At 39.1% G+C, this 144,179-nt stretch overlaps 3 protein-coding genes across 3 annotated transcripts; 1 reads left to right on the forward strand and 2 right to left on the reverse strand.

The window, feature by feature from the left end:
* Positions 1–18,673: 18,673 nt before the first annotated feature.
* On the reverse strand, positions 18,674–22,701 carry utp11 (UTP11 small subunit processome component). Its single transcript, XM_077216931.1, has 8 exons — positions 22,522–22,701; positions 22,183–22,244; positions 21,710–21,812; positions 21,372–21,485; positions 21,203–21,296; positions 19,694–19,824; positions 19,200–19,310; positions 18,674–18,971 (listed from the first exon to the last, which is right to left on the reverse strand). The coding sequence occupies exons 1-8, from the start codon at positions 22,579–22,581 to the stop codon at positions 18,888–18,890; spliced, it is 759 nt and encodes a 252-aa protein (XP_077073046.1). The 5' UTR covers positions 22,582–22,701; the 3' UTR covers positions 18,674–18,887.
* Positions 22,702–23,417: 716 nt separating this feature from the next.
* fhl3a (four and a half LIM domains 3a) lies at positions 23,418–77,685 on the forward strand. Its single transcript, XM_077217158.1, has 6 exons — positions 23,418–26,763; positions 67,989–68,168; positions 70,224–70,398; positions 74,161–74,330; positions 75,753–75,939; positions 76,103–77,685. The coding sequence occupies exons 2-6, from the start codon at positions 68,013–68,015 to the stop codon at positions 76,252–76,254; spliced, it is 840 nt and encodes a 279-aa protein (XP_077073273.1). The 5' UTR covers positions 23,418–26,763; positions 67,989–68,012; the 3' UTR covers positions 76,255–77,685.
* Positions 77,686–104,054: 26,369 nt separating this feature from the next.
* rspo1 (R-spondin 1) lies at positions 104,055–134,018 on the reverse strand. The gene is made up of 6 exons (XM_077217185.1): positions 133,586–134,018; positions 128,542–129,115; positions 123,839–124,030; positions 120,903–121,043; positions 119,382–119,585; positions 104,055–105,666 (listed from the first exon to the last, which is right to left on the reverse strand). The coding sequence occupies exons 2-6, from the start codon at positions 128,636–128,638 to the stop codon at positions 105,521–105,523; spliced, it is 780 nt and encodes a 259-aa protein (XP_077073300.1). The 5' UTR covers positions 128,639–129,115; positions 133,586–134,018; the 3' UTR covers positions 104,055–105,520.
* Between the last annotated feature and the right edge of the window lie 10,161 nt (positions 134,019–144,179).

Genomic DNA, 144,179 nt, shown 5'->3' on the forward strand with positions numbered 1-144,179 from the left:
TTAAAAAATGTTATAAAAATATGAATAATTATTTAAAAATAAATACATTTTTTAAAGAATCAGATTTTATCAGATTCTTTATCAGAAGTTATCAGATTTTAATCCAAATGCATCCTTGTAATATTTATAACTTCAGAAAAAAAATTAAATGTACAATGTAAAATTTAACAACGTGTACAGCTTCCTGGACAAATACAAACAATTTTTGTATTAGCCATAAGAGAAAGAGTTTTGTCAAATAACTTTGAACAAAATTCCTAATGTGACTGAATGAAAGTAATAAATGAGGGTCAGATCAGCTAGAAAAAGCTAATGGCACATCACTTTTTGCAGTGTACAGGCCATTTTAATATGTACATAGTCCTGGGGAAGTGACTAAGAGACATTATTCAATGATTAAATAGTGGACAATAGAGGTAATCACAGACTGCAGAGGCACAGAGAACAAACAGAGTGCAGACAGATGCTAATGTCCAATATTCATCACTGAAATGTGCCCACTCATCCACCTCTCTTAGGCAGAGAGAGAACAGATCTGCTCATGAGATACAAAAGAGAAAGTCTGAAACAAAGTGGCAAATAATGAGCGCGGACATATAAAAAAAGCACTCAGGCTCCATCCCTCTCTTTTTTACTCCTTCTCCTCAACACCAGCCATGTTATTGATCACCTTTAACCTTTGCTTTCAGCGCTGTCAAAACTACCATTTAGGGCCTCCCCAGGGCCGAGCAGCCATCAATGACACCCCTGCCCCATAAATCATTACCAAGCCTGTGTGGGTCTGCTGCCCAGGGGCCTGACATGCAGGGGCAAAACCCAGCCGATCTTCCCTCAACACGCCCCCAGGGGTCAGAGGTCATCCCGTCAACCCTGTGCCAGGCGCTCCCTCGGCATACTGCTGGCACTCGTTTGATTTTTAAATCAAAACAAAGGTCAGGAAGACTGTCCTCTTGCTCTTTGCACCATGCGTGTGACACTTTCACACCGTTAACACTCCTAATCGGGCTCACAGCCAACAGGAAGCGGTCGTTCGACAGGGGAGACAGGTGGTGTCAGAGGTGACGGCTTCAAATACTTCTGGAATAATCTATAAGTTTGGGTCAAAATAAGGTCTGAACCATGTTGGTTTCAGTGAAATAAAATGATTAGTTAAAAGATACCGTAAAATTTAGGACACTATGTTTTATCTGTTCAGCCTTTCTTTATCATTGAAGTGGAAGTCTGGGGTAAAAATATTGACTTTCTGATTAATTACAGTCTTTATTTAAAAAATCCTGATATCAAAACTTTAGACTGATATTTTACTATATGCCTACTTTAAGCAGCTTTCTTTTTAGTGAGTCAGAAACATATGGCACAAACAGTTTAGTCTGATTCCTGAAAAAGAATGACTCTTCTTTTAAGATAAGGTTATTTTAATATAAGTTTTAATTGTTCAAAAGACGAGTTACCGATTTGAATCAGTCTAAAACACTGCCCTGTATAATTTACAGCATTAGCATTAGCATTTACTAAACATTATAACTGAAATATTATAACCAAACTGAATAAATATAACCGAAAGGATTAGAATCGAATAGATTCACAATCTAATTTAGATCTTGTGATTAGGAATTGAATCAAGAAATCTACATTGATAAATGAAAATTGGAAAAAATTATACAAAAGCAAGACAAATTTTCATAAACAATGTATTTTACAAAATACGAATGTTAAAAAATTATTTAAATACATTTTTTCAAATAAAAATAAGTATTTTAAAAATATATATAATTTTTTTTTTTAAATTTGAACATGAATGTATCTTTGTCTACTTTGTGGTTAATTAACTGCTATTAATATTTTTTAATGTGACAACTACATTTGTTTACAATTAAGGGTCATATAGAAATAGCAAACTACATTTTGCAGTGTATGCCAATACAATTCGTTGTCTGATATGGGTACAGTGCACAGTTGAGTAAAGTGCATCCACTATTCCAAGATACTTTTGCAAGAAAGAAAATGGCTTATAATTTTCTTTCTCAATCTGTCACAATCAGATTCAGTCAGATAGATTGAAAAATCTCTGTTACTCACAATCCTTCTCCAATCAAACGCTCTCGTTTGCAAATTGCAAGGTTTTGTTTCCTAAAACATGAATGATGAGTTGATATAGGTGACAGCTGGATGTGAAGGAGCTCGGCATCCCCTCAGGAGGAAAGCCTCATCCCCCTTGTCTCTTCCCATACTGGAGGTGAAACAGAAAGGATTAATTGGTTTATCGCCTTTTTCGCTATGCTTGGTCCCAGCAATTAAATATTGGCCCTGGGCCCTCTGTGACCATTAGCGTACAATGCAGTGTTAACTGGGGCTGCTCCAGTTTCATGTTTGTGAGCACGCAAGGCCACGACCGCATTAGCAAAGCATTAAAAAGTTATCCTGAAAAAAAATTATCTCCATGTTCTGAGGGCCAGTAGTAATTGATTGTTGTGCACCAAGTTGGAGAGTAGTTTCTCAAAAGGACAGGAAAGAGAGTAAATAAGGGATTTCAAAAGCTTATCGGGTTTACTATTTACAGAAAAGAAGGAAGGGACGAAGCACAAGAAGTTGAATACATAAAAGAAGAAAAAGCAAATAAAAAAACAGCTCGCATTTTAAATCTGTATACGCCAGGAGGAATAGTTTAGTGGGGTGGGTTTAGCAGCTTTCATATCTTTCTTTCTCCCTCTCTGTCTATGTCGCTTCCACTCCCTCAAGCCGTCAATTAGTGGGCCTGAGCTTCTGAGGGCCAGGCTCTTCCTCACATGTGCCTTTGTTGCAGTGACATTGACTCTCTCTCCCAGCAAGGCATTTGAAGGTTAGGATAAGACACTGTCCAGGTTATCCATGGGTGCTCTCTGGGGTGCTGGTCTATGCCTCCCAGGATGAATAGTGTGTTGAGGAAGCAGGCTAAAGGCCCTTTCAACAGCACCAGGCTGCTCACACACAAGAGTGGCTTGGCTTGGGGCCAGTATTTGTGCACTCACAGAGTGCTTCAAGTTGTCTTCAAAGAGCTATTGAATTCTGGAGTGTCCAGCTGTGGAAACTGGACTGAAGAGTCAGTGGGAACGTGCTTGCCATCTCCTTAATATTAATCTGAAAAATGCCTAGTTAAGCTCAGAGTGCATCAACACAGCAATTCAGTCATTGCAATTAAGGTGATTTGTTGTGGTGTTCAATGTTGGACTATCATCTAGACCTTTTCAAACATCTCTAAGGCCACAGACTGGACTTCATCCATCACGGTGTCTGCTTTATACACCCCCTACACCCTGCTGGGGGACAGGCGCCATAACTCAACCCTGACATGACCGTCGATGTACCCTCTCTAGGACCCACTGCACTCCTTCGGGCAGGTCCAGCTGGCTCCTGTCCTCCACCAGCCCCCCACCACTTCTCCAGCTCCATCCATCAATCCTGCCACGCTCAACAGATGAGTGGCTTGTGTGCAAAATGCCAGGAAGCCCCAAAAGGGACCAATTGGTGGAGAGTGACAATTGTGATGGCCTTTTGAAAGAGCAGGTTGCCTATCGAGCAAGATGTCCTGTGTTCTTTTCGGTCAAGATTTAGTATTTATCCGACATTAATAATGTAAAAAAGGGAGAATTTGTTGTGAAGTCTCAGCACTGAGTGTATTTATAATCTAGTCTAGTGCTTCAGAATCTGAGAAGGCTCTGACAATGGCACAATTGTGTTCATGCCCCGGCGTTATTAATTATGTATGTTTCGATTGCTGGACAACAACAAAACAAGTGCATGGCATTATCGCTAACAATAACATTGACTATCACTCCCACACAGTGTTGGTTTGCAAGTCCGTTTCTCTGGGTTCGGTCCAAACAGACCGGATGCAAAAAGAGCCCACTTTATAACATAAACTATGAATACCCTGCTGAGAAAAGTGTAAAACAGTCTTGTTTTGCTGGTCCTAGACTGGTATAGGCTATATACAATCTTTGCCTGCTGGTCTGTCTGGGCTCCCAATCTGACCATCTGATAAGTGCAAAAAATCATCTTTAAACCCACCAATAGACCAGCATGATCAAGCTGGGAGAACAAAACCTTTTTACATATTGCTTGTTGTAAAATATGCAGGGCATTAACCATTTTCATGTCTATTAAAGCAATGCAAGGGTTTACGAGTTACCAAAACCCATTAATACATGTCATGCTATCTGGGTTCAGCAAAAAAATCTAAGCCGAATTGTTTACAACCCATTCAATGGACCTACATAAGCACTTCTCAGGGTTCAAAGGTGGCTGGCCCACCCACGTCACTACACAGTGAGGAGACACCCAGGAATGTTGAAGGTCAGTGCCACGCAAGACCATATCTGCAAACCCCACGGGACGCACGCCCCTGCCCTGTCGGACCCCCATCAGTACCATAACCTCTCCTGCCCTGCAATACCCTCAGTCCTGAGCATACGCATTTGAGAGCCTGCAAGACCCCTGCGCTTGTCACTAAACTTCTGCGTCATAGCCGGCACACAAAAGCAACTCAGTGTTTGCGTGAGCATGCGAACGCGCGCCTGGGCGCAGATGTCCCGCAGCGGTGCTGTGTCAATGCGTCTGTTGTGAACGCAGCAGGGAAACGCGTCGGAGGCCTGGCCTACACAGTGGCTGCCATCTGAATGGATGGAATTCAAGATGGCAACTCTGACGAGCTGAGCATGCAGACGCAAAACAATACCCCTCTCTTTCTTTCCCCTCGCGCGTTTTCTCGGTCTATCTCACAGTGGCTTTTCATTATGCTTTCATCACATTCTCTCTGCTCGCCGGAGTCCCAAGCAGTACTTTCGCTGTGATGGAGACCTATCCAGAGTTCTTTGGTGCACACGGATACGAGGCTTTACCCCAGAAGACTCGGGCTGATTACTACAGAGAGGCCTTCAGATGTGTGTTAAATCACAGGGCTGGCTTATAGATTTTTTATGATTAAGTAAGGCTCGGGAAGTGAAGAATGGCTGAACATGGCAGTGTACCTCCTCTGATCTTCCTCTGTACTGTTCCATGCTCTCGTTTTCGACACCCGCGCTCTTCGGCACACTGTCAAACACACTATTCATATCTTAAAGAGAAATGTGGCAGGATAGAAATAAATGTGTCATAACTACGCCCCGTTCAATAGAACGGTACGGAGGGTAGAGCGCTACCCTGAGGCAACGGATGATTGATTGCAAACGATCATTCTATGAATGATCTATTGATCATGTGTCCGGCAGCCCTCACCCTGTTAACAGGAGACATATGGCATCACTCTAGGGACATTATGAAGGCATGCAGCAGCCGATAATGCACCTCTTCCATGTGCCCTATAGTCTCCCAGCAGGTGAAATGAAGTCTTGAGAAGAGAAAGTATAAGTACATTGAATGGAGTTTCACATTATAAAAACTCCCAGCATGATCAGAATGATTCATTTGAATAAACCTCAGAGCACATGTGTTTACATCAAACCCAACAAGGTTGCGGCTAAAGATTAATATATGATCCAAAGGGCTTGCTGTGGACCACTGACACTATAATGGGGTCTTTCAACACACGTGTCTTTTCCCACAATTAGCAAACAATGTAATTAGTGTAAAGCAGAGTAGTTTAAAACTAAGGGGTCTCTGGAGAACGTAGCCGTAGACTGAGGCTGAAAGCCATCTTGAAACTAATTATTCATATAGCTTCTTTGAAAAGATATTAGAGGAGATCTGTGCTATATAATTTCAATATCTAAAACAGGAACCGGTGGGTTCAGATAATAGAGATTAAGAGGAATGGGAAAAAAATTAATTCTTTTCAAATAGATAAAAATCACAGGGATTCTGATAAAAGCTGCTGATCTCCAAGGGAGTTCATGACTGCCTAACGTACATGAGCGCAGAGTTTGGCAAAATTAAGAATTGAAGAATTGGCTCCCATTCGATTCATAAGTGTGAATCTGTGAATCAATCAATAAATCAATTGTTTAAGATTTGATCGATTTTCTTTTTCCAACTTTTCCACGTGTAAAATTCACACTTGACATATCATATACAGAAAGAGTTAACAATGCTCCTTGTTTTTACAATTTCCCCCCTTTCCCACAACCCACCCACTGAACAGAGAAAGACATTTTTTATAAATAATAATAATAATACAATATATAAACAAAGTATAAAAAATAAATAAATAAAAATCCAAAATGGAAAAACAGATTCTCGAAGTTATTACAAACAGTGAGAAAATATTTGACATCATTGTTAGCCCATTGTGTCGAGTTGCGTTATCCGTTCCAATCTGCACAGGCCTTTTAATAACAATACTAGTTTTAGTTTGTGGGAAGAGTTACGTCCTTTTCAAAATATGAAATCATTCTGAATGAAAATGTTTGGTGGATCCTCTAAGAGAATATTTAATTTTCTCCAGTTTCAAAAACAGCATCACATCACTAAGCCAGAGTGAAACTAAAGGTGGTTTACTTGATTTCAAGTAATATTCTTCTCCGAGCCAAAAGACATGCAAAAGCGCATGCGTCTTGACAATTTTGGACATGACCACACCTTGTACAGGTACTCCAAAGACAGCCATCTCAAAACTAGGCCTGATATCCTTAACATATGCCTCAGACAAAATTTTAAATATAGCTGTCCAGTAATCCAGCAGGCTGGGACAAGCCCAAAACATATGAGCAATGTCTGCTTTAAAATTCAGACTTTTAAAATGTCCTTGTATATACAGGTTTTCCAAGACCGTGAGAACCCTGGTTCTTAAAGAAAATAGGCAGTTGTTGAGGAAGCAAGTTAAAATAAATATGATATCAGCTTTATTCTTCATTTTTGCTTTTTTTTTGTAAACTTGTTAATTTATTTTAAATCATCATAAGCCATATTGTAGCCCCCTTGGAACAGTGCTGAGACCCGGACCCCTGCTATAAACCTTCAAACTTTTTAAAACTCTCAAACAAGACTTTGTCAAGTCAACATTTTAGGATTATCTTGACAAACATTCATTTAAAAATTAAAATGACAATTATGTGAATGTCAGGGTTTTGTGCAGGAAGATGATGACGAGAAGGCTGAAGGTTCAAATCCAAGTTTTATTTACAAGTACTCACAGATGTTCCGGGTAGGTCACACACAACGTTAAACTGACGAAAACGGACCAAGACTGACTGAACAGAGGGAACTAAATACAGAGACTAATGAACAGAAGACAGGTGACAGAGATGACGATGATTAACAAAACAGGTGAGACAACTAAAGACAAACGAGGAGCGGGAAAACTGAACAAGGAAGACTTATGACGGATAAAACCAAAAACAACAGTACAGATGAACATGACAGTGACAGTGAATTTCATTGAAGTACAATTAAATTTAATAGTACTTAAATACATTCAAATTCGAATCGCAATTCTTCATATCCTGTTTGCTGCCTCAATTCAGTTTAAGTTATAATTCAGGAATTAAAATTGAATTTAAAAGGCATTCTCGTTTCATGTTGTAACTGTATTCTCTGAATAATTGTAAACAAATAATTTAGTAAGAATGCATGTGAAGAGAAGGAGGGAGAGAGATACCAAAAGAGTAGAGACAGAGAGTGAGAGAATAAAAGACAGCAACCAGCTCTTTGCAAAGCAGCCTCTTTGTTCCCAGGGATCCCAGGGAGCGGTGGGCGGATAGCCCCAGATGAGAGAGAAACATTATCTCTCCGAATAGAGCCAGTGCACTGGTTCCAGAAGCCGCACTTGCATGATTCGCCCTGTCCTCTAGGTAATTAATTCTGTGAGTGGCCCTTGTCTCATGGGAACAAAGTGGCTGCTTGTTAGAGCAAAGTGTTCGAAGATCAACCAACAGACATGCCGCAGGACTACCACTGTTCAAGAGTTGGCCACGTGTTGGCTATTCCACGCCCACAAAGGGCCTCTTCATCTCAAAATTTAGAGTCTCATAAAAACATTATTGTGCAGCTTCGGGGATCATTTGTCCACTCCACAAAAGAATCAAAAACCAAAACATTGACCCCTCTGGTCTTTCGGGGTGCATTTTTTAAATTCTGCCCCCCTCCCTGCCACTCTTATGCCCACACTGACGTCCCAGCAGTGCTCCTACGCAGCCAAAGTCACCATGGAGGCATTTCAAAGGTTGCGTGGTCAAAGCCGCCACCATAGAGACCATTATGTTTTGGCCCTTGTCTTGACGCCAAACAGAGGAGCCTCTGTTGGAAGATTGCGTCCATCTTCTGCGTTTTAAATGTTTTTTGCTCACTCCGATGGTTCCTAAATGAATGTTTTTGTCCCTTGTTGGTTCACCTCTTCTCCTTTCTAACATAGCTATGAATCAACGGGCCGACTCTCCATCAATAATATTCTAAATATGGCTGCTCCACATGGCTCCGCTCTTGCGCACCATGTACCTGCCAAGCGCTTGGGCAAGGTCATGTCAGCCTATTAAGCATATTAAAACATCGCAATTATGGTAATTGGCAACTACTAATGCAACTTTAGGTAGCTTTGCTCTGGGCAATTAATCATTAATGGATAAACCACTAACATGTAGGGGGAGGGAGTCAAGAGGTATGGGTCACATGCTTTAGGCCTATCCGACTGGTCAGAGCTTGACCCTGACTTCACTGAGCTCATTCAACTTCTTTCTGCTCATCTAATTTGCAAATATCATAGAGGAAAAGGGCCTCATGCTAAATCTTTCTTCTGGAAATTTTGGTCATTGCTTTAATATCACTAAGTGGCTAATCCATGTCTATCTCAACAGATGGATTCTGTAGAAATATCTGTCTTTATAGAGTGACCTATGGATTGTTGCAATGAGTATTCAAAATATTTACCTTTAACTTGAAACTAAATATTTACCTTTACTCCCTAAAATGTGCATAAACCCTACCATTGTCACTGTTATGTTTAGTTTAATTGTGCTTTAGTTTGGTTTTCCCTGTTTCCTGATTTCCTGTGGTTTTATTCCTTGTTAATTTCCTAGGTTTTTTATTAATTAATTCTGTGTATCATTTATCTCCTTTGTTTGCTTCTCCTGTATATGTACTCCCTGTTTTGTTCATTGTCTGGTATCGTCAGTGTTAACATGGTTGTGTTTCAATGATCCTCCTGTTATCTCCAGCGTGTTCCAGGTTTGATTTATGATTAAAGACTTTATTAGAATCCTGAAAAAATGTATCACAGTTTACACAAAATTGATAATTATTATTAATAACTGTTTTCAACATTAATAGCAAGAAGAAATGTTATACTTTGGCACCAAATCAGCATATTACAATGAAAACGAGTTACTGTGTATTGTACATTTCTGATGTACACCAAAAGATTGTTGAGCTTCACGAAATAGAAAGTGTCTGTAAGAAAATAGCTAAATCAATCAACCGATCAACATCTACATCCAGAGGACGTGTGTCTATATTGTCTTAATGTGCGGTGAGGAGGATGAATGAATTGTTGAACATTCATTCACATTGTTGAATGAATGAAAGTGTCTTATTAAGCAGTTTGACCAACAAATTGCAGAGTTTGATTGGAAGGAAAGGAAGTGTCATCCTTTTTTCGGTACCAACCTCTCCCTATCGTTAAACTGTGCATACCCCCTCCACCCCTCCTCTCCAAGCGGCCCTGACTGTGTCTCTCCGGGAGAAGAGCGCATTCTCCTTTCATCCCCTTTAGAGGACAAACATCAGCCCCATCTTGCCACCATCCATATTCATGAGCCTCTTATAAATATCTGATAGCGGCCGCTCTACAGCTGTTTAGCTCTGAAAGCAACGCTTTGCCCATACACGCACATACACACACACACACACACACACACACACACACACACACACACACACACACACACACACACACACACACAGGCTTTAACGTAGTACTTGTACTTACTGGTCCGATCTCAGGCCCTCATCACCTAGTGTGCCCTGGCGGCCCCATGATAGCATCAGCTCATTGCCAGGGTATCACTCTCAACTTAATTAAAGACTAAATGTGACTGCTAAATGAGATGAGAATCCAAAAGAGCTGTGCTTACCTTCCTCATGAAAGCAGAGTGCTTATCTAAAGAGAGGAGAAAGAGAGATAGAGAGAGGGAATAAGATGGCAAGGATATACAGCAATTGGTAATTGTCTGTTAATTGTCACTTCCTCATCTGAGCAAAGCCCAACACAAGGTTAAGGACTGCTATACATATATGCTTTTGTGTGTGTGTGTGTGTGTGTGTGTGTGTGTGTGTGTGTGTGTGTGTGTGTGTGTGTGTGTGTGTGTGTGTGTGTGTGTGTGTGTGTGTGTGTGTGTGTGTGTGTGTGTGTGTGTGTGTGTGTGTGTGTGTGTGTGTGTGTGTGTGTGTGTGTGTGTGTGTGTGTGTGTGTGTGTGTGTGTGTGTGTGTGTGTGTGTGTGTGTGTGTGTGTGTGTGTGTTTTTTAATATATGGTTTAATTATACAAATTGAATTATTCCAGTATGATTTCAATTAATAACTAGGCTACATATATATTGATTAGAGAAAATTATAATATAGTGTTAATGTAGCCTCTCATATTTTGGGTCCCTGGCTGCCTGTGAGTCTCGATGAGGGATCTCTTGGTCTGTAAAGGTTGAAATGTCTCCTATTAGCTGAATTTCACTATAAAGTCACGCCAATCACATACACAGAGAATTCTGTCGTCACATTATTTAACCAAAAAACACTGGATGCATTGGACTCAATAAATGCAAACTATGACTCGTTTATGAGGTGGGCACTGTGTGCTCTCAACACGAGGCAGAAAAGAATATTTGTGCCTTCCTGAGAAACCTTTCTTTTTTCCCTCAGATAACGCTTCCAGTCTTCCACCAACTCATTAGAAACGTTAGAATTGCTGATCCAGGCAAGAAAAAATGCGCTTTGCTTCGTTTTTCAGAATATCCTTGTTCTGCTTCCAAAACAAATAGCAAGAAATTTAAATATTGCTCTTGTGGTGTGTGTGTGTGTGTGGGGGGGGGGTGAGAGAGAAAGAAAGACAGATTGTGAGGTTTAAGATAAGTATCACAGTACCCAGTGGACTGGATGGGTTTAAAGTATTAACATTATAGAACACAGGACAGCACAAGTAAAGGAGAAGCAGAACAAATCACAGGGAGGAAATGATAAGAAAGAATAGACACTAAGAGAAAATAAGCCACAAAAACTGAGGAGAGTCAAGCAAAACATTATGGGAACATACACATATAATAAAGGTATATGAGCTGGGAGGTATGTGAGTGAAAACAGCACATTGAAACAGGATTGATTTGAAAAGACAATAGGCAAAAATGAAAGGGGCCTATGAGACATGAAAAAGACAGAGGAAGCTTTTACGGAGTCTGAGGGGAGAGAAAAAGAGAGATGGGGGATTGCTTTACCGCTCATTAGCCATGCACAGTGAACTGGCTTTTCTCCCACACCTCGCGGCTTATTACAGCCCGAGCCCTGCCTGCCAGCGCAGCCCCCCTTACCACCCTCCTCCCCCGGCCCACACAATCACGCCTGCAATCACAGCCTCTAATTAGGTTAATTAATTTGTATCAGCCCTTGTAGGGACTTGGCTGATGAGGTATATGATGAGCCATAAGAGTATCACTGCTTGGACCTCATTAAAATACAAGAAAGACGACGAGATACAGAGAATGTTGTTGTTTGTGTACGACAGGACAGGGTCGAAAAGCGTTTCAGATCGGACCCCAATCCGGCTACACACCCCCACCTGCTCTTTCTTTCCCACCTTGCATTATCCCCTAGGTGATGAGGCTGTCCTGTTCAGCCATAGACAGGGAGAATATACTGTTAGTGCTCAGGAAGGAGGGGCCCTTTTGAAACAGAAGCATCACATTACAATCAGCGAGGGCCGCTCATCAGGACACTGACGAACACACTCTGATTAACAGAGCGATCTGATTACAGCAATCACACAGCCCGTAGGACCAGTCCTATGAGAGAGAGAGAGAGAGAGAGAGAGAGAGAGAGAGAGAGAGAGAGAGAGAGAGAGAGAGAGAGAGAGAGAGAGAGAGAGAGAGAGAGAGAGAGAGAGAGAGAGAGAGAGAGAGAGCACGAGGGTTGCTGGGAATGTGTGATAGGTATATTGGAATGCTCATTCACTCTGTTCTTACAGTAATAGGGATAATGCAATATGGAGAGATAACAAATATGATATAAAAGTATTAATAGAATAGTGAAGTAAATGTTAAAGATTTAACCCTCACATTCTGCTGGGGGTTCTGAGAGACCCCAAGGGTCTCAAAAACACATTTAACATTGAAATATCAGGTTGATAATTATTCATTTATAATTTCAAAGTAACATTGATCACTTGTCCTCTGTGAAAAATGTACATATGTTTGGAGTCTCAAAACCCCCAGATTTAAAGCATGAATAAATGTAATGAATTTATATGCAAACATTCTCAAACTGGTATATAGACCTTGTCCCCGGCCCTTTTCAGAGCTGTGCTCTTTGTGTTCTGTCTTCCGGTTTATATTTTCACAGCATGAAGGTAAGATCTCACGGATTTTTGAATGAACCGCTCGTTTGAAAATCTTCACGGTCTACTGACTTTTGATTTGTTATGCATGACATCCACTTCAAACATTGCAATGCTCATGAAAACTTTTGTTAACTCTACAATAAGTAAATCCACCTCACCAGTGAATTACTCTTCAATAGCGATGCCATAAAAATATACAGAGCTACCGCAAAAACAGAAGTTTCAGAAGAATTCTGAATTGAAAGAAACAAAAACACTTGAATAATAGCTGATAACTAATATGGTACAGATATATTGTGCATCCTTACTAGTCACATTTCTGAAACAAGAATGCCTACATATTTATTTGTGGTGAAACAAAGTATTTAAGATTCATATGAACTTATTAAAAGATTTCGAAAGGGAAAACGACTCTCATTATTTGTACACATACATCAATGGGGTCAAACATAAAAGTCAACCTCAATAGATCAGGGGGGTTTAAGGAATAGTTCACTCAGAAATAAAACAAATTCATGTCATTCCAAACCTGTGTGAATTTCTTTCTTCAGCACAATACAAACTAATATATTTGAAAGAACATTGGAGTTCAAACAACATTGGACCCCACTGACTTTCATTGTGTGGACAAAAAAACAAGAAATTCCGACAGTCATACAGATTTAAAACAGTTTTATAATGAGTAAATGATGATGACACTTTCCATTTTGGGGTGAACTACAGCATTATGGTCTCAAAGTATTGCAGGAGAGCAGTTCACAAAAATCTACAGGGAGACAAACAAAGTAGCGAACAGACACAACAAAAATGTGCATTCGTTAACAGGCCATAATAGACCATAAAGCCAGACTGTTGTTCTATAAGGCTGAGTGAAGCAGAGTGTGGAGGGATACGCAGAGATAGACAGACAATGACACCCGGCTTCCTGCAGACAAGGACAGATCCAGTAGTTAAAGTGTAATGAACACATCCCCCAGGCACACGGCTGCCAGTGGGAGAGTGATGGACTAACGGTAATACCAAGGCAGATGGGTGCGCGCCACGCCTTGTCCTGTCCTCTCACCCGCAGCGGGTCCCCCCCAATGGGCCCGCCACGTCTGGGGAGCAGAGGGGGAAGCAAACTCCACCGGGGAGGAGGCCTTAGCGTGATTTAGACTCCCATGCAAATTTAATCAATTCGAGTGCCTCTTCCAAACAGGCTCATGGCTAATTAGTGACAATTTAAAGGGGTCTCTGTGATCCCACCTCACACACGCACACACTGGCACGCAGTGAGGGTTATAAAGATTTTCCTTCAATCGCTTTCCCTCTGGCACAGAGGCAAACCCCCACCCCTCAAGCTCTCGCTACAATCCGCTACTTCAAAAGCCGTGTGACAAACTGCGGTGCAATTCAAAGGAGGCATAACAACCTTAGCCATTTTTTCTCCACACGACCCACCGATTCTACTGTTCACCCACCCGGTTGCCCTGCACCATAATTGGCAAATCGATTAGTGCTGTTCTTAAACTCACTCATGAAAGACGTCTTTGAGGCACGGCAGAAGAGAGGCAGCTAAGGGCTTGACATCCAGCAGGCTCAGGTGTTTTAATAACAGCCAAGGCCATCGTTCTCCGAGTCACCAACGCTGTTATATATGGAAAGTGATTAAGGAACGTCCTTACTTCCAGAGTGTTGCACAAAGCTCAATTCACTGTACATCTGTGGAAAGCTCTTGCAGTAATGCTTTCAAATTATTCATCACATACTATTTGTGTCTGTAATTACAGTTCAATACATGGAAATTTGTTACAATGTGATGTATTACATGAAAAAAACTGCAATAAACAAATTGCTCATGAAAAGGTACTTCCCACTCACTTACATACTGAGGGGCCTCAACGTCATTTGCAGCTCATTTTATTAGCGCCATTCAGAATCACTTCATATTAATTACTCAGGGGTCAGGTTAAAGACATTATCCCAATTAATTACTCATCTTAATGATTTCACTACGGTATCAGTCTTTTTAGATCTGGTTTTTCAAGATGTGAGAAACACTTGACAATTCTAATTGAAAATGAAAAACTATATAACCACTATATCCAGATTTTTGACATATGTGAACCCCAAATATGGATTAATATTTGTGGTTAAAGAGTTTTAAATGGCCTTATTTGAAACAATTCTTTAGTGTGGGTTATTTAAAAGAAAAAAAATGTCTTTTTAATATTTAAAGTAGGCATGAAATTCCACTCTAACGGCATCTTAATGATATTGTTTGTGACAATTCGTTCATGCAAGTTTCATAAAATAATAATAATAATAATAATAATAATAAAGATCAAAACTCGATCTTCCGGTGAAATTACAGACTTCTCTCTGGTGATTTATGCCACCTCCATTCATTTGGTCTGCTTAAAACCCTGTTTATACTCGACGCGTCCGCACGAGCGCGAGTCTCCGCTGACTGAGCGCGCACCTCTCCAAACGGACGAGGCGTTATACTTGACGCGCTCGCCGTTGTGCTATTCTGTGAAACGACAGGGAGCTACTCGGAGTAATTCTCCTCTAAACCACCAGGAATCAGCAGTGAAGAAGTAGTTTGCCGTTTATTAGTAGTTTATTAATAGCTGATTCATATTAAAAGAGTAATAAATGCAGTAAGTTTATTGTACTTTCTTGTACAAACTCGTTAAACAACTGAAGCCTTATTGAAGAGTGTTTAAACCTTAATTTCATCAGCAGGGCTTACTTCTGCTATTGTAGGCTTATTTTATAAATGTAAGCAGTTACTTTAGACAAGTGCAAACTGGGTGCTTAATGCAAATGTGTTCCTATTCACAAAATGAGAGGCTTTTATGGTCGCCCATCAATGCAAATGTCTCTAGAAGGATCATAAACATGCTGGTACAGACGTACCAGTTCGGCCAGATTCGGCTCTAAGTCGTTCATCTTCGGATGCGGCGCCGCGCGCGATGTTACAAAAAGTGCCGTGCACACCGCCAGGCGAAATTGGGTCTTGCGCACCCAACGCGCACTCAGTGATTTTTAAATGCATGTTGTGCTGCCTGCAGCTGGTCATGTGATCTCAAAATGGCTGCCTCCATGAGGTGACCAGCTTCATGTAAAATCAAATTTGTTGGCAACTTCGTGTTATGTGAGTGTACAAGAGTTTCAAAACAATTATTTATGCCTTTGTGTTTATGAGTATCTAATTTTAAAGGAAGAATAACTGAGTGCACCTTTAGCTGCTTTGAGGCATAGACATGTATACGTAGATGCCACATTAGACCACTCCAGATTCCAGACACATCGGGGTCGGCAAGCACGCCATCTTGGAACGGTCAGCATATCGTGTCGTCACTCACAGTAAGAATCAATAATGCCACAACATTGCACAGCTTCTGGTTGTGAAACCACAGAGACTTATATTCCTGAAGAAATGGGTTTGTGTTGTATGTGTACAAACTCAATATTACAGTTTTTTACTATGGTACATTTTAATGTTTTTACTTTTACTATGGTAACTTTTTAATGTCGTCTTAGCTGAATCCTTCGTCTTGTATTGTGTTAGTCTAGCAAAATCCTCTGCTGAAGTCTATTTTAGATATAGATATTCATACATGTATTAACTACGAATGCAGACGCTCAATCTACTTGCTCCCGAATGTCCAGATCGGCTTTGACCATTCCAATATGGAGGGCCATAGAAACAGCTGGTAATGACGCATCTATGTATATGTATGGTTTCGAGGTACAAAACAGTGGCAGAATGACACTAACACTATAATTCAAGATAATTTCAACTAACCCGATTATTTATTATAGGTGTTTAAAATCAATAAAAAAAATACCTATATTATCCAAAAGAACAATGGTTACCTACAGTCCCTCATTACCCTTAACACATCAGTACATTTACACTGAACAAACCAACAAAAAGTGAGCAAAAGCACTGAGGATCAGCATCCCATCAAAGTAGCCTATTCAAAGCTATTGTCAACTCCATGAGGGCAACAGGAGGCCTCTTTTACATCTCCTAATGTGAATAACATTATGGGACAATGTGGTGGATTTTGACCAATATCTTTCAAATCTAGGGGTCACTACCAACACTGCACTGGCAGACCTGCAGCCACGACCCCTATGCAATAGCTGATCTGAATGAAAGACAGGCTTCAGTAAGAACAGTGGCCTTCTGTGTAACGGCAGCCGGAAGCAGAGCGGAACTGTGCACACGGCTGCGTGACCCTCCACTCCAAACCGAGGCGGTCGCAGTGACGAATACTCAACCACATGACGCACAAATGCACACACACTCCGCCTGTCACTTCTTTTGGTTGAGAATTCTGCAAATACAGAAGGTCAATATTGATAGGTCACACGGAGCTGCTTTGTAAATATCACGAGGCTTAAACGTGGATGTCCATGTCATTGTGAACCGCCTATGTAATTCCTTAAAAAAAAAAAAAGCATGTATAGAATTTAAAATGTTTAGTGCCAGCATTACAGTACAGCAGCAGTATCCACACAGCATTCATTACAAACAGCTTTTTCTGTGGTCAGCATTGGCACAGATAGACTCCTGGCTCGCTCCTCCTGAACACAGTGACATTTCCCTGTTCCTGATTCACCCCTCCTCTCTTTCCCAGGAGAGAGTAATGGATGGGGCCTGTTTATGAAGCCGCTGCCACCTGCATGATCAATCAAGCCACGAAGAGACGACAAAAAAAGCTCAGTCTACACAGACAGCACACAGCCTTTCACATGAACAATTACACAAGCAGGAACAAGATTGGTGCAAGAGTGTTTAAAAGTGGGCCATTTAAAGTTCTGAGAGATGTAAGTTCTGTTTATCTCTTAAAACATTGTGTATCCAAGTGAAAATACAAAGGATAAAAACAACACTATTGTATATGTGTTTGTATATATATATTTACACACAAAGCGTTTTAAAAGAACAGTTCACTTTCAAAATGAAAATGCTGTCATCATTTACTCACCCTCAAGTTTTTTCAAACCTGTATGAATTTCTCTCTTCTGCTGAACACAAAAGAAGATATTTTGATGAATGTCGATAACCAGACAGTTGATGGACCCCATTGACTTTTATAGTAGGAAAAAAAAAATACTATGAAAGTCAATGGGGTACATCAACTATTTGGTTAACGACATTCTTCAAAATATCTTCTTTTGTGTTCAGCAGAAGAGAGAAATTCATACAGGTTTGAAACAACTTGAGGGTGGGTAAATGATGACAGAATTTTCATTTTGAAGTGAACTATTCCTTTAAGAAATCATAAGAGTATTCCTTTAAGAGTATAAATTCCTCTGCTCTCATCCAAAAACAAACTCCAGCATTTTCAGTTGCCAGACACTATTGGGACTTCAAACGGGACTGGGTTCTATAGTCATATGAAAAACAGAAAAGAGTTTTTGGGTAGCAAACATACTAGATGGGTTAGGTGCAGCCAGGTATACAAAAGCAACCCATGCCCGCATTAAATATACTGCTGGATCTTTAATGTTGTGGGCCTATTTTTTGCAGGTCATCTTGTTCAGATACATGGCATCATGGATTCTATCACCAACAGACCAAAAATCAAAACTTGGCGGCCTCTGCTAGAAATATTTTAGTGGGCCGTGGTTGAATCTTACATCAGGACAATGATCCAAAACAAACATCTAAAACACAAAATGGGTCGTTTGTCTCAAAATGAAGGTTTCTGCCATGGCCATTCCAGTCCCCTGACCTGAACCCTAGAAAATGAGTGGTGTGAACTAACCAACATGGACATCGAAATTTAGGGGTTTTGGAGAGATTCTGTATGGAGGAATGGTCTCTGATCTCTTGCGAGGTGTTCTCCAACCACATAAGGCATTATAGGAGAGGGCAAATGGAAGTTGCAAAAAGTATTGAATAAAAGAGGGCCAATAATTGTGGCCAACATGTATTGGAGAATAACATTTCACAATGAGATATTTAAAAAAAAAAAAAATAATCCAATAGTTTAAGATATAATTCAAGAGTTGGCTGAATTGTGAAGACAGTATTACATTTTCAAAAGTAATCCCAACTCCAAGTGGCAGGAAAGTTGCTAATTTTGTATCATGGTTGTAAATTTGATGAGATCAGATGAGATGTGCTAGTGCCATCTACTGATAAAACCAAAGAACTACAAAACATTAAAGACATAACTTTATTTCAAAGCAAAAAATTAATTGCCATAAATATGTACAATCTCCTTGCCTTATAGTGTGCAAGATGCCCAGCATGTTTTCTCTGGGTACGTTACAGAGGGGAAAGACAAATTCACAGATTCAGTCCACTTCATAGATATTACAGCTGATTGACAACCACAAGACAGAGATTGATTCCTCGTGTGATGATCCGAAGTCATCATCTTTTCCTCTTGGTCTCAAATCTATAGATGGCAGGAGCAGTGCTGGTCTCCTTACGCACTTTCACTTTCTTAACCTTATCCTGTCAGAGATAAAAGCACAACCATAATGACATACAATAAGGCAAACAAAGAAACTCATGAAGAATGTCCAACAACTATTAAGACAGGATTAAAAAAAAAATCTAAAAAATACAAGATCATTGTTGAATCTATGCCTTAGTAAACATAAATGGGACAGGAATTTTCCTAATCATTACTGAAGTGCTCATGTTGAAAAGGTTAGGGGGAATGTAGATGAATTCACTCACTTGTAGATCTTTTCTCGTCTGGATTTTTTGACTAATGACAAACATCTCCTGTTCTCTGTCTATACGTTCTGAAAGCCTCAGATACTGCTGTTTCCTCTGTTTGGCAAGTTTCTGAGAAAAGGGGAATAAACATGTTAGAAAAGACAAATATGAGAAAGAGGACCATAAATTCAGAGGAAAATGTGAAAAAAAAAATTCTTTTAATTTATATTATTAAATGATCAATCAATGATATAATGTACTATTTACATAATTATTTATATTAATTGATATTTATACAGTTATATATTATTATGGTAACACTTTACAATGAGGTCTCATTCATTAACATTAGTTAATGTATTAACTAAAAATGAACAAAACATTTGTTACAGTACTTAATCTTTGTTAATATCCGTTAATAAAAAATAAAGTTGTTAGTTGTTTAACAGTGCATTGTACACAGTAAAACACTTATGTTACGTATACAGTATGCTATACAGAGAATGTATTACTTTTATTGACTTAGACTCCACTGCTCCCAGAATGCTCTTGTTTGTCAGGGTCTCTATTGTTGGTCTGTTATACACTCTGTCCACCAATGCAGGCACCGTGTTTAGGTGTGTGGCCAGGTCAAAATCCTCCACTGGCATGAAACAAAAACAGATTTGGGAATTTCATAATAAAAAGAAAATGTCTCTTTTTCAACAGGGCGATCCAGCGATTATTGTTTGATGTCAAACTTTATTTTATGAAAATACGCATTCAACAAACACACAATCATACAATATTAACTTCAACTACAGCTAAAGTTAAGTAAAATTAAAATGTACATTACATTAATAATGATTTTTTTTTACTGGCTTTGCAATGTAATCATCATAATGCGTGTAATATGGTACTATGAACTTGTTATTATATAGGGCACATTTAAAATACAACATTAAATTTAATACACTATGTAATAGGGATGGCGAAAACTAAAAATGTTCTTGACCGACCACCGAGCCTCATTAGCCGGTTGAAACCGGTTAACCGATTGGTTTAAAAAATATGCCACGCTATTTGAAACAGCCATTTCGAGCCGCGCCTGCAATTTCGCAACTCTGTCGCATCTCTCTCTGCCTCCCGCTCACACACACAAACACACACACACACACACACTGCCCCGGCGCCGCGCTTCCACTCACGTCACTTTTTTAAAATCCCCTAGAGCGCGAAACATGAGTCCCGCAAACGCGGGGCCGAGGAGCTTGTATGTAATCGGAGGACAAATGGCTCCTTAGTTTCGAAATGGTTTGGGTACAAGGTGATCGCGTTGAAAATAAAGGCGTTGGTCTAGCGTTAGAAGCTCATTTGAAACATTGCAGCGTCTCATTTAAGAAAATGACAGCTCCGAAGAGACTCCGCTTAGTTTGAGGTAACGTTAGTACTAACAATAATAAAGAAAGATGATTGATCATCATCGCCTTATCTGTTACAACTGAAATGTAGATGTAATGTATTTCTACAGTATTACTACTGTATTTAAGCACTGTATCACACAAGTTGCAACTTACTGTATCATTATTTTTGGTGAAATGGTCCCACACACTAACCTTACGTTTCTTTGCACGCTTCATCCTGTCGTCTGCCCTGGCTCTAACCTCCAGTGTTTTAGCCTGTAGCCTTTACTTTTCGCAAACCTTGTGAGCGCGCGAACCCAAACGCTGTGACCTCGCGCCAAATGTTTTTATTGGTTTATTAAGTACAAACAGGCGAGTTATGAAAAATTGAGTGTGAGGGATTTGTTCACTTCACACAAAAATATCTTCGAATAAGATGGCTAACTGTAGTAGCGTTTAGTCCACTGTCTATAATAGCCTAATTTAGAGATCACTTTTTTTTTTTAACCGACTACCGACAACTTTGATCGGTTAACGTTGAGACGGTCAACCGGTCATCGGTTAGCATCCCTACTATGTAACAGGTGGATCCCTGCTCCATCTCGGTTTCCTCCAAAAGGTGCAGTTATACAAGATTACCTTCTTTTTTTGAGTCCACATAAAAGACATGTTTATTTTTCTTTTCCTCGTTGACATCAAGAAAATGGAGCTCTGACTTCATCCTTTCAATTTTCTGGAAAATAAAAACACTTGTAAAATGTAAATGTAAAAAACAACTACTCAGATACATAAGAAGAATCAGCCATACCTTCATCTCTGACACCCGCTTCATTTCCACATATCTGATGTCCTGGGTCCTCATTATCTTCTTCTGCTCATCCGTCATCACTGATTCTTCTGGTTTGATCATATGAACTCCATCCTTACCGGAATGAACAGAAGCCAACAAGCAGGGTTATATTAAAGTGGTCAACATTTGAAGTGGATCAAAACCTTTCATCAAAGTTATACATGAATTTTGAACAATGCCCATTGTTGTCTTAGGGCAACTTTAATGAACTTTTTTGATCCACTTAAAATGTTGACTACTGTAGTTGGAAACTGCAAGAAGAGAAGCCCATGAAGACTTTCTAAGAGGCAACAAACCTTTAATTGGTTGTGTATCATCTTAAAGTTAAATTCATCAGGGTTCTTATCCATGGCCTTCTTGCGCAAGGCCAGGATGGTCTTCTGTTTCCGGTGGTAGTCACTGTATTACAAATAACAGGTTTGTAAACTGTACTGAAATGATAATGTGCAGTATTAACTATATTCTAATAACAAACAAACCTAAGGTAAAAGAACATCAGCTTAGTTAATATAATCTATGCAAAGTGATCTAATCACCATAAAATGTAGGCCATTACATCTGAGATGTCATATTATACAGAACTCAGTGTTATTACACTGTTCCAAGTACTATTTACTACTATCTATAATGAACTATAACTTTGATTTATTTTAAAGAATGACAAATTGCTACTTGTGACTCAATCAGAGACTCAATCAACAAACATAAAACTCATTGTGTAAAACGTGCAACATCCTACAATAAAATGACAAATCTTGTTATTTCTTACTCTGCACGAAGTTTGTAGTCCTTCTTCTTCTCTAACAGACCCAAATGTTTCCTGAAACCGAGCTGTGATAGGGGAAAATGCAAGTTAATAAACAAATAAGAGATCTGGAAGGCTAACGTTACATCTCATTCCTTGCTAGGGAATGACAAACGCTAAAGCGGCCATCGGATCTTAGAAAACCTCTTCTTTGCCGAATTAACTTAACCCACAACTACATCCTTTTAGCAATGAATTTGTTAGATGAAATATAATACATTGTAACAAGAATGGGACTCATTTTACAATACAACAATTAGCAAGGCAGCACGCGAGTTACCAGTAATTTATGTTTAAACTTACCTGTGATCGCTCTTTGTGGTCTCGTTGTTTAGTTTTCAAGGCTTTTCGAAAAGAAGACATGGCTGTAAAAAATCTGAAAACAAATCCGACTCTGTTTAATGGGAAACCAGTAAACAGAAATTTGTATACACCGCACAATCTCGAATAGTTCTGCGCTCACGTGGATACGATGGATCACAGCTAGCTAGCATGGTGTTTATCGGAAGCAGATTCGCTGCAAAACAAGTTTATCGTTCCTAATCAAGAATATGAATATTATTCATATTTGGAGATTTCTTTTAAAACTACAAAAATAATAATACATAAAAGTAAAATAATATATAGAATATGAACAATGTATGTTATTAAAAATTTTTAATAAATCGTATATTTGATTATAAAAGTTATTTTGAAAAAAATATCTTGAAGGCTAGGCTATTCCTCTGTAGTCTATTATTTAACCATGTAAACGCTTCAACTGAACCAAAAATATAGATATTTAAGTTTATGCCTTAATTTAAAAAGTAGTGTAAAATATATGTTGCTTAAATTGTCGACGGCAGATGGCAGTGTAATCCAGGCATTGCGTAACGCCATAGTCAGATTCATCCAAAAACTACCTTTAAAAATGGAAAATTTCGTAGTCAAGGTGTTTTGACTCCAGTAAATTTTATGTTTTGAAATCAAATCCCTCACTATTTCTCCAAAAACTGCAAGTTTGCTTAGAGTCACAAGGATCTTCGACACTGTGCAGGCTACACCACAACATTAGCTTTATATGGCCATCTAATCAGTGATATCAATCACAGGAATTGTCTACTGTTCTGTATGAGGAAGATAGCCAGGCTCACGGCATGGAAGAACTCAATAACAAGTGCTGAGACACTTCGTTTATATATCCTGGCCAGTGTGTTGACACTTTAACTCACTTTGGTCATGATAATGCAGCCTCTATCTGCCAAAGAGATTGGTTAACACTAACAAATAATACTTGGTTACTGTTTTCGAACAGGGTTTTTAAAGAGTGCCCTAGTACAGGCACCTAATTTGAATCTCAACCAGAAAGACAGCTTTCGACCATGTGACAAATGTCAGAGCAGACGTCTTAATGACGACACCTGTGCGCTTCCTATAAGGTTCAATTTATCGTTGGCTCGTCTTCTGAGAATGAGGGGGAATGCAGAAAATTGCCATTTGGTGTGTCAAAATGCGGGGCATCGGACATAAGCAAGGGCAGAATTGAAATAACAATCAGGTTTTTCTCTGGCCCCAAAACACTGCGCATTACTCAGAAATACAGAACATCATGTTCTGGTGCTGTGATTCCTTTCCCACTGTATGTGTGTGTGTGTGTGTGTGTGTGTGTGTGCGTGTGTGTGTGTGTGTTTTTTTTTTTTTTTGTAGTAGTAGTAGAAGTAGCTTAACTCATAAGGCACTGTACAGGTACAGAGGAACTTATAAACTGAAATGCACAAGTGTCATTATGAAGAAACTCATGGAACACTGAAGTCATCCAATTTTTAGAACTACAAACACATTCTATGTATTACCTCATATGACGTTTTGTCCTTTATTTCCTCTTTCATGATTGAAAACAAATCGAATGTGTGTGAGATGCGCATAACATGAAACCCTTCATGTGGTTACTTTTTCCATATGATGTCACAGCCTTGATTGACCCAGGGTTTGTGGGCTTTCAACTTCTTTATGCAAGACATATAAAACCAAGTGACCCAACAGACTTTTCCTACAGAAACTGAACCACAGTATAGCATGTAAAACAAAAACATGACATTTAAAGCATTTCCCTGTGCATTTTAATTGGAATATAGGCCTATTTGTTTCTCAACAAAAACAACAATCTTTAGGGAACAACTTGTATTCAAACCTGTGTTTAAGAGAGGACAGAATGTCAAATGGGCAGGACGAGGGGTTATAGGTTTATGATAGCTCTGAGTTTCTGGAATGGCCTTGCTTGACAGATATATTACTGTTTGGTTTTTAATGTAGGCCTTTAAAAATCACACAAATGACATAAGGTTACTGGCCAGTAGCTGAGCTCAAGACCTTGGAATGTCTCTCCTAACCAATGTAAGGTTTCTATACACAGATGGTGAGATTACACTAATATAAATTAAGAGGAGTTCTCATGTGAATTACATTATTGTAGTTCATAACTCAGATTTCATCTAAATTTTCAGGTCATGTTCAATTAATAGTTGTTTTTTTGCTTGTTTCCAGTTGTATATAGTGGGTAGTCTGGATTGTGGGAAATTGTATTTATGTTTTAGCCTACTCCATGTTCTGTGACAGCGGGAAATGTTTTGGAGGAGTATTCCTTGAAACATAAGAAACCATTTAAGAGATTTAAAACTTATAATTTCAGGTTTTACCAAGGATGTTAACAACTCGTCTGAATACTAGATCCTTCCAGGAAGAGGGTTTTCTTGAATGTTGGGTTCTCACTCTCAAAATTCGACCACAAAACCCTGTAAAGTGTGGAAATGGGACAATTAACAGTCATCCAACTATTTACAATATCCAGTTGAGCTGGCAGAACAAAATGTAAATATAAAAGATTTGAAGGTCCTAAACAAATGAGAGAAAACAAAAGACAAGGACGCAATTCGCTCCTTTTTTCAGGGATGAGAGGACTTTTTTTTAATAATGGAGGCATTTCACAATTTACACTTGATTTAATTTGGTGTAATTTGATAAAAATTTCTTTTCAACCATTAAAGAGTTGCAACAAAACCTCAATGACGTTATAGTTCTGACGCAGAGGATCAGACATTGTAATGTGTTTAAGAGAATAATTTCTTGCCACTGGTGTAATTTAATGAATTTCAATTACACATGAACTCTTTGGTAAGATTATACAAGAGGATAACTAAACACCTTTCTGAGGCAATCGATGAGTCTATTTATTGTTAGCAAATAAGTCAACTCAAGATAACTAATTTTGGGTTTCAGTAATATAATCACTGATATGGCTAAACACAAATTTCATAATTTCGTTTACAACAACTGCAGTGTTTTCTGCGGTTGCCTGAATTATTACAAGGACAAAGGCAATATTTCCATAGCAAACTCTTGTAAATATCATGTAGCAATAATTTGTTTATCCATTACTGTGGAGTGTGACACAAGTGTTTTCAATTATTTTGCACAAGAGGTGGCCCACTCCAGTGGACTTAGAGTAGCCTACATGCATCAGTTTTTTTATGGTCGTTATTTCTAAAAATCATTAACATTTCCAGAAACAGCATTCTGTGAAAGAGATACTTTAAATATATTTGGAATAAAGGAGTTATTCCTATAGCTTGTTTCATATTTTTTCCACCACACTAATCACATCATAGCCTATATAAATGCTATAAATCATTTTCACATACGAATATCATATAGGTTATAATAAATAATTACTGTTTTAAACATGTCATAATTCTCTTTTTATCAAAGATTGTCAATTTGGTCATATGGTGAAAATAAAATCTAGGCATTTGAAAAGTAGAAAATAAATGATGAACTTTCCAAGACAGTTGAAAAGTTTCCATCGATGTAAGTTTTCAAGGCAGTTTCAATGTGATCATTATACAAAAATAAGTTAAAAATCAACCCCTTGACGTAAAGCTAAACGTTGAAGATTTGCCCATTGAATATGAAAACTAGGCCTATAGCACTCAATCTAGCCAGGAAGAGATCCTTTTTTTTAACCTTTTGAAAAACATACCTGTTCTTTATTCTAATGGTTAGTCTGGTTTTAACAAAACAAATAATTTCAGCTCTGTTCAATTAACCTGGTCTAAAATATGCTCCATCCCCAATACGGCTGAAGAAAAGTTGTTGTCATGATGATTCATCCTCCTCAGATGTGGGTAGGCTAAGTATGTGCTACAGCTTCCATTATTGCAGACTGTCTTGCGTCCTAAGCTAGTACCGGCAAACAACAAGCCAGACAGATAACAATTCAAACTGCATCAATTTAAAGATAATTTAATGGAAGTTCCTTCAGGAAAGAAGGAAGACCGTTTTCATCGACTGGGGCGGGAGCTTGTGACTCACTCAACTTCCTCTATAGTAGCGCATGGAAGAGTTGAGCGCGAGCATTCTCTCTCATTCGGTGCTTTGAAGAGAGAGCTGGGCACTTCTGCACACCCGTGAGGAGCAACAGGATAACAGATCTATTAAACAAGCCAACCAAACTGACCCCTGCGAAGAACTCAACACGGACAGACAGAGTACTGAAAGAGTTTTGACAGGGTAAGCGCACTTTTTCTTTTCTTTCTTTACTGTCATTTGAAATTAGAAACTCACGTGACAGAGCTAATGATTATCAACCCCTTTTTACATTCAAACCCAGCGGGTAAAAATCGATGAATTGTTCGCCTATTAATGTTTTCATTCATCCAGGTTATGCTAGAGTATCATGAAGAAGTGTATATTGCTCTACCTCAGTTAAATTACAATCTTATTGTTTTGACTAACTTTTACCTGTTGAAACCTACTTATTTTGAGCTGTAGTGTAAAATACAAAAGGCAGTACCAAAAAGACCATTCATGAGTGAGAGAAAATAGACTGATTTATTAAATGCAAGCCCTTTCAATGTCATCTTTAACTCTCCCTAAAGTCAGAGTTTAATGACATGCCCGTGGTAACCTTTTTGTACTCTAGTCTACACACTTGTCATTCTCAGAGGAATCTGGGCCACATGTCACAACATGACAGTTATTTGTTAAGATTTCTGACAGCCTCTGCGGATAACCATTAGAAAAACAGGCATGCATGCCGTGGGGGGGCCTGACATATTGCTGAGTTTTGTCAAAAGCAGATCCAGGTTGGAACTTGATTGTTCATCTTTCCGCACACCTCATCCCAGAACATGTTGCATTCCAATGTGTAGTGAACAGTCTGAGTAACCGCTCGTAAGGTCCCTGTTGCAAGTTACAGCTCACTTGTTTTGCCCTGTGAGGTAATAATACACCCATTGAGATTGATAATATTTATAGTATTTCATTATCTGTGCAGTGTTTATAGAAAGTACCCTTGAGTTAAACATAAAACAGGAAATGGGTTACACATATCAGTAAATTATGTGATTCATAAAGACACACCTTGAGTAATTGAAAATAGGTGAGTGGAAATATTTTATCTATCAATGGGTGGGTCCTCTCTTGATATATCAGATCGGCTGATGACTAAACTCCTTTGGCAGAGATTTTTCGTTTAAGCAATGCTTTCTGACTCTGGAAAGGTCTTGACAAGACAGACAACAGGGCAAAAACTGCACTGAATAGGTCAGGAAAATTTACAGGAAGAACAAATCTGGGTTCTCTACTCATTTCCTCTTTCTTTTCTATTTTCAAGCCCTACTGCTGTGACTGGCATCCTGTAGTAGACCTTGCAGGTCATTGAGTTTTTAACTTTTAAAGTGTTTCTTAAAGAGGTGGACACACTTAAAGTGCAGCATGGCATGTGCTGACATGCATGTTTGTGTTTGCGTGAGAAAAAATCTGAGTAGAGATCTTTGAGGTGCATCACTGTGCCTTTTGGTGCATTAAGAAGCCTTTGAATCTGCTTACCTCAGAGCCAGATTCCCAAAGTGTCTGCCACCAACCCTCTGCCATTCCATTCCCATTCATTATTACTAGAGGGGGAGCTCAGAGGCGCTTGTGGAGGAACAAAATCATCCCTTTGAAACTTAAGTTCCATCCCTTTCATTAACATGTCACAAGCTTATTATGTAATCATTTTTTAAATATTTTAATGTCTTTTAAAAGTTTCAGAAATAGAAAGATTAAAATTTTTAAAGAAATTTGTTATTTAATCTTTTATTTCATTAATAATTTTATTCAGCAAGGACTCATTAATTGATCAAAACAACACTAAAGATGCTTGTGTTGTTACAAAATAAATAAATAAATGCTGTTCTTTTGACCTTTCTATTCATCAAAGAATCCTGAAAAAAGTGGATCATGGTTTACACAAAAATATTAAACATCACGACATCACAAAATTTTGTTTTCAAAATCCAAATCAGCATATTAGATTGATATCTGAAGACTGGAGTAATGGGTGTTTAACATTCAGCTGTACCATTAGGAATAAAATACATTAAACAATATATTAATACTGTTGTTTTTAATTATAATAACAGATTGTATCGCTTTTACCAACATTGGGCCTGTTACTTTATTTTTAATTAAATTGGTGAGTGTTAGAGACGTCTTTACACACACACACACACACACACACACACACACACACACACACACACACACACACACACACACACACACACACACACACACACACACACACACACACACACACACACACACACACACAAACACATTATTTACTGCAACTTCTCCCTGTTCACCATATTCTATACATGGAAAAACTGCTTCATCAAAAGTGGCTTGTGAATAATTCATCATGTCCATCAAATAAATCAAAATTCTTAATTTGGGCATTATTTCATCTGTTCTAACCACAACAGGGCTTCCTCTTATAAGAACCGTGGTTTCTGAAGTGTCCTGCTGTGCCAACTGTCTTGTTATTTTTATGATGAGTCTTTTTTTTTCTTGTGGTTCTGAAATCCCTGCACCCTTTGGTAGTATGTAAGGTCCACAAAGTCCAAAAAGTCCATAAAATGTGATGTTGATTTCTTGGTGTCTGGAATATTCAGACCCGTCCGAAACTGAAGGAGATTGAAAATGCATTTGTTGTTTTTTTTTCACTGATGTGACTGCAGTCTTGATCATGGCCACATTCTTTGGAAACACTGCCTTATGCATGGGCTGTTGTTCATCATGGATAGGACTGAGTGCAATGCATTTTGGGATGCAGTATTCCATACAGTAAGCTCCATTGAATACCGCTTACTTGGCAATTGTAGTATACAAAAAAAAATGTCATACTATGCTCAATATACATAGGCTACTATATACAGCAGCCTTAGAAAGAGTAGTGTGGTATATTATGCTATTCAAAGCCTACCACTTGCTTGATCACTACAAACACTGAATGTAGTTGTCCATTCACAAGAGTTAACAGCATACAAAAGAAACCAAGTGTTGTCCAAGCCATAAACATGTATCAGACCATCCACATGCAAATCCATTGGACTTGAACATCTGTTTGTCAATAAAGCAGCTCTGTAACCAAATGTGCAAGATAACTCAAAGCCAGAGACAATGAACCCTTTAGTCTCTAATAAGAGTGCCAGAGGATGCAATGTGAATTCAAATGTCTTGAAAGAGTAACACGTGCCAGTACACTGCATTTACTGTGTTCTTTACATCATCATGAGTTAGTGTGTTGACTCTAGGACCATCCCATATATATCACAAACTCGCTGTGTGAAAATCTCAATTATTATCTCAGGATTCAGACTTTTTGTGTTCTACTGCCACATGTGCCACATTTCAGATCAAACAGCTCATGGGGGACATATGCCTGGTTGTTTGGGGGGTGGGGTAACTTTGAATCAAAGGAAGTCACTGCTGGTTTCCTGCGGGGGACTCCAGGTGCATCTGTGATCCAGTGAGATGGTGGTTTCCTCCCAGACTGGGGAGAATGAATGGATGAAATCAGATCCTCACAGCCTGGGCCCCAAGAGATGCGACCCGCTGCTCGGTGTGCTATCGGCTCGCTTGTACTGTTTATTTACCTTTCCCCTCTCTTCCTCTCACAAGCCTTATTGTCCTTCATAGACACTAAGTGTCTCTGAGGCACTTGTTTTAAACCCTGTCTTTCTTCCGGTTATTTCTCTACAACACTCATGGTTTGCTCCAATATGCTGCTCTGTGTCACCGTAAGCACCAAGGGGTCAAGATTTGACCAGTTGAGCCCATTAAGATAAGGGTTCTTGCTAGCATAAAATGCTTTCTTCCGCAAAGGTGGATGGAACACGTTTCTTGCACTAGTCAGTGGTGCAGCAATACCATTAATAAATCAATAGTGCAGAACATACAGTTTAATTTGTACGGAAACCAGACAACACTGATTGTGCTGAGCAGCTTTGTTTTAGTGAATCAAAACCATATATATGCAACTAGTCTAGTCTGATTCCCGACGAATGGATCTAGCAAATTATATACAAACAGTTTACCCACTGTGTTACTTAAAGGAATACTTTGGAAAATAATGAAAATGAGCTTTTAATTTACTTGCCCTCAATCTAAAATGTAGGTGACTTTCTTTTTGAGGCTTTAATTTCAGACTCTTGTTTGCCTGGTAATACTGATGTAAATAAAGTTCAGTATCTTGCACAGACTGATCGTTCCGCTTCATGGGACCTTATAGGTCTGGAGTCACGGGTATTCATTTTGTGTTACCTGTTTTAATTTTTTGGACTCTCTAAGTGATGGCAACCATTGACTTGCATTTTATGAATCACCAAGGACTATAGGTTCAGCTAAAATCATCTTTAGTGTTCTGTTGAAGAAAGAAAGTCACCTACACAGGGGCGCCGCTAGAAATTTTGGGCCCTATGAAAGAATATGAGGTTGGGCCCCCTACTGCACCCATTCCATTGATAAAATCGATCTCTGGGGGTCCCAAAAGTGTGTGGGCCCTTAGAATCGTCCTAACTTTCCCCCACTTAGCGGCGCCCCTGCACCTACATCTTGGATGGCCTGAGGAAGCCTGAGGAAAGCCTGAGGATGGCCTGTTAAAATAACAGCAAATTTTCTTTTTTGGGTGAACTATTCCTTTAAGGCTTGAGAGACTTAAATCAGTGCAGTAACCAACAATGTGAAGTGTTTCATAAAAGTAATGACTGAAGTATGTTGCCACATTTTTATCTTAGTATTGCTATTTCTGTCAGGACCACTCTCGTCAAATACGATTGACAATTAACATACAGTTTGGATTGGTGGTATGTAGGGTAAACAGAACAGAACCAACATGAATGTATGCAGATATCATTGATTCAAGGTTTTAAAGTACAACATAATTCGAGGGGAATCAGAATGCCAAATCCTGACAGAGGTGGAGCTGGGGATAGAGTAGGAGGGTTATTAGCTCCTGAGAAATGCAATAGTTGCTGATAATACTGACGGAGCTTATATATGTATACAGTGATAGGCGTCGTATTCTTATAGGTAGACATGGATCAGCTGAGAGTCAGCTGATGCGAGCTTGACTAACGTGACCTGCCAGAACTGACGCTATGCTTGATTTAATATAGTTCTACCAGAAAGACTCGGGAGAATAAATACTGTATACATTTAATACTGTATACATTTATTGACAGCCCAGCAAGCAATATAAAGTTATTTGGTGTAGGCCCCGTCCATAGCTCGCAATCCAAGGGTCCAGACTCTGCATTTCCTGCCTGAAGACGAAGGCAGGGGCGCAGCCGACCCCCTGTGAGGTATAGGAAGGGACCATCCTGGTGGTGGTGGGGAGGATGGAGGGGAAGGAACCGTCTTGGTGGGGAGGATGGAGGTGAATGGAAGTGTCAGCATCTGGAAACTCAGACATGTGTAAGTACAGGTCTTTTATACCACGAGTATTAGAACACGATTGGATAGATGAGAAGGTAATAAGTGAGGTAGCAATTGAGTCTTCCCGGCAGAACTTATGCTAAAGCTTCCATTTCACGAGTTCACACTTACAAATAAGTTGGATAGAATAAATAGTATGCATATACTCCCCCTGTATTACTGGCTGTTGATTGGATTGATTATTTGAACGTGCTCCTCCCGAACTTTGTTTAATGAAACATCATTTAATTCCAATTGTTAAATTCTATTATAATTCACTTCTAAAAAAAAGACTGCACAATTGTAAACATAATTTTTAATAATTGTTTTACATTTATTACCTACATTATCTCATCATTTGAAAAGTATGTTTTAAAAGAATCATTAATGGAACCAGTACTGGAATCTGGAAGTCCTTATAATTCCCATCCATACCAGTCATTCAAAACTTGCTAAATCAATGTCACATGGCATGTGTCTGGATTCATGGCTTGCGTCACTAAACATCTGTTGGTTACATGGATTAAGCAATTACAGTTTTTCTAATAGACCATGATTATTGTGTCTGTTACGCCAACTGTATCCCAACTAGCAGATGTTACTGTGCAATCTATCCATCCACACTCTTTTGTCACCCAGACACAGTCCCTGAGTCACCTTTGATGCACCTAATCGCCGTACAGATCTAGGAATCCAGTCACCTTAGAGGTGCGGGCTGAGAGGCACTATAAGCTGTCCCGTCACAGGGTTGGGTTTTCACCCCTCTTCTCGTACACATATCACCAACTCCCAAGTGGAAATTTGCCCAAATCTGTCAGAGAGATGCATTCAACCTGACAATGAATACCCACACTGGAATGTAAACACTGGTCTGTACTTGTAACAGTCACATAAAACGTGTCTGGTTGGCATTCTCAAAGCTATGACTGTCAAACCTTCTGTAACATACTATCAGAATGAGGGTGAAATAACTGCAGAGAGTTTCCTGTAAAATCTGTATCCATTACAAATAAAACCTGTAGTTGAGGGATGGTGGAAAACCAAAGCCATGGTGCACTGCTATAGAAATCACAATGTATTCATACATTTTTTTCTTCATTTTTTTAAATTTTTAAAAATGTGTATATATTTTTTTCAATAAACACAAAAATAAAAACAAAATAATTAACCAAAATTTCATCAAAAAAAGAAAAATAATAAAAACACAGGATATCTTTAAAAACTTAAGGTTCAAACATCTGTCCTGCAGGCTGATTATTTTGACTTGATTCATTCTTGCTGATAAATGAAACTTTTTTTTTAATGTTCCGTCAGTTGTGCCACCTTTCCATCTTGATGAAATTAGTAAGGACTTTGCACTCTGCACGGAGAACCATTATCAGTGACATCAGTTTGAAATATATATATATATTTTTTAAATTCTAGAAGAAGAAAACAAGAAAATTACAGAGAGAGCTGCAGTAAAAAAGTGTACAACACAAATACTTTATATTAAAAGTTAAAGAAGGTATAGTGTTATGTATTTAGATGTCTGCTTCAAGCACAAAAAGTATAAATTGCTTTTTCAATTTGACATGATTTATACTAGTGTATGTTCCATTAAACAAGGAAAATAATTGCTACACATAGCACTGTAAAATGCTTTCACCATGTCTCTCACACATGCTCAGTTACAAACAGCACTTGAGCTGTAATTTGTCAAGTAGGGTCAATGTGATCCAGTAAAAGCTATGCTGGATCTTCACTGGTAACAGCATGGAAGCATATGCTAGTGTAGGAAAAAATTAAAACAAATATTTAGATTTGAAACCACTGGTTGCTAATCAGAGTCAGCGGCCCAGCTGTTTAGCTTTTTACTGGGCCTGAAATCATCAAGAGGGGCCATTCATTATCCAAGAAGCCATTTAAAAGTATTAATCACAATCCTTACATCTTACACGTGCAATATCCCACCGCAGTTCCTGTTTTTGTACAGGGCTTATCTTAATAAAGCTCGGAATCTCCCCATGCGCACACATGCTCAAATCCACATGTGTAAGCAGACACATTTAAGCACATTATAGGGTGCCAAGTCAGAATTGTAAGTGCTGATCACTTCCCAATGCTTAATTAGCCTCCACATCTGTAAGAGATGAGAGCAAATGGCTGTGACATCATTTCTGATGAGAGAAAATCTGACTCAAGTGTTTCCATTCTGTGTTTGTGCATCTGTTTTGTGTTTGTATGTGGGGATGAATTACTAATTTCAGTTGCTTTTGGGCTTCTATACAAACCTTGACTTTGAAAGCATACAAGCTGTCATAATCTTTTATGGAACACCATGAACCGGCTCACCCTAGCTGACCTACAGAGCACACTGCGGTGGAATGCATAAAAAACCAATGCTCACTGGGATCGCTTCTGAGATTTTTAGTCTCCTTACACGCCGATTTATACAGATGTTTGTGGGACACAGCTGTGCAAGAGTGTTTCCCTCTAAAGTAAACAGCTGCAAGGTACTTGCATCTTGAAAAAATCTGGTAGTGCAATGTAAATGCTTGTGTGAATGGTCAAATGCACTTCTAGGTATGAATGTAAACACATTCAGTTTGCCTTTAGAGAACATGCTGGACAAAGGCTACATTTACACTGTCAGTCCAAATACAACTATTTGTGTATCCGATTGGAATCTAATCTAAATGATTGACTCATTACTGTTCAGATCTGATTTGTGGGTCCCTAGGCTTTCTTTCATTTTCCGAAATATCTACATTGGCAATGACGCGCTGCGTTGGTAGGACTACTCCAAAACAATATTTGCACATATAAATGTTAGTTAACCAAACGGAATCAAGTATTCAACAGCCCCTTACATACATGTATTTCTGCTGTGGTATCGAAATTGGTATAGAGAATTATGAAATTGGTATTGGTAGCCACCAGTTTTGGTAGCATGACAACCCTTGAGGTTTTGAGGAGATTTATTGTTTTGCAATGTTCCACGGAGCAGTAGGGAGAGCGGAGGTGGCTGTCACCTTCTTTGAGGGAACACCTCAAAAGTCTTTTGCTGACCATAGCTCGGCACTTCACAGAAGCCCATAAATGGGAGAAAGTGTCTGTGTTGTGTCTATAAAAGGATGTCGGGTCTATAAAAGGATGTCGGCTATAGTGGATAGAAAGATGAAGATGATTTAGTGCAGAGGGCCTGGATAAGAGCAGAGGAGTGGGAAAGCAAAGACACTTGTTGACAAGGCTGCCTTGAGCAAAACCTTGAGGATACAAACACAGAGCCGCTTTGAATGCTTCGATGATTGTTTTCCCTTGACGTTTAGCACACAAAGTCTACCAAACCATGAATTACATTTTAAACACACTTCTCAACCATTGTCATATTTTGACAGAGGTTCCAATGGTGTAAAAACTTGATCGCTCCCATTATAATCTATAGCACTGTCTACACTGCATGTGTGCAACGTTTTGACTCTTGTGGTGTTGACAGCTAGGTTGATTATAATGGGAACCATCCAGTTTTATTGCATTATGTCACATCCTGTCATACTGATTGCATTAAAGATGTTCCCTTATAGCTTCGGAACATTTTTAAGAGAATGTAGGAACATATTTAAATAGTTCTGCATCTCTTGTCTAGGGCCTATTGGCATTTTTCCAAAACATTCAAGTCATACAGTAAACCACATAAACTTTATGAAATGGCTAATAATGTCGCTCAAGAAAAGAAGTTAAAGCTGTCCTGTATTATGAATTTTCCCAAATAGTAGGTCATAGCAGGAGTTAGAGAGGAATTAAATTGACTGAATTGGAATGAGGGGTTCTTCAGTGGAAACAATAACATTGTGTTTCTCCCCATGGCATGAAGTTGCCGTTCTTTTATATACAAGAGACAGAGGGATAGCGAACCAGTGCAGGAAAATGGATGAAATGCATAATTACACAAAACAAGAGCCAGATTGCCTAAACTTAAGTGCAGGAGTGCTGACACTAAAAGCCATTGCCTCACTCTGAAAATATCCAACTGCTGAATGTTAATCTTAAAAGCCTTTTTTCATAATTTTATATTGTTTATGATTATGAAAAGAGAAAGAAAAAATAAACTGAGAAGATTGGGAATGTGTACTGATATTTAACACTGTACATTATGCTCTATGTGAAGGAATAAATCAATCCTATTCAAACAAGATGCCTTGACTTTGAACTAGGCTGCTAGCTCAGCCCAAAAAACTGCAGTCTTTCCTATTAATACGCAGCTGTCATGACAAAATCTATATATTTGGATGATCTATGATGAGATTTTCAGAAAGCCATGTGCAGAACCTGGCGCCACTCGCCACCTAAGACCGATGTCTTTACGTCTGGCTTAGGGTCTGTTTGGCTGTCTGCATATTCATTTATCTGTGGTGAGTTGCTCGACTTGGACTAAAAAATGCACAACTGCACAGTGGAACTGAGTTTTTGTCAAGTAAATCAACCAGGTTTGTTTTAGTAAGTGGAACAGATGGAGATTATAAAGGGTTGTGGGGTTTAATGAGGTTGGAAACATCATGGCAGAAAGCGGCGTATTGTAAGAGAGGTTCGAGAGGGAGGTGCCCAATTTTGATAGACACTTAGATGAGGCCTTTTGATTTGATATCTGCATAATTATACCGTCTTATCTGCATTCACCCTACTATCCATGCATACGTTTTTTTTCCACTCAAGAAACAACATTTTATCACTTGCAACGAACAAGGCACTGAAGACAAATGGTGTTTTTGCATGGATGCATGATAAAGAGAGTCCCACGTGACACAGTGAGATAAGACCATGATGAATTGCCCCTCTTATCCTCTGCACAGTCAAAGTATTTTTTTTTTCCAACTTGCCCCCTCAGACTTAAAATCGCATAAGAAATCAATGTAGAGTATTACAGTACTTACTTTATGGCCTAAAACATCCTTATGACATGACAACTCAGCAGAAATTGATGCCACACAATAGAATATCTGTGTGGTTATCGGTGAATTGGCATTTTAAAGTATGCTATGCTAATTATCGTGCTAATTTTAGCCCTAGTTAATCTAAAGTTAAGGACTAGCTAATGCATCGTACAAAGTACATGAAATCAATACTATGGTGTGACTATTTAACGTTTGCCAAGTTAACCTACCGTTGATCCAGCAACTAACCAGAGGCACCATGGGCACTGCTGAAGAGAGCAACAGAGGTCACCCACTAATGCCTTACCCACCTTGGGACTCGGCGACATTATTTTGTCCCTTGACCTGATTTCGGTACATCTGAAATTCAGACCAAGGATGCCAATGAATGGACACAGCTACATATATATATCACATTCTAGCATTAGTTTTATTGTAACTGAATTGAGTAGTTCGAGGAACCAGCAAATTAAATGACGGTCACGGCCCTTACAGGCAGCCAATGAGTGCAGAAGCCTGAACCCATAGTCTATGAGGTAATGCCTCTTTACCAGCCCCCTCGTTTTGAGAATGACAGAAGTGATTTTGGGGGATGGTGGAGCGGATGGCGGGGGCACAACTGTTTGATTTATGGTCACCTTTGAAGTGAGATCATTCCTGCAGCGTGGCCAGTGCTCTGCTTTCTGGTGCCTGGAGCCCAGTCCCCTGTGAAGGGAAATGGGGGGAAAAAAGACCCCTGGAGGTCGCCAACACCTACAGCCGTTTGCATGCAAAGTATATGCTTCCCCATTTTATGGCAATTTATAGGCATGCGTCTAGCCATGTGCTAAAGTTTTTTTCTGGGTTGGCTTTTCTGCATGTGACATTTATCTTGAAGGTTACAGAAAAACGTGGCAGGAAAGAAAGAGAGGATGGGGGAAAGAAGGGAGGTGGTCTAGATGAGTCCTTGGAGAGTCATAAAAGAGAACCAAGGGAGACATGTTTAAGCCCAATCCAGCCACCAGTGGCGGTTGTGTTTTTCTTAGATCCTTCCACAGGAAAAAAAAGTGTGTGTCTGCAGATGTACATGCAAGTTTATATTTAGGAGCATTCATTTTCTTCAGTGAGTTAAAACAAGCTGACTAATTCTTTGCTTGTATGCAAGCCAAATATGTGTGAAACTTTCATTTTTATGTCAGCACAGATTAACTTCATGCAGAATAAATAATTAGTGATTAGCATTTAAATATTTTGCAATGTTGACCGGCTACTTGTTACTACTGAATATGGTAGGGATAAAGTATGTAAAGTCTGGGTGATATTTCATGTTATGAACAATAGCCAAAAAAGGCTCATATTAAAATTCTATAATATTTTGTCTATAAACAGAAAAGCCTAAGAATGAATATCATTCATCTTAAATTCCACAAGTGAATTTAGGTGTCGCACAATTACTGTATGTACTGTAAAGTATGAAAAACGGATATTAGTTTTTAAGATTGGCAAAAGATTACATTTAACTGTTTATTTTGGTATTTTTAAAGACCCCTGTGTTGAAAATCAAGTTTTTAATATTATTTATGTCTATGTATGTTTTTAATATGCTTTAAGACAAACCATGTGCAAATTCTTCAATCAACACCTTTGCTGAGTATTTTCTTCTTAAAAACGTTTTGAAGTCACCCCTCTTTCCTATTATCACAAACTTGGCTTTTCCTATCATTATTTCTAAGGATGCTGATGTCTGACTCTGAGATTGCGAACGGCAACATGGTTTTTTCGAAACATTAGCAACACATTATTAGCTGTTTGAAAACGTATAGCCAACCCTAGTGAAAAAATGTATTTGAAATGTATTCCCTTTTTCAATAGTAGACTACATTGCAAATATACTAACAAAAATTGTACTATCTTTAAATATATTAAAAGTATATTAGCATCATGCTTTTACCTATTTTCACAATACAGCTTTTAACACACTTTAAAATAACTGTACTTTAGTCTATTTTCTAAAAATATATTTAGAAAAATATACTTAAAGTTAAAATTCAGGTTATTTTTTAAAAGTGTATTTATTTGCACAAATAAATACCCCCCATAAATATTTGAAGTGTTGTGAATTCTCTCCCTTTAAGTATTAAAATGTGTGGCGTTTTAAGTTGTGTTGTACGCAAATAAAGCAGTGCAGCGTTCTCTGCACGTACGCACTCCGTGTAATTGCCTATTCACTAAGTTATTCGAGACGAGTTGAGCGATCATATCGCGTGCACACATTCATGTGCAGTGTTTATGTGAAAAATAAAGTTTGTGACGAAGTAAGTTTTCCTTCTATGTATATTGTTTATAACACAGATTGTCACACTGTACCCTAACTGCGCTAAGTTAGACCATATTTGTGATGTAGTTGATGTTTAGCGATCTTTCTAAGTGTAATTTGACCCTGCTTAACAAGTGGATTATCCCGCTAGCATCGCGGCTCGTATAGAACTGTCGTCCGTTCAAAAGTATGCTAATGTTTTAAAGGTGCCTTCTGTAATATCCACAAAAAAAATCAATTCATACTCCACATTCCATACCAGATGGGGGCAGTATACCTCCAGAAAGTGAATTGATCTACTCTAGAGTAACAAACGAGAAACGGCATTTTTATATTACATTTTTATTGTTAGTTTGAATTACATTCATTTAACAGACAGCATTCGCTGCTGTTGACCAAGCTAGCGCCATTCAGAGCTGCCAACTTTCACGAATTCACCGTCACCAATTCTGTCAATGTTATTACGCAATTCAAACAAAAAAATACCGTTTTGGCGCTTGTAAATGTTAACGTTACACGACAGATCCCTAGCGCACGTGAACCGATCATCTCTACTAGCTAATAGTAAAAACACACGAACACTGTTGAAAGATACAGTATGCTACAACTTACCAAAATGTATTCTTCATACATAATATCGACCAATCATTCTTTTAATCAGCGTGCAGAGGTCAATAACATAACAGATTTACCTCAGGAAAGCAATTTAGTAAACATAATATAGCTCACGTAGTTCTCATTACACCTTTCAATGTAGCCATCGCTAACTTTAGAACTTATATCGAGCAGCCTTCGATACATTTCTATCTTATAACTTCCCGAAAAAACTAAACAAACATATAAAACAAACTTCTAGCGAAATACTAACAGCATCTTACTTACCAATCCAAAGAAATGTTGCAAGTTCGGAGTCAAACCTCCTTTCTTTCATTTCCATTAGTTGTCTCCAACGATGGAAAGCAGTGACAATGTTAACTCTGGTTCTGCTCCTTTTTTTTATCCGATTTTATTTGTTATTCCGAGCGCGTTTTTTTCCCTGCAGCGGGTGGTTGTGGTAAGGGTCTCTTGCCAAGGGCTTCAGCCATTCTTCCGCTATCTTCCCTGAACTGAACTGTAGTTGTGGGGTGTACTTTCAACACGATTGACATAAGGTTCAAATACGCCCTGGCTGGTGTTGCCCGCATACCGCCTCCCATGGCCGAAACTGGTATTATGACATCTGTCGGGCCGGGGCTAGTAATTTAGCATGCTAATTCAGGTTGATATCTCTGTAACACTATAACTTTTCATTTTTTTAATGACATCATCGCCCTTATTTCTTCTCATTCTTTTGATCCGTGTAACTCATTTTTTGTATATTTTTAACTCAATTCTGACACATGTCACCTTTAAGCACCACACTCCTCGCTCTCTCTCAGTCTCATCTATCTGCATGCAGTCAGAATTCTTGTCAAGATTGCAATGCTGGAGTGTGTGTGTGTGTGTGTGTGTGTGTGTGTGTGTGTGTGTGTGTGTGTGTGTGTGTGTGTGTGTGTGTGTGTGTGTGTGTGTGTGTGTGTGTGTGTGTATGCGCCCGCGAGAGAGAGGCGCAGGCGCGATCGAACACTGTGTGTGTTAGTGTGTGAGAGAGAGAGAGAGAGAGAGAGAGAGAGAGAGAGAGACGCGATCGAACTGTGTGTTTGTGTGTGTGTGTGAGAGAGAGAGAGAGAGAGAGAGAGAGAGAGAGAGAGAGACGCGATCGAACTGTGTGTGTGTGTGTGTGTGTGTGTGTGTGTGTGTGTGTGTGTGTGTGTATGTGTATGTGTATGTGTGTGTGTGTGTGTGTGTGTGTGTGTGTGTGTGTGTGTGTGTGTGTGTGTGTGTGTGTGTGTGTGAGAGAGAGAGAGCAGCGGGCGCGATCGAACAGTGGAAACATAAAAACATACTCTGTGATTTTGTTCATAGAGGTTATCATTCAAACTGCAAAGTGTTTACTTATATTTGTGTAACTTACACTCGCAATAAAACACAACATTATGCTTTTGTCACACTCTAAACTCTTGCCAAGCTGTAACCTACAACTGTCACCCAACCAAACACACACAGTTTTAAAACAACATCCAACCCCATTTCAAAACAGTCTGTGGGTTACATCTTTTGGACATTAATCATATCGCATTGGTTTTCATTTCTTGTCTTCAGAGCAGTTACATATTCTACATTGATTAAAAAAGAAAATCAAATGTGTTTTTAATGGTAGTATTATTTTATACGAAAATCAATTATTTACCATTCAGATGAGAATAAAGTTAGGGTTAATTAAAATTAAGGAAAACAAATATATTGATCCGTTCTTAAAGGATAATTCAGGTATTTAGCACTTTGAGTATTTTCTACTTTGTTTTGGATGAACTAAGTTAGAGTGGTGGGTAGAATTTTGACGATGGGTCCTGTCTCGACTTTTTGAATCTTTTAGTATCGCCTCTGACCGCTTCAGAGTGGCTGTCTACGAGCATACACAAACATGTCCTTAAAACAACCCTTAACGTCCGTTTTCAGAAGGACTATTGCAGTTTATAACACAGCAGGTAGACGGCATCTTGAACACTGCGTTCTTCCCTCCATGCAATCAAGTCTGGCGCCTTCTGTTTGTGCCGCAGATTCCCAAAATGCTTTGCGTTCACCACTGGTAATACGTCACGATGACGTCACATTAGCAATCTCTGTTCAAGTTTACTAGTTATTACCTTGAAGTGCATTTCTCCGTGGGATAATATCCTTCACTGGTTGTCATTTGTTACTGCCTGTATTAATGAGACAGTCTAGTTTCAATAATCGATATTTTGGTGTTTTTGTCAATTTCATTGCACTATAGATACAGTCGGCAACTAGCCATAGTTGGGGGCGTGGTCGGTGTGGGGGAAAACACCGCGAACGTCGTGTGTATTTGAATGACAAAATGTATTTCATGTCATTGACGCCTGCCGACCGGGAACGGTACATTGGTATGATTGCCCTTATTTAATTCAAAACTGGATCAATGACCCAACCAAATGGCCGGAGGTGTCGTTTCCAGACATATTTTGTTATCTGGTTGAATCTCCAGGTAAAACATCGCGGTAGCTGTATTGGTAACATTAGCCTATAACTCAATCAACTTTCGTATATGTTGCATACTATAACTCGATAAAACCTTGTCACTTACCAATTGTACATATGCTTCACTCCAAACTATTAAAGCGGCACTATGCAGGATTTCTGTTTTTTTCAAACAGCGATCCCTAGAGTCGCTGTAGAGTACTTGTATTTAACGTTACTGTCGTAAACACCACTCACGCAGAGCGTATCTGCACTCACAGCCTCTGCACTTCATAATAATAAAGTAGCCTACCGTGTTAGGCTTACCTGAGCCTAAATGCCAGATGACACCAATAAAGTGTATCATGTACGTCGCATTATTTCGCAGGGTTCTCAAGTTTTGAAGACAGGCAAGAGTGACATCCAGCCGACAGATACATTTTTGTCATTGGTTGTTGCATTAAATCTTACCCAGATACAACAGTGCTATTTTCTGATTGGCTATTGTGTAGCTCGACGAACAACACCAGAGGAGACGCGCTTGATTCCTGCCGGTTCCACAGTGAGAGCGGCGCGGCCAGAGTTTTGGCATATTAAATATATTACAAATAGTTTTTCAGCGTGAGAAATACAATGTGTGGGGGAAGATCGTGACAAAAGACCGAAATGAGACTGAAATGGGTGACTGTCACGCTCAATGCGTAACACTTGAGAGCCCTGATTTCGTAACGTCCGTTATGATGTTGTTAGACATGATTATTGGAATTTATCATAATAGTTTGCAAATTGCGCTCATTTACACTATTTACAACATGTAGGCTTATTTATGTCCTGATAATAATGTGAGATATTGACAACTGTTCTCATGATAATCGCAGGAATCAACTTTAACAGTGAAAGACTGAGCGAGTGGGACTCTTGTCCGGTTCCTCGTTTGCCAGATTCTCGTTATCTTTTTCTTGACTTTTCCGTCCGCGCTTTCTTCGTTTTTTTTCGCCATTCTGAAAACGCAGGTCCGATGTTTACTCGTGTCTGACTCCTCGCTCTGTCAGTCTGCCATTTCCTCTTTCTCTGTTCCTCCGACAATGCTTTTCTAGCTTTCTGCTTCTTATATGCCAGCTTTGCCATGGGACGACAGTTGTTCTTATAGCTAGCCGTATCCTGGATGGGGGCGTGTACGCGTGCAGTGCCGTAAAGCAATTCGTTACCTCGCGAGACCTGATATCACACGATACTTCCTAACACTGAAGTTGCGAGGGTGGTTTTGCGGCTCAAAGGCACCAGGGGGGTGCGAGACGACCACCATTCAACACGAAATCAGTAATATAAACATTACAATGACTCCAAAGCTGTTCGGTAGGTAAAAAAGTTACTTAGTTCTGCTTTAATCCCTTTGTAAAACGGTGATCAGTAGTACGAAGTTGCTGAGGGTTAACTGTGCTGACAGTTATCCCTAACTTACAGACTGCAGTCTGGTATTGAGTGTAGACCCTAGCGATTGGCCTATCAAGTGAGCCTTCAGCTGATAACTCTAATGTGAAAGAGACATCGCTTATGAAAAACAACTATAGGAATCTTGTATTATTTTAGGACAAAATATTATAGTAATCCTATAGGAATACTATAGTATTTTGGGACATACAATAGAAGTACTATAGAGGTATTACAGAACATCACAGAAGTATTACACTACTATTTATTGCTTGTAGCCATTTTGTCCTCCTTTCCGGTTCTGTGTGTTTTCAGTGGGGGCAATCCCCAACACGAAGACACTCGTAATGAATTTGTAATGTACTTGTAACACAAATAAAGTAGGCCTACACTTTAATATCACTAATCAAGCATGTAATTAGTCCCTACACAGGCTTAAATTACACTAAATACACTTAAAGTTATGCTTTGCTACAATTTAATTACAACTAAAACATACTTAGTACAAAATTAGTTGTTTCAAAATATCACACTTCAAGTTAACTAATCATTAACACACTTGAAGTATACTGATAATTAGTCTGGCTGCAAGTATACTTAGCATTTTTTTTTTTCACCAGGGGTCACATATAACAAAACACAACATAAATCCAGGCCTGGCCTCTCTCGATCTCCACTGCCGTCGCTCTTCCTTTTATGCTTCCGCTCCTCAGTGAGAGATACGAGACTGGTGCATTGCGCTGGTCTCTCGCCGTCCTCCCAAGGCCCTCAACCTCGTCCTGCACGCCACATACCCCCATCACCCCTAGCAGGCTGAGGGGTACACCCGAGGAGTGTCACTCCTAGACAGTGTGCAAAGACAGCCACAAAGCTGCAAAGAGTGATACAAGAAATATGAATTATGAAAAATATTAATAGTAATTATAAATAATAGTAAATCAGTTCCCAGTGATAATGGTCAGCTTAGAAGTCATAAAATAAACTGCAGAATTCCACTACTGACCAATCCGAATCAAGTATTCCAGAGCGCAAAGGAATAGTTTTTCTCACATCCACCATTGGGAATTAGACCTGACACTCTTGTGTAGCTCATTTCCAAACTTTATCGCATTATATCTTATCTATTCTGTTGGATTAGGAGCGGGCCAGTGTGGGGTTGTGGTTATGCGCTGTGGAAAGCAACCACCAACTGAGTAAGAGAAAAAATTTGTGTATGCAGCTGCTCGTAGTGTTGGCCCCTCCTGAACAACTACCCCATTGTTTCTAGATCTTCTGCTTTATTTTAGTTTTGGTGTGTGCACATCGCCATTATCATTCTCCATTTGCTCTGTCTTGCCTTCTGTTTTTGTTACTGACAAATTGTGTTTGTTTGTCTAGCTGTCAGATGCTGTGGGCAGATCTCTGAATGAAGGGCTATAGAAAGACGCCCCCTGAGAAAACTGAGACTTTCCGTTGATATACAATGGAAAAAAGGGCTGCATTACAGTGTTATAAGCAAAGTTTTACTGGGACTTATAGAAGTTCAGATGTCTTATAGATTGGTTTTGGGATCAGCTGACATAAAGGAAGGGCCCCACAATGCAGCTGAGCTATTGGTCACTTACCAACAGGAAGCCACTCTAGTTTATGTTGTATTGCCAACAGCAGGACAAAAGACAATGGACATCAGACCTTTATGGCTGAAAAAAAACTTATTTTTTCTTTTATTTCTATTAATACATTTTTTCCATAAGGAATATAATTTAAAAAAATTCTTATTTGGAGGGAAAAAAAGGTGCAGCACTTTGTACTCTATCTTTGCTGAGGGAATGATCTACAGTCACATGATGCATTGTGAGTGACAATCAAAAACAATGGAATAATAACTGATTTAAAGTTTTTGATCACAAGTATAGATATTAGACATACACCAATGTTTAAAAGTTTGGAGTCAGTCATTTTTTTTTTTTTAAAGAAACACATACTTTTTTGTACCAATGATGAATTAAATTGATCAAAAGTGATCAACTTTTACAAGACTTTTACATCAAAAATTTTAAATAATTGTTATTCTTTTGAACTTTCTATTCATTAAACAATCACAAAAATGTTTAGCAGCACAACCCTTTTCCACATAAACAATAATAAAAATATTTATTTAGCAAATCAGCATATTAGACTGATTTCTGAAGGATCATGTGACACTTCAGTCATGGCTGCTGAAAATTCAGCTTTGCGTCACAGGAATGAAATGAAATTTGCAGTCAGTCTTCTTTAAAAAAATATTTTTAAAATCTTACAGACCCCAAAACTTTTGAACAGTATTGTGTATACAATTATAGAATCAAGTTAGTTAGTAAACAAGGGCTGATGGCTTCAACAGAAGCATATACCATTGATTAACCACCTCTGAGCTCAAGGTAGGTCTGTCTTTAAATGTTTATGAGTTACTGATAAAAATCCATTTTACCTGTGGAGGAAATAAATGGGATTTTTACTTCTGGAACCAATCTGTTACAATACGTTTAACCAAACATCCTGTTTCAATAATAAATATGCCGACACAGGAAAGAAAACCCATGTGCCCATACTACTTGCATGATGAAGGTAGATATCACTGATGGTTATTTTATTGCTCTGTGGAGCCAGGGCTCTGTTTACATGTTGCCAAGGAGAAGAACCATAAACAAGATGGTAGAAAAATGAAAGGATAGTATCCTGGACTGACTTCTGATGCTAAAACATCCTGGACACTTCCTACTTAGCAGGATCCCTTCAAATGTTATGGCATGAGTGTTTCCCTTTCTATCAGCTTACTTTTGCCAGGGACAAAAGCCCTATTCGCACGGGATTAGTACAATCTGGAGACCTTCTGTGATTTAAAAATTACCCCGCCACATCTGAATTTCATGTGGTGCATTCGCACGGGATAACCGAAGCCTGTGATTTTACTCAAATTTACTGACTTATCTCCCGGATATAACGTCAATAGGCTATTGCTTGGAAAAATGTTTTCGTTATAGGTCTAGCTGTATGATATATTATGACACAAACAGAATAAAGTTCCTTACCGCATGCTGCTATACATGTCACTCATCTCCATCTATCAATCTTTTTGTTTTTGCTTTTCTGATGATTTTCAGCTTTCACTTTCTGCAAATTGTGTAGTTGTGTATAGCGATATGACCCAGCACCCAAAAACTATCAAAACACTCCAAACCAGCCTCCATTCTTCGCGAAAGATGGATAAAAAGGCGCAAATGAAACAAAAACCTTGGAAAAAAATGATATACGATCCAGCCAAATCACAGAGATGTCGATTCGCACGGAACTAATATTATCACAGGACCTCGGTGTTCGGCGAAATATAGTAGGTAATTTGCGGGGGAATTTTTACTTTACAAATTACAGACAATGCAGATTCACACGGGATTAAGATCTTAGACAACCTCCGTAATTGTTACAAATTACTAGAGGTCACCAGGTAATACTTACCCCGTGCGAATAGGGCTAAAGAGAGAAAATTTGTCTGTTTCTTGCTGCACTGCCAGTCTTTATTTTATACAAGGCTAAATAAAAAATTAAAAAGCATTGCTTTCCATAAACAATAGTTGTAATTCTGTCATCATTTACTCACCCTCATGTTCCAAACGGTATGGCTTACTTTCTTCTGTAGCACAAAAAGTTAAAAAAATGTTTAATCTTACTGTGTTGAACACAAGTCAAGGCAAGTTTATTTATAAAGCACATTTCATACACTAATGCAATTCAAAGTGCTTTACACAAAGGAATTAAAATAATCACAAAATAAAAGCAAGAAAAATGTAAACAATTATAAGAGAAATTAAAAGAGATATATGATACAGTTGTAAAATGAATTAAAAGAGTAAAAAGATGATACATAGGTAACTCATCTGGCAAAACACCGGTGTATCATATTTTTCCCATGCTGATTACACTGTGTCTCTGGTGTTTTTTGGAGCACCTAAGAAATCTATTGGACGTCTCCTATGGACCTGATTTTCCCCTAAAATCGAACAGGAGGAGCTCTAGGACTGACTCACAGGGTAACCTCGGGTTCACTGCCCCATCAGTCTGCACACCCCAAAAACCCATTTGTTCGGAAGCACTCAAAAGCACCCCACAGAACCTCGAGTTTAATTACACATCAAACTCATTACTCCACCACAGACCCAGGGCATCAGCATAGTTTCATCTCTCAGGTTCCCCAATTAAGTACAAGAACCAATTCAGTGAATGATTTGCCCGTTTGGGTCAATTCTTTATATGTATCTTTTAATCCGGTTCACAAATTAATTGACAAAATTGGACTGATCTGATTCTTGAGATCAACTCAACAAACTAAAAAAATTGTAAGTGAATTATGGCTTAAATGTCACTCTGTTTCTAGCACAAATCTATTGTATGGCTTCAGAAGAATATAGCGCACAAGTCATGTGTACTACTTGTACAGTGTTTTTTTGAGCTTTACAGCAATCACTATGAACTGTTGTTGGATAAAAAAGACATGAATGAAGATTCTTTGAAATATCTAATGTTTTGCTCAAAAGAAAGTCATACAAATTTAGAACAACATTAGGGTGAATAAATATTGACAATTAAAATTTTTAGGTGAAATACTCTGCATTATTTTCATAGGTCGGTCATAACGGCAGGTCGGTCATGTTTTTGAGGGTTAATTGCTTGCAGATGCATGGACTGACCTGGAAACCACTGCTGCTCTCATTCTGGTAAGACTGACCTCGCTGAATAAGTAACTTTTCATTAAAGAACAAAGTGAGACAAAAACCACCTAGGACCACCTACCATTTTTGACCCAAATTAGCCTTATGCTCATGCGGTGCCGTGGTTATGGTGTAAGCCAGGTTTAAACCCACCCTTTCATGTGTTGCGTTACGTGAATGCATTCTTATACTCTACTGTGATGTGCAAAACAAAGCACTATAAGAAAGATGTTCCTTCCATATGGGGTGTTGCCACGAATGGAAACATTGTTAAGCAAATCTAGTATTAATAGTATGGTCAGAAATCCAGAAATAAAGATCAGAGAAAAAAAACATTCAACTAAAGGAGAGCTTTAACCACTCCATGACCTAATTTAATTTCTGAGAACTTCACTTTGTCACATTATGTTCTGTTTAGTGTTGTTTTCATGGACTTTCAGGTTGGTCTCATTTGTCACGTCTTTGTTCAGATTCCCGCCACTCATCTATCTACTTGGTTACAGTCATTATTAGTTCATCCGTGTCAGCTGTGTTCTATTAATTATCCTCGTTTGTATTTGCTTTATAAGTTCATCCCTCACATTCGTTCCCTGTTTGGTCTACGTTTCAGGTTGTGTGTACCATGCTTCCTGTTTAGACTCATACCTGTTGGGATTATTCTATTAAACCGTTTATTGGAACTTTATTCAACCTTGTCTTCATCTGCCTGTCTACACGCGCGCGTTACACACATGATGTCAAATGTCATTTGTTGGAGTCACAATACTTCAGTGGCAAAATTAGGGCTGTGCAAAATTCCCATTTTGGACCAAAGATAAAAGGCACTTTCCACTAATATATGGTACACTATGGTGATAAATGATTTAACATAATTTACCTATAATGAAAAAAATTCCTGTTAAAATACTTTTTATTTTATTAATATAATGTTTACTGTATGTTTACCCTTTTGCGTGTAAAGTATAAAAAACAAACTACAACACTTTCAGCTCAAGTGAGAATGTAGGAGATAGCACCAAAAACCTTGGAGACTAGACCTAAGAGGCCACATTGTGATGCCAACGAAATATCAGTTGTGACTAGTAGAGAGAAGTACAAACAAAGAAAGCAAATAGGAAAGGCCTTGAACCTCCTCACGGCCTCCTATGTTATGGCACATGAAGGAAAATCACAACTTGACTCAACTTATCGCAACTATGTTCCCACTGTTCTCATTGTTTTCATAACATTAAACAGGTCAGAGCACATCAACTTGACTTGGGTTCTCAGATATTTCTGTCCAAAGTTTGGGGTGGAAAAGAGGCACAAAAGAGTGAAAACGACAAAGATTTTCTTTAAAGTTTTGGTAGCGGATGAGTACAGGCTCTTCAGTTATACTGTTGTCTGGTCAATAAACAACGTCTCAGTCAGTGCTGTCATTGGGCATTCCTATGAAGTGGGTTTGGAAAGGCAAACTTGAATGTTACTCTCAATCTACCTAACCAGCGATTATTCTAACCATTGTAAATAATTTGTCATGTTGAGGATGTAGCAGTGTGCTCAAGATCAGTTTCCATCAACAACATCAAAAGACATCTGATCAAGGCAAGTGTTACAGAGGTTAAAAAGCTCTCTGCTACAGCCTGTTGAAAAACCACCAGTGAAATTCAGGAGCCCACCACCCTATCCTAAGGAAATGCTTTACAAATGCCCCTTGTGTTTGCCAGACCACCTTTCTGTGTCTTTATTTTCTACCCGGCATGGGAAGAACGAGTCCAGACATCTGATGTGTAGCATTGCCAAGCCACTGCAGCACTCTGCTCTAATCGTAGAGTTATTCTAAAATATACAGAGCGGGACAGGCAGCACTCAGGCATCCAGTGTCCACTCTTCACATCTGATGAGTGATCAGCTCAGCGTTGGTTCTACTCAATTCAAGTGTATTAGAGCTTCAATGAGAAAGAGTTACCGGTACTTATATTACTATTTGAGTTTTGTCAGTCAATCAATCTATCCAATTTTCCTCTTTCCTTTCCCCTTTGGTTTCCTCTTCCTGTTTTCTTTTCCCTTTACTTTCCGCTTTCATTTTCCATTTGCTTTGCAATTTGCTTTCCTTTCCTAATACCTTTCCCTTTTGCTTTCTTCTTTCCTTTCTGTTTTACATTTTCCTTTTTCTTTCCAATTTGCTTTACTTTTACTTTCCTGTTTGATTTTCCCTTTACTTCCCCCTTTCCTTTTCCATTTGCTTTGCAATTTGTTTCCCTTTTCCTTTTCCATTTGCTTTGGAACTTGCTTTCTTTTTCCTTTCCTATTTCCTTTTCCCCTTTCCCCTTTGCTTTCTTTTTTCCTTTCTGTTTTATATTCCCCTTTTCCTCTTTCTTTCCAATTTGCTTTGCTTTTACTTTCCTGTTTACTTTACACATTTTCCTTTTCTATTTCCTTTTCTTTTTCCCTTTGTTTTGCTCTTTCCAATTCACTTTACTTTCCTTTTCTTTTCCCATTTCCTTTTCCCTTTGCGTTCTTGTTTCCTTGACTTTTCCATTTCCTTGCCCATTTGCTTTCCTCTTATTTTCCACTCGGCTGTACTCTTTACAATTGCATTTACTTCACTTTTCTTTTCCCATTTCATTTTCCCTTTGCATTCATTTTATTTTCCTTTCCATTCCCTTTTGTTTCCCTTTGCTTTTCATTTCCTCTTTTCTTTCCCCATTCTGCCTCTCCTCTCTTGCATCATCCCTTAAAAGGAGCATGTGTTGATATTCACCTGACAGTATGTGACTTTAGGTTACAGTTCTCAGACATAAAAGCAAAGGAGCATTCAGTTACAGACGTTTGATGACACATGGAGGACAGTGACGCCAATGACCATGTTTGGTTAAAATTTCTACTCCGCGAAGTCACTGGGAAACAGAAAAGCGAGCGGGCTCATGGGATTACAATTGTTTCTGTTTGTTCTTGGAGCAATAATATACTCACTGCCTCTTTCTTACTGTCTTACATAATCCTCTGCACACCCTCCCACAACAATGACCCAACCTCAGTCGTCTTTACCCCGGTTAAAAGAATACTTCTTGTTATGACTCCCCACCGCTGTCATTTTGCATTATCCTCACCTTCTTTTAATGCAGCAAAGCTGTGAACATTTGATTCACCAGGTCTTTCTCTGGTTTGTCTTGATTTACATGACCTGATACAACTCAAACCATACAAACCTCCTTTTTCTCTTCATCCCAGTCCACCCTTCATACTGTCAGTTTCTATCTTTGTATTCTTCTTGCCTCTGAAGCACTTACCGGCAAATACCACAAAAAGTGAAGAAAAGACAGCCCTTCCTGCATTCTTCGGGCAATGACTCTCCAAACCTACTTTGGCACTCTGGAGTCAACTGCATACTTCTGTCAATAGAAAGCAGATGTTAAACTGTAATGTATGGCAGTTTTTTTCCCTCTGTCTCTCACTACACAGGAAGAAATATATAGGCGAGACCTTTTTTAACCATCTACATGGATATAAATAAAGATGATGAATAAATCTACCTCTATTTTCACCTTTTCTTGGCACAGTAGCTTGAGAAGAAGCACACCTGAATTGCAGATGCAGTATAAATGCAAACACTACAAGAAAGAAGTGTCACCATGTTTGTTGATTGTTTTTTGACCATAATTCCATAGCTTTCTATGAAGTAATATATTTCATGGTATATAAATATGATTCTGCCAATGTGCTATGCTACCGCTTAGCACTCATCGTTTATTTGATTAAATACAGTAAAAACAGAAATATTCTTAAATATTGTTACAATTTAAAATAACTGTTTTCTATTTTAATATATTTCAAATGCTGATTTGGTGCCTAGAAAACTGTTATACTTTTATCAGGATTCTTTGATAAATAGAAAGAACAGCTTTTTTTAATAGATTTTTTGTAACATAAGTGTCTTAACAGTCACTTTTGATCAAGTATTAATTTCTTACAAAAACAAATCTTAATGACTTTTGAACGGTAGTTTATGTATTTTGCAAGAGAGATAATAAAACAAGCAAAAAATAAATAAATCTCAAATTCTATTAGCAAACACAAACAATCAAACCACCTAGCAATGCGCAAAAAAAAAAAAACCCAGTCAGAAAGCCTTAGCAACTGCATAGCAAAACCACGGAAACCACCACAGAAACCTAGCATTGTGGCACTGACTTTTGTATGGTCATTGGGCAAGAACTAGTTAGCTTAGTATCTAGTTATAGCTGCAGATTGAATGTAAAGTTAGCATCATATTATTTGTTTTATTTTGCCTCTTCTTCTTTTTTTGTTTTTCCCCCCACTTTGGCTTATTTTCTCTTTCATACAGAGCTGCAATTTAGAGTAAAGTTTCTGTGAAATAGAAGATTTATTCCTCATCAGTGCCTTTGCTAAGGGCAAAGGGCTTGCTAATTGACTGTGTAGCTCTGCGTGTCCTCTTTAATGACTGCTGCACTAGCCTTTAGCTAAACTGTCTTGGCACAGATCAAGTGTAAAATGTCAAACAACTATAGTGAAAATGCCAAAAAAGGGTCAAATAAGGCCATTATTGTTGTGGAGGGAGTTAGAGTTAGCCTTGGATGATGGCTTACAGACACATCCATATACCTCTGGAAGGGCTTGTGGTTTGTGAGGGTGATTTTCAGGGTATATATTCACACTTCCCGTCTGCTTAAAAGCTTGGAAAATGACATCCTTGTTAATGTTGACTCCCTAAGCAGGTGCTCATTAATGTTCATTGATGTTTACGAGGTGAACCTGACTGTGCCATCCTCGTGCAGCATAAGGCTGTGTTTAAAGGGCTCATTGGAAATGACATGTTATGCCTGGTCTGTTTCTGTTCTTCTGGCATGCTCCTGTCTCACATCTAACGTGTACTAAATTAGAAGAGGCTCCGAAATGAGCAAACAGACCCAGTACTGATCAGTCAGCCAAGAGTATCTCCCTCCTTTGCGTCAATGATGCAAGTAGTGATTTAATCTTTTGCAGGGGTAAATTGTACATTTGGTCGATAAAAGGGTTAGAAAGAAAGAGATCTTGTTTATGCTGGTCATTGTCTGGTTTACATCAAATCTTGTTGTTTTGCAAAGCTGTCTCGGTTCGGATTATTTGCTGATGATGGTCATTCTGAAGGATAACTGTGGTCAGTGACGTCTGCTCCACATGGCTGGGCCTGTAACAGAAGATGGATTCACGGTTTAAGCGAGACCGAGTCCTTTGCGGTTGTGATGTTAAGTGTCTGGCCAGTATGTATGTTAACTGTTATCACTGTCACACTGGAGAAAATGGGTAGGATTTAAACTCTGTGGCGGCAGTCGAACAGATCATTTACTAACACTGTCAAATCATCCGCTACAGAGTAAACAACAAAGGCCCAATTTCACAAGCACAGCCATTACCAAAAGGCATATTCTAGAGCAGGGAATCTCAAACATTGGTCTGCAGGTTACAATAATTGTTAGAATTTTTTTTTTTTTTTTTACATAGGTGTGTATGTGTATGTATATATATATATGTATATATGTGTGTGTGTGTGTGTGTGTGTGTGTGTGTGTGTGTGTGTGTGTGTGTGTGTGTGTGTGTGTGTGTGTGTGTGTGTGTGTGTGTGTGTGTGTGTGTGTGTGTGTGTGTGTGCTTTTCATAAATATTTTTCATTTTTTATAAATGTTTCATATTTAATAAATAAATAATTTATTTCATATATAAAATTATAATTGGATGGAAATCAACTACATAAATATTCTATTACTGGCATCTATTTTTTTGTTTGTTATTATTATATTAGTTTATATAATTTTGTTGTAATGTTCTTGAGCATAAATAACTTTTTAACTAGTGAACATTTGGTTCACGTGGGCTCATTAGCTAAAAGTAGCTAGTAAATTAAATTAATCAAAAACAAAATCACAGTCTGGCAAACTTTTAGGTCAGTAGTTAATGCATCTATACATTTAGCATGGTAGATGGATGATAAGCAACCACAAACAATAGAAGCAGCTAGCAATGCGCAAAAAGGACTCAGAACGCCTTAGCAACTGCATAGAAAACCATTGACTTTTGATTGAGCAAGCACCAGTTAGCTATAGTTAGTATCTAGCTTGTCACTAAATGTATTATTTCAAGTTGGTATGTATTATACGTTAGTGTAAGTAGGTATGTAATGGAAGCTTAATACGGTTAGTAATAATTTTAAGGGGATTGGTAGTTTCCTTCAGAGTTTTGGGGTGTTTGAAAACCACTGTTCTAGAACATCAGCACATGACAACAGATGTGTGAAGACCTAATGTAAAAAATACCTAATGTAAGTAGAGAGAGAAATTTGTATGTCTCATCTGTCTGGCGTACACCAAGTACTTTAATGAGGATAATGTGTCAATGAGTGAGCACAAACATTTGGATTTGTTTTTGAATGTTATCTCATCTTCATCGCCAATTGCCTCCCTGCTTCCTCCGATAAGGCTCTCTCTCCCTCTCTTCCTTACTTGCTCTGCTGTTTTTTTGCCTTATCTGATGTGACTGGAGCCAATCCTAAAAGGCAATACCAAGTGCACATTTACATCTTCTTCACTGCAGCTTTTTCATGTTGATACTGTGGCTTTACAACAGAACCATAAATGTTTTGTTTTGTCAGACAGCATACCACCTTGTCCCTGAAACCTGTCAGCTATTTTTCAGCATGATCTCTGATCTCTGAAATCCAGTATGGAGTCAGTGTAAAAGTGTGCACTTGTCATTTTACTGTAGCATTAACCTACTTAAAAACTAACACTGTATTTGTTATGGTAAAACAAACATATTGTGGATATAAAACACTTATTTTTTAGTACAAAATATGTTTGGTCTACGAAACTTAAGAATACCTGCTGAGACTATTTTGGTTTATGCAACAAATTTCAACAATACAAATAAATAAATACTCATGCACTTAAAAAACTTATCCTTTAAGTTTACATATCCTCTAAATAATCTAGCATCCTGAATACTGTATAATATATAATAGGTGTGTATGTACAGTATATATAATACATGATATACATATGCTTACAGTATATAAAATATGTACTATATGTACAATACATGATATACATATGCTTATATGATGATATATATATATATATATATATATATATAATCTCATTACTATGCCAGACTCATTGCTATGTATCTGCTGGTGTTGTGTTTTCTGCTGACTGTAAATCAAATCTAGAGCTATCACTGTGCCTGGAGCTGCGCCAATGGCAGACTGATCTAAGTGTGCTGCTGTCTGTAAATCCATATGCTACATTTTCACTTGCCAGTTTAATTTATAAACCTTTGCAAACCTACTCACCCTCCACTTACTCTGTTTTTCCCTTAAAGGTGAAGTATGTAAGATGTTTTATGGTAATATACATTCTCTAACCCAGTTTATTGTTACTATTGTTACTATCTTGAACCCCCCCAGGCACCATCTAAACATTGAGAGCGGTCCGCTCAGATCTGTCAGTCTCTTTTCAGCTCAACCTATAGCGAGAGTTTGGGGCGTGGCTACCGTAGCAGGCGGAGCCAAAGGGTGTTTAGGCACTGAAAAATAACCCCTGAAATGATGACTTCCGGTAAATATTATATGCTATCATACATTATAGCATATTATAATACAACTTATTAGGCCTATATATTTATAGAATAGCAAAGTAGGCCTAATCAATATACAAGACTGAACCACGTAGATATATAAAGGCTATCATGATAATTTTGCCAACAATGAACCATGGATTTGTTTAGTTTATAATACGTTTAATTTTTTACTTAAACAAATACAACATATAACATTCAAAACTCATCACCTTAGACTGCATTTGAAGAAAAATAAACACAACAGTTTTCTGTAGTCTTGTGCGAACTTATTTAATAGAATTACACTTCTAGAATGTTCTTTCCAGTGCAAAAAATACATTTTTAATTTAATTAGACAAAATTTTAAGGAAGTGTAGTGCAAATATCTTTATATAATTATAGTTCCATTATAGTTAAAGGCGGGGTAGATAAGTCTGAGAAACTAGCAGAAAACTGCTGGATTTTGAGAGTATTCAACATAGAAACTCCCACCCCCTTCCTTCTGAGCTCATTCCAAGGCCACGCCCCCAAAACACTTGAACACGCAAAGCCAACCGCTCAGCTGGAGGACGCGTTTACCAGTGCGGAGCGGAGAGGAGCGCAGTGCGATTGAGTGACATCATGTTAGAATCACAGGTAATAAAATACCTTTTTGACTGCTCTTTCTCTGCCATAATTGTGAGACTTCGTGGCTTGCGGTCGGTACAAGCCTCTCCTCTTCCGAAATGAGCGAGTTAACCGAGTGTGCGCATGTGGGCAGCTCCTGTTGCAGCAGGGCTGGTAGTCATAGCAACGAGGGAGAGTGACATTCGCCCAGTCAATCAGAGCACTCGGTCCAAATGGAATAATGAGCTGTGTTTATTGCAGCCCTGAGAGGACTACAGACACTCTATTTTTATAAACTCCTTTTCAGAGTATTTACATTTTAGATATGTATTGGTCTATAAAGACCGTTTAAACAAATTTGGCAAAAAGTGTTTTAGAAAAAAATTACCTATCCCACCTTTAACTTTCTTTTCGCCGGCTGCTAGGAGGTAGTCATTTTTACATTTCCCACTGTTGTCACTTGTCGTCATCGTTGCTACGATATGTGACTCACAATGACTAACAACCAATTAAAAGGGCATTCTCTGATGATGTTCCAAGATGTTAAAAACACTACGCGGCTGATCATAGACAAACAGGGGGAGAAATTAGTATCTACCGCACCGTCCGGGGTTTTTTTTCTTATCATAGCCTACAAATGTCTTCGTTCATAGTCTGTCTGACATATATTAGAAGCTATGTGTCTGTCATGGATTTGCACTGAATTGATTCTCAAAAATACGGAACAAAGTGTGTTCTGTATCAGTTCAATACGGAACAAGACTTTTATGTGTCAAATACGGAACAATTCCGTATTATACGTTAGGGGTGTGAACCTACACTGGTCTCACGGTTCGGTTCGATTACGATTATCATGTCATCGATTCAGTTCAATTCGATATCGCGATGCATCGCGGTGCACTGCATCTGCAATTTAAATTTTTACTCCAAAAGCGATGTGTGAGTGCACGCGCGCTTGTTCGCCTGTTCGGGAAGTCGCACTGACAGAAACAGTGACATTCCAGTTTAAGTTTCAAGGGAGTAAAGCCTGTTTATGCCATTTAGTAAATGAAATTGTGTCAAATCAATTTTGTTGTAAAGAAATGTTCATTTAAAAGCAGCGCTCATTCATCAGTGTATAATGTTACCATAGAGATGCGTGCATCAACCGTCGCCGAGCTCGCTGTTGAAGGTAACGATCATCCATTTATAATCACACGTAATAACACAGAATATTTGTAATTTGACCACCGGGTTCGGATACTTAAATCAGCTCTATGTGTGCGTGACATGAGCGGGCACAGCGCGTGTCTTCTCCAGGTCGTTCTTACCAGGTTGTTCATTAGAGCCGAAATGTGCCCAGAATAGATGTAGGCTTTTAAAGTATTCGGAGCATTTTTAATTACAAAGCACACACGCGACAAATGACGTCAGAAAAGCATCAGTATAACCGGTTATGGTCTATTACTGAACCGATACCGAATCGTCCTCGTCTGCATCGCGATGCATCGAAGAAACGATTAATTTCGACACCCCTATTATACGTAACCGTTGGCAACCCTAACAAGTTATCACACTCACATCAGTCAACTGTCATTCTGACTGTCTTCTGACAAACAGAGTTCCGGTCCAAAGATATTCAACTCAATGAAGAAAGTGTACTGATACTTTTTTGGGGGGATTTCTAGGCATTATATTTTATGATGTGTATTTACCTAAAGAATGAATGAAATAATTAATGACTTGGCCTAGCCTACTACTTAATTTTCCTACTTAACTTAATTTGTTGACTCCTTTCATGTTACACAGTAAAAAGCATGTCTGCGGGACCCGGCTATATTTTTTGACCACCCATTCCCACATTACCAATAGCATTATCATGCACAAGTTCAGAAAGACAAATGTTCCAGTTTATATTGTTTACTTTGATGTGTCCAGTGTAGACTGTCTCAAACAGTTGTGGTGTGTCATGTCAAGAAATGTGCCCTGTGCAAATACGTTGGATGGGTTTATTATAAGTGAGACGCTCATGTTAGCCTACTCAATTGCTTGCTCATGATACAACACAGCTAAAAGTATTCCTAATTGGTTGGCATTTTTATTCAAAGAAGCCTACTTTTACCTGTTGAGACATACATTCAAAAGCATCCTTAAGATCTGTATTTGTGATGTTTGAGCTGGTGCGACTTGTGAAAAGAAGCATTTACAAAATATGCTTTATTTTTGTAACTCTACTAGATGTAACTAGTGTCGCAGAAACCACATACTTTACCTTTAAAGATTAGAAAAGCTATATATTACATAAACAGTAAATTTTTCTCTTTTTTCATATCAAACAGAATATTACATTTATTACATTCATCACAAGCCCAAGAGGATGTGGCCAATCAAGGCAGCCTCTGTATTAATCTGACAGAATCCATTTGTGCAATGGAATACATATGTTATTCCATTGACAGAATTTTTAATTCAGTCAACTATATCTGACGATATAAAAGTCAGTAAGTTATTGAATTTAGGGTGTTATATAATAGTCATGGTGAGGTGGCAAGTAGCCATTGCCTCCTGTTGCCCAGGCAGACGTTTGAAAGGCCGAGCTCTGGCTGGACCCCAGGAACAGGAAGGGCACGGGTCAGTTTCCCAGCGGGAGGCACTGGCGGCCCGTTTAATGTGAAGTGGAGCGTGATGGGAGTTTGGTCAGAGGATTAGTGTTGTTGTCTCTGAAACTGCAGTGGGACAGGGGGTCTGCGTGAACACGCCGCCCATGCCCCTGCAGCCTTGCTCCCTTTCAGTCTGGCCTCTCTGAAGTTAGACAAACATGCTTTTGTGGCCTTGTCATTCCCCAAGAATCTCACAGACTGTTCTGAGAAGGACCGCCATATCCTTCAGATACAGATAGGACCAGAAGGCGACAAGATAGCTGCTTTGAAATATTTAAGAGCTGGCCTATGGTCACTAAAACAGTTATTTCTCTCATAGTATTGCAGGCCTGACAGTATGTCTGTACTACTGGAAGGGACCGACAATGCAAAATGCTGCAACCGAGTGAGGTTATCAACACTGCAGGCAATGTCAACTAAGAGAATTCACTAGCACTGTGCAATCAGCAACATGAAAAAGTGCTTATAGTTAGTATGTTAGTATTGCTACAATAACATGGCTAGAAGCAAAGATTATTAATATTATAAGGCCAGAGACCAGAAACATCAGGAGTTGTTTGGAGTGGCTCTGATCATGTAAGACGGTGTTATTTAAATATACAGCATAATGACTGGAGATATACAGTCACCTAAAGGACTATTAGGAACACCATACTAATACTGTGTTTGACCCCCTTTCGCCTTCAGAATTGCTTTAATTCTACGTGGCATTGATTCAACAAGGTGCTGAAAGCATTCTTTAGGCATAAAAAAAAAGTTTGGTTCCGGTTGGTTGTCAGTTGAGGTCATGGGTCGGTAGGGACTTTTTTTTTTCTTTCTTTTTTTGTCCAGTGGCAGCAAGGGATAGGAAGGAAATTATTATTATTAATTTTTTTTTTTTTTTACAGTAGCGATGGAAAAGCTACTCTATTTTTTCATAACATAGCCTACCTGTACATGTACTCTACCACCTTGTGTGTCCCAGCATGTTACACACACACGCTGATTTTAAATGTTTGCGCGGGGGCAAACGGGACGTCAGACGTCTCGTGAGTTCAGTGTTGGAAAGATCAGTTGTTTTAACCATAGACATCATAGAGACTAGATGCCCTATTGGCCGCTGTGGCGCAAAAAATGCGGCCGCCATCTTAAACCGGTCATACTCCTATTTGCGTTGCATAACAGCAGTAGATGCCAGAGCACTGTGCAGCATATTCCTGCTCAAATCGGCGGACCATCACTCGGGGATTACTTTTCACAAGTAAGATTTAACATTTAACATTACCTTACTATTGTTTGTATTTTGTGAGTAAAATATTCAATGTGTCCTGTATATTAGCTACGTGTGTACCTTTGTACCTTTGCAGCAAAAAAAAAACGCGTGAAAATCAGTTCGGTATTCAGTGAGATATGATTAATTAAATGCGCTGGCAGCTCATTGCACCTGCCAAACAGATTACACTGAGCGGAGCGGGTGACCGGTTTAAGATGGCAGCCCCATGGCTTGTCCGCGCCAATAGGCAGTAGCGGTCGATAGGGCGTCTATCTATATGATGTCCATGGTTTTAACCATTCATTAACCCTCTGGGGACTAAGCTCTTTTTGGTCCGTTTTCTCTATTTTTACATTTGGGCTTATAAACTATATGTAATGGAGATGGAACACTATGTGTTTGGTATCTATGGATTCAGAAGACCCTAAGCTAACATAAGCGCACATGTAATATGTTTATAAAGGAAGTATGAGTGAAAATGTACCATAAACTAGTGAATTTCAAAAACGGAAATTTGATTTTTGGCATTTATTTTTTTGTAAATCACACATCACACAACAATAGTGAACAGTTTTTGAACAAAAAATATATTTGTCAAAGCCTTTGCTTGACAGACATGTGTAATTGTTAAATAAAATGTGTAAATAACAATGAAAAATTTAACTTTATTTACAAATAGTCCCAGGCGTTTTCCTTAGGAATGCTTAGAATTTTCTAAGCAATACTTTCTCCTCGTCACTATCCAGTAATTCTTCCAGAGCTTGTTCCACCGTAAATAGTTTACTGCTTGCCATCATAAAAGTGCTAAAACAATAAATAATGCTATAATTGTATGTGTGTATATATATATTATAATTGTTCTGTCTCTCTCTCATATCTCTGTGCGCTCTCGCTCCGTAAAGCCTAGTTTATACTCGACACGTCCGTTCGCTTTCTGTCATCTCTGCCACGAGACGCTGTTTGCGTAATAGTATATAGTACCGCCCCTTGCAAGGCTACAGAGTCCTCCGATTTGCTAGAATACGTCATGGTAACCTTCCTCTGATTGGGTAAGAAAAATATTCCTCCATTGGCTATATTTCCATTGGTTGTTGCTTGTGAATCTGCCAAACAACATCGATTTCATTGGCCTTTGACGAAGTGGTATTGCACAACAAGGAAGTGTGTATACAAGCCGGGTAAGTTTGTTATCACTGTTTTCAGCGGAATCTGAGGAAGGCGGCAAAAAAGACCGCATCTCTCTATCATTAATAGTTTTTAAGATAATTACACATTTGTAAAAGTATGTCATTTTGGGCGGTACCGCCCAATCCGTCCCCAGAGGGTTAAAACGAATTGGTTCAAATGAGTCATTAGTTCGCGAATTGGACGTGTCATTATCAGACGTGTGCTCGTTGTGGGATTATCTCGGCGGTTAGGACATCCCACAAGATTTGTGTCATCACAGAAAACATTTCATCACTGGATAGTTTTTTCGTTAAGTTAAAGTGTGGTTTATATGTCAGCTGAATGTGTGGAACGCTTTTCAGAGAATACAAGGCAACGTATTTTAGCACAATTCCCACCCAGCGATAATTCAGGAAAAAAGAAATCTCCGAATGCTCCACATGAAACTTTAGTCTTCAGACCTTGCCATCATGTCGATTTATTTTGATTAATATGTGCGAGGGAGAGCAAGACAGTGCTTAGTTTTGAGATGGTGAAGCCTACACTTTGGCCTGGCTCCGCAGAGAGAGTGCGCGCGCGCGACCGGGGCTCTCTCTCTATCTCTATCTCTCTCTCTCTATCTCTCTCTCTATCTCTGCTCGTTCAGTTCATGCGCCCTGTCTCAAGCGCAGCAGTGCATCTACATGACAACAATGATGTGTGAACGCCCGTGGCTGTCTCGTTTGTTCGCATTGCTGGAGGACAACAGGCTATACAAATACGGTGCTGTACAAAAACATAAATTATAGTTCGCCTCAAAGTTTTTTATTTGTGTATTTATTTAATTTGTATTATTTCTTCCCCAAGCTCATAAAATAAATTTGGGTCGCACATAATTTGACAGGGTCGGTCGGAAACCGGAACCAAACAATTTTTTTTCTTATGCCTTAGAAATGTTGGCCCATATTGATAGGATAGCATCTTGCAGTTGATGGAGATTTGTGGGATGCACATCCAGGGCACGAAGCTCCCGTTCCACCATATCCCAAAGATGCTCTATTGGGTTGAGATCTGGTGACTGTGGGGGGCATTTTAGTACAGTGAACTCATTGTCATGTTCAAGAAACCAATTTGAAATGATTCGAGCTCTGTGACATGGTGCATTATCCTGTTGGAAGTAGCCATCAGAGGATGGGTACATGGTGGCCATAAAGGGATGGACATGGTCAGAAACAATGCTCAGTTAGGCCATGGCATTTAAACGATGCCCAATTGGCACTAAGGGGCCTATAGTGTGCTAAGAAAACATCCCCCACACCATTACACCACCACAGTGGTAACAAGGCATGATGGATCCATGTTCTCATTCTGTTTACGCCAAATTCTGACTCTACCATCTGAATGTCTCAACAGAAATCAAGACTCATCAGACCAGGCAACATTTTTCCAGTCTTCAACTGTCCAATTTTGGTGAGCTCTTGCAAATTGTAGCCTCTTTTTCCTATTAGTAGTGGAGATGAGTGGTACCCGGTGGGGTCTTCTGCTGTTGTAGTCGGTCCATTCTCCTTTGACCTCTAGCATCAACAAGGCATTTTCGCCCACAGGACTGCCGCATACTGGATGTTTTTCCCTTTTCACACCATTCTTTGTAAACCCTAGAAATGTTTGTGCGTGAAAATCCCTGTAACTGAGCAGATTGTGAAATACTGAGACCGGCCCGTCTGGCACCAACAACCATGCCACGCTCAAAATTGCTTAAATCACCTTTCTTTCCCATTCTGACATTCAGTTTGGATTTCAGGAGATTGTCTTGACCAGGCCACACCCCTAAATGCATTGAAGCAACTGCCATGTGATTGGTTGATTAGATAATTGCATTAATGAGAAATTAAACAGGTATTCCCAATAATACTTTGGGTGAGAGTGTGTGTGTGTGTGTGTGTGTGTGTGTGTGTGTGTGTGTGTGTGTGTGTGTGTGTGTGTGTGTGTGTGTGTGTGTGTGTGTGTGTGTGTGTGTGTGTGTGTGTATATATATATATATATATATATATATATACACACAATATCTGTACTACTATCTTCAACTTCAAGGACTCAGAGTTTTGGCATTTAACCACAGGCCACTAAATCAGTAACAAAACACTTTGCTTAAATGAAATCCCGGCTTAGACTTTCAACTACAACGTGTCAGAGGATTCCTTATGGTTCTGTACAAAATACCACATTAGATTTCAACCAAAGCCAGCTCTGACTTTGTAAGTAGAGGGAGAGATCTTACTTCATTTTCCCAGCTTCTGGATTGAATCACTTCTGGACGTTTAGCCCTGGGGTCATTGATGACATCATGCCCTCCACCTTAGTCGAAACTGCTCATTTACTCTCATGTTGCTTGTTGCTCCCATGATGTTTTAGAAACTGAGCACAGAAAGGAAGTAATAACAACCGCCGCCCTAGACAACATAAGTATTTATATATCATCTGAGCTGGAACTATATTTCCCTCTGTACAGTGAAGCACTCAGTCCTACCTCATCTTTAATGCTTACCAGAAGGCGAGTTATTCTAACTAAAGCTCATGTCTCCCCAGAGACCGTAAACACACTTGTAGTCAGGCTGCAGAACCGCTATTGTTGACGTTACTTGGGTGAACGATGAGGCCTTCGAAACACTGTTGGTGATCCTTCCTGGCGTGTGCAAACAGTCCGTCCTGTATTTAGATTAAATTTAATGTGAAATTAAGCATATACTTGCCAAATCAAAGAAAAAAGATGCATAGATCTGTCGACTTTCATTATAAGCAACATAGTTTCTCCACGTACATTTAAAATATGTTTATCAGACCTCCATTACTTCTTTTTATAACATGCTACATTTACTGTAGCACTAAGCCTGGTTTCATTTCTCCTCCTTTCAGTCTATCAAGTTTCCAGGAAGTAAGAGCCATTAGCTCTAGAGATCTGAGGCAAGATGAAGGAAGTAGATGGTGATTGTGGAATGGATCCCAGGTGTTCACACACCTGCACAAAAGCTGTCTTTACTCACTTTTACATGTTTTCCTGTTACTTGTCAGCAAAGTTTTTCCTGTAACTGTCATTTGTCATTTTATTATCATTCACTAAAACTAATGTTTTTAACATTTTTGTTAATTGAAATAAAGCTAAAAAAAATTAAATATAAATATTAGAAGAAAAACTTAAATTAAACATTTTGAAATTACCTTGGCATGCAACTAACTGAAATAAGTTGAAATACTAAAAAAGTATAAAAATACAACTGAAATTATTTAGAAATAAAAAACTAAAAATAATAAAAAAATTATCAAAAGCACATAACGAAATTATAAAAAATTAAAGTAAAATTAAAATATAAAAATAAAAGCCATTATATAACTATAAAAGTATATAAATAATGCCAAAATAGCACTGATGGGTGTTTAATGGTATAATGACAATAAAGAGTAAATGAAAGGAAATATCTACTTATATAATATAATGTGTTCCAATTTCTTATAAATGTTGGTTTAATTTGATCCTGAAAACAGTATTTTTTTAAGACAATTTTCAATTTAACAACTCTTAAATTGTCATGTGATGTAACCATCAAGTATATTTTTCTATTCAGCATCGATCTCTTTTTAAACATATTTTTTCAAGGTGAAAAGTAATTGTTATTCACATTATGAATTATTAATTCATAAGAATCATTACATTTTTGGGGAGTCACACTGAACCAGCCTTGTCTCACCTCTACAAAGCCAAATTATATATTAAAAGAGAATATGCATTTTTAATGTACTTTTTAATAAATTAATGACTAGGAAAAAAAAGTGTGTCATGTCATTGACCCATCTACGAGAAACACCGAACCATGATACCCTTGATGGGAACGGGGAAGGTTCATATTCCCTCAAACGCAGGTCTGTAATGATGTAAACCAGGGGCAGCCTCAGGCCACGGGAGCCTTAAACATGAACGTTCCCTAATTTACGAGCAGATGCAGGGCAAAGAAGCTTTTAAAGCAGCTCTCAGCTGAGGGTAAGTGGTATCATCGTAGTAAAAGAGTGTCAGCTGATTATTTATGAAGCTTCAGGAGGTGCGGTGCCTTTTTTTATCTTAGCTTTTCACACCCACGATCATATGAGCCTTTTGTCTTGCCAGGGGAAAGAGGAAAGATGAAACACGGTGGTTGATATCTTTCATCTCGCATCTCGTGATTACACCCTCCCTGTGGGCGTGTGTAAGACAGGCAGCGTAAATAGATTCATTATTTCAGCGGTGGCTGATTATTATTATTAGCTGGGTGGAAACTGATACACTGGGCTTGTCTCTGCCAGGGAGGCCTATCACTTATCATAAGGCTTTACTCCAACGTCTCAGTAATGTTTTGGCAACCTGATAGCGTTGCCGCAATGCTGTAACAATATTATTCCGTGACGGGCACTCGCAGGGCCGTACGCTCACGTTAAGGACAACCTGGTGTTTTTATTACATTTTTGCTTTATGTGTGCACTGTAAATGGTTTTAACACCTCGCATTGTGAACATGGGGTATGTTATTGTGCCGAATGTGAACAAATCTGATCCTTACTCCCCTATGAAGATTGTGTGATGTAAGACAGGCATTACAAAATAAAATAAAAACATCAGTATTGTTTTGGACTAGTGCTTGTTCTTTCAAAAAAATTAGGAGTTCTTGTCACTTTGGCTGTTCTCTAAACACTCTCCCTAGGTGGTCTGCGCATCCAAGGCAGAAGTGTTTATTCACAAATATTTGCTGGTGAAGCATGCAAATGTGCAGACCTCCAACAGAATGAGGTCTTTTTCCAAACAAGAATATAGTCTTACCTTTGTGATCTTGAAGGCATTTTATGCGTCATGCAGTGATGAGTTTGTCTTTTTTTTTTTTGTACATAAATGCCAAAGCAAGAAAGCTTGGGTTAGGTGCAAACTCCCAAAATTTTATAAAACCCACAACAAAGATGAAAACAATGGGAAATCAATGCCCAAAACTAAAGCTTTTGCTGCCTATTTGGCCATATGTGCAAGCATATATGTAAACATATGTAAACGTATACCTTTAATTCAGTGTACTGTAAGTAGTTTTGGACAAAAGCCTCTGCCGAATGCCTAAATGTAAAAGGTATATATAAATTAGTTGATGTGCACTACCGTTCAAATGTGTGGGTAATAGTTGATCTCAGAAGAGTTGATATCAAAAGTACAGTAAAAACAGTAAAATTGTGAAATATTATTCCAAATTATCTATATTTCTATATTTAAAAAAGTAATTTATTCCTGTAATTGCAAAGCTGTATTTTCAGAATCATTACTCCAGTCTCCAGTGTCACATGATTCTTCAGAAAACATTAATGCTGATTTAGTGCTTAAGAAACATTTCTTATTATTTTTACAGTTGAAAACAGTTGTGCTGCTTGATTATTATTTTTTTGAAAACCATGACACATTTAAAAAATAAATGAATAGAAAGTTCAAAAGAACAGCATTTATTTGAAATAGAAATTTTTAACATTTATAAATGTGTTAACTGTTATTTTTGATCAATTAAATGCGTCCTTGCTAAATCAAGTATGAATTTCTTTTTTTTTTTTAAATAATAGTGTAAGGTGACTAATCAATATTAATAGATCTATCAGTCTGATTTGTGAACATTAAATTATGATTTAATGTTTACCTAATTAAGTAGTCCTATATAATTTGCTGAAAGGCACCGAAAGGCTTGTCATTTTAGGGGCCGTTCACACAGCACGTGATCTTGCTTTAAAAAAAGCAAGATGCAGACAAAACGGATTGGAAAAAAGACCTTGAGATGGATTTTTTTAAAGTTAAAAGTACTTTTTAAAAAAATAGCCACTGTGTTTGTGACACACTGTGTCTTAAAAAAACAGCAGTCACAGTGTGAGATGGTGATAAAAAATGTTGAAAAGCATCGCTCAAAGCCATCTTTGCTCGTTGGCCAAGCAAAACAAAGCTCTTAAAACAATGGTTATTTCTCTAAAAGTGAGCTCCTATTGAAGCTCTGCTGCAGCTGCCACGTCACACGCAGCACAGAGTCGAGCGCTTGCTAAAATTCCAGCTTCCTCCCTCTCATTTCCCAGCTATCATCACAGAGCTATAAAACTTAATAGACGTTTTGCACAGTGCCTCATGACGGATCTGCCATGTATGTGTTTGTTAGTGTCTCTCTCTCTCTCTCTCTCTCTCTCTCCCTCTCTCTCTCTCTCTCTCTCTCTCTCTCTCTCTCTCTCTCTCTATCTCTCTCTCTCTCTCTCTCAGGGCGATGTAGCTGACAACCAACTGTACCTTCTGTGTGTGTTACAGGGACTGACTCGGATCAGGATCAACATGAGCGAGCGCTTTGACTGTGACAACTGCAAGGAGTCCCTATACGGCAGGAAGTACATCCAGGCGGAGGACAACCCTTACTGCATCCCTTGCTACGATAGCCTGTTCGCCAACACCTGTGATGAGTGCAAAGAGCTGATTGGCCACGATTCAAGAGTGAGTTGCACTAATTATTGGGATAGTTCTCCTAATTTACACACCCATGTGTCATTCCAAACCTGTATGACTTTATATCTCCTGTGGAACACAAAAGAAGATATTTTGCAGAAGGTTTAAGCTGCTCTTTTAAATACAAAAAAAATTATTGTTTAAAATTATTATTAATTTAATGAGTTTACCGGGGGGGGGGGGGGTAGACTCAATTACACTGTGAAAGCTTTTTTTATGTGGTTTCAGCCTGACACTGTCCGTTTGGCAGTTCTTTTGAGAAAGGCATTTGTTGTCCAATTAGAAATGTCATTCAACTTCAGTCAGGGCAACAATATTGAAAACCTCAGGCAAAACATTAGCAACCAATTGAGACTTTAATCCTTTCCGTTTTGAGGGTAACTAATCCCTTCTAAATTAAATAAAAACCAAACAATGCAGTTAATATAGTACTGTAGTAAACTCCTCATAGGAAATCAGGAATCTGTGCACAAATAGACAAAGCTTCTGATGACAATGAAGGACAGCAGATGCTAAATAAAGTCGCTGTTTGCCTTGGCCATTTGCAGCACAGGTCATAAATTTCACCCTCCCTGTCTTATTACTATGTGTTTACATATTTTACATGAGGAGTCGACGACCCAGACGCCATGTACTCCACACACACACAAATAACTAGATGCACATGTGCTAGCAATTGATATGCTGTTTCATTGCCATTATTTGAGATCAGAAATGTATTTGGGATTGTGGAAAACCTGTTTCATTTGTGGCCTCTTTTTACTTTTTTTCCTACAAACAAGGCTAATCTGTGGGTTTGTCAACTTATTTTTAATATTCTAATTTGGAGACACCAGTGCAACCTCTGCTGCTAGCTCACGTTTGTACATTTACAGTACATAACATTTATGCATTTGGAAGATACTTTCATCCAAGCGACTTGCATTGCATTTGCACAGGTATACATTTACATCTTTATAGCTGGGAATCAAACCCATGATCTTGGCGTTGTTAGTAACATGCACTACTGTTTGAGCTACAAGAAAGCTAGTGAAAACCTGTTGGTTTAAAGGGAGAGTTTAACTTAAAGGAGTAGTTCACTTTAAAATGAAAATTACTCCATGATTTACTCACCCTCAAGCCATCCTAGGTGTATATGACTTTCTTCTTTCAGACGAATACAATCGGAGTTATATAAAAAAATATCCTTTGGCTCTTCCAAGCTTGATAATGGCAGTGAATTGCAACCAACAGTTTGAAGCTTAAAAAAGTGAATCCATCCATCATAAACAAAATTCACGCGGCTCCGGGGGGTTAATAAAGGCCTTCTGAAGCAAAGCGATGTGTAAGAAGTTTGTGTAAGAAAAATATTAATATTTAAAACTTCATAAAGTAAAATAACTTGCTTCCGGCCAAACATACGGATTCGACTTTGAAGTCTAAAGCGCAACTTAAACGAGTAATGCGACGTATTGCTGATATTTACACTACGCCTTACGCTACTTCTGACGTCATGAGTTGCGTAAGTTGTGCATTAGGCGCAAGTGCACTGTGTATGTTTGGCCCCAAGCTAGTTATTTTACTTTGTAAAATGTTAAATATTTTTCTTACACAAACTCATCGATTTGCTTCAGAAGGCCTTTTTTAACCCCCCGGAGCCGTATGGAGTTCGTTTATGATGGATGGATTCACTTTTTTAAGCTTTAAACTGTTGGTTGCAATTCACTGCCATTATGCCATTATATTATCTTCCATCCTTGGAAGAGCCAAGGATATTTTTTAATATAGCTCCGATTGTATTCGTCTGAAAGAAGAAAGTCATATACACCTAGGATGGCTTGAGGGTGAGTAAATTATGGGCTAATTTTCATTTTAAAATGAACTACTCCTTTAAAAATTAAAAATACATTACAAACCCGTATGACTTCTTATGTGGTTCACAAATGTTTGTTCTTCAACATTTCTCTTTTTGTGTTCCAAGGAACAAAGAACGTCATATGACATGATATTTGTGTGAACTATCTCTTAAAATGTTCGGTAACATGCCTGTGTTGTGTGATTCAGGAGCTGTTTTACGAGGACCGTCACTACCACGAACACTGCTTCCGCTGTTTCCGCTGCGACCGTTCGTTGGCCGACGAGCCCTTCACCAGCCAGGACGATGCTCTTCTCTGCAATGACTGCTACTGCAACGAGTTCTCCTCCAAATGTGTGGCCTGTGATAAAACCGTCATGCCTGGTACAAATGACATCAGCACACCACAGACCCCACTGGTCATAACTCATGTCATTATCTGATATATTCTGTTCAGACTGGTTTCAAGTCCAGTTCCTTTTTTGCCGCTCCTTTAGTTTGTTCTCAATCCTGTTGTGTAAGACTGCAAGTCTTCACACTTTTGAAACAGACAGCTTGCCATGACCACAGGTATGCAGGTAACATTAGATTCACAAACATTAAGGAGCCAAAACAGAGAAAGGGGGAAGGTTGCAAAGTTCTGCCAAAGCAAATCCAAGGTACTAGCTGCATGACTAAAGTAGAAAGAAGTGAGAGAGCGGTGAGGACCAGGTTAGATGTGACAAAATAATTGCCAGTCTGCCTGGCTTGCTGTCTCTCAGCTAAATCATTGCGCATGGCTGCCGTCCAAGCCTCTGAAGATAGGAGGAGATAAGCCAGTAAAATATTTCAGCAAGGCTGCATCCATCTGAAAAGTAGGTAAAAATTCCAGGAGGTTACGTGTGTTCTTTTACAAGGCTTGCAAGGTGATGCCTATATTGAAAGAACATTACATATTTTTATAATGCCTGCAAGGCCCAAGTGTGAAACTTCTGCAACTAACTCCTGAACCACTTAGATTACTGTTCAACAGTTTGGGGTCAATAAGATTTCTTATATTTTTATTTTATTTTATTAATGCTTTTATTCAGCAATGATATAGTAAATTAATCAAAATTGACAGATTTTTATTCAATATTCTATCCATCAAATGTGTCAAAGTTTCCACAAAACTATTAAGCAAGCAAAATTGTTATAAGCATTGATAATAATAAGAAATGATTCTTGAGCACCAAATCAGCATGTCATAATTTCTTGAGGATCATGTGACACTGAAGACTGGATTAATAGCTAAAAATTAAGCTTTGCCATCACAGAAATACATCGCATTGTAAAATATATTACTATAGAAAATATCGTAATATATTTGTCTGAACTGTTGTGTAATTCCATTCAAACTTTATTTTGTAGGTCATTTTAGTTTTATGTGTGTTAATCTTTTTGCTTTTTGTAATACTTTTAATACTTTTAATACTTTGAAAATTTCCAATTGACTTAGAATGTTTGAATGTTAGAATGTTCATCACTGAAATTATAACCAAAGGTGATGTCGTCACATTATTTTAATACTGAATTGTGAGTGATCTTCTTCCTGACATTTATTTGCATATTGAATTGCAGTTGTTTTTCTTGCACATATTTAACATTAAAAAGTCGCCTTTAGACTAAAAGACGTGTGCTGAGTATCATGACAATGGAAAGCGGATTTGATGTGAATTTGTAATTTTAACACTTATTTTGCTGCTTTGCAAACACTGCTGTTTTGTGACTAAATGCATAAGGAAATTGTACATGTGCAGGAAAAACAGTAAAATGTGTTGCCATCTTTTCCTGACTAAATGGATTGTGGGTGAGAACGAACACATAATTTATTAATATTTGATTTGATTAGCCATGAAACCAAATTATTCACTGGTGAGTCATGTCACGGAATTGAGATATTGAGTGAACTGTACACGTCATCTCGAGTCACGTTTGACTCTTTTATGATCTACACAATACATAAGGATAGCTTCCATGGAACGTGCTGAAAGAGATGTAGCAGTTGTGCAGGGATGACATCCGAATCCCAGAAGACTTATTGACCACTGGTTCCTTTAGAGATTTTCCTGGGGTTTTATAATGGGGGTTTTAAATTAATGAGTGAAATAAAGCCTGTGGTAAGCATAACTTGACAATACTCTGACGTTTTGTTCTACAACATACACCGCACGCACTCACATTGCAAACTGCCTTATCTAGTTACTTAATAGAAACATACGTTTTTAAAAATAAACATTGCTGCTTCAAAATTCACGTTTTCATTATGGCTGTGTAATTTGCGTTGTAGAACAAAATGTCATCATACTTATCATCAGTATCATAAAGTTATGTTTACCACACGCTTTATTTTACTCATAAATATAAAAACCCCATAAGAAAATCTCGAAGGAACCACTGGCGAATTAGTGTTCCAGGTTCTGAAATCATCCCTGCACCACTCTATTTCCTCCTTGAAATGTAAATCAAGTTGCTATTGACATTAAAACCGGTGGCTTTTTAGGTTATTTTTTAGGTAAATCCAGTGAACAAATCAAACTGTATTACAACCTCCAAAAGTTGCAAAACCGTAAACAAGAAGATAAAAAATATTCTGCCACAATTTTGAATCCAAAATCATGCATGTAATCTGAGGGCTACATTATAGGAAGAGAAACACATTGTTAGTGGTTTGTGATGTACAGATGACAAGGGAAAAAGAAAAGGATGGAAGGCTCTGTTTCACAGATTGTACTTTGCTTTGATGAATGTGGTGACATATTTTGAGGTGAGTTTTGAACTTGAGCGAGACAGCCTTGATGTAACTTGATATTTCTTCTAAATGTCTTTCATTATCCAGGGGATTACGACCTTTATCTTTTGCTCTCTGTGTAAAGCTTTGGTGATTTTGACAGTGGGGCCTCTTGAGTAGGTTCTCAGCAGGGCTTTTGATCTGGTTAACGTGTGAAACGCTTAGTGCATTATGAGCGTAAACCTTTAACCTTCTAATCAGTTGATGAGCCTCGACTGTCAGGTCATCATTTTGTCACTAAGAAAGCTCAAATTCGTCTTTTGTAGGGAAATCTCAGCGATATGTAGTCTCAGTTGAGATCTCTTAGGAAACATGCAGTTGTCTTTCAAATTGGGTGAAATGGCTGTTAGTGGCATGCTCCCAAAATGGGATGCTGCAAAGTATAGGTGGTTATGATGATCCTCCACTTCTGTTAAGCTCCTTTGGTGGTCCTAGATTTTAGAAATACTTTTCCACCAAAATGGCATCATTGCTTAATGCCCAGGACATACTTAACGACTAAACTTACAGACTGTTTCCAACAACTGCTGCAGATTTTAAACACCAACTGAACACGACTCTGTGCTTTTGGGCATGATCAGTCGTAAGTATTAAATTACATTCATAATCGGCCTTACAGTCGTTAGGTGTGTCCTGGTTTAACTGGGAAATCTTACATGTATCAGAACACAGACGTTTCCCCGTGACTTAATGACAAAACATGGCGTAACTGAGCATGTTACTTAGTAACCAGTGGACACAAATAAAAAAAGAGCACCATGGTTTTTGTCTTATTTGCAGCGGTGGACAGTAACAAAACATTTGTACTTTGTTACTGTACTTAAGTACATTTTTCAAGTATCTGTACTCTTTGAGTATTTCAATTTTGGGAAACTTGCATAATATTGCAGTTTTTACTCCACTACATTTCAGAAAAACATGTCGTTCCTTGTTATTTTGAATGAAAAAAAAAACGGCACCCCCTCAGAGTCGGTGTCCAATTCGTGAATGAGCTGTTTCTTTTCAATCAACTTGTTAAATCGGTACACAGATCTCACTGAATGATTCATTCGTGAATTGGACTGATCCGATTGCATCTGTTCTTGAGTCAACAACTCACTGATTCAAATGATCCGGTCAGAGCGAGTCTCCAATTAGTATTGAATTCACAAGTCTGATATGTTTATTAAACTTATTTCAAATAAATTAAATTGGCATATAATTTTATTAATCGATTCACAGCCCTAGTTATTATATGTTTAAAGTTACTTTACCAGCAAAAGTTATAGACCTTGTAGCACCGTGGTTTGAGCAGGAACTTGTTTGTTTTAAAGGCTTCCTTTCTTTTTCTCTCACAGGAACCAGGAAGCTTGAGTATGCTGGCTCCACATGGCATGAGAGCTGTTTCATTTGCAACAGCTGTCAACAGCCAATAGGCTCCAAGTCCTTTATCCCAGATAAAGATGACCACTATTGCGTACCCTGCTATGAGAACAAGTTCGCACCACGCTGTACCCGATGTAAACAGGTCAGTGGTGGGATTTCACTAGTCTCTCTTCCTGAAATACATAACCATGTGTTCCTCATCAGTCTACACACATTCCTCCACAGAAAGTCAGAATTCTGACCTCATTTCTCCTTCCTGTTGCATATTAGAACACTAGTCACTGATTAACTCTGGCTGTCAATTTCACATCCTGTCTTGACAGGCAACCATCTGTTTGGAGTATTGGCTCTGTATTTCAGTTAAATACAAAAAACACATTTATTAATTTAGCTGACAGATAAAATGATTATCTGCAGGGATGTGGAAAAGTATGTTTTTTCAAAAATCTGTATAATTAGGCTGGTTTTGAGTTCACCTCACCCTGATTTGATAAGTTGATAACAGCTAGATGGTATGCAAAGGAATAAAACTGTAGGCTATGTGGAAGTCTCAAAAATTTTACTAACTCAAACTCTCAAAAATTATTCTGAACATGTAAGGCTGTAACAGTGGTGCTTTAAACTTGCTTCAGATCTAGATAAAACTACTCAATTGTTGGACAACTAGTAAACTTCTCAACTATAGTGAACAATCCCTAGCACACAATTGTTACATATTATATGAATGCAGTGAGGATTTCTTTAAGACTGCAAGGGAAGCTCGGCTTCCCCTATAATGTTAAACAATTAATGGTGAAATATGTACTATTGTGTTAACATTTTATTGACAAAAAATGCGTTAGAACATGTTAATCTCGAAGCAGAGTTTGTTCAGAATCAGCTAAATATACCAGATCGGCTGACTCGATTTCCTTCTCGTTTATTCCCGAAGCGTCACAGTGCATTTCCCTGTTGCAGCCGAGCGTCCATTGACTTCAATGGGGTTGCTTTGAACAGTTTTTTTCAGTGCTTCGAAACTAGACAGTTATTGGATAAATGCTGCGATTATGTCAGCTTCAGCTTCTCTGGGGTGAATGGAGGATTGGGCGGGCCTGAACTCTGGGCTTCTACGTGATGATTGGAGGGTCTATCGAAAGACTGCATCTCCTTTTGATTGACAGCGATTTTGTACTATAAAAAGTCGCTGACGCTGAAGCTATTCGAGCTCAGTCCCATCGCGGATTTTGCAAGTGTAGTCGAAACACAAACTGCTGCAATCTATTTCTTGGTATTTGCTTGGCGAAATTGCTAACCAATTTTCATCTAAAATTTCACAAAATTATACACCACATTCCTTGTTTCAGTTTAACCTAATTCCCACATTTCCTCCGTTGAGTTTAATATCTTTTTTTTTTTAGATCGTTTGTTCATTCATTCATTAATACAGCTTCCCCTCTTTGAAAGACCAGCAGACGCCACTGTATGAATGAACACTCAAGACTGACAAGATGTTTTATGTCTAACAAAAAATGGTTACAAAGAAGTTGTAACTATTGTTTGGTGTTTATGTCTCTGTTGAACTCAGGCCTTGGCTAAAGGTGGTGTGACCTATAGAGATGAGCCGTGGCATAAGGAGTGCTTTGTGTGCACAAGCTGTAAAGTCCAACTAGCTGGCCAGCACTTCACCTCCCGTGAGGATAGCCCATACTGCCTCAAATGTTTTGGAAACCTGTACGCTAAGAAGTGTGAAGCCTGCAGCAAACCCATTACAGGTAAAAGATGCATGGATGTCACTTTGTTTTAAAAAACGATTTGGAGCTTTATGGGTCGAGGATTACAGATGTGTTCATTTAGACTTTGTGAAATGATTTTGTCATGAACTCGTTTAATAAAAAAAAGTTATAAATATCTTTCGGAATTTTTATTTCCTTTTAGGTTTTGGTGGAGGAAAGTACATCTCGTTTGAGGAGCGGCAATGGCACCAGCCCTGCTTCACCTGCTCTCGATGCTCCGTGTCCCTGGTGGGTGCCGGCTTCTTTCCCGAGCAAGACGAGATCCTCTGTCGCAACTGCAACAGCAACCTATAGAACGCAACCCCCATCCACACACCTTACCTTCGCATATACATACATTCGTCTTTATTTTACACTGCTGTGCCCTCACCTGAGAACTTCCCATCTCAATTGACGCCCAGCTGTTTGAGATTACAGCAAACTACCCCCTCACACAATGGTCTCAGCTTCACCAAAATACTGCTACCGGAAAAAAATACCAGATAAACAAGACTTTTAAAAGATGCACCAAAGACTTGAAAGCCATGCAACATTGAGTCCCTACTATTAGTCTATCCGTTGCACAGTCCAGAATCAACACTCCATTATTGTGTAGGTCTCCTGTCAAACATAAAAATATCTGATGTGCCTACTAGTTATTCCCATCTTTATTTTTTCCTGGCCAACCAGAGCTGTCATTAGGCTGGTAATGGTCATTAATGGGTGGATGTAGCCTTGTGTTTTCGGCTTGTGAAAGAACTCAAACAGATTCCTTCATAAACACCCAAAGGTTAAAGGTTTGGTGTTCTGTTAAAGTGACTGAACGGCCATTTAAAATTGTTCTAAACACTCTGCGCCAAGTAAAGTGAAATAACAGGAATGAATGCACAACTTATTTTGCATTTTGGGTACAATAAAAGTTACACTTTGAGAAGCAACGACCCAAAGCTAAACATCTAGCTTTTACACACCATGTATGACACATAAATATGTATGTGACTGTTGAATGCTGTAGTTAGTGAGCACTTTTTCTAAAACTTCACTAAAACCTTTTGTTTCTAAACAGAATTGTCCTCTTGATGCATTGCACAAGCATTCAAAACAGTGGAGAGTCTTCCAAAATGCATAGAAATGTCAGAAAAAATAGCAGCTCAAATGTTTCTGCGGTCCATAGATGAGTGGAAAAATTAAGTTTGAAATGCATTTTGTATACAGGTGGAAGACGGACTTGCATTTGCACTACCATAGCTTGAATTATCTATAGAAGCACAGAAACTAAGATACAGCACACGTTACACTGTATATACACAAACTACATACTATTTCCTGTTCACTTTCTGTTTTTTAATTGTTTGATAATTTGTCTACATTATGACCTCTACAGTCTGAATTTTCTTAAATCTTTATAAACATGTCTCTGTGTTAAGAGTGAATGCAATTAAACAATATTTGTGTCAGCATGTCACAAATGATAGTATGCATGTTGTCAAATTGAGTCAGTAAGTATTCTAATTTTTTAATGCCAATTTTACTAGTTTCACTCTCTGGATATTTCTAAATTTATAAGTAAATGTTCACTTTGAGCTTAAATGCAGGGGAGAAAGAGTTGGCTAATGTGCATTTAATGAAAATTTACTCAAGTGATACAAGCTTTGTAAGTTTGGGGTGTGGTAATAAAAAAACATTTCATTTTTTAAAAATTAAAAACAATTGTTATTGATTGTTAATAAATATTTGATAAACAAATTTTAACGTCTTTTTTTCAGACTAGATTATGCAAAACCACCAAAAACAAGTATTTTTGGTACAAATTGACTAAATTTAGGCCAAAGACATTCAATTGCATACCCAAGAGCCTACTATCCAATACAGTCTTCAATCTCATTCGGGGTTACCTTGTGCCTCTAGATGGGTGTGTTTATGTACAAACGTGCTGAATGTGCTATTTCTTCGCCTTGATGAGGCATAAGAACTTAAAACAAACACGTGGCCAAACCCGCTCTCTCTCAACACTGGTGAAGGTCTTCCTCCCCTTCTCTTTTTCAGCTTTTTCACCAAAGAAGGAAATGGAAAAGCAGAACGGGTGATGCTGGTGGGGGAGGGAGGCCTTCTGGTAGAGTTGGGATAGCACGTGGGAGAGAACAGCCAAAAACGAAAATGAGAGGGCGACAGAAGAGAGAGGGAGGGAAGATTGAAGTTTTTGGAGCTGGTCCATGACACTTCCACTGGGGTTCAGTTACATACACACAGTCAAGAGGTTTATGGGAAAAAGACGGTCAGTGAGGCAATAGAGGATGGTTATGAGTATCACATGAGTGGTGGGTGAATCATTACCAAGGAAGGCTTGTGGGAAAACCGGACACTGAAGTTGAAGCGATTCAAAACTACACCGACTGGCGTGGCTCCTGTATTTAATTCATCATAAAGTTAGGAAGCCACCAAAACTGATACAGTCACTCAGATGAATGATGAAGCCCAACAACTGCAGAAAAACACAATTGTGAAACCTCGTCTATTATCCAGTTGTAAATGGATTAACTTTACCTGACAGTCTAATGTCTGCGCTGTGTGTATTAAAATATGAACAATGCAGCTGATACACATGTATACTAGTGCAGCAGGTCAGCAAAGCATTGTGCTCGTGGGGTAAAACCAAGGGGTTAAATATTTGTTGGTTAGCATGATGCTGTTAGCCCCTACTGGTAGTTATCTGTAATACTAACTGGTTTTTCCATTAACAAACATCCAAAAGTAGCCATGTATTGTGACAAAATACATGGAATTGCAAATACCAGTTTGCAAAAAGAAGAGGATCAAGAACTGATCCCTGGGGTACACTTCTTGTGAAAAAGGGAGAAAGGGATTGTGTTAATGAAAAAACAAACAGCTACTAAGTGAACCAGAAGCAACTTGTGTCCGCGATGCCAATTGCTGAGTATTATTTCAGAGAGTATCAAATTTCATGGGTAAAGGTTCAAATTGAGAAGATTGAGACAACAGAAAGGAGGAGGTCATTAACAACCTGCTATGTCAAGGATGAAATCCAGACTAGAAAGGCTTATACAGATTATTTGAAACTTGCAAATTAAATGGAGCTGACAGGATAAAATTATCTTCAAAACATTTTCTTTTAAAGGTAGATTTAAAATACATCATGTGTAATTATTTAAATCTGCAGGATCTTGACAACATTCCTTGAGGATTGGTGTGACAACATCAGAATTGTTTTGCCTCACAAAAAAGGGAGGATAGATAGGGGATGAGTGCGGGATGCTGTTCTCTAGATAATATACTAAAGAAGGATCACCAATAAAGGAGAGACTGATAAGTGCAGAAACTTCAGAAGAAAGTCCAAAGAGGGAATAGTCATGATGACAACCGATGGAGAAATTGATTTCTAGCAAAACATTTCAAAACAAACTTGTTGTGGACTCAAGATGCATGTATGTAATGTTTTTTTCTAAGGCACGTTTATAAATGCTACTTAAATGTCCTGATTGAACTAAGGCCTAATCCTTGCTTAATCCAAGCCTTGTCTGCGAAACCAGGCCCTGGTGTTTTAATCCATCTCTTTTGTCAACTTTCAACCACTTCTGTCCTGATTTCCTCAAGATGAGAGTCTATGGGCGGGTAAGTGTATGTTGTTGTTTTTTCAAATTTTTCGATCTAATGGACAAAATAAGCTCGCACAATTTATATATGAACCCGCCTGGAGAAAATGGAAAAACATGAGAGCATCAGCTTTCGTTTCTGCTCTGATAGCCGCAAGATCACGCTTAATGTGGTGTGTGCGTGTTAAAAATCAGGAATGGTGAGAGAATGTAGGGCTTGGTACGTTTTACGTCTTCAAACCAGACTTGGGTCTTCGGCCTACAAAGTTTAAATCCCTTCTGGCTAGCACACTTCCCATAATGTTAACACATTAAATTGAATAATCCATTGAAAGTGGACAAGCTCAAAATGTTTCAGTCCCCGTTTACACCTGTATTTAGTGTCGTTCACTTGTGATCTGTTCGACCAAAACACATCTTAATGCCAGGTGTAAATAGGGCCTTAGAGGAAGTTAGTTAGGTTTAAGGCTTTTCAAATTTCTTTTTTTTTTTTTAAATGCCTATGGAAAAAAATTATTGAAAATAATACTTCTGGAACTTAAACCGCCACAAACATTAGAGGTCATTGATGTGCTCTATTGCTAGCTGCTATTGACAGTGTAAAATATGTAGAGTTTAGGGCAGTTCTGTAGTACAGAATTTGTTAAAAATTACTCTTAGGAACTGGTTCTTTTTAATAAGTCGGTAAAATCGATCCACTAAACATTCTCAAACTCACTTGAGAGTTAGTACTATGTCCAGTATCAGACTCAGTGAATCATTCAGAGCAGAGTTCACAACCAATACAAAATGATGGGAAGCATTACTTGTCATTTAAAATACATATTTTCCGAACAGAATTTTGTTGTAATAAAGGTTATTCTAAAAAAATAATTCAAAACCAGAGTGGCAGTAAAAGTATAAATTGCAGAAATAAGAACACCTGGAGAAAATGGAAAAACATGAGCATCAAGACCACGCTTAATGTGGTGTGTGCGTGTTAAAAATCAGGATGCTGATGCAAAAGCTGTAAACATTCATTTTAAACCAAAATATCTCTTATGTAATTTGTGCAAACAGAATTAAGCTGCATTCCTTTGATTCTACTTACAATTCTTATCTATCCAAATCATGCCCAGAGAATTAGCAGAGAAGTCTAGCATGAGAAAGTGTGTGATGTCATCTCACTTTATTCTCAAGTGACATCTAAAAGCTTTGTATATTAAGTGCTGAAATGTCCATTACATTTAGCCTGTCCGGTGAAGCCAAATGCTCTCTGAAAATACCAGATTATGTATTGTACACACTGCTAGTTCCCATGATGACACTAAGTGGTGAGTAATGAAGCACTGTGGGAAACAATAGCTTATAACATGTTTTGTGTACACTTTCATTTAGCTTTATGTCTTGATAACCCAATTGTGATTGTGGTTCTCCTCTTTACAAGTCTTATTACATTTTTCACATATAAGCTAAGAAATGTAATACTGGTTTATGTGTCAATTTCTAACACATGCCAGACAGTGATTATTTAACCAGTAAAGACATCACACTAAATTTGGCAGTAAAATTAGTGGGAGGCTAATGGAACTTAAATGCTCATTAAAACCGGGACTCCATCTCAACAGGAAGTGGCTCTATAAAGCACAGATCAGTCCATTTACCAAACAGCATCCACGTTACGAACTAGCACATAGGTCACACCATATGACAAACACATGATCTCAATTTAAACATTATTGTGAAATGTTTTGAAAGCTTGTGCTTCAGATATGGTCAAATTGAACAAAGTAGTTTAAAGTCAGCCTGTTGGTATTAAATGAATTACCCAGAAATGGATTTAATCTTGTTTACCTAAATGGCCTTTATGAAATTGTGGTTGAGATGAGAGATCAAGGATCCATTTGCAGGAAAAGTAGCCTGTTTGTTATTTTTGCCATACTGGCGCTCACAACAGAAACCAAAAAATAGAGTATATGATGGCTAAACAAGGTCAACATCCTAAGCAATATTGGTGCTGAGGAGATTCTCAGCCGTTGAGAGTCCTTATGAATCACATCGATTACGCATTTCAGCTTAAATTCTTCCATGTGTCCTAACAATGAGAGAGAGAAACGTAACTGTTACACAGTCATAAATTATGTCAGTGTTGATATCTTATCACTCACAAAACAGCTGCAGTTTACAGGGTGACAGAGTCCCATAGGTCTAGACATGCATTCACAATGATTAGTCAGCTTGGTTGGGGTTAACTTGTGTCAGATTTCTTTAGTAAATCTTTTAAAGGTCCATTATTTGGCAGTTTTCTGATATAATTTTAGGTGAAGATGACAAAAACTGAAGAATATTGACGTACAAAATTAAGTACGGAGTGGAACAGTAAGTATTTGGATAAATATTGTTAACCTTTTAAGTAGAATTTTTATAAATGGCAAATCAACAATTTATATATATATATGATATGATGAATATATATATGATATTTTGGTCACACTCATGGAGAAGTAACACTCACTCATTTTATGTAGAAATTGTAGAATTCACTACGAGTTGATTTCTTGCTTCGAAATCAAGTTTAATAAACATCATATCGGCTACATCATAATTTAGAGGTTGGTGTGTTTAAACTAGCAAGAGAAATGGAGCGAGAAGAGGAGGAGGAGGAAAAAGAATTGTGAAAGGGAAAAAAGGGATGACCTTTCACTGTTGCCGCTGTGAAACGTGGCACTAGGCATGTGAAGCAAAGGAGCCGTGTAAAACCAGGCAGTGCATTCCAAGGGTTTACTCACAATACCAGAGAAGCTCTCGACCGGTCTCTGTTAGCGTTTGGTTTAGAGCGAATGTCCACATGACACAGTGCTCGGTCGCTGCTTTGGCCACAGACATGTCTGTGCAGTCAACACTTGGAGACACAGATGCTTGAATGTGCAAATTAAACTGGATCTCACAACATAAAATAATAGACAAATATTACAGTTGCATAAAGACAGTTGATTTTGATCAAAATCTATTCCTTGAGGGGAATTCAAAATGGGAACATGGTGATGTCTTCTCCATCTATATTAATCCAGTTCAAAATACAGTCAATGTATTTGATATTTCTGTCAGAGACAACATCATTGAGGTCTGTTTCAGCAAATTGAGCCAGATGTATTTTTGCTGTTGACATTTTTTTTTAAACCTCATCACTCTCGATTCCTGTCAACACAACAGGCTGAAAGAAGAGATGAGAGAATTTGTAGCTCAATGGTAAAACACAAAGTCATCAGTCTAAGTCTTTAAGTGACACCCTCAGGCTCGATGTTTAATGGTAAAGGTCTGGAAACTGCGCCTGCGGTTTGGCTTTCCCCAAAATATATTCTTCCTCCCTTCTCTCATTCTTTATCTTTCTCGCTCGCTCTGAGGTCAAGGCATTCCTTTCCTGTGGATGGACTACGATGGTTTGAGTGGTTATCCGACACTCCATTCTTCAAGCAGCCATTTCTGCGGGTGAAAAAGGGCTGTGTTGCCTAAATATAACAATGTGTCATCATTACAGTAAGACAACTGAACGCCACCCGTTACATTTGTGTTGGTATATCACCAAAACTCCATTTGGCAATTCAACGTACTTGGACGTGCAGAGGAGCTGCATTTTGTCAAACTGCGGTGACTGAAAAAAAAAAAACATTTATTTGCATTATCAGCTATTGTTATAGTCAAGATTTTTCTTTTATGACATTTAAATAGTGATGCACAGATCTTAAAATTCTGGGCAATGCCGATAAACCTAAGTTAATAACTAATAACCTAATAAATAAACATGCCCTTGTGTAAGATCAATGAGTGGAAAGAAAATGTGAAGCAGATGAGGCGAAAGAGACAATTACAAACACCCTACAATTGATGCTCTCAAATTCTAAAGACTAAGGAATTCAGTCAGAGATTAAAACCAACGAAGGGTCTGTAATACCTATCCATTAGCCTTCCTGTTTATCTCAATTACAGTTGCTCAGATTGCGCTGGAAGTGCGCAATTTGATTGCCATCTTTTATCAGTTCTGAATTTTTTAAGCTAATCATCTGATCTGAGCCATAATGCCATGTGACTAATCAGGAAAATCATGTTTGCACTAATTGGCTAATTGCACCAAAAAAGAACATGCACATTGCACAGTCCCATACCTTTTCCTAGCAACTGTCCTAAGATATGAGAATTCCTAAACATTTCTTTAAATGTTAAATTCTATTTGTATTTTTATGGCTGCTTCTATTTTAACATTACTCTGGCATGTGCACCAGTAGATCAGGTCATGTGAAGCCATGCGTAATTCACTGAAAACACAGCATATCGTCCCTCAAACAATTTGCATTAAATTAAGCAATTAAGAGTACAAGCATGGTAGCGGATGCTAAAATTGACTCATGACAACCTGTCATGTGGCCCTGGGGCATTTCACAATGGTGACATTGATGTCTAAAAGATCTGAGCTCTAACATAAGTAGGGCAGTTTTCACACATGATGATCAAAGTGAATTATATAAAATGTCCTAAATATCCTTAACATTACTCACTTTATCGAGTCTCATGAGTCTATTTGGCAAGCTTTCTGTTTTTAGACAGGACCCGATAGAAAGCAGCAATATAAAAATGTTCATTATTTTCATACCTAATGTGTGCTATGATGACTATCAATACATCATAAGCAGATACAGAAATATTGCTGGTAGTATGAGTAGGGAGTATTCAGAACAAATTCAGAACAAAACAAGTTCATTTTATGATGCACCGTCCTCTAGTGGGCAAACAATGAATCACAATCAACATACCTACTATTTTTTTTAATGGTTATCTCATCATATCCTATATTTTTTTAATTAATATTTATTTATTGTTTATTCTATTAACATTTTTAATATTTTAACCTACATAATTGCAGAAATACGGTATAGTATAATATGCAGTACTCTGTAATACTGCTCTACATACATGGCTCTTATACGATGTTAAGGACAGTCAGACAAAGGAGAGTCTGCCACATCATGATACAACACTTGCACAACCAGGTCTGATATTTTTTATTAAGAATTGAATAGAATGGCTGAATAGAATGTTTAATAAGCTGGTTAAATGAGGAACCATTATGAGGGCATGATTCATGAATCAACATTTATGAATAAATTCAGAGAAAACAACTGAGAGAAAGTTGGCTTGACGTTTGAAATTTGTCAGAAATTGAGCCTAGGAAATCGTATCGGGTTATGTCTGTAACCCTTGTTCCCTTGTTCCCGGAGTCGTAAGAACGACACTTTGCTCCCTAAGCGTACGCCTCCGAAGAATGAATGAAACTATTCCAATCCTGATTGGTGTTGCGTCATGACGTAACATGTGAGTATAAGTATAAAGCAATGACGGCACACACACGCATTAGCCTCGCGATGAAGTAAGACGCTCCCAGGCATGAAGGGGCGTGGCAATGGGGCGCAGTGTTTCATTCCCTTCTCAGGGAACAAGGGTTACAGATGTAACCCGAGACGTTCCCTTTCGAGGGAACTCGAGCTGCGTCGTAAGAATGACACTTTGGGGAACGAATGACCACTATGCCACGCGGCAAATATGCCTGCCCTAGTGTGAAACTGTCTCAGGCACAAGCTAGGACGAGAGCACTCGTGCACCCGGCGTGTTGGGGAGGTGCAGACTGTAAAACCTGATAAAGGTGTGTGGGGTAGCTCAACCGGCTGCCTCACAGATCTCTTGGAGGGGCACTCCAGAGTAGAGGGCCCTAGAGGAAGCCATGCCCTAGTGGAATGAGCCCTCATGGCCAAAGGTGAAGGAAATTGTGCACCTGGTAGGCCGAGGCAATAGCCTGTACAATCCAATTGCAAATTGTTTGTTTGGATGCAGGAAGCCCCTTCTTAGGTGACCCAAAACACACCAACAGTAGTGCTGCACGATTAATGATATCGCAATCGAGATATCAAGCCTATGTGATCATATGACGCAAAATGCTGCAATTTTAAATGAAATAGCCTAAACAAATTAGGGCTATTAATTCAATTAAGACAGCATCTCTTAATTTTTGTCATCATTCGGCTAGTGTTACATGTTCCAGCTCTTATTCATGAATGAAAACCATTCATGCGCTACAAGACAAAAGAAAGTACGCTGCCTGTGAATGTCCTGACTGTGACTCACAGAAAGACGCGGGCCAGTATCATGCGTGTGCACAAGACAGCACCCCAGAATACAGTTCTCTTTCGTGCTTGAACGAACAATAACACACACAATTATGCCAAAATGTAATTTTGTCAAGTATCTTCATAACATAAGAGCAGTCTTATGATGAACGTAAAGAGTTGTGACTCGTGAGAGAATGAGGTGTGTGTGAGATCCACGTCTCTGTCAGCAGCAGCTGGTCTTAAAGGATGCCTAAAATGACTTTGTTATCAATAATCTGTGTGTGCATTTTCCTTGAGAACCAAGCAAGTTGTCTCATGATACCATTTGTTTATTATATCACAATCGCATATTGCAATCTCAATATTGACCTCAATAATTGCAATATGACATTTTCCCCAAATTGTGCAGCCCTAACCAACAGTTGGTCCGACCTCCTCTAAGAAGAGGACCTCTCAAGGTAAATACTCAGTACTCTGACAGGACAGATCACATGGAGCCTCTCTTCTTCTGATGACACATGTGGTGGAGGATGAAATGCCTGCAGGACCGTAGACCGTGCCATACTGGTGGGCACCTTGTGCACATAGGTGCAAACTCCAAGCAAGCTGGCGATATTGCCAGGGCCTGGAGATCTCCCACCCTCTTCAGCGAGGTAATGGCTAGGATATATTATACATCCTCAATGTACGCATGACCAGCTGGTTCCTCCCCATAGGCCCATCACTTAGTGGTGCATGGAAAGCTGCAATGGCAGCCACATACACCTTAAGTGTGGACAGGGTGAGACCAGCATAGAAGTGATCTTGAAGGAACTCCAGAACTGAAGCCACAGGGCTGTTAACTGGGTTTAATTCATGCTCTCTACACCAAGTAGAAAACACATTCCACTTTAGGCCATACAATCTCCTAGTGGAAGGAGCTCTGGAACTAAGTATAGTCTCAACCACTCCGGCTAAGAGGCCAGAATCTAGGTACTGAACCCCCTCAGGGGCCAGACCCACAGCTTCCACAGCTCCGGGCGAGGGTGGAATATTGAGCCTCCCGCCTGAGACAGCAGGTCCTTCCTCAGAGGGATCTGCCATGGCGGACCTGCCAGGTGTGCTATTATGTCTGAGAACCCTACTCAGGCTGGCCAAAATGGGGCTACTAGAAGTAGACTGACTCCATCTCGACAGACCCTCTCCAGAACTCCCGGGAGCAGAGCGATCGGGGGAAATGCGTACAAGCCCAGCCTCGGCCACACCTGTACCACGGCATCCAACCACACAACCTCTACAAGCTCCTCATAGGTGGGAATGTTAACTGGCAAGTTTTCTAATTCACATTCATCCACCTTGATGCTGAGCACATCCACTTCCTCAGAAGCAGACAGCTCGAGCATCGGGCCCTCGTCATGGCAGAAGAAGCCCCAGCGCTGGCTTCTGCACCATGGACTGGGGCCTCAGAACCTTCAGATGAAGAATGAGAAGGTACCGCAGTAATCTCATTCTCATCTGCAAGGCCCCTTTGCGAACCCCACGATCTGAGTCGCCGCGCCGCCTAAACATACGCGGGACCTGAACCATGGGGAACGTGAGCCTGGCCATCCTCATTAAAGATAGCCAGGCGAGACCGAAGCACTCTGATAGGGAGTGCTTCACAATCACCACAAGCAGCCCCATCGAGAGCTGCCCTGGCATGCTGCACTCCCAAACAATTTACACACAGTTGATGCTTGTCCCCACCCATTAGGAATCTAGGGCAGGGGTGCACACATCTTCTGAATTGTTCACTCGCCATGTTTTCTTTTCAAATAATGCTGATATTGAGACAAACAACACCAAATAGAACAGACAACAACAGAGAAGGCTTGCTGAAGAGCGAAAGCTAATGCATGAGTGTGCCGGCATCACTTTATATTTCCGGGTATGCGGTCACATATTACGTCATGACCAGTAGCAGTTTTTGGCACAGGCGAATCAGGCAGCCGCCCGGGGCAGCTTTTTTCATGACACATGGGGGACGGCACGAGCAGTTAAAAAAAATAACTCATAGATTTGATTATAATCTACTGTTTTTGTGTTTTCATCTGCCTCGATGTCAATTGCAACTGCTAGACTTTATAATGTAATGATGTAGGATAGGGGCCGTCTGCAAAGTACAGAACAAAGAGCATAAACAAACTATTATCCTATCCAAATACTTCACTTTACAGAAAAAATAAAATTATAGCAAGTAGCAAATAGTGCACACAGAGGATTGAAACATACACACACTAAAAAACACAGAACTCTTAGCTGCGAAAAAACTTAAATATTACATAGAATAAAGATTAACAGCAATGACAATGGTATTAATGGTGATAAGTGTTATTAATACTAACTTACATTTAGAGTTAAAACTGTAATATAAAATATATGTACAATTTAATCCAAAAGCCAAAGGGTGTGTCCTACTTGGTAGTCTACTAAAATAACTACTTTCATTTGGAATGACTATAATAAGTGATACAGAAGAAATCCTATTGATATTTAAATGTGCTATTCAAATAAATGTATCTAAAATACATCTCAAATCAAATGCGAGTGTTTTGTTACTGGTTCATAGAACAACATTTCCATGCATATTCTATCTCATATGGAATTTAGAACACACACACCTTTGAATTAAATTCAAACCTGTTAATAAATTATTTAAAACATACAGTACGCATTCTATCTCAACATCAAAGGATGTGTGTTGTTACTGGTTCGTAGAATGACAATTTCAGGCTGGTTTTATTCACAGAACTAGGCCTACAAGTCGTGCTATTGATATTAAAATAAATAGGCCTAAATAAATTAATTGAAAATAAAGTGTTGTGAGTCTGACTCAATTGTAAGGGGTGTGCTGTTACTGATTCCTATTTTAAGGTTGGTTTTATTCACATAACTAAAGCACAACACATGATTGAAACGGAACAATTGTGGAAAAGCTAGTAAAGCCTTCCAAAGTGTGTCCAGTCCCCCAGCCTAGAGGAACATATTGCACTTGTTTGGTGTCACAGTCTTCGTCTGCACTGTTCTGTCTTGTTTGCACTACACCTCCCAGAATCCCTCTTGTCTCCACACCTGATCTCACTCACGCATTTCCTCGTCATTATCTGTCTCACCTGTTTGCACATCATTAGTGTTGATTGGTTTGTGTATTTAGTTCCCTCTGTCCAGTCATTCCTGGTCGGTCTTTGTTTATACGTCACCTTTGTGTGTATGCTTTGTGTCTGCCTTAACGTGATCCTGGAAATGGAATAAATCTATATTTGAATTGGAACCTGTCGACCATCGTCTTCTTCAACCCGCACACACCCGTGACATTTGGCTGAATTTTAAATTCAAACTTTTAATAAATTCATTAAAATTTCATAGTTTTCTATGAACTTCTTGTTTGTGTCTCTGGACAAGTGCTTTGTCGTATTTTTCAAAATACGACTCATGGCGCTAAACACTAAAGAAAACGGGACAGAAAGAGAAAATGCAAGAATTGATGCACGTTTCTCTCTGATAACTTGGATGGAAAACAACAACAACAACAACAGCAACAAAAAAAGGTTGAATGGTCTCTTGTATGTAATGCATTAGGGAGTTACTTACTTTGAAGATGATAATGATGACAAAGATGAATAAAAGAAAATGTCTCAGGTTACGACTGTAACCATAGTTCCCTGAGATAGGGAACGAGACGATGCATCGATGACGTTTTGGCAACGCTTCCAGCATGAATGCGTCTTAAGCATCTATGTCAACTAGTCCAATGGATGGAATGAACGTCACGGGCGGGTGACGTCATGACCAGGAAGAAGATAAGAGCGCATCCGGTGTAACCGGCATTAGCTTCGAAAACTGCCGAAGCAAGTCGATCACAGGGATGCAGGAAGTATGGCAGGGCGACGCATCGTCTCGTTCCCTATCTCAGGGAACTATGGTTACAGTCGTAACCTGAGACGTTCCCTTTCGAGGGAATTCGCGATTCGTCGATGACGCTTTGGGAACGAGAATAACCAAATCGCCAAATTTTCAAGTGCCTGAGTTTCAGCCTGTTGTCAATACTACACTAAGCACTAAGCACCTGAGACCCTGGGGCAGCGTCCAGGTCCAGGCTATAAAACCTGACGAACGTGAACGGTGAGGAACAGCCCGCCGCATCACAAACGTCTTGAAGAGAAACTACAAATAATAAGGCTTTAGAAGCCACCATACTCCAAGTGGAATGAGCCCTGTCCACCAAAGGTTTCAAATGTCCGCCGGTACGTCCTGCTCCGCCCTGGAACCGTTGGACTCCTATAGGCCACGCCCTCATCAGCCTCCAGGGCTGTTTTTGTTTTATATGTATTAGTTATGTTTTCCCCCTCGTGGGTTTTGTTTTGTGTTTATGTTTTCTTTTGTAAATACATATAATTTCTCCTGCACTTGAGTCCTCACACTTTTTTCCTTACTTGTTCCGTGACATAACGATCCGACCCAATGAGGACTCAGCGGAGAAGAGGGGCCATGCCAGGGACTGTTCACGCTCCGTTTGCCCAGCGAGAGACTGATCGACTTGCTTCGGCAGTTTTCGAAGCTAATGCCGGTTACACCGGATGCGCTCTTATCTTCTTCCTGGTCATGACGTCACCCGCCCGTGACGTTCATTCCATCCATTGGACTAGTTGACATAGATGCTTAAGACGCATTCATGCTGGAAGCGTTGCCAAAACGTCATCGATGCATCGTCTCGTTCCCTATCTCAGGGAACAGCGAGAGACTGTTCACGTCACGTCTGCCCAGCGAGAGACTGTTCACGTCACGTCTGCCCAGCGAGAGACTGTTCACGTCACGTCTGCCCAGCGAGAGACAGATCCGGAAATGCCCATTCGTGTGGCCGCCAAGGCACTTACGGACTATCTGGAGCGTCTGGCTCGGATCCTGGACATGCCCGTGTCTGCTGTTCCAGAGCCGGAGCCAGTGTCTCCTGTTTCAGAGCCGGAGCCAGTGTCTGCTGTTCCAGAGCCGGAGGCAGAGCCAATGCCTGTTCTGGAGCCGGAGACAGAGCCAGTGCCCGTTCCAGAGCCGGAGGCAGAGGCAATGCCTGTTCCAGAGCCAGAGGCAGAGCCAATGCCTGTTCTGGAGCCGGAGATCGAGCCAGTGCCCGTTCCAGAGCCGGAGGCAGAGCCAGTGTCTGTTCCAGAGCCGGAGCCAGTGTCTGCTGTTCCAGAGCCGGAGGCAGAGCTAGTGCCTGTTCCAGAGCCAAGGCCTGTTCCAGAGCTGGAGCCAATGTCTGTTCCAGAGGCAGCGCCGGTTCCAGCGCCAGAGCCAGTGTTTGTTTCTGTGTTTGTGTTTGTTCTTGTGACAGTTACAGTTCTTGTGTCTGTTCCTGAGCTGGTGTCTGTTGTTCCTGAGCCGGTGTCTGCTGTACCTGAGCCGGTGTCTGCTGTACCTGAGCCGGTGTCTGCTGTACCTGAGCCGGTGTAGCCGGTGTCTGCTGTACCTGAGCCGGTGTAGCCGGTGTCTGCTGTACCTGAGCCGGTGCCTGCTGTTCCTGAGCCGGTGTCTGCTGTTCCTGAGCCGGTGTCTGCTGTTCCTGAGCCGGTGTCTGCTGTTCCTGAGCCGGTGTCTGCTGTTCCTGAGCCGGTGTCTGCTGTTCCTGAGCCGGTCTCTGCTGTTCCTGAGCCGGTGTCTGCTGTTCCTGAGCCACCGCCCTGGCCGCCCGAGGGGGGGTCTTCACCGCCCTGGCCGCCCGATGGGGGGTCTTCACCGCCCTGGCCGCCCGATGGGGGGTCTTCACCGCCCTGGCCGCCCGATGGGGGGTCTTCACCGCCCTGGCCGCCCGATGGGGGGTCTTCACTGCCCTGGCCGCCCTATGGGTCGTCTGCTTCGCCCTGGCCGCCCGATGGGTCGTCTGCTTTGCCCTGGCCGCCCGATGGGTCGTCTGCTTCGCCCTGGCCGCCCGATGGGTCGTCTGCTTCGCCCTGGCCGCCCGATGGACTGTCTGCTGCGCCCTGGCCGCCCGATGGACTGTCTGCTGCGCCCTGGCCGCCCGATGGACTGTCTGCTTCGCCCTGGCCGCCCGATGGACTGTCTGCTTCACCATGGCCTCCCAGGACTAAGTGTTCTGTCCCTCCCGTCCCGCCCTGGTCTGTCCCTCCCGTCCCGCCCTGGTCTGTCCCTCCCGTCCCGCCCTGGTCTGTCCCTCCCGTCCCGCCCTGGTCTGTCCCTCCCGTCCCGCCCTGGTCTGTCCCTCCCGTCCCGCCCTGGTCTGTCCCTCCCGTCCCGCCTTGTTCTGTCCCTCCCGTCCCGCCCTGGTCTGTCCCTCCCGTCCCGCCCTGGTCTGTCCCTCCCGTCCCGCCTTGTTCTGTCCCTCCCGTCCCGCCCTGGTCTGTCCCTCCCGTCCCTCCCGTCCCGCCCTGGTCTTATGGAGCGTCTGGTAGCCGCTCCGTAGGGAGGGGGTAATGTCACATGCCTGTCCTGTCTTGTGTTGCACATGGGTGTTTTGTTATTGTGGGCCATGTGCTCTTGTCCTTGTCTGATCCCTCCCCCTCGTTACCTGATTATTGTTTGAGTTCTTCCACCTGTCCCCTCTTAATTTGTTCCCTTCTTAAGTCTCCTCTTGTTTGCAGTCTTTGTCGGATCGTTGTCTAATGTTTCCTGTTCCCTGTGATCCTCCTGTAAAGTTTCATGTTCTGTTTTTGTTTTATATGTATTAGTTATGTTTTCCCCCTCGTGGGTTTTGTTTTGTGTTTATGTTTTCTTTTGTAAATACATATAATTTATCCTGCACTTGAGTCCTCACACTTTTTTCCTTACCTGTTCCGTGACAGATGTACCATCCACCAGGGCGTGGAAAGCCGCAATGGCCGCCACGTAGACCTTAAAGGAGCTGTATGTAAGAAATGTATTTCAATTAATCATAAAATGGCCCTGATATGTCACTAGACATTAAGAAATCATGTTCATTTCAAATACTTATATCACTGACAACAGTAGTCCGGCCAGGATATTGTCATTTAAAAAATGAAGTTGCAGCCCTCAACTGATGTTGATGTTGTCATGTTGTGTTGTGGTCGGATGCACCACCCTATCTACCAATCACGAAGTCAGTAGTGTTGCGGCATCCGGTTTGCCAGCTCTGCTAGTTACCACAGCTGCAGCTACAAACGTGTCGGAATCGGATAAAAAAAATGTCTAACCTTGCGAAACCAAAAAAAAACTCATTATGAATGTGACAAAGTCCGAAATAAAACAAGGATCTGTATAGGAGATGCCTTTGAAAGAATTTGAAGACAGATGCCAACGTTGCAAATTTTCTCCTGGACAGGTAAGATTCATCTATGTTTGGCTAACTTGTACTTGATGTAAATGGACATTTCAAATATTCATGACAGTCAAACAAAGTTATGCATGTTCGTGCAAAGTAACGTTACATTAGCTCATATGGAGGAGGTGGGTCATCGAATTGAAAAGGTAAGGAATTTTTTGGGTAATAAGAACAGCGAGTCGTCATTACTAACATTAGCAATGCATTATCAGAGCCCGTTTCTCTGTCATTATGATGAGACGCTGAGGAAAACAACATTAGCACGCCCATAATTGTTTATCATGCAAGTTCTACAGCCAAAAATAATAGAATGACACAAAATCTTTCACATCACATATTTTAGCGTAATGGACGTGTACTGCAGGGTAAGTTAAAAAATACAGCTGGTCGCTTTCACTTATAGCGTCAGCTAAATGAATAGCTGTATCTTTGATATCGGTTACACACTGTGACAGAGGCTTGTGCTTGTACTTACGTTAATGACAGATACCTACCGATACAAGTTAGACTAACAGCTACTGTTCTAACAATGTACTGTCACATACGAATGTACATCTTTACGATTATATTTGGCTAATCACCATTAGTAAATTTTTGCGATATATAATTACATTGCAAAACATCTCTCATTTGAAGCATAAACATAATTAACAGAAAAAGCTTCTTGTAGCAGCCTACGTTCCTGCTGTATCCTGCAGCCTATCTGGCAACCTCGAGACAGTGAGGAGGGAGAGGGGATACACCGCTCTACAGTAATTTGAAAGTGATTGTCGTACCAGTTTTGGCCACATTCTTACATACGGCTCCTTTAAGCGTGGAAGGACATAAACCTGATGCAAAGCGATCTTGAAGAACCTCAAGTACTGTGTTGACCGAACAGTTAACCGGATCCCACTGACGCTGGTGACACCAAGAAGTGAAAACTCTCCATTTCAATGAATATAGTTTCCTCGTAGCGGGAGCTCTGGAGCTTAGAATGGTCTCAACAACCTCGGTTGAGAGACCGCTCTCTATGAGTTGGGCCCCCTCAGAGGCCAAACCCACAGTTTCCAAATCCCCATGCAGGGGGTGCAAAATTGCATCCCCTGCCTGAGATGAAAGGTCTCTCCTGATCAGGATCTCCAAGGGAGGGCCGTCGAGGAGAACAATAAGGTCCGCAAACCAAATTCGGCTCAGCCAACGTGGTGCTACTAGCAGTAGGCTTATTCCTTCCTGGCGGATTGTCTCCAGAATTCCTAGGAGCAACAGGGGGAAACAGACGTGGCCTCGGCCACGTCTGCACGATACCATCCAGCCCCAAGCTGGCTGGTTGAGTGAGGGAGAACCAGAGTGGACAGCTCTTTTGTGGCAGTAAGGATAGCAGCTACACCAGCGGGCAACAGAACAGCTCGCATTGTGACTGAATCCCAGACCACTCCAAGAAAAGTGGTCCTCTGTACTGGAGAAAGCACACTCTTCTTGGCATTGAGCCTCAACCCCAACCTTCGCATATAAGCGAGGACGACATCTCGATGCCGAACCACTAACTGTTCCGATTCCTCTGGAATCAGCCAGTCGTCTATGCATTTCAGAATGCGTACGCACTGCAGCCTAAGCGGGGCCAGAGCTGCATCTACGCACTTCGTGAATGTGCGGAGTGATAGAACTAGACCGAAAGGAAGTGCCTGATACTGATGTTCTTTGTCCCCGAAAGAAAACCTCAGGAACCTCCTGTGATGAGGGAGGATGGAGATATGAAAGTATGCGTCTTTCAGATCTATCATGTCAAACCAGTCCTCGGATCGGATTTGAGTCACAATCTGTTTGAGTGTTAGCATCTTGGACTTGAGTTCCAGCTCCGAACACTCCAACAGACGAAGATCTAGTATATGACGCAGTTCCCCATCCTTTTTTGGAACAATGAGATAACGGCTGTAAAGACCCGGCGCAATGTCGGATGAGTACACCTGCTCTATTGCTTCCTTTGCTAACAGGGCCTTTACCTCTTGCTCCATTATCAGAGCCTGCTCGGGATGCACAACGTGAGCAACACCCTGTTGTAGCCTAGAGGACGAGAACTAAACTGGAACTGCCTATTACTACTATCTGCAGGACCCATAGAGATATATTTTGCAGTAGCTTCCACGCTGCCAGAAAATCTACCACGGGAACCAGCCCCTCGAGGCTAGCCTCTGGTGTAATTGAGACAGCCAGTTCGGGGATCTGAAGCATAATGGCAGGAACCACCCTAGCTGACTGTTTTCGAACCCCCCCTCAGAGGGCACGAGTCTGACGCAATGTCGAGTTAACGCTATGCCTGAAGCTCACTGGAGACTGCTGTGCCCCGAAGCATCAAGGGGGGTGGGGTTGGCAGAACGGTCCCGTGAGGACACCGAGATGGAACAGGCACCGTATAATGAGGTGTACACCGCTCCACCCCAGTTGGGGCTGCCCTCACCGGTTTGACGCCCTTTGGCGCCAAGACCTTTTCTTTTGAGCCAAAGCCTTCTCATTGTGAAGAACAGTCCTCAGATCCGGCTTCTGCTTCAAAGGCTTTGGCTGCTGTGCTGCGTATGAGAAACTAGACGGCTGGAGCTGCTCACGCCCAGCAGCGCCAGGAGGTTGGACATAGCAAGGGAGAGATATTTTAACCGTCTTTAGTCGTAATTTGGCCTCCTGGAAACTCTCGACGACCGAATAAACCGCATCGCCGAAGAGACCAGAAGGATTGATAGAAGCATCAAGAAGGAAAGTTGTATCTTTCTCCTTGATTTCTATCAAATTGAACCAGAGGTGTCTCTCAGTGACCACAAGGGCTGCCATAGACCGCCCAATTGCTCTGGAGGTCTCCTTAGTAGCCCTGAGAGATAAATCTGTGGCCCGACGAAGTTCTAGAACCCCATCGGCCCAAACTCCCTCACTTCTGTCCAAATCCCCCAGCAGGTCAGCCTGATATGCTTATAGCACTGCCATAGTGTGCAAGCAGGCTCCGGCTTGACCCACTGTCGTGTATGCTTTTCCCACTAGATTAGAAGTAGTTTTTTTAATGGTTTAGTGAGAGAAGCGGACGCCTTCAGGGACAATGCTGAACCGGGAGACAGATAGCTCGCAAGCGTCTGTTCTGCCCGGGGCATCGCCCCATAGCCATACTCTCTCAACCCCCTAATATCTGAATATACATGAACATGGGGTCTGAAAAGAGAAGACGAGTAAGGCTTTTTCCATGATCTAGAGAGCTTGCTGTATAAATCGAGAAAAAATGAAAGGCCCTGTGATGGAGGTGAAACAATAGAGGGAAGGAAGCGCTTAATTTATCCCTCTTGGCCCTCAACGATGGCGGTCGCATTTTTCTCTCCCTCTCCCTCCCCTTACCTCTCCTGCTTTGCTTCTCTTGTCACGTCTAGTCTACTGTCTTGTACTTTGAGAGACTCTCGCTACACTGCTCTCCAAAACCAAGAAATTATGGATTTGATCAACTGGTCTCTCAACGCAATTGACACCATCTTCCCTACGAGAAGCTTGGGTTCGGGGGAACCTGACTGCCCTGCCGGAACGTTCGCAGCTGGCTACACGATGGACGCGTGATAGGTGGCGGGTCGTGTGTCTGGCGGCTCTTTCCGTTGAGGACATTGAAGATATCTACCTATTCGGCACCATGATAACAGGTCTTCTGCTGATTGGATTAGGCATTGCCATGGTTTATCGAGAAACTAAGCAGACGGTGACAGCTGTCAAAAGCCCCGCAAGGCTGCCCGTGATGATTGAAGCGGTGGGCAGAGCTGTCAGCACTCAGACTGGGTCTATGAACAGCAATATGGATAACATCGTGGAGAAGCTCACAACTTTGCAAAGGCAAATGGATCGTTTCAGAGACCAAAATGGACCAGGAGAATAGCCTGTATAAATTGAATGCGGCTACTCGCCCCAAGACCAAACAATCCCAATCTTATCTGTTTCGGCACCCCCCTACCAGCACTGGCCTTGGCCAAGGCCGCTGCTGGAACAACAACTCTCCCGGAAGAGCACTGCAGTGAGCCGCTCTTGCGTTCCTTCCCCGACTCCCCAGACACCTGGTGATTGTTGACTCTGCCTGGGACATGATCAAGGTTGTCTCCATGGCAACTTGCTGTGTATCGCTATGACAATCCTGCGGACTGAGGCTCCTAGATTATGGTGCTGGCTTAGCGACTCTCTCCAGGCCTACACACACATGAACTTACACATACACAGATATGCACCTGCCCCACACCCCATCCCCCACCTTCGCCGCTTCGTACCCCCAGTCTGACAGGCGGGTCTGTGACCAGCACCATAATGGCTGCAGGACCGGATGTGCTTCCCTGGGCTGGACTACCTCCATCCCCCACTCCCAACCGTGTTGCAATGTCTTGTTCATGTTGTAGACTGTGTACTGTTTATGTGCTAATGTTGCTGAGGTGTTTTTTCCTGTTCCCAGACTGTTCTCCTTACAGGAGCCTTTTTTCCTTTTTTTTTTCCTCACCTCTCCTCATTTCATGCTGTATTTTTCTCAAGTTGGCGCTGATTATAGCAGCCTCGGTAACACCTTATTACCAAAGCAAATTGCTTGTATGTGCACAACACTACTTGGCATTAAAATTGATTCTGATTCTGATTTAGTTTTATTTTTAGGACGAGTGCCCATTTTCTCTGCTGGCCATTCAATATTTAATTTATCTACAGCCTTAGTAATCACCTCCACCAGCTCCTCATGCGCTGGGGAAAGAGATGGCGAATCCTCTTCCCCCATGATTGTGTCACTTTTAATGCCCAGCACACCTACCTCCTCGGAGGTAGAGCACTGAAGCATTGATCTCTCTCCCCGGGCAGAAGAAACCGCAGCTCGGGGTTCTGATATTGGAGAGAGAGCAATGGATCCCTCGGGAGGAGATAAAGGAGGGAGAAGGGAGATAAGGGAGAAAAGGGGGGAGATAAGATCTTCGGACCCGTCTCCAACCCCATAAAGAGATCAATTTGCGATTCCCAGGAATTCACCGTGCTGCCTCAGCAGACGTGGGTCCCGCACCCTGAGAACCGCGGGCTTGGCCACTTTCCTCAAAAAGTGACAGGCAGGAACGGAGCATTCAAAGCGAAAGCTTCTTACAATGTCGGCAATCAGCCTCTCGAAGGCTGATACCGCATGCTCCACTCCCAAACACATCACACAAAGCTTGTGTGTGTCTCCACTCATTAAATCTAAATGCATTAAATCTCACTCATCTAAAAATAGGGTGGTGATGGCGCATAGGGTGGTGATGGCGCAGTGGATAAGACACATGCCTTTGGTGTGACAGATCCGGGTTCGAATCCACTGTGAGACACCAATGTGTCCCTGAGCAAGACACTTAACCCCTAGTTGCTCCAGAGGCGTGCGACCTCTGACATACATAGCAATTGTAAGTCGCTTTGGATAAAACCGTCAGCTAAATGAATAAATGTAAATGTAAATGTAAATAACGCGAGCAGGGAGAAACAGAGTTTGTGCAATTGTTTCGCCATAGTGTTTATATATATATATATATATATATATATATATATATATATATATATATATCAGACAGACAACAGTAAATATAACAGACAGTTTGACACAGGTTGCTTGCTGAGGCAACAGAAGTTAGTGCCGGTTACACCGGATGCGCTCTTATCTCTTCCTGGTCATGACGTCACCCGCCCGTGACGTTCATACCATCCATTGGACTAGTTGACATAGATGCTTCAGACGCATTCACACTGATAGTGTTCCCAAAGCGTCATCGACGCATCTCCATTTCCCTCGAAAGGGAACATGTTGTGAGGCTGCTAAAGCGATTTGGTTGCCACAAAGTTCACATAAATAATCCCATTGACACGTTCTAATTGACTGAAACTGTCCAAATAATTTTAAATATAATTATGTTTTGTTGCCTATTATTTCTGAATAGTAGCCTATGTCTATTGATTTAGAATATTAAAAAAACTAGTAATCTTCTTCTTTTTGTGTTTGGCTTGAAAAGTGTGCTTTTCTTTCTTTTAAGTAAAGCCACTGTATTATAGGCTACACATTCTAAATATTAATCTTGTTGCTACTTGTAAAGCACTATTTTTTATTTTTTATTATTTATTGTTTAGAATGTAGATTCAATCTCATAACCTTAGAAGATTAAACAAAATTACCCAAGTAATTATATAACAAACCAGTCTTGTACACAAAGACCCTCAGATGAGGAGTGCTGGAGCACAAAAACCACTAAGTGGCAGCACTTTCATGTTTTTTTCAAAACTCAAGACACTTTTACATTCATAAACTACAAAAGATACATGCGTCTCTTGGGCCTTTATTAACTAAATCGCAAGGTAAACTCGTCATTATTAGAATAGTTTTTATCACATTTTATTACTAAATGATGAAAAAGTTTGGATGCAAAAAAACAAATTATTTGATGACCTGAATGATGTAATGATGTAATGATGTAATGTAAATGATTCAGCCTTGTTCATTCTCACTCATCTAATCTATTAAACTTAACATTAAATATTTTTAAGGAATATTGCAGTATTTATTTTAAATAATTTATCATTGTACATTATTCTTGTGCCCTCATAATCTTTCATCAAAATAAATTCCCTTCACTTACAGGGACATCTCTTCTCTTTGATGACGTGTTCATTGGTGCGAGGGAGGGAAAACCTGTCACTCACATGAAATCACAGCAATAGCAGACCACAATGATCCAATCAATTCTGAATGGACAAAATCAAGTCCCGCCTTACATTTTTTCTTGGTCGAGAGGCCGTTTCACTCAGATATTGGCCTATACGTCACAATAGGGAAAAAACGAATATTGAAGTTTCCATTTTATGCCAACTTTAATGAAAAAACAATTGTACCTGGGCCAGTATTTGTGCCAGTGTCATTTCAATATAATAGAAGCAGAGTATAATCATTTTACAACCAAAAAAAGCTGACCATGCAGCCTAGGCTGTATCAGTTTTTTTTTTTTTTAACTTGATTTATAAAACTAATACGAGAAAATAAGAAATTGCATAAACTGTGAATCAAACGCTGCTCTCCAATGGGTGGAAGCAGATGTTTGTGGAGTTCCCAGGCAAGTCAAGCACAGTTCTTGGCTCCAGTGGTCTCATCCTGACACGCACCGGAGTTGTATGCCCTGTCTGCACCTGCTGAGGAGGGCTGTTTCTGGTAGCTCGTCATCTCACAAGCTCGCACAAATCGCCAGCCAGTGATTGTAAAGAAAGGTTGCGTAGTTGTTTTCATGCTTCCCTTTGAAATAATGTTGTGCAGTTATGTTTAACCTGCATGTTTGCATCTCGTAAAAACCTCTGGAGTTCCAGTGGGTGAGATATACCTCCTTGCACTGGCATGACGCCTCACTGGTAGACACCACACACACAGTGCCAGTGAATAAATCCCACCACCCACACACTCCATCACGCTCTGTTCCAGAGGCACCCCTTTAGAAACATCCCTTTTTGGCCCCCATTTTCCCTCGCCTCAGATCTCGATCCATACGAGAGGCTGTTGTGTTTCAGAGCAGGAGAGATAAAAACCGTGGAGCAGTTTTCTCTCTGGGAAAGCCCTGAGTTCATGTGAGGAGAGCTGGATTCGGTTATGATTTGAAAGAAAGACCGAAATTGGGTAATTGGTAATAACAGTGGGAAAGCACTGGCTTATAAGAGTATATGACATGCAGGAGTCTTGTGGCCTCATTTGCCCTGGTGAAGTCCATGACCTGAGAGGGAGGACGGGGGACATTTTGAGTTCTGTGACTAAGCAAAAATGCTCGGCCCTCATGAGGTAAAATATTCAAATGAGGGCATATTTGTGATGTTTTTCAAATATTTAATTTTTTTCATTCTACTACATTCTATATAGAACCTTAAAGGGTTCTGTCAGGCACTTCATAAATGGAACCTTTTAGGGGTTCCAATCATCTGATCATTTTATGGATTTAGTTTTAATTAATTAATTATTTTAGATTTCATTCTTTTTTAATTATAATTCAATTGTATTAATTAAAAAGCTTATAAACATACTTTATCACTATAGAAAAAAGGTAAATAACCTGTTAAACGTGAAAGTATTATGCAATCATTTAAGATATTTTAAGAACTCTTTAAAACTGAGACAAGAAGCCAATTGAACCTTTTTCCTAAGAGTATGGTTTGTCAATATTTGAAGTCCATAAAAGTTGAGGAAAATTTTGAGGAAGCACCCAGGGTTGAGGGAAAAAAAATCTTTAATATAGTTGTGTTCCGCCAAAAGAATTAAAACTTAATTAAAAGAAATAATTTGAGGAAGGAGGGAAAACAATATTTCTCGCAGGCCTGGCGCTATGAAAGGGTGAAAAGATTTGATTTGTGCCCCCTCAGTTTCAATTATACCACCCCCCCAACCCCATACATTTTAACTGAGGGTGAACGCCCCTAACCTCAGACGTCATTGACTGAACATCTGATACATATGGCACACAAAATTGGAAACTTCAGGATTTTCGAACGTCATCTGATTGGTTGAATTCTACAGGATTTCCGGGAGACTTGTGTCAGATGGCCTCGGCGGTCCTTAGCCAATGAAAGCTACTATGGGGTCCAGACCTTCTGTTGTCAGTCTACACGAGAATATGAATCCCCAGACTGCTACAATTTAGTATCTTAAACCCCACCAGCCACCACTGAGTTCTGATAGTCATTTCTTCCCTGTGATGTATATCAGAGTGTAATAGCTTCTTGAAGAAGAAAAAAAGCAAAACATGACTTGATTTTGTCCATCAGAAATTGATTGGTTATTTGGTTGTTTTCATGTGCTTTTGCTGAGATCTCATGAATTCACAGGTTGCCCCTCCCTCACGTCAGTAAACACGTCATCAGAGAAGAGATCTGTGCATGACATCAAAGAGCAGACAGTTCCGTATGCTTTCGAATCGCTCTCACGGTACTTTGATGTCATACACCGGTCGGTCTGCACAGCACCACATCAAGTCGAACACACCTGTTTCTGCAAGTGGGAGGGGAAGTTATTTTGATTAAAGATTACGAGTGTACATGATGAATTTTTAAAAAAGAACTATGTGCACAAATAAATAATTTATAGTAAATGCTGCAATATTCCACAAAAAAATAAACAAGAATTGTCTATTTTGATTTAATGGTGACTTTAATCATAATGTAAAACATGGATGAGAGAGGAACCGATATAGGCAACGGGAGGGGTAGCCTACGAGAGGTGAAACGAGGGAGAGGGATGAGAGAGGGTGCACGAGAGGGAGAGCTCCGTCCCATGGAGCCGGCGCAAGAATTTATGGTCAGGAAGGGGGATGAAAGTGTAATTTACGGTCCACTCTTTACCGTTCTTCTGCCCTCCCCTCTGTAATGAGAAACGGCTGTTGCAGTTGGAGGGTGCGATCCTGTTTAAGCTCCTCCCCCTGGCGATGACACATCATTAGTTTTTATTTCTGTCTCAAGTTTTACTGCCTGGGCACCAACTACCGCCACACTTCAGAATGTTATTTACCACAATTGCTATGCTGTTCTAACACGAATCACGCACGTACAAACACAAACACCTTCCAGCCCAAATAGCCTACTGTCGTCTCTCCAGTAGTGACACAGACCACCCAGTGAAATACTGCGGTGCGGTGCTGTGTCCCTGCAAAACATTATTGATAAATCCTCCAGCAATGGCGATTACCATACTGATCGAAGACTTATTATCCTTCTCAATATTTCAACAATCACGTCTTGTTTGTTGACCATTTAGAATCAGATTGTAATTCCAGAGTGATGCCAGATTCGCTAATGAATAGCTCTTGATCCAGGTGACCAAACGGGTTTCCAAAAAGGTCTTAAATTGATTCAGCTTGAATCATTATAGGCTACCACAGGTAAAGACAATTAATGTCCATACCTAGGCTATAATATTTACAAAGTAAATATAATAATTAAAAAAAATAATTATAATAATATAAAATATTCCCTAAAAAATAAGTCCCTAAAAATAGCCTTTCTGTGAGATGGGTGCTAGTCACACTTTTTACTTTAGTGAATATTTCTAGGTTAATCTCTGTATTAACACCTTAAATGCATGGCCACTACAATCTATCTATAGGCTATGTTTTCAATATTACGAGCTAGGATAAAAGAAAAACGTACAGTTCATTAAACCCACCTTTACATTATGGTGTAAGTTGACACACAGCCTAAAAGAGGCTTTCAGTTAAATGTAACCATTAAAACAATTATGAAATGCAAATTAATTCATAACACAGCAAAAAAGGAAATGTACAAAAATCTCAAAACTTTGTTCAGTCTGATTAATTTTGTTATAGTTTGTGTAAGTTCATAACAAATAAAACACATGACAACTTGCTCCCAACTTGACATTAATAAAAAAAAAATTAAAAAAAAAAAAAATATATATATATATATATATATATATATATATATATATTGTCTTGAAACACAAACGTTAACACTTTATTTTAAGGTGTCCTTGTTACCGTGTAATTATACAGTTAAGTACTGAGTAATAATAATTGACAACATGTACTTACTATAGGGTTAGGATTAAGATTAGGCTTTAGTTCATGGTTAGTTGCTTGTAATGATGCATGATTTACAGTTATTATTATAGCAAGTACATGTAATGTGTAACAAGGACACTGTAAAATAGTGTTGCCACACAAACTAACCTTTCAGTTAAATAATATTGATATTTATAATGTGGAGGAGGATATTCACAGACACACACACACACACACACGCACACGCGCACACACACACACACACACACACACACACACACACACACACACACACACACACACACACACACACACACACAAAAACGTTAATTTCAGAGGGTTTTGAATTAGGTGATTGAAACCCACATTAAAATCACTGACAGAGAAAACATTTGTGTAACAATTGCATTGTTAAGAGACATCGCCCTTACAATTTCCCCATGTGACAACTAGCCCCGACCCCCCTACACATACATAAATACACATAAGACAAAAAATATTTAATAAATTTCTTCATACAAATAACTGCATCCAATCATTTATTCAAGTGTCTATTTGACTTGTAGATTTTTATTGAAATAGATATATAACAATATGTATATTGCATCAAGATAAACAGAAGCTGACATTTTCAGTGTTATTATTCTCATTAGGGTTGTATATTGTAAATACCCACTGCATTTCCCAAAAGCATAGTAAGCCTATAGTATATGGTAGAAACCATTAGCACCACAGGTCTCAACATATGCTTACAATGTTTTTTTGGAAAATGCAGCCCAGGTCAAGATGCTGTGGAAAGCAAACAGACTAAGTGTGACTGGATGCTACATTTAAATAACTGTATGATGTACAGCATTCCTTCCTCTGATACTGATACTAAATGTTGCAAAGCATTATGAATTATGTGATATATTGAACCTGTTGCAAATATGATAACTGAGCAATGAAAAACCTATAAAGCATATAATCAATGCTGCTTAAGCATTGTGCTGGTTTAGTTCCAAACTGGTTTGGTCACAAGAAATGTACTGTTGACCTCTCTCTTCTCCTCGCTTTACAACAAGGTGCACACAAGAATACAAATTCAAAAACACACAATCTGACACACACACACACACAATCTTTCATCTTTCATACACATACTTAAACACTGTACATTCCTCATATTATCGCTGCCTCCTTCTGTGCAGAAAATATTGTATTTATTTTCCCCTATAAAAAAGACTTTTATTTTACATAGACCACTAAAACAAGTAAAACCGCTCTACCGGTTGTAAGTTATAAGTGCGTTTCTTCATGTTTGGATAGTTTCATCATCATTAAAGTTCTTCTTTCTCCACATTCTCTCTGTAAACCACAATATCAGTTCCAGTGCCTTCGTTTGTTATAAACAACAGAAAGAAAGAAAAAACATTAAAAAAAACAAAGGACTTAAAAAAAAAACTTTTCACTCTGAGACAGACTCGCAGACAGACTCAAGACTGTTTGCTACCTGTCACGAACATAAGGAGATCCAACTCTGGATAAAAAGAATGTGATTACAGCTGGATTAGGTGAGTCACAAGAGATTCTAATGTAATTTAGATGTTCTTTTTGGACGGTGGGCCTCATTTGCAGTGTCTTCTAGTTCAGAAACCTTTCTGATAGGTCTAAAGAGAAACATATGGAACATTTTGCCAACCACAAACAATGTTGTTTCCTGTGGGAAGGCTTACAAAAAGACGACCCTGCACACGCACAGTCTTTCTGGGTGCTTCCAAATAGCATGAGACTAACCAAACCAGCTCATTGGTTCCCTCAAGCTTTACTCAATTTACACAGTTCATTATTTCGTACAGCAATTCTCCAGTTCTCATTGAGCATGTTTTAAGTGTAGCAGCGTTATTCCTTTTTTTTTCTTTTTTTGCATAATTTTGATGTCACAATCACATACTGTTTGTCTTCAGCCAACAAAGGTGGGCCAGGGCTTCTCCTTTCTCAGGCTCACCTGACGTCATGATAAGGTTAAGTCACCATGCTCGTTGTAATGGTGGGCACAGTGGTGGACCGGTTCGGGGTCTTTTTTTTCTTTTTGACACTTTCCTTGGAGTCTCGTCCACGGTTCTTGCCATTTTTCTCTCCACGGTTCTGTGGGTTCTTCTTATTTTCCCCTAAATAAAAGAAAGTTGCAATCAGTGTTGGGGAAAGTTACTTTTAAAAGTAATGTCACAATATAATATTGTGTTACTTCCTAAAAAAGTAACTAATTGTGTTTATTAGTTACTTTTTATGGAAAGTAATGCATTGTGTTACTTTTGCCTTACCTTTTCTCACCTGGGCTGCGCTTGCTTATTTAATTTTTAAAATAAAAAACATGGGTACAAGAGAGGTGTCAGTCTATAAATAGGAAAACCAAGTAACTTGCATAACTTTTTTGAGAAGGTAACTCTTTTGTTGTAAATCTTAAAGAAATGTGTTACTTTACTAGTTACTTGAAAAAGTAATCTGATTACAGAACTCATGTTACTTGTAATGCGTTACCTACAAAACTGGTTGCAATTAGAAAATTCAAGATGTATTAATGTCTGGTTACAATATAACATGATATATATGAAATATATTAAACAAGATAAATATACTTGAGAAACAAAACTGTATGTATATCTTAAATTAAATTTATATTTCTTACCCCATTGGCCAAGTTTTTTTTTTCCTTTTTTGCTTTCAGAATACACCTCACTAAATCTTTTTCCATATACTTAAAACAAGAAAAAATTATCAAAGACATACAATTAAGATAATACATATGTAATTTGGTATTTTAAGCAAATTAAAAAATGAGATTCAAACACAAAAAAATATTTGAATAATAACATTTTAATTAAAATTACTGCCAATTTTTACATTTATTTATGTTTTTTATAGATTGTTGAGAAGTGGTTAGCTTTAGGGAAATAAAAAGTATAGAAAATATCTAGTAAAATGTATACAGTATATATAATATGAATACAAATGGTTCATAAAAAAAACATTTCTATAGCTGTGCATATGGAAGCGTATATCCAAACGTGTATGCTGAACTGTCCTGTGATGGCAGTTTGATAGCTTGAGGCCCTGTAAAAGCATCATGAGTAAGGTCTTACAGCTGCCTTGCTGCTGAGTGGTTTGCTTCTGTAAGCTCCGTATTGCTTTCTATTTTGAATCTTTATTTACTATCATTCCGTGTTGTTTATATTACTAATTATATCTTACTCATCACCACACATTAATCTGACATCGCTAGCTTCTATCTAAATCGTTATCACTAGCACAACACGCTAGTAATTTCGCTAGCCTGCACAACATGCTAGTAACTCGCTAGCCTGTTAACGCGCCATCCGTACCTGTCGTCTTTATTTTTTTTTTCTCTCAAACCAGCCGTGCCTGCCATCTTTATTTATTTTATTTTTCTCTTGCGCGATCGCGCCTTTTACTATTCCAAATAACTGTGGTAAGTATAGGATTAGTCAACAAACACGGTGAGTAATGTCTTCTCCTGTTATTGTCACTTCATGTCACATGTATAGCATAGCATTCTCTGTCAGCAATATTGGATTTACATGTGATAAATGCATGAAGACTCTCAGGCTGATGGAGAAGATTTCAGAACTAGAGACACGCATCCAAACTTTAATTGAGGACAGTAAGAGTGCAAGGGCTTCAGATAATGCTTTGGATGCGACTAGCTTAGTGAACTCTGTACATTGTTTGGTTACGGCTGTAGGGCCCGTGCAGTAGGGCAACTGGGTGACCGTGAGATGCTGTAGTCGAGGGACAAAATACAGCTCTTCTGTTCCGATTACAACATTAAACAGGTTCTCCCCACTCAGTGAAACACCCACTGAAAATCCCTAGTGTGAATGTGTCCCCTAGTTATTGGCGATTCTATTACACGGAACGTGAAAATAGAGAAACCAGCCACAATAGTCACATGTTTGCCGGGAGCCAGAGTGCCTGACATCGAAGCAAATTTTAAAGTGCTGGCTAACGCTAATCGTAAATTCTCAAAGATTATATTCACGTCGAAACTAATGAGGTTCAACTCCGCCAGTCGGAGATCACTAAAATTAACTTTAAAGAGGTGTGTGAATTCCCAAGTACGATGTCAAGCACTGTAATTTGCTCTGGCCCCCTTCCTGTCCGCCGGAATGATGATATACTTAGTAGACTGTGCTCACTCAATGGCTGGCAGGCTAAGTGGTGTCCGCAAAATAATATAGAATACATAAACAATTGGAAAGGTTTTTGGGGCAGACCTGACCTGTTGAAAAGAGAAGGTATTCATCCCTCCTGCGATGGTGCTGCTCTCTTCTCTCTAGTAATATGGCACATATTCTTAGAGCTCAAACATGAATTGGGGCTCAGGTCATGAAGCAGACAAACTGGCTAAACCGAACGTCTGCTAGCTGTCTCGCGTCACTGAGGTCAGATAAATCCCATCACATAGAGACTCTTTCACCTAGATATCATCATAAAGAGACTGTGTTTGTTTCGAATTAGGACATACAAAAAACTCCTAAACCCATTTAATGGTAAAATTTGTATTAATGTTCGACAAATAAAAAGCAGATATAATACGGATGAACAAATGATAAAGCTCGGGTTGCTGAATATTCGATCCCTTACTTCAAAAGTACTTCTTGTTAATGATATGATTATGAATTGAGGTAACTTGTCCTAAAACCTTACTGAAAAACAGGCTGGTTTGTTTCCCATCAGCCTCATTTGCACTACTATAAGAGGGGAGTCAGGGCCTCTGGACTGACTGATATTTGTTATGAAGTTAGTGTTGTGAGTCTCAGTGTTCCCTGGAAACCAAAGTCAACACTCATTTGGTCCTGGAGAGCATTCACTCTGCACTTGATAACATGAGCCACACACACAGCCGCTCCGCGGCTCCTGAAATTGGCTCTTTGCTCATCTCAATGCCCTGATGTTCTTCCACAAACTATTGCATTTGCTTCTACATAAAATGCATGATTAAAAATAGAATGGGAAGGGCGCAAAAAAACATTTGTTTAATTAAACCTTTGGTAATTTTCTTAATATCACAAGAGAAAGAGTGCTGTTGTACTGTTATTCAGCTGCAAGTAATCACAAGCACTATTCAAAACAGCTCTATTTGTACATGACACAACTTTGCTCTACTAGCGAAAATAGCTCAAAATGAAGGAGAGCCACTGCACGTCTCGGAGAAACACGCAGTAGTGGTGTTTCGATTCTGAATTAATGTTTTTAAACAAATCGTTGGATTTAATGACTCAATTAAGATACTCACTTGTTTTGTTTCTGAACAAATTAGTAGTGTGTTCAGTTGAACAAATCAGTTGATTCAATGACTCACTCACTCACTCACTCACTCACTCATAAAGACAGTGGCTGCATCTGAAATTGCATACTTTCCTAATATATAAGTGAAAAACAGAATGTGAACAGAGAATTTTCTTAATTCAAAGCATTCATAAAACAATATGCGAAAAAGTACCACCGTGACTTATTACTTCTGCCAAGATTCTGAAGTGCATATCTGATGGACACTTTACTATCCAATGAGGGCACGTGAGAGAATGGCAGTAAAGCAACACTGACATTGATAGGTCAAAAGACAAATGAAGTACATCCGGATTACATTCATTCAACACACATTCATACTACATTCAATATACTTTTTAGCAGTCAAAGTAATTAATTATCTGAAAGACGTACCTATGTGATTTCAGACGTAGCCAGTCACTTGTTTGGTTCCTAAATTAAAGGAACAGTTCACTTAAAAATAAAAAATTCTGTCATCATTTACTCACCCTCAAGTTGTTTCAAACTTGTATGAATTTATTTCTTCTGCTGAACACAAAAGAAGATTTTTCGAAGATTGTCGGTGACGAGAGAGTTGATGGAACCCATTGACTTCAATTGTAGGAAAAAAAATACCGTTTGGTTAACGACATTCTTCAAAATATCATCTTTTGTGTTCAGCAGAAGAAAGAAGTGAACTCTTTCTTTAATCAGTGTGGTTTGAACAATTCATTTAAATGAATGATTCAATGACTCACTTATCACTCATAAAGTCACTTGCTGCCACCTACTGGCATAACAATGTAACCTACTGAAAGAATCACAAGTGGTGAAAAGACAAGTGGTTAAACCTTTTGCCACGCCTGCCAATGGTCGGTGACTTAAAGGGACACTGTGTAGGTTTTTACGTATTTTATTATCTGAAATCAATATTTTTATTCATAAATATGTCCTCAATGGTGTACAAATACCTCTGCAAATTATCTGACTTATCCTCGTAAATGAAGAATTTATTATCTTTATGTACATGGGACGGGTAGGTTCACGGAGGCTTCCATGTCGTTCCGCCATCTTGAAAAACTATAATAGCAGAGAGGGTCAAAAAGTTCCAACCAAACGCGTTTCCACAACGCGTTTTCGTTCAGACTCAGAGCAAGCGTCACGTGACTGAAAGCAGCAGAAACGGAGGAGGAGAGCAGTGAGAGGCGCGTTCCCGGCGGCAAGTTTAAACGGCTGTATTGCACTCCTGATTGCTGATTGCTTTATTATTTGTAATGGCGGATCATACATATGCCGAGCCACAGGAGAAGACATCCTCGTCCCAAAAAAAGGCCAGACTTGAACGAAAAAGGAAACGTGACTGGAGATTGCATAAAACAAGAGTAAATATCGGGATAGCGTTTTCAAGGTGGAAAGAGCTAATGCAGCAGAAAGATTTCAGAAGAGACGCTGAAGTTGCCTGCTTTCTCCTCGACAGGTAAGTCAATGTTACAGTCTTAATACATTTTTTTGTCATTGCTTGGTTGTGTACTTTATTATATAGACAGTATAACATTTATAGTTAAAGTTAAACAGGCTCTTTGATGAATAGCAGCTATTGAGTAACGTTACTTTACTCAATAGCTGCTATTTAGAAGGTGCTAAAAACAAGGTTTGTAAGTTTACTCTTTATAACCTATAAATTCAGTAAGAATATAGAGATATAGTGATTGTTTTTGCATTGTTTGCACACCTAAGGCAACTTCAAGTTTTTAGTTATCTGACATTTTATGTTATTTATCATGTATACTTTGACCTCGCATTGAATAATACAGACGCATACAGTAATTTGGTATGTAGCCTATACCTATATTCTAAAAAAAAACTTTATTTGTGATCAGAAGAAAATATTTCTCTCTGTAAGATTTTCTATAGCTTTCTTTTTTTCCCCAATAAATGATCAATTAGCTCAAGTTGTGAATTTGCTATGTGCATAAGATTGTACAGAGAATTAAAATTAATTTATACTACTGCTAGACACATAAATTGTACAAACCTCGGTCGTTTCTCTTCGCTGCCTTTGGAAACTTTCAATTCTATTTAGATCGTCTCTTGTAGCGGCCGGGCATCTTTGCCGTCGTTGTGTTGACTCTCGCGCTCCTCGTCGTCCATCTCCTCGCCTAGATCCCACTGATCCACTGCTTCTCTGTCCTCTCCCTCTACCTCTACCTCTCCCTCTCCCTCTTCCTCTCCCTACTGCTGAATCATCCGATGATGATATCTAACAATCACGTAATTTAGAAAATATAACGAATAAAGGCGGCATTACTACTAATTACAACAGTTCATGTTTTTCAGTGTCAGCAACTCATACTGTAACATTCGTTTGTTCGTTGTGTCAAGTTGCTGTTTTTTTTAAGTTACAAACCTGTTCATCTGGAGAAAAACTCGATGAAGTGTTACTACAAGACATCCTGTCATAGCATTTTTGGTACATAACGGCAACCGTAGATGCAATACGCACTTGAAAAAGCGAGGCGATGGAGAGCAAAATTCGTTTGAATGCAAAATAATATTTCACCACTGGATGGGGGTATTTCTCACACAGTGTCCCTTTAAGAAAATATTCCGGCCGTAAAAAAAATGTTTAACACCCATGAAACATAGTTTGATCCTTATTAAAGTTACAAAAGTTCTTTATTCAAGAGCAGGGAGTGATTTTTCTTTGTCTTTTGTTGTTTGAATCAAATTAAAAACACAGACAGCAGCAAGAATATTAGGCTGCTGTCACTTTGAGAGCTAATGCATGGATCCAGTATACTGAATATATTTTCTTTCTCAACTGTTTATGTTCACTTAAGACATAACTGACAATGTTTATGAGGATACCATTTTAAAATATTTTTGTTTAAATTTGTCTGTTCAAGTTCAAGAATACGTGAAATAGAGCTCCATTCGGTATTCACATGCGGTCTGAGATGTGGATTTCTGGGCATGTGAGAAACTAATTGAGTTCCATTTCCTGTCTTCTTGCACTCATCTGTCCTGTCCTGTCCTTTCACGTTTGTTCACATTCTCACAATATTGCAACATTGTTAGAATTCTTAAAATATTACCGGCCAACTGGCGATTGGCACCGTTTCATATACTTGCCAACGCCGATTTTTACTCGCATTTGGCACTTGGTGAGTGTCAATTTTAGGCCTTGGTTGTATGTATTGTATAAAAACAAATCATCATTTTATATTTTTTATCAGTGACAAAATTCCGGAAGATTTCCAAAAACAAAACAAAATACATTGAATTCAATCGTTTGTTATTCACTGCTTTGTGAAGAGCAATCTTGTTCATGTGAGGAATGCAAAGGCATAAAGTTCATAAAATGTGAAAAAAAGCTCAACTCAAGTGTTAATCACAAGTTAATCACGATTTAAAAACCGAGGTGAAACGAAAAAAAAAAAGCATGGAAGGAAATGGAGCCTTAAACTTTGGATCCACATGGAGGAGACTTGTTAGCTTTGATAAAGCGGTAAGAGCGCTTGGGGAGGATCCATTCATTTATGACAGCAATAATTACAGCGCTGCTCAATCCAACCTAAACATCATCGCCTGACAAAGGCAATCACGCATTTAGTGTATTCGGTTTTCGTGCAAAGACATTTATTAAGCTACAGGAAGGGGAAGAGAAAGGGGGGAGCTTGGCATAATCAACACAAAGCGTGAGATCTGCAGACCAGTAAATCACCAGTGTTATACAAGCACTGCCCCCTGTGATTTTTACAGCAGCCCTGTCAGCCAATTCCTGCAGATGTATTCACAGCCTTGCTAATTTAGCACGAGGTGAACATTTACACACTTAGAAAAAAAGAGGGCGTTTGGGTCATGCAACCCCATAACCTATGCTTTCTTTGACACCTGAGTTGCATTAATTCTTTCCGGGTGGGTGGTGCTGCTTTGCTTTTGTGGCAAAAACAAGTTTTCACTCCAGCCGGTGGAACACTTCTCTTACTGATCATATCTTAACATAGTTAGGACAAGCATGATATTATGAGATTGAACTACAAACAAATGACTTTATATGTGTCCAGACCTATTTGTTCACCGTAGCTCTCTCTCTCTCTCTCTCTCTCTCTCTCTCTCTCTCTCTCTCTCTCTCTCTCTCTCTCTCTGCGAAAGCTTTTACAACAAGTGGACTCCCTAAGTTTAGAAATTTGGCAGGCGATATAGCACTTTTATGGGGCAGTTTATAATATTTCACTGTTAATTATTCTTATGGACCCCGGGTGAAAATTCTTTCCACAATACGGGCGTCATGCAGAGTAAATTTGCCTCTCATTTCTCAAATGGCGCTGTCACACCTAGTCCAGCAAAGCATGGAGCCCACTTCTCCCGACAGAAGAACAGCGAGCACTTGATCTTGTGAGGCTGTTCGCATGAATAAGACGTTATTTCCAGGAACACACCGTTTCTCAACAATTTGAAGAAAACTAAGAGCTCTAGAAGGTATATTCTGGTGTTTATTTTAAGAATCACTCAATGGGTCGGGTTACAATTAGCTTAGCATTTAGACTGAGTCATGCATTTTCCTAAACTGATAAGAATCGCTTGAATATATCTAGGTATGCTTGCACCTTAATGTTAACAACATGTGATTAAATTAAAGAGACCTCAGTTTTTGAGAGATAACTATTGGTAGACAAAAGAGAAAACAAAAACAGCCTGCGACTGAAAGCAGACACAATCAAGTCAACACTTTTTATTAGCCTGGTTTGATTTTTTGTATTGTCGATGACATGTTGCAAGGTCTTCTGTAAGCAAGTCTGTTGTAAATTTTAGCATTCTTGAAAAAATTTGATCATATGTTCTTGAATGCATACAAGATTCGAATAAAGGGAGCAGAAGATTTTGAGTAAATAGCAAGTTTAACTGCAGTCTTCACACAAAGTAAATGATTAACTGATTGTATAAATTTTATTTATAGCCTACTTTTATTGTATTTGTATGTGCTTTTTAAGCTTGACGTTTGCAATAATCATCTTCCCATCCTTGTTTTTCACATATGGAAATGTAATTCGGGTTTCAAGCAAAACGTCTCAGGTTACGTATGTAACCCTGGTTCCCTGATAGGGAACGAGACGCTGCGTTGAGACGCGATGGGAACGCTCTGCGTGATTGCTTCGTGAAGCACATGTATAATCAGTCTAATGGAAGAGCGAGACGTCATAGGCGGGTGACGTCATAGACCAGGAAGCTATAAAACACCCCTGAAAACAGACCGTGACAGCTTCTGAAAAGGCCTGAAGCAAGTCGATCAGGGCAGGAGAACGCAGCGTCTCGTTCCCTATCAGGGAATCAGGGTTACATACGTAACCTGAGACGTTCCCTTTCAAGGGAACTCGAGCTGCGTTGAGATGCGGTGGGAACCCCATACCCACTACGCCATAATGAGAAATGCCCGTTCTGTGTGGAGTCCTTACGCACACTAAGAAACAAGCAGCCTAGCCCCGGGAGTGGAGAGGTCTAGGTCGTAAAATCTGACAAATGTATGCGGTGAGGACCAGCCTGCCGCATTACAAATGTCCTGAAGGGAAACACCTTAAATTAAAGCCTTAGAGGCAGCCATACTCCTTGTAGAATGGGCGCGGACAGCCATAGGTGAAGGCTGTCCGGCCGCTTCATAAGCAAGTGAGATAGCCTCAACTACCCACTTGCTCATTACCTGTCTCGATGCAGGGGAACCTTTCTTGGTTGAACCGAAGCAGACAAATAACTGCTCTGATCTACGCCACAGGGCAGCTCTGTGAACGTAGGCATCCAAAGCCCTAACGGGACATAACAGATTGAGACTTTCCTGATCTTGGGTATTGAAAGGTGGAGAGCAAAAAGCCTGCAGCACAATGGGGTCCGCCACATTAGTGGGAACCTTAGGAATGTAACTCGGTCTAGGGTGTAAAAATGCTTTCACCATACCAGGTGCAAATTCCAAACATGAAGGAGCCACCGACAGGGCTTGCAGATCTCCAATTCTCTTGATAGAAGAAATAGCGAGAAGAAAAATAGTTTTTAGAGTAAGGAACTTCTCTGAAACCTCTTCAGTAGGCCACACCTGCACCATAGCGTCCAGTCCGAGAGGAGCTGGATATTTGAGGGAGAACCAAAGCGGACAATGGGTTGTATCGTAAGATGCGAAAAGATCGACCTGAGCTTGACCATAGTTCTCCCATAGGAGCTCCACCACCTCGGGGTGAAGTCTCCACTCCCCGGGCGTCAGCCCCTGCCTTGACAGGATATGTGCTCCCAAATTCAAACACCCTGGAATATAAACTTCCCTGAGTGACAGTAATTTCCCCTGGGCCCATAGGAGGATCTGATGAGCCAGTTTGCATAATAATCCTCAGACCCCCCTGATGGTTGATGTAAGAGACCACCGATGTGTTGTCTTTGCGGACAAGCACATGATGGCCTCTCAGGTCTGGCAGGAAGTATTTGAGAGCCTGAAATACCGCCATCATCATTAGTCGGTTTATATGCCACGAAAGCTGACGGTCCTGCCAGACACCTGTCGCCGAGCGGCCACTCGTGACCGCCCCCCAGCCTGTGAGGGAAGCATCCGTCGATAGCGTTACGCGTCGACAAGAAGCCCCCAATACTGGGTCCTGGGCGAGGAACCAAGGTTTCTTCCACATGACCAAGGCACGTAGGCATTGCCGCGTGACCTTGATCATGTGAAACGGATTCCCCCTCGGAGAAAACCCCTTGGTCCTGAGCCACCACTGCAGGGGTCTCATGTACAGAAGGCCAAAAGTAATTACGTTGGAGGCAGCTGCCATGAGACCCACCAGTTTCTGGAACTGTTTCACAGTGAGTGACTGGCCTAGTTTTACCCTCTTTATGGCTGTGAGAATCCCAGAAATACGTGCTGGAGACAATCGTGCTTGCATAGTTGTCGAATCCCACATCACCCCTAGAAAAGTGGTGCTCTGGGCTGGGAGGAGCACACTCTTCTTGGTGTTTAGCCGCAACCCCAACCTCTTTATGCGAGACAGAATGACATCTCGATGCCGAACTGCCAACTGCTCGGAACGAGCCAGGATCAACCAGTCGTCAATATAGTTTAATATGCGAATGCCCTGGAGTCTCAGAGGAGCCAGCGCTGCATCCACGCATTTCGTAAAGGTGCGGGGTGATAAACCTAGGCCGAATGGAAGGACCCGATATTGGTATGCTTCGCCCCCGAAAGCAAACCTCAGGAACTTCCTGTGATGAGGATAAATGGATACATGAAAGTAAGCGTCCTTCAAGTCTATTGTGACAAACCAGTCCTCGGACTGAATCTGTGATACAATCTGTTTGAGTGTAAGCATCTTGAACTTGAGTTTCTGAACTCTGCTGTTTAACTGACGCAGATCTAGAATAGGACGCAACCCCCCATCCTTCTTGGGAACGATGAAGTAACGGCTGTAAAACCCTGACTCTCTGCTGGGAGGAGAAACCCTTTCTATAGCCCCCTTTCGCAGAAGCGTCAGTACTTCTAGCTCCATGACCCGAGCCTGCTCTGGGTCCACCACTGTGGGAAGGATCCCTTGAAATCTGGGCGGACGAGAACCGAACTGAATTCTGTAACCCTTTTCTATTAAATGCAGGACCCACTGAGAAATATTTGGCAGTAGTTTCCACGCTGCCAGAAATTCTACTAAGGGGACCAGTCTCTCGAGACTGGCCTCGGGATTCAGTTGTACGGACACTTCGGTGCCCTGAAGCGGCGAACCGGCAGGGAACAACCGAACTGACCGTTCTACGACCCTCCTCGGAGAATCGTATGGGGACGCTGACACCTCGGTGCCCTGAAGCGGCGAACCGGCAGGGAACAACCGATGTGGCAGCGCTGAGACTCTCCTCAGAGAATCGCCCCCCAGAGGGTGCCGAGGATGAACGATTTCTCGAAATCGTCCCTCCCCGGAGGGGACCACCCTCAGAAGCCTGACACCCTGGGCGTCAGGACTTCTTCTTAGCCCAAGCCTTCTTAGAGATGACAGTCCTCAGATCTTGCCTACCCCTAGATGGCCTGGACTGTGACCGCCACCCAGGTTCCCCAGATTGTGGAGGAGCCGAGTGGCGACGCTCTGTTTTTGATGCACTCTGTGCTGTGAGGAGCTTGTACTCGGACGAGACTGCTCGGATTTAATAATCACTTTCCGCCCAGCAGTCTTGGGGACATCGAAACGTCGAGGAAGAAACCTCTGGAACGCAGCAGATTGTTTTTTCCATTCTTGAAATCTATCGACGACACAATTGATAGCATCGCAGAACAAACTTGAAGGTGACACTGGTGCGTCCAGAAGAACAGACCTATCTTTATCATTTATATCAGACCGATTTAACCAAAGATGCCGCTCCGTGGCCACCAGGGCTGCCATAGAACGGCCCACTGATTTGGCCGTCTCCTTGGTGGCCCGGAGAGACAGGTCTGTTGCGCGACGCAATTCTCGAATTGCGTCAGCGCTGAGTCCCGCTGACTTCCTCACGTTCATCGATATCCTTCAGCAGATCAGCCTGGTATGCCTGCAGTATAGACATAGTGTGCAGACATGACGCAGCCTGACCTGCTGCCGAATAAGCTTTACCCACCAGCGAAGATGTAGATTTCAATGGCTTGGTGGGTAACGTCGGGGCTTTTAATGATGACGATGACTCGGGAGAGAGATAGCACGCGAGCGTCTCTTCAGCCCAAGGCACCGTCAAATAACCATAATCAGATGCACCCAAAACATTACTGTAGTTGGAAGTTTGTTGGTTAAACACTCCGAATGACACCGGTTTATTCCACGATCTCGAAACCTCATTGTGGAGATCGGGAAAAAACGGGAGTCCCCGACGTGGAGGCTGTGTTTTAGATGGTAGAAATCTTTCATCTAATAAACTTTTCTTAGTAACACTCTGAGAATCATCGGCTGGCCATTCAATATTTAATCTAGCTACAGCACGAGATAAAACCTCCATAAGCTCCTCATCATTACCGGGGGTATGAGCTGGCGAAGACTCAAAATCCCCCATATCAATACTGACGCCCAGCGAGAGCAGAGCGTCCTCACGGACAGCTTCTCGCAATGCTCACAGTCAGCTCCCTCGAGAACTGACTGGGCATGCTCCACTCCCAAACAAGCAACACAAAGCTGATGTGTGTCCCCACCCGTGATGAAACGAGGGCAAGGGACAACACAACGCTTGAATTCTTGTTTCGCCATAATATATATGTATAGATAGATATAATGTGCTTGTGACAGACAACAGTAAATAGACAAGGACAGTATACAGAGAGCGCTTGCTGAAAGCAACAGAAGCTGTCGCGGTCTGTTTTCAGGGGTGTTTTATAGCTTCCTGGTCTATGACGTCACCCGCCTATGACGTCTCGCTCTTCCATTGCACTGATTATAGACGTGCTTCACGACGCAATCACGCAGAGCGTTCCCACCGCGTCTCAACGCAGCTCGAGTTCCCTTGAAAGGGAACAAGGGTTCTTTATTTTGGGCAAACATTCCTTAAAAAAAACATATTATTTTGCTGAAAGTATACTGAAAATAAAACAAAGTTAATTCAGCTAAACTTTTTTTTAATCATCCGAAAATTATAACGCTAAAAAATGCAGAAAGTTAATGTTTTTTTCAATGCAATTTTGTAATTGTTTGTAATAATTTTTTATTGTTTTTGAAAGAAGTCTCATGCTCACCAAAGCTAAATTAATTTGATGAAAATACAGTAGAAACAGTAATATTGTGAAATACTATTGCAATTTAAAATAACTATTTTCTATTTTCAATATTCTAGAATTTATTCCTGTGATAGCAAAGCTGAATTTTCAGCAGCCATTACTCCAGTCTTCAGTGTCACATGATAATACAGAAATAATTTGAATTTGCCTATTTGTCGCTTAAGAGAAATTTACAGAAGTGTAACTGCTGATATAGGAAACATCTCAAAATAAAATAAACAAATCTTTATGTGGGCAGTCGAAAGCTTTTTTTACACATATACTATAAACTACCTTTTTCCACAATGTAAACTCCTATAGGCTGAAATCTACACAACCCATCTAAGCGAGTGCAACTGCAGGAAGAAACAACATGTTCAGACTTTTTTTAAAAAACGTTTCCATCCAACACGTCCACTACCGGTCCTCTAACGTTCCTTTTCCGCTCGAGAGCCAGAGAAGCATTTTAACCTCATTTTCCAGTAAGTTAAAGCAGCTAACAAAAGGCCGCCTTCAGATCCGCAGCCAACGACGAAAAGATTACAAACCAGCTGGGCTTCTGTTTATTTACTGGGAACACTCAAGGATTTATTTACACCGTATTATGTCAAAAACCGTAAATAAATGATATCAAATTAGTTTCAGGAGACTGTTTACATGTTTTTTCCGAGTGGCCAAAAAACATAAATGATCGATAAATCAACAAATCTGTAATTTGCTAACATGCGTATTGAAGTTGGATAGCAGATTTCACGCATTCCTTTTGGCGCAAGTATTTCCTATTCACTCTCTTTCCAACATTTTTCTGTTGTTCCTTCTCTGATTTACCTTTGCAAGGGATCTTTTTCTGCACGGTACATCTCTGGGTCTGTGTCTCTGGTACGCAGCCCGAGGGCAGCGCGGCCCCTGTGGAAGTGGCAGGAATCTGTATGGGCTCCCTGGTACGGGTCTGGTTACCCTTTTTGAAGCCACATGTTTTGTTCTTCTTCATGCAAGGGCCCCATGGACTCCACTCGCTTAGATCACATTGGACTGCAACAGAGAGAAAAAAAATGTCTAGTATGTACCAATTACACATTTAATATTTTCAGAAAATAGGGAAAATACAGAAATTGTTTGTGGTTTAAACATTTTGTTCCTCTGGATGGGGTTACTCAAGACAAAAGTAGAAGAAACTGCATTTGGAAAACCCAAAGAATCCACAATGGAGATTCAGACTGCTAAAACCCAGCATCACTCACATTTTCCAATTACTTTCTTATAAAAAACAGAGCATGTGTTATGATTGTATGAGGTAGGCTCCATTTTTATTCAACGTAATGACAAGCTGTCAAGCTCCAGACTTTCAATTGGATTGACCTGTTTTCAAGCACAAGGACTTTTCTGAGCATCCAATTTTTTGGTCTAATGTGTTTGGGGGCAGGAAGGTCAAAGGAAACTCATCCATGCCAAAAACAATACACATTACAATACACATTACAAAGTGGTGGACTGACTCATTGACGCAGGTGAGGCATCATAAGCTTTGGCACAATGTCACACTGGAAGTTGAGTCTCTGCATTTAAAGGCCAAGCAGCCTGGAGGAGCCAGCACCACCATTGCGAGTAATGCTATTAGTGCTGTGTTTGCTTGCTTCTGACAGAAACATTTTCAAAAAAAATCAATAAACCCTTATCATCCAACAGGCCTTTTGCCAACGTTCCTCTCAACAGCGATTGAGAAACCACAGAAAAAGAGATTTTGAAGAAATACAAAAAACACAAGGTATCCAAGAACTTTCCAGTTTCATCATTCCAGCAGCATAACTGATTTGCAACGACAGAAGTACAGTACCATGTGCTGACATGTGCAACTGATGACATGCACAAAACAAAAAAATAGCTTAAATACACAGGCTGCACATAAAATAAAAAAGCTTAAACATATGGATTTTTGTACATTACTGTTATTATGAAATATTATATTAATTAAATATCATTGTGTGTATTTTATACAATACAATTTTAAATGCTAAATGTTTCTTAAAAACTGCATTAACTACAAAACTTGGGTGTGTGAACTGTAATTGTAAATGACACAGTGATCTAGGTTTAGGTTTCAAAGTTTTTACTTTTGAAAGAAGTTGTATTTTCATTTAACATTCACAATTAGTTTTTCATGTTTGACTAAGTTCAAGCATAGCAGGTGTTAAAATGCTGTTCATTAGCCCTTGGAGACATCATTTTTCTGGCAAAATGTATAAAATCTAACAGAAATATATGTTACAAATCAGGCACTCATTTATCATAGAAAGAATCGTATGAAAAAGACACGTAAGCAAAATATAAGAAACAATCCTGCTCACTCACCTACACACTCCATGGTCCCATTGACGGTGAATCCTTCAGGACAGCTAGAGAAACACCTCCCTCTGTGTGAGTACAGGCCCTCCTTACATTTTGTGCAAAAGTTTCGGCTAAAACATGCCTCACAGTTTTCTATTTTACATTCTAAAATGAAGAAAGACATAAAAAGTTATATAATCATTTTATCAAGACCAATTGTAAACTATGAACAAGTAATCCACCATCTGGTTGTTGTGGCTCTTACAGTTTCTTATCCAAAAAGTAGCCCATTCAAGAATGTTAAGGCTCTTAAATGGCTTCATCACACCTCTGTCTCATTGCAAGCCTGCCGTCTTTGATCAAACATACAAACTGCCTCAAATTAGAGGGAAATTGTGGATTTTGGCAAAATGAAAACCATGAAACAGAATGTATTTCCCCACTCATAATCCCATTACTATTATCCTCATTATCTCATTATGATAAACAGGGGATCCAGTTCTTAAATATCCTTCTCAATCTGTCCTTTGATGCTGTAAAAACTGCTCTAAAACTCAAGTTGAGAATGATGTTTCAAAGTCCTTCAATGGTAGCAGAGGTCTAACTGGTAAATGCTCCTCAGTTTAGGTAATTTCCCAATGTTTTAAAGTAATACAAAATGTAAAATCCTAAAGCTGCTTTATTTTCTGCTTTAAATCAGATTATAAATCCCTTTTTCCCCCATCAGTCTTCCAACTGACACAGATTTTAAGAATTTGGAATCAAGAAGGACTGCTAATAATTTTGCAAAACAGATTTAATTGTTAAACTACCGTGACATATGCGGAAATGTGCAAAAATAAGGTTCTTAAATTTCCTTTCGAATACCTGGGACATTCTCAGAGCAGCAGCACACGGATATCTCGGATATCTCTGAGTCCCGGCCAAAAGCAGTAGAGGGCCCAACAACATACTTGAGCCGTGTTTTTTGTTATAAACCTCTGCTCTCAATTACTACTTAAAATGCCTGACAACTAAATTAGTAAAGTTTGGAGCAAATTCTTTTGCACTCAAGCATTTACAAATGCACCCTTAATGCAAGACAAATGTTGTTAACAAGACATCATGGGGATTTGGAGACGAATCAAATGCACACAGCTGATTGAATAATTGCAGCGGGGCAGCCACTCAGAGGCCTGAGATGAAGGAGGGGTTCGCATGCACAGCCGTCTTTCAAAACACGACAAAAACCCTCCAAGTGAGAAAGAAACAAATACGTCGAGGGGAAATGTTGATAAGAGGTCTGGTGACGTTCTGAGCCATTTGGAGTCCACACCTGTGGATACGACACATTTCGGTCTCAATGTGTTGGTCATAAAATTACTTAGGCTAACTAGCAGACAGCTGCATGTGGTATTTCAAAGCAAATGTAAAGTATACAGTCAAGAAATGATGAATTAAATGCTCCAGAGGGTTGTGAAATAAAAACAGTGCTCCGCTAATTTCTCACTTCCATTGATGCTAACGTTTAAATTTAAGGTTATCTAGAATGAAAGTTTAAATCAGAACCATCTGAAGGGTATTAGGTGGAGTGATGCAAGAGTGTATCTTGGTAACTAAAGTATTTTCTTCCTATAACAAAATATAATGACTCCAAGCTGTGGTTCACACTAATTGGCTATCAAAACACGCTTGAAAGGGGAGCAAGACGTTCAATTTACAACTTGAAAAGCTTCGATAGGTTGAAGTTTGAAAGGGTTCAAATAATGCTATTAATTTCCTCCCACAACAGGAGTAAAGAGGTACCACCAATCAGTTTACGAGAGGTATTTCCTTGTTTATCTCCCCTGCTTTGCCTTTATCACAGTAAAAATGCTCACGCACATGATGGGAACAGGCCGCAGAGTCTCCGGCTGAAACCTAGAGAGTGCACTGTTAAAACAATGAGGCCGTTTAAAGGTAAGTTCTTATTATGGTTTTTGCGTTGGGTTTGCGTAGAAAGAATGAAAAAAATATGGCCAGAGTTGAACTATCATGACATCTGCATTTACAGCCTAAAATAATAACACAGACTTCCTAGGAGAAACAGACAAACAGCAGTGTATTATCAATGTTTTGCTTTGTATTTCATCCCCCAACCCTGTTTTTCACCCCCAGAGTAAGAGAAAACAGATCACTGGCTCCACATTTGGCATTCACGGGACAGATGCGCAAGTTTAATGTCATTGGTGGGTATACTAATGAATGTGGTGAACAATGTGATTGTTTTGTAATTGCATCATTTGTGCCATCTTCTTCCCAATAATGTTAAACCCCGTATAACTGACGTTAAAGCTTGTGCAAACAGAAAAGAAAGGTCATTTTATGACGCTGTGTTGATCAGAAAATTCATTTTAATTTTTCAAGAGGGGAGAGGGGGTAAGATGTGTCAGTGGGCAAGCTGTGTTACTCCTCAACCTAGCAAATTGCATTTTTTGTCATTTGATATTATATAAGCTTTATCTGCCTATGACTGATAGATGGACTATAGCAATTAATTTAATTTACGCTACTTTATGAAAATACATCTAAAGTGTATATATATTACAGATTTTTAAAATATTTTTGTCTCTTATCTTTTGTCTCTGCAAAAATTAGGTATAATATTGTGAAATGATTGTTTGTTATTATACAGTAGTTAACATTTGAAGTGGATCAAATAAGTTCATCAAAGTTGTCCTAAGACAAAACGGGTGTTGTTCAAAATTCATGTATAACTTAGATGAAACTAAGGTTTTGATCCACTTCAAATGTTGACTACTATATATATGTATTAAAATTTAATTTATTCCTGTGACCAGTCTTCAGCCATCCAGTCCTTAATGTCACATGATCCTACAGAAATCATTCTGATATGCTGACATAGCTTACCTCATTCTCCCTGTTTACTTATTTGCAGTTTTGACATTATACAAATATTCCAGCAGAGCCTGGAGACTCACGTGTGCATTTGTTCATATCCCGATTTCGAATGCCATAATATCCAACAGGACAGGCAGCGAGGCAAATGCCAATCTGACGGATATCATTCCGCTCCAGTAGGATGAAGAGTCGGGGTCGACATTTAAGACAGCCGTTGTACTCTGAGCAGTGTTCGCAGCCATTTGAGCATGATGGTGGTACTTCAGTGCTTACTGATGAAAGAAAGGCAGAGAAATAGGAGTGAGCATGATATTTGGCAGTGTTTTCTAACAGTGTAGAACACCCTTTGTAATCCAAAGTGCTTACAATTACTAGTTCCCAAGTAGTTAAGTGCCTTGCACAGGAGTAGACAGCTGGATTACAAAGTCAGATACTCTTCAGCCACCCCTACCTGGATTTAAACCTGCAGCCTTTGAATGAACAACCAAGGTCCTTTACTACGAGTTTACCATCACTCCTAAATATCAAGATAAATAAACGCATTATATATAGGATTGACAGATGGACAGACGGACGATTAGATATCGGACAGACAGACAGACGGATAGATCCAAAATACAACATGTGACAAGCTATGCTGTTCATTTGAGCAAAACTGTGTATGATAATACAAACTCGGTAGGTGTAATATAATTCATTTGAGAGAGCACTGTGAGAACAGGCGATTCATTGCCACACATCAGCATGAGGATTCTAAACAGCACTTCAGACTGCAGGGCTGTAAACATGGCACTGGTTCATCTTATTACACACAGTGTTCTGTGTTTGCAGCTCATTTATGCCAAGTACCCTTGTTCGTTTCACGCTGTTTATTTGCAACATTCATGTGGAAATCTTTCATTGGATGATGTTGCAGGGTATTTTTGAATTGGACGGTCAAAATTTGGGGACATCACGCCCAGATTTGTGATGGGTCAACTAGGGACAATGGGGCCTGAAACTTCAATCTTTTCTCGTTCTGTTTAGGTGCCCCAAACTGCTGACTCATGATGAAATAAAATCATCTACAGATATCTAAGAAAGCTCACTCATCCCTTGTGACTTTCATGCCTTGCTTTTAACGTCCAAAAATTTCAGTGTTTGAGGCCAAGAAGAAATAAACGATTACACTGAAAGCATGTCAGAGTGCACATCCTGTTCCTGGTAGTCAAAACCGCGGTCATCTGCTTTAATTTATGGGTATATGTGTGTAGCATCAGCTTTAAATATACACACTCAAAAGGCAATCAATCTCTATGCTGTTAAAATAACCGTCTAGCTGTAAATAAGCTGCACATACAGTAAGTGACGCAACCTAATGGATGAATAAATCCCTTAAATTTATCTTATTTTAAGGATGTTTATATATGTTTTTACTGGAAAACATGACAAACATACTTAATCATACAATCTCATCCATTAAGCAAAAAACAAAACAAAAAAAAACATCAATATTAAAATTATTTACTATTAATATTCGGTAGCAAGGACTCCCTGGTGGGTTCGGCTTAACAAGGACCACCAACCACCCAAAAAAGTCCATAAAAAGTTGCTTAGAAGTGGATAATTTTTCAGGCATATGGGTGTCCTTTATCCGATCGCTGCATTCCTCTCCACAGCTGAAATAAATAAAAAGGCCTCTCAGCAGGAACAACAAATATGAAACTAGCATTATAAATGATGAACGTGAAATGTTTCTTGAACGGGTCTATTGAGCGGTAGTTAGCCCGGACAAATATGCAGGAAGATTGGGTAGGTTCCATAACATGCACTACACACAAACCTTGCACACACTAAAAAAAGACAGGCTTTGCACTTCTAGACCGTGTTCTAATATGATGACTAGAATGTCTCCTTTGGATTCAAGCGAAAGATTACAAAATGTGCAAGGAATAAATAAGACCTTTTTATGACCAAACTCACAATGAGATCATCATACAACCTAAAATACCCTGAAATATCTAATTTCCTAACTCTAAAAGGCAATTTATTAGCAACGAATCTAAAATTTCCTTGAAATTGCTGAACATCACTAAACAAGCATGTTAATACATAATGGACTAATCCATGTGAAGTCACACACTGACTATGAATAGAATTGCAAACTTCTGCCTGCATTCTTATCAATGGTCATTCATAACAGATGAACTTGACAACAAACAACAACACAGTCAGTGAATAAAAATGTTCTGCACCTTTCAGTTGATTCTCGGACAACTGAATGTAGCCAGTTCAAGTGAAAGATGTTGCTTTATTAAAACTTTTACATTACCTTTTCATTGTTTATGCATTGGCTTCATGTTCATTTCTGGCTTATATCTTAAAACGAATGCACCTCCGATTACAGACACAGTGACATTTTCATCTTTTTTTAGATTCTGGGAATGATTCCTTCATTTTAACCGTTTAAATTATGTCTTAAAACATACATGGAAATATATCAAAAAGTAAGAAATTGTATGAAAGTAATCCAAATATTATTATTAATTATTTTGCACAATCTTTACCCAGAAGACATAGCCGTCTTCATTTTTTTAAGCACAAAATTGTCAGACTGTGCTGCTCACATTCACGTTTCCCCCGTGAAACCATAAAATGAGTGATTTTATCCAGCTGAATAACATTTTTCCCCTTTCATTATCCCTGAAATATCATTAGGTGGACTGTTTATATAAGCTGTTGCTGATGAGCTGTACTGTATTAAAGTTTTCCACTTTGAACATGTTCATGTGAAAAAGGCTTTAACCCTACAAGATGTGGCAGAACATTGGTTCACAATGACCTAAAATTCAGAGAGGGACCAAATAGAAACAGACTAGAATATTTCTTGGAAAGCAGAAAGCACTAATCATCATCACTGTTTTGAGGAACTACAATTCAATAAACAAGATATCATACACATTAATTGATTTCAAATTTGGCTGGCAAGCTGTTTAAAAATATTGAAATATTTTAAATAAAATTAATTGCATCAGACTTGCTTTCTTTTAGAGAATATTACCTGTTTTAAATTTATTTTTGCTTATTCCACTGGAAAATATATTTTCTCTTGTTTAAAGCATTAGTCTAGCTAAATTTAGTGAGTTTTATGCTTTAAGCAAGAAAAAAAATTGCTTGTAGGGTAAGAAAAAAAAAAACTTAAGTCAAGATATATTCCCAGAACACAAATCTTATTGCTTACACAATTTTAAAAGTGTTTTAAAATGAATGATTATTAATGAATGTTTAGACATTTTTCACTGGAAAACAGGGCAAAAATACTAAGAAAAATTATAGAGTAGGCAGAATAGCTGGATTAATGTACAGAGCGGTATTATAAATTATGTTAGTTTATAACGAACAAAAATAAACTCTTAAATGAAATGAAATATTAGTTGGTATAGCTAGCTAGTATATAGCTAGTATGGTTTGGATATATTTAGAGCAAAAAGAAAAAAAGCAGGAAAGTACCAACAGGCACTAAAGTGTGACTGCTGATCGATCACTTGTATAATAACAACTGTCAGAGGTGTTTGCTTTCATTTTGTTGATAGAACGCTAAAAATCTCCACTATCAAGAAGCACTGGTCAGATTAGCTTACAGTGAGGTCAAGAAGTCTTAACAGATAGTGAAGCATCCGCTGATTTATTCAACCAAGTTACACACTGTTTATTTATCCACAGATAGCTCTACATTCTCAACGGTGCTGAGTTTTAGTACATTTAGTGTTCATTTAGAACTTTCTAGTGCAACGTGATAGTCATAGTGATAGTTGTTTTGCTGCTAATAGTGAATGACAGGTGAATAAATGTAAATGCTTTAATACTTGTCTCTTACTGACAAAGTTAAATAAGAGCAGTCTAACCATTAGCAAATGCTATGCAGCTTTGTGTACAGCCACCGTGAATGTCTCTGCATTACCTACAACTCCCTCTAGAGGAGGCTGTACACTCCTCAACACTGCAAGCAATTGTCAATGTACATTCCCTCTGAATAATCTCACCCCTTCATTTAAAAGTCACATTATGATTAGAAATTGATCTGATTGTCAGGTTGATTTTTTTACATTATACCAAAGCTCAAAAGTACTTATTTGTTAGCAATATACAACACAAAAAGATAGGCCACTACTTTTTATAAACATAAATGTTCATTAAAATATGCACTAATCCTACGTCAGTGCTCTTACTAGAAGACATGCACACACATGAGAGAACTTATGTAATATTTCAAAGTGAGCTCCGCTGCAATGTGCAGGTTGATTTTTCATTATAGCCCCAAATTGTTCACTAATTGAGTATTTGATAGCATTATAATACACAAAAAAAGATAAGCCACTTAAATAAGTCACTTTGCATAAACATAAGCGTGTTCATTAAAATATGAAACAAAACATATTGCAATATTAGAAGTGAGTTATGCTGCAATGTGTGGGTTTTAAAACTAACTTTTCCATAAAAGAAATAAGTCATAAAGGTTAGAGTTGCTCTGCTCTTGTATCCAGGCAAAAACCTCTAATCAGTCAAATTTGACCACGCTTTGGAACATGACATGCTCATTTACAATTCAAAAAGCAGCAGAGCAGGTCCTAAACAAATAATACCGCACCAAAACTGGCTCGAAAAAATGACAAAAACATTCCGAGGAAGTCAGAAACACTCTAATGAACCACAGATATTAGGGACTGACAAAGAAATGAAATGTGAAACGCTGTTAACCCGAGCTACCTAATGATGAGAGAAAAAGACAGACATCAACACTCACTCCGTCTCTGTCTTCTTGCTTTGGAGGCCTTGAGGTTATCGCTGTGACCCATGGAGCTGAGGAAGACCACTGCCAGCACCACCAGTCCCAAATGCATAGTCTCTGCTGCCCAGTCACGCTGGGTCCCGCCTGCAGGCAGACAGATCACAGCTGAGGGCGCCCCTTTCACGCTGTGGCAGGTGGAACAGAGTCGACTACAGCCGGTCGCGGAGCCCTTGGCTGGAGGCCTCTGCAAGTCCGAACATGTTTGGAGAACAAACCCTAGCACTTTTAACACGATGAAGATGAGAATGATGAAGTCTGGGTGCGGAGAGCCAGGGTGAGATGAGATCTTGTGGACAACGCAAACTGCCCTTCAACCCATGAAGCCTGGGGAGAAACCGAGAAAAGGGAGAGAAGCTTGTGGCAGGAGCTTGCCAGGAGATCCTAACGTGAGTGAGCAACACAGCCCAGGAGCATGTGTCTTATTAGGGATGCTGGGAGGAGGAGGGTGAGTGCCGAAAAAAAAACAGAGAGATGGAGAAAGGTTCTGGACTCCTACGCGTGACAACGCATCCGTCAGTGCCAAGATCTGCTGCGGAGAGACAGAGAAAAGGGGGCGAGCGAGGGAAGGAGGGAGTTGGATGTGGGGAGGAGTGGGTGAATGGGGGGAGAAAAAGCACAATGAGACATGTATATAAAACCGTACTTTAAGTCAGAGTGTCAAAAGAAAGTCCAAATATTTTGCCAAGGGGAAGAGATGTAAGTTTTTTTTTTAAACTTTAAAAACCTACTTTTGCATTTTCTGTAAACTGTCATGAATTATTTTTTGGAATCAAGGAAAAAGCGACAGAAAGAAAATAGCCTCACGGAGGGCTTACATAACTGCACTCTTTCATCTCTATCACTGCTCTTTCTCAACAAAGTTCAGCATTTCTGCACTCCAAATTTGTTAAATTGATTCATGGAAGTCTGGTCTGGCACTATAAATGCAGACACAATAGTTTGTGAAACATAAGCCGAAACTGGTATTTTGTCCGTTTTAACCACACATTCCAGCTATGCTTGTTTTTTCCTTTGCCAGATAGATTCATGAGCAGGGAAAGCAAACAAAATGTTAATTTAAACTGCAATTTCCCATTAAGACGGACAAGAGCTGTGGATTCCGGACACTAAAGCTAAAACTGATTAGATCTGAAATAGGTCAGCGTGAAACAAATACCACAATAACCTATAGTCACTTCCAAAAGTGAGGAATGGAGGGGGGGGAAAAAACATGTTTACCCCATCTGTCAGAAAACAATAGGCAGGAAAAAAATTATCTCAAGCTAAGAAAGTGGTCACATTACGCCTCTCACTATGACAGATAGATATGTTTATAGAATTATTCTTAATCACATTCCAGCAGAAATGGATGAGCGTTCTGGATTTACGCAAGAGAGACATCATGCCTAGAAGTATCAGGAAAGCAGGGCCATATTTGGCCACAGGTCCTCTGGATCTTGTATCATGTTATTTGTTAATTCTTAGCATACCAAAAAGTGCTTTTAAATGCCAACAAAAACTCTACAGATATCTATATTTCATTTGAGCCATTCAACACGCCTGAAATATGAAAAGCTGCTTAGTCTATAAATTGAAATTTATGAACTAACATGCAAGACAAACATGATTTTTCCTCTGTTTGGTTTGAATTTGACTTCCAAAGCAACGGTGAAAATGCAGCGGGTGGAAAAGCCACTTTGTGCAAATATGTCAAGCAAATATAAAACATTATTAATAAGAAGTTTAATGTTTAATTGCAGCACGATATACATCACAAATAACAAGAAACATTTATTTCTCTTTGTTAAAGGGTTGTTAACAGGATCTTTTGGTTACAGCGATGTGGTAAAACTAAGTGACAGCAAACATTTATAAACCACATACACAGATGTGTTTAGTGGACATGATTTAAATAGGGGGGGGGGGGGGAGACAATATTTATCTTGCACATCAAGCATTAAACGATGATCTCTAGTCTAAAAGGAATAAGAAGAAATCTTCTGACAACCTCCTCTCTCTCCACCAAAAATTTGAGGACATCTTCTTTTCCCGAAGTTTATTTATCTTTGGCAATGAATAATTTTCCAATGTCTTTGACACTTTCTCTGTATTTATAACCCAGAGCCAAAACCTCCCAGTGCCTGCTGTTCATAGCGTTTGTCAGCAGTATTCATTTGGAGAGATATGTCAAGTCTGACGCACAGATATGCCATCGTCCTGGAAGCAGAAAGGGGATTTCTCCAGAAAATAAAAGATAGATGATGTTCGAGTTTTCAGAATTCAGATAAAATCGAAAAAAAAAAGGAACATTTTTGGATTTGATTTAGATTTTGTCAATCAAAACCAAAAAGAGAAATCTAATCAAACACTGTGTGTAAATCCTTCCTCTTTTAAACCAATAATGTTTATCTACATTTAAGTCGAATCCAAGCAAATCTACTGTTCCAAATAAGCTTCTGTGTGCAGCATGAGGGGCAGCATCTGACCGATTATGCCTTTGAGTTTTTCTTAGGACACTGTGACAGCTTTTCATGTCTTTGTTCTCTCATTCAGCTAAATAACAAACCAAAACTCTGTCTCATTCATAGTAAGAACTAAGAAGATTAAATTGTCTGTTGTGCAATTTCTTCTGATGTATGTATCAACTGCAAAGTGCAGCAATTAACTCTATATAGAATATATTGAATCCCAAACTTTTTCAGGTGGTAAAACAATTTTGAATTTCATTCAAGGTCGGCCACTGATCAATACTTTTGCTAGACTGCAATTTTGCTTTTATTTCAATGAAACTACTAATCTAGACTCATCTAATGTACCTAAATTATCTGAGAAGTTGGACTGGACTTTTATGTATGCTTTCTGTACATAAAATTAATTCAAATAATGAATCAGCTAAGTCATTGAGTATAAATTAGTCACTTTATTCAAAGTTAGTCTACAGAACTGGCCAAAAGATTGGAAACATTACTATGTTTAACATTAAAGCATGTTAGAAGACTGAAGGATCATGTGACACAGAAGATTGGAGTAATGATGCTGACAATTCAGCTTTGCATCACAGAAATGAAATATATTTTAAAGTATATTAAAATAAAACAAAACATTATTTTAAATTGTAATGCTATTTCACAATATTACTGTTTTTTCTGCATTTTTGATCAAATAAATGCAGTCTTGATAAGCATAAGAGACTTCATTCAAAAACATTAGAAATAGTAATGTTTCCAAACGGTTGACTGGTACTGTATGTATATAAATGATTATACAGCTTAATTATTATATTATAATAAATATAATATGTTTATAGAATTTATATAATGATAATAATATTAATAATGTATTATAATTTAATATATGAATTTTTTTCTATTTTTCTATCAGACAATCAACTAGCGGGCCACCTAGACTCCCTCAAGGACCACCGGTGGTCTCAGCTCTAGTCCATTTCAGTATATCAACAACTGTTTTTCTTTGCTTCTTTAAACTGCTTTTTTCTATCTTGTATGACGAAGGGCACAGTCCAGCCTATTCCACAGAACATGTGTTCAGGCACTTGTATTAGGCAGCAAGTTCAGGCGGAACCATGAAAAAGGTCAGAGCAGTAAACAGGCCATAAACAGAGTCTGTAATAAAGCAGAGAAAACAGAGTGGTTGTCTGTCTGGCCTGTTCTGGAACCATGGCCCAGACCCCCTGGAAATCCTCCACTCAAGAAACCCCAAAGAAATGAGGAAAGAGAGTTAAACGTTCAACATCCATCCCAAAAGGCTAACAATAAAAGCCTATGGACAAGACTCAAAACCAGAAACGGTGATGACCTGACAAAGAATTAGTGCTGTGTTTAAAATGTTTGATCGGAGTGTGTATTTGGCCCATAAAGTACTTTTTGGACTATTGTTTCAGTATATATGGCAGTCAAACATAAAACCACAAAAATAACCAATGACCATGCAATAACTATGAGTAAAGTATACAATAAATCTGATGTATTCAGTCAGCACAGCGATCCATGTGATTCAGCACACTAATGGGTGACCCTCTCTTTGCCCTCAACATCACACTCTCTCTTCACCCGAAGTGGATCTACGCCAGCACCCATGAGTCAGGACCACCGCAGCTTCATTGAAATATCTGTCTGAGGCAGTAAATGACGGTGTTAAATCTGTTTACTGGCACCAAGCGTGCAGCTGTCAGACTGCACCTGTCTTTATCTCTATACCGTCATCTCTCCCTCTGGACCGGTCCTCTCAACAACACTTAATTGTTTTACTGCAGAATGCTGGTGCCAGATTACCTAACACTGGGCAAGAGACAGAACAAGGGATGTTTAAAAACCATAAGATCTGGATTTTAGTAACTGTCAGGTCAAAACTTGGATATTCCTGATGAACTGTGTCTCGATTCTCAACCCTATTTGGCCCTCAATATTAAATCAAACCAGAACATTGATTAGCTAACTCAAAATTCTTATTGTGAGCATTTTAAAAAATTTTGGTCTAGAAACCTGAATTACCGAATAGTAATAATAATAATAATAATTATAATTATAATAATTATAATAATGATATAATAATAATTATAATCCTTTTATTAATTATAATATTTTAACTTTTTCAATATTTTATTCTATGTATAATAATAATAATAGAAGACATTTCAATGTTTATAATTTGTTATTATTATTTTGTTAATAATAGTATAATAAATAAAACTTTATAAAATTCTTGTAACACTAAATGGTAATAATTAACTTATAAAATAAAAAGATAATGATTAAAAACTTAAGTGTATATATATATAGCCTATACACAATATATTTGCCAAGCGTCATCATATAATCAAAGTAGACTAAACATTTCGACCGATAATCTAAAAATATATAAATATTAGGAGGTTAGTTAATAAAAATATCAATTTCAAGCTCTCTCTCATGAAACTGGATTTTATTCCGTGGCGATCTCAGACGTAAATGAATGTTTTGATACATTAGAAATAATGAAGTAAGCCGATCGTATAACCTACCTACTATGTATCGCGAGCGTCACATTGATCCACTGAGCGCGAGGCTCTTATGTGTCTGTAGCTAATATTGTCTTCTCCTCGCGCTGCTAGCAGACACCAGCGGCTGAGCAACAGATTGTCAAATATGATTATAATGGGACATGCACTTCTTGACTTGCTTTGACTTCGGTTAAAATGTCATGACAGTATACATCAGTGTCCCTGTGCGTAATCTGAGCAATTCTGGGCATGGGAGAATGGAAAAGAAACAAAAATAACTTTAAATAGAAAATCCCAAAGATAAATCCCCTAATTCCACTGAACTGCGCTTTTAATTGAGCTCATAGAGGCCTGGTTTATTTTGCGGTTCTCTGCCGTAATTCTGAAACAAGTCCCACATAAATCCACTTTTAAATCCCGGACAGCATCCAAGTCATTGCGGAGAGCTTCTACATCACGAAGTTTGCATCCAACTCCATCTACAGCAGTTTCGGCGGCGCTGAAGGTCCATCTGGCCCCACCCCTCAAAAACACACATTGAGAGACAAAAAACCTGTGATGGAATTGGGTTGGAATGTTGTTTATTTAGATGTTCACCTTATTGACAAACATCTATCAATAACCTCTATCTATCTGTAACAACAAAATAAAAAAAATAAAAAAAGCATCTGTAGAGATCTTCAAAGACCACTTTTAAACTGTTTGTTAATTATGATATTATTCATATTTAAAAGATAAATAAAATTGCAACAAGGAATGCTCCAAAACTTTTATTTAAAACTAGTTCATTCTTATATGTGGGTAATAATCATGTTTTTTATTTGTAACAATAAAAAAACTTAAACCTGCCATTGGTGACAATGTTTTCATGATAATCTATAAACCACAGACACTAAATGTTTTCCAGTGTTTTGCTGTATAAACACATTTTAAAGTGGCAGCAAAAAGGTGCCTTCTAAGCTGCTTTAGATTTATGAACAGGTTGTGTTCATTTATGAAAACTGATGGTCAGGATGTAAGTAATCCAGAGTCTGGATCTGGATTGCAGTCCATAAATTGGTGACCTCTATCTTCAAAGCAGGTAACAGGCAAGAAAAACAAGTACAAATGTAAGACATGCGTCCCTTGGGTTTAACTCATTAGAAAAAGTTAAGAAAAGACTTGTTTCTTAAAGCTGGTACGAAACGTTGTGATACATTTCTTCCCTATTGTTACATATAGCCTATCCGAGTGAAAACGGCTTCTCAAATGTATGATAAATTGGCCAACGCTACATAACAAAGAGAAGAACCGTTTCGACAGAAAACAACGCGATGTAGCATTTGGTTGAACAGCTGAACTTCTAATTGCACTCCTGAAAAATGTATTTATGTAAGGTGAAGTAAGTTAGTTAATCACCAGCACTGGTGTCTCTTCACTGCAATTCAGTGCCGCATTTGACAAAATGCGTGGAGGAGCTTCTTAAAGCCCCAGTAGTTTTAGTACAACTGGGCAGATCAGGATCATTTTGCTAATCTATAGTGCCAATTGTGGCTAGAAAAAACTAGTAGATCTATGCAGATGCAAGACTGTCTTCTGTAAGTGGCCACCTCTGTACTCGTAGGCCTACACTGTAAAAAAAAAAAAATCTGTCAAATTTACAGGGAAAAACTGGCAGCTGTGATTACCAGAGTTTTCCTGTTAAAAATACGGTAGCAACATTTTAGGTTTTACAGACTTTTAACCGTATATAATTTTACAGCAATAAACCGTATTTCATTATCTGATATAATGTTAATTTACTGATATTTTGAAGTATTAATATCTGTTTTGTTCCATTGTAATACACTGACAGCCAACAATCACAGCAGTAATTAGAGTCAAATGATCATTCAAAGCTCATCATAAGAAGCTCTTCCACATGAAAGTTAATACTAATATATAGAAGCTGCACAGTGTCATTCACACAAACATTAAACACCATCATGGTAACATGTTGAAATTTAAAAAATGCAATTAGCATTAATTTTACAACATTATATGTAACATAAAACCCTAATGTGCATAACTGATTAGAAAAAAAAGAAAATTAAAAAAAGAAAATTATGAAGAAACAGTTATTTTAAAAAAAACATTAAATGTGAAGTGTCATGCAGGGAATTGTGGGAATGTCAATTTAAATTTTTTCACTGTAAATTATACAATGTTCTTTTTCACTTCCAAAAACTGTAAATTTAACGGTATTTACAGTAAAATAACATTAGATGTACCATTGTATATATCACAGTTATTTACCGTATTTAGTAAGGAAACTTTCTGTTAACCAATTAACAGTTTTTCACTGTAGCATTTTTACAGTCTTTTACCGTTAAAATCACGATCATTTTTTACAGTGTATGGTTAATCCAGTCATAACCCTCTCTTGCCAGCTACTCTTCAAACGTGTTGACAGTTGTAAAGCGCCTGTAAGGATGATGGAAAAAAATACTGAGCTGCAGATATTATACACCCTTGGCAATATACACAAAATGATGTTATTTTTTGTGTTAAGATTTTAATATCACAAAATGAAATATAAAACTATAAATCTAAACTAAAATCATTTGTTTTGTTTTAGCTCTTGGTAACCACTTCTTAATATTTCTTGAAAACCAGTGTTTATAAATGATCGATTGAAAAGTATAAATATAGTGCATCACCATCTTTTTATACAAATGAACATCCCGATCTCATGAGAAAATGTAACTTTTGGATTTTGAATGAATTTGTACAATTTAGGCCCAGTTACAAAAACAGGACTTAGACTAAACTATAAAGGTCTGAGTTCAATTAGGGCATTTAAGTAGCTTTTACATATGACGTGCCCTAGAGAAAAACTTTACTGGTATGCATCTTGAGACAAAACAGTGGCACTGACATATTTTAAGATATGTCAGTTATTTTAAGATATGTCAGTGCAATTTACAGTACTTTCAGTTAAAACAGCTCAAAGATGCATTTTAGTCTAAGACTACCTCAAGCCTTGTCTGTAAAACCAGACAAAAAACAAAATTTTCAAGAAAAAAAAGAAAGGTCTGGCCCTAATCAACTCCTAGACCTAACCCTCAATAGGGCGAAAGCAGATCATATGAAACTGTATGAAGGAGATTGTACAAATTGACAACCAATTTGACAATACATAGTTACAAATTGTCATGAGTGTGCATTGTCCTGGCCCACCCCAAGCTTGAGGCTGAGCTTGCAATTTTTTTTTTTTTTTTTTGATGAACCGATATCATGATGATCTCTAAGTCATCTAGATTTCCTCCATTGTTTCAGCTTGTTTACTCCTTGACCAATCCTTGTATTGCTTGTCTGTTGTTAGGACAAAGTTGAGACTGCGTGCCATAGTCTAATAAAGAGCAGGAGAGTTTTCTTATGAGTTTTGGCTAAGCTACCAATATAAAGGAAAATATGTATTGTTTACACCAGGTCTGGCCTCATATAAACCAATCTTGCATGACATGGAATCATACTAAAAGTTTTCCTAGTTCAAGGATAAAAGATTTATCAAAAGTTTCCACTGAAAAACAGCAGTTAGACCACAGTGCAGCTTCTTTCTTTTCTCTCATTCTGTGAGTTTAAATGAGGGTTAGGTGTTTCCATTTTAATTAATATTATTGGGAGTCATTTCCTGTCTTTTTATTGTTACTGAGAGTAATCAGTATAAAAAGGAAATAATTTAAAATGAGCCTCTCTTGATATTTAACTTTCTGCACCGGTAATCAGGAGGTTCAGAATAGTTATTTGTATAAGGTAATTGTGTCCAACATACAAATATATATATATAAATGATTTCCCTTTTTTATTTTAGTTTTAACACTTTAATGTAATGTTCATTGATAGTCTATAAGAGAAAAGAAAGAAGTCTGAGAAAGTGTGTGCTGTGCAATTCTGATATCAACATTCAGTATTTTATGGTCCATTCACAGCAGCTAAGTGTTGACCTGACCTGACAGCATATGAAGCTGACATCAATCATAAGGCATTTTCCATTTCCTCACAATCCAACAGGGGGCCATAAACATCAGTTCCTGGAGAGTCCTCTAAACAGATACCATGAAAATGTTGACCCATCTACAGATGGCATTTACAGCACTCTAAAATCTGCTTACAGGTAAGTTTAATGTCAAGTATTTTGGGTTCCCTTGATCTGTTGCAACCTTGCAATTTCCTTAAAATGTGGAGTGAGAAGGAAAAGTTCTGTTTTTGTGTTTTCTATGCATCACAGTGAAATCCATGAAGATGGTGAATGCAATTAATTAATCTCAAGTTTATTAATCCTGTTAAAGTGCAAACAGATTTCTACAAATTTGTCAATATTTATTTCAAGGCCTCCTGGAGAGAAGCATCCCAACAGCATGATGCTGCCAGGACCATGACAACCTCCCACGAAGCTGAAAACAGTAAAGCATTCAGGCAGCAGTTGTTGTATGCACATCTCTCTAATCTCAGCCATTCTTCAGAGTTGTCATTTTCTTCGAGATAATGCTGCATGCAATCCACATAAAAAGAGAGTTTGCATAAGGTGTTCATGTTACTGATGTGAGAAAGTGTGTGGTTATGAAAGTGAGAGAGTTAATTTGATCTATCAGCAAGCTAAAACACTGCATGCTTTCAAAACCTGTCAATCGACTACTTTGATTATTCAGATCATTTTAAACTGACTTAAAGAGTCATTCATTTCAGAATTCCAGCTTGTTCTGATTCTATACACACATTATTACTAAAATATTGTCAAAAATGAACATTTCCGTTCAAAGGTTTGGAGTAAGATTTGATCAAACATGCAATAAAAATAGTAATATTGTGAAATATTATTACAATTTAAAATAGCCTCTTTTTATTTTAATATATATTTAAATGTAATTTATTCCTGTGAGAGCAAAACTGAATTTTCAGCATTATTATATTCCAGTCTTCAGTGTCACATGATCCTTCTAATATGCTTTGGTGCTGAAGAAACATTTATTCTTATTATCAAAGTTGAAACCCGTTGTGCTGGTTAATATTTATTGTGAAAACGATGGATTCAGGATTCTTTGATGAATAGAAAGTTTTAAAAACAGCATTTATTTAAAATATAAATCTTATGTCACCTTTGATCATATTAAGATATCCATGCTAAATAAAAATACTATTTTATAAAAAAAATGACAAACCCCAAACTTTTGAATAGTAATGTAAAACATACATAAAGCAACGCTATACCTCTATGTGAATACCAATATATATTTGCTACTTTTAGCAATGCTACTGTCCATCAATGGCTAGCGATTTATTGGTTGGTTGTCTAGGGGATTTAGTCTCATTTATCACCATTACAGGCCAGGCCAGTTAAGTCGCTTAGAAAAGTACATTCAGAAACTCGCATTGTTTTTAGGTATTATTAATATTTTTAAAGGGGTGGTATAATGCCCTTTTCACAAGATGTAAAATAAGGATTTGTATTTTACACTTAAAGCCCTGTTTTAAGATCGTTTCTGATGAAATATAACGGTTAAGATTGAAATGTGGACAAATGCTGCTGTCCCGAGAATTTTCGGTTTCTGTGTTAGCACCCCCACCCCCCACCTCCACAATGGTTTTATAGGGGCACTGGAAGAATCATTCATAAAACGCATTAAACTTTAGTTTACAAAGACGTGAAACTCACCGAGTGGTCTGGGGTGTTCACTGATATGCTCACACAAAAATCGCTGCAAAAGATGCTTTCCAACAGGTTTTATCGTAGTTTTTGTCCAACTCCATTGACTTGTATTGGATGTTCTGTGAGGTACGGTAATACTCCGCCGCCGGAAACGGAAATGGGGTTGTTTGTATTCTTTCTGTGGTCTTATACAGTCGCGGTATCGTAGGCTACGCTATCCAAACATTGGCAAAGGTGCATTATCGCCACCAACTGGGCTGGAGTGTCTATTATTCAAGTTCTCAACGGACGAATGTCCGGTTGTGAGGCGTTTGGAAAAATAGGTCCACAGTTTTACAACGTATGGGAAAACATCTGTTGGAAAGCATCTTTTGCAGCGATTTTTGTGTCAGCATATCAGTGAACACCCCAGACCACTCGGTGAGTTTCACGTCTTTGTAAACTAAAGTTTAATGCGTTTTATGAGTGATTCTTGCAGTGCCCCTATGAAACCATTGTGGAGGTGGGGGGTTGCTAACACAGAAACCAAAAATTCTCGGGACAGCAGCATTTGTCCAAATTTCAATCTTAACCGTTTTATTTAATCAGAAACGATCATAAAATAGGGCTTTAAGTGTAAAATACCGAACTTGTCCTTTAAAAGAAAATATCTCACTTTGCTTTGAACTTTGAGCATTGTAACTTTGCAGATGTTGTTTATGCTCAAACAGCAACATTACACACTAACTAAAGTTAGAAAAGTGAAATCATAATCAACCACCCTTTTAATAGCCTACTTATGTTTAGGGATTTTAAAAAGCTTTGATATGGACACTGCTTTGTTTCTGATGAAATATACAGGCCTCCAACATTGTACTACCTTCTCATCCTTAAGAATACATGCTTTATGATATTACCTGGACGACATACAGTGTGTTAACATTGGCAATAGGTTGTATTACTGTAAATTATTTCACTTTCAAAAATAGGACTCCTTATTTTTTTTGTGTTAATGTTTTTTCCAGATATGGGCAGAATCGCTGCTTGATTAATCTACAAGTTTTTAATTCATCTGCTCCGAATTGCTTATGAAGTATTATTTTTAAACCGGATCTTTAAGCCTTTGTTCTCAGGGGAACTTGAAAAGCTTTAAGTACAGGTATTATTGATCATCTTAAAAATGTATACTCAGAGGTAGCGATGATTTACACTGTTTTTAAAAGTATCAGATACACAACATCTGTTTCTTTTCACTAGCGCTTTTTAAAGTAACACATGGCAATGAATCTTGCAGACACCAGGAGATGAAGGATTTCTATTATCTTGCTCTTTTTCTCACAGATCATACTGTACCTTTGAGGTCTGTAGAAATTAATAAACGGTTATTGCCATAATCCACCCCCCAGGATTTTAATCCATCGCTCCCATGAAGACAGAGGCGAAAGAAAAGCAGTGGCGGTCTCGCTTATATAGAAGAGTATAATACGTGTCTTCAAGAAGGGTGAACAATTCACAGTGGATGCAAGACATAAAAGAAAGCATCAGCTTTTAAGAAATGGTGGGAAAAGGATTTTCTGGAGTGGGGTCTCATTCAAGGGAATAAATCCTGTCTGAGAGCTACTTTATAGAAGATACGATACCACATGGGGAAGATGTCACAAGAGATATACCTAAGTACTTTTAATTGTTCTGTTTTTCATAATTGTTTTACTCTTAATTTTTGCAGAAAAATGTGACAACATGCCCTGCATTGGTTATCGTGTATTTAATAAATTGTACTTTTTAACCTGAGAAACATCTATGTACATTTTCTGTACATTTTCAGTAGCCACGTATTTAATGACTAGAGAAATTGACTTTCAAAAATAAACCAACACTAAGAAATATTCACTGGACTACAAACTGACAACTATAGCCTCGTTCTCTCCTAGCAATTACGGACCATATCTGGATGTCAGTTAAATCTTGTAATATTTTGACGAGTGATTTTAAAACAGCACATACGGCCATTACTGAGATGAGATTTATGACCTTTGGTTTTCATTTGGGAAGGACTTGTGAAGTTTATGGCCAAGCATCTGCTTGCTATCCCTTCAGACCCCTCTTTCTGAGGGAACAGAAAGCAAGTCTCTAAAATGGTCAAAGCAACTATCATGTTTCTTATACAATTTGTCATTCTCACATGGAATAATTTAGTATTGACTCTTAATCTTAATACCAAATTTGTCACAGTTCTATTATTGGATCTTTTTTGGCATTTGCCATTTCTTCTTATTTTAATTTTTAACAGTGGCTCAATATAAAGAGTCCACTGTATCATTAATGTCATTCCCTATATTATTTCCTTTAAAAATGTGATTCACTTTTAATCTCAACAAAATCACCTGTTGCAAAAGCAATCTCACAATTTTTGTTGTTGTTGTTGTTGCTTTTTCATCTTTTTTTATTTTATTTTTTATTTTTATTTTTTTGCTGTGAACTGAAATTGTGTTGTTAACCTGTGGTGCAAGTATCAGCAGGATTCTTTACACTTTCCATGCCAAATCAAAAGTCATTCCCAGCTCCCACCAAGATTGCTATTAAAAGTTAAATACCCATAAACAGTGTTCTTGGACATTGAATTTTACTAGCTTTGCTGTGATCGTTAATTAAATTTACAACACTGTTCTTAAATTTGGTGATTGCAGACGCCTCCAGCTGTATTTGGTCTCTGGAGGTCTCCAGCATGAGGTGACGTTGCAGTTTTATTTTCATATTTCCAGCTAAAAGGGTATAGAGTGTGGTGGAGAAGGCAAGGATATAGAAGAAAATGACATGGACTTTAACCTAAAATACAATGAGATGACTTGGAACAGAGTTAAAAGCCCATATTTACTCAAACGGCATCACTGCGGTCCCTCTCCAAATGGGAGTGCCACACATCACTTATCCTGCCAAGAAGCTTCCCCGAGGGAGCACTTAAAATGAGCCAGACAGCCTTTACAGTGTCAGCTATAAGATGCTTGTGCATGCAAATATTATAAAATAGACTTTATTAAGGTAATAATTTTTGCTGAAGTCTATCAGCCAATGGTAGTTAAGATTGCTGTAATACCTCCAGGGTAGACCGTTTTAAGGAGGGACCTGGGGATTAATGATGTTTAATGATTGGTTTATTACTCCAGCATCAGGATATAAATGTCAAAATAAAACATGGATACATCACGGCAAAAAAAAAAAAAGGAAAACAAAAAATATCATCATTATCCTTTGGTTAGATCATGAGATAGATATGAATAATAGGCCGGAGTAAGAAATTAAATTAAAGTATAATGCCGTGTTGTCATGGGTTAATAATGGCTTAAACATTTCAAGTTTGTCCAGGGAGTAAAAGAACCATGTGAAATGTTGTAATAATGTCTGTAGAGAGAAACAGACCATCAGTCTGTCATGAAACTGTGATGTGATTCTGTACTCATAATCATACATGAGATGTGCAGATTTACTTCTTGCTTCTTAGAATTACAGTAGTGCATGTAGATCATTTTTGTATTTTCTTTCACATAAGGTAATTGATTTCAAATAATGCCAGAAACACACAGCAGAAGTCTTCAGTGTCACATGATCCTTCAGAAATCATTCATGCTGATTTGGTGCTCAAGTAACCTTTCTTATTATTAACAATTGACAACTGCTGCTTTTAACATTTTTAGAAAACCATGATATATTTTTTTCAGGATTCTTTGATGAATAGAAAGTTCAAAAGAGCAGCATTCATATAGCATTTTTTTATATATAATACAGCTTTTTGGGTGAAGGGATAAATCTTCTTCTGTCTTCATTAATGCCAAAATGGTAACATCCTTTCTGTCTTTTCGTGAGGATATTCAGTGCATGATTGCTTTCTGTCCTTATCACTAAACTCTTCTTTTGTTCTTATAAAGCTTGTGTCATCCATCTATTATGTTTCACTGCACAACTCGAACAAATTGTGAAGTGACACTTCAGTTCCTCTGTGCATGTGCGATGTGCTTTCTGAAGTTGTGCATGTATGGTTTTCTTCATATGGTAGTCATTGACACAAACTCTTTGTACATGTGTTACTGATGTAAGACGGAATCATTTATATTATAAGCAGGCATTAATTTGTTTGGTTTTCTTTTTCTCGTCATCTCCATATGAGATCTTTTCATCATTGCAATACATAAGAGCAAACAACCCACTATGATGAAAAAAGAAATGCAATAAACTTAGGAATTCCTGAACTCAGTTTTCATACATTTATACATTTACATTTACCAAGAAATCTGCTTTATATATGTTGATCCTTTCTTACTGTGTTACAATAGTATAATTGAAATATATAATAGAAATAAAAGCCCATCCATCCTCCTCTCCTTTCAAACCAAGAAACCAATAATGGCAACAGCGTGAAGTGTATATGAGAGATGTGCCATCTGAAAGTCAAATCAAATCAGCTTTGAAATCAAACCAAAGTGGCCTTTTAAGGCTGCATAATGCGATACAGCCTGGCAACAGGAGTTTGACCTGATCCTACAGCTCTCTTATGGCTGGGCAACATTCCATTTTGACTGATTTGACATTTCTGCAAACTTTGTGTGAAAGGCAGGGTGGTATAAACAGGGTGTGATGCAGACACCCTAATCCCTCCACAGCTCATACATTGTCTGCCATCGGGTTAGTCGCTCACTAGGGGTCTGTAGCATTTGCAGAAATGTTAATCCTCTCCCAAAAAGAACATGGCCATCATCTAATGCTGAAGTGTGGGAATCCACGGTAAAATCACTTTTTCTTTGTTTAATAGCAGCCACTTTGGCATGTCTTTATTTTTTGTGTTATAGTTTTGGCAAATCATACTATTTATATTTGCTAATTATGTTTAATATAGTGCTGTCAAATCGATTAATCACATCTAACAAAAGTTTGTGTTTATATAATATAAGTGTGTATATATACTATTACATTTAT

The sequence above is a fragment of the Siphateles boraxobius genome, unplaced genomic scaffold, assembly GCF_051911475.1.
Source record: "Siphateles boraxobius isolate OS27281-9 unplaced genomic scaffold, OSU_SipBor_1 12, whole genome shotgun sequence".
In the NCBI taxonomy this organism is placed as follows: domain Eukaryota; kingdom Metazoa; phylum Chordata; class Actinopteri; order Cypriniformes; family Leuciscidae; genus Siphateles; species Siphateles boraxobius.

Excerpts from the sequence above, each read along its gene's own strand:
- utp11 (XM_077216931.1), bottom strand. The coding sequence starts at position 22,581 with ATGTCTTCTTTTCGAAAAGCCTTGAAAACTAAACAACGAGACCACAAA. Across the intron at positions 22,245-22,521 it reads ACCACAAAGAGCGATCACAG|CTCGGTTTCAGGAAACATTT; the intron begins GTAAGTTTAAAC and ends CCCCTATCACAG. Across the intron at positions 21,813-22,182 it reads GACTACAAACTTCGTGCAGA|TGACTACCACCGGAAACAGA; the intron begins GTAAGAAATAAC and ends TTTGTAATACAG.
- rspo1 (XM_077217185.1), bottom strand. The coding sequence starts at position 128,638 with ATGCATTTGGGACTGGTGGTGCTGGCAGTGGTCTTCCTCAGCTCCATG. Across the intron at positions 119,586-120,902 it reads TGGGACCATGGAGTGTGTAG|TCCAATGTGATCTAAGCGAG; the intron begins GTGAGTGAGCAG and ends TCTCTGTTGCAG. Across the intron at positions 105,667-119,381 it reads GAAAAAGATCCCTTGCAAAG|GGGAAAATAAGAAGAACCCA; the intron begins GTAAATCAGAGA and ends TCTTTTATTTAG.
- fhl3a (XM_077217158.1), top strand. The coding sequence starts at position 68,013 with ATGAGCGAGCGCTTTGACTGTGACAACTGCAAGGAGTCCCTATACGGC. Across the intron at positions 68,169-70,223 it reads TGATTGGCCACGATTCAAGA|GAGCTGTTTTACGAGGACCG; the intron begins GTGAGTTGCACT and ends TGTGTGATTCAG. Across the intron at positions 74,331-75,752 it reads GCTGTACCCGATGTAAACAG|GCCTTGGCTAAAGGTGGTGT; the intron begins GTCAGTGGTGGG and ends TGTTGAACTCAG.